At 49.1% G+C, this 113476-nt stretch overlaps 4 protein-coding genes and 1 long non-coding RNA gene across 14 annotated transcripts; 3 read left to right on the forward strand and 2 right to left on the reverse strand.

Moving 5' to 3' along the window:
- Window positions 1-14355: 14355 nt before the first annotated feature.
- Window positions 14356-18187, reverse strand: S100A7 (S100 calcium binding protein A7). The gene is made up of 3 exons (XM_020810810.3): window positions 17965-18187; window positions 16460-16672; window positions 14356-15119 (listed from the first exon to the last, which is right to left on the reverse strand). Exons 2-3 carry the CDS (start codon window positions 16658-16660, stop codon window positions 14955-14957), a joined length of 366 nt encoding a protein of 121 aa, XP_020666469.3. The 5' UTR covers window positions 16661-16672; window positions 17965-18187; the 3' UTR covers window positions 14356-14954.
- Window positions 18188-27261: 9074 nt separating this feature from the next.
- On the forward strand, window positions 27262-30659 carry LOC110088485 (protein S100-A12). The gene is made up of 3 exons (XM_020810812.3): window positions 27262-27504; window positions 29115-29287; window positions 30230-30659. The coding sequence occupies exons 2-3, from the start codon at window positions 29135-29137 to the stop codon at window positions 30431-30433; spliced, it is 357 nt and encodes a 118-aa protein (XP_020666471.2). The 5' UTR covers window positions 27262-27504; window positions 29115-29134; the 3' UTR covers window positions 30434-30659.
- Window positions 30660-33926: 3267 nt separating this feature from the next.
- Window positions 33927-65176, forward strand: DENND4B (DENN domain containing 4B). 7 transcript variants are annotated; one of them, XM_072983766.2, is made up of 28 exons: window positions 33927-34125; window positions 43344-43831; window positions 45647-45899; window positions 46781-46850; window positions 47223-47392; window positions 47934-48175; window positions 49149-49215; window positions 49758-49816; window positions 49949-50093; window positions 50758-50933; window positions 51182-51282; window positions 51520-51735; window positions 52224-52369; window positions 52756-52895; window positions 53853-54000; window positions 54589-54795; window positions 55045-55173; window positions 55820-55973; window positions 56348-56512; window positions 57225-57682; window positions 57782-57886; window positions 58257-58435; window positions 58865-59054; window positions 59714-59959; window positions 60507-60612; window positions 61529-61621; window positions 62322-62402; window positions 63522-65176. In XM_072983766.2, exons 2-28 carry the CDS (start codon window positions 43530-43532, stop codon window positions 63665-63667), a joined length of 4494 nt encoding a protein of 1497 aa, XP_072839867.2. In that variant the 5' UTR covers window positions 33927-34125; window positions 43344-43529; the 3' UTR covers window positions 63668-65176. The 7 variants fall into 7 exon arrangements, with proteins under 7 accessions (XP_072839867.2, XP_072839868.2, XP_072839869.2 ...); XM_072983767.2 differs by having other exon boundaries at window positions 33928-34125; window positions 61529-61694; XM_072983768.2 differs by having other exon boundaries at window positions 33928-34125; window positions 62322-62386.
- A 2544-nt stretch (window positions 65177-67720) lies between these two features.
- On the forward strand, window positions 67721-111847 carry GATAD2B (GATA zinc finger domain containing 2B). 4 transcript variants are annotated; one of them, XM_072984221.2, is made up of 11 exons: window positions 67721-67919; window positions 92179-92508; window positions 97778-97907; window positions 98256-98387; window positions 99325-99456; window positions 100140-100310; window positions 100695-101013; window positions 101526-101728; window positions 102902-103015; window positions 104158-104275; window positions 104678-111847. In XM_072984221.2, exons 2-11 carry the CDS (start codon window positions 92180-92182, stop codon window positions 104809-104811), a joined length of 1782 nt encoding a protein of 593 aa, XP_072840322.1. In that variant the 5' UTR covers window positions 67721-67919; window position 92179; the 3' UTR covers window positions 104812-111847. The 4 variants fall into 4 exon arrangements, with proteins under 4 accessions (XP_072840322.1, XP_078238354.1, XP_072840324.1 ...); XM_078382228.1 differs by lacking the exon at window positions 67721-67919 and adding an exon at window positions 78554-79765 and having other exon boundaries at window positions 100698-101013; XM_072984223.2 differs by lacking the exon at window positions 67721-67919 and adding an exon at window positions 78555-79765.
- On the reverse strand, window positions 72810-80287 carry LOC110088486 (uncharacterized). The gene is made up of 3 exons (XR_002302089.3): window positions 79998-80287; window positions 76307-76479; window positions 72810-75867 (listed from the first exon to the last, which is right to left on the reverse strand). It is a non-coding gene; the product is annotated as an uncharacterized LOC110088486 (long non-coding RNA).
- Window positions 111848-113476: the final 1629 nt, after the last annotated feature.

Genomic DNA, 113476 nt, shown 5'->3' on the forward strand with positions numbered 1-113476 from the left:
GCCGAACTGGTGTATTTCCCCCCTCTTTGGTTGCTTCATTGATCTCCCACTAGCTTTGCTCAACATTTTTTTTTTACAAAACTTGAAATATAGGCCACTGCGGGTATTTTAGGAAATGCCTGATGCAAGAAAGAAGGTATTCCTCTTTCTCTCTTTCTAACAAATCCCGAGCAATTAATCTATAGACCTTGACTGTTCTCCCGACTTTATTCCTTTGAAGTCAATAGATGTTAAACCTAGAGAAGATCCTGTCATCTTAAACCTAATCTCTATCTCCTAAATTCCTTTATTTGCATTTTTTAAAAAAAATCCTTGAAGGATCACAGACTTTGTTGGTTTTTTTTAAAGAGGCCTGAAAGACTTAAGCCAATTTAATTCTCCTGGCATTGCTCTGGCTTGGCTTTCCCCATCCGTCCTGGAAAAACAGCCTCTGCTACTGAATGACTACAGCATGCGCGGATCCTTAAGTGAACAATGGATCTTTGGAACCTCGTCATGTCCACATCTCATCGAAAGTGGGGGGAATGACGAAAGACTTTCCTGGGTTTTTTCCAAGATGGCTTTGGAAAAAAAAGAAAGTGGAAATCTACTACAGGCTGAAATCTTTATCGTGTTTCCCCTTGAGAGTAAAGGGACGGATTCGTGTTTTTCAAGTCTTGCTCTGCAAGGTAATCTTATCCAGGAGAGGCTTGGGAGGACGACTAGGGAAAACAATTGGGGGTTTCATTTTCTCTGTTCAGTCTTTTGAAATGCAAATTGTTTCCACATTGGACATGAAAGCCATTAAGAAATAGTGGTTGATTCTTTAAAACAAAGTTTGCAGTGAAGTTCTGTCCCATTTTTCCATGAATCCAGTTGGGCAGGGATAGCTCTTCCCAGCACAGAGAAGGCCCTGTGAGTAGGGTTGCCAGATACACGGGTACTAAAAGGAGGACATAGAAAGACAAAAAGGAGGACAAAGGAGGACATATTGAATATTTCATTTGAATCATTCCAGATTAAACCCACAATCAATACAATTTTATTACAATAGCTGGCAATAAATGTCTCTTAGTGAACCGACCAAGAAACAGTCATGTTAAAAATTAAAAATAAATTCAATGGAGGCTTTTTTTTCCAAAATACCGGGGGTGGGCGGGCAGGTGGGGGAGGGGAAAGCCAGGGGGAAGGGGGTCCTTCCACCTCTCCCCCTCCCATCCAAAACGATAACATAAAATATACAAAAGCCCGACATTTTATCTTTGCTTGCCTGACGGAGGACATTAGGCTAAAAAGGAGGACATGTCCTCCTTTTGCCTAACATCTGGCAACCCTACCTGTGAGAGACAGTGTAGTACAGTATAAGGGTTACAGCACTGCTAGTGACTCCTATTATTGTGAATCAACGCAGAAGCCAAAAAGTTCAACCTCAGAGATCCACCAATTCATAACCCTGCTGGTCAAAGGTGGTCCTTCTGGCTAAATATTCATGCCAACCACAACATCTGAAATTTAACTCCTGGCTGCCCTCAGCTGCTGAGGGACCACCCATCTCTAGGTGGGAAGAAATTAGACTTTATTTGTTTTATTTTGTTTGCTTTGCCAACCTGGACTGCTTTCCCCAGAGAGACATCTCTACGACCCTGTGCCTCTATATCATAAGTGCCAGAGGTAAGTGTAGCTTTCTTGCTTTTTTTTTTTTAAGGAGCATTTTCTCTTTTCTTACTGCCGAACGGAACATGTTCAGGGACCACCTGATGTTATCTCCACCTCGGGTTCCATAAAATTGCTCCACATCGTCTCCTGCTATCTTTGCTCAATCTGGCTTGCAAAAAAAATGGGTTTTGAAAAACCCTCGCCGGCGTCTTGGGAAACGGGTGAAGCAATTGGTATTTCTTTCTCCCATGGACAAATCCTGTGCAATTCAGCTGCAAACCACCCCATGCTGGTAAGTCACAGACCCAGCTGGTCTCAAAAACAGCCCCCCCCCTTGAAGCATCCGGTTTTATGCACCGCTGGGTCAGTAGACCCTATAACACTGAACCCAACCCAAATCTCACTTTTGTACATTATCCTTACCAATTTAAGCACTTTCCTTCACAACGTACAACACACAGCTCAATTCTCTTTCGGTCTGCTCAGAAACAGACCCTGTTGTGGCCTTGCATAGTCTGTACTAATAGCCTGAACTTTTTTTATGAGTTATTCTGCTCTCTGTACACTTATACATCTGCCTCTTCCTATGCTCGGTGAATAAATTGGTCCATTTCTAGCCTATGTGTCTCTTGCATCTCCAGTGGTCCCCAACCTTGGGCCTCCAGATGTTCTTAGACTACAGCTCCCAGAAGCCTTCACCACCACCTCTGCTGGCCAGGATTTCTGGGAGTTGACGTCCAAGAACATCTGTATGCCCAAGGTTGGGGACCACTGTTCTAACCCAACAATTTCCAACCTGGGGTCCCCAGATGTTCATGGATTCCTCACCTAAGAAAGTTGTTCTTCTGCCAGCTCCTCAGCGTTAGATTCCTTCTCAATGACTTTTGAATCTGGTTGATGGACTGATGAACAGATTCGGTCTCAAGAACAACATTGAGATGAATGGTTCCCAACCTTGGGTCCCCAGATGTTCTTGGACTCCAACTCCCAGAAGCCTTCACTGCTTGCTGTGCTGACCAGGATTTCTGGAAGTTGTAGTCCAAGAACATGAATGTTGGGAGCTCTAACCCATAGCTGCATTTGTTAACCTGTATTGGAAACGCAGAGGAGTCTCTGAAACCTGCATGCAAATGATCATTCCAAGATGAATCTAAGTTGATTAAGTGGTGACCGAGCAACATCTCAAAATCCAGAGGGGTGTGTCACACTCACTTTCTCCAAAAATATTTTGGTAAATGCATTATTAAATGCAGTGTTCATCTTTCTGGATTTTTTCACCCCTTATTGGTTTTGATTTATCAGTTTGTTTGAATTAATTCCATTTTTTGTTCAGATTCTACCAGCAGCAGCTGCCATGGGGTTCAGCCATCTATGGAGATGGAAATCAAGTGAATGAATGAGACCCTTCCAAGCCTCCGTTCATTAAGTATTGATCGTACCCTTTCAGAGCTCAAAATCCTGTTTAATTGACAAAGCAGGCAGAGAACCTTCTTCGCTAATGTCTCGAAAGCATGAATAACTGCAATTCTTATTTTGCTGTTGAATGCTGTCAAGTCAGAATCAACTTAGGGTGATCCGAGTAAGGCCTTTCAAGGAAAGTGAGATTTTTCAGAAGGGTTTTTTTCCAGTTCCGCACCCCCAATGAGTTTCTGTGACTGAGCTGGGATTTGAACTCTGGGCCTCCTGAGTCCTAAACTCTCTCTCTTTCCACTGCACCACGCTGGGTGTTTCTCAATGTTGTCACAGTTCTTGCTATTTCACTTGGCTTTTGTTCAGACTGAGTGCCATCTAGTGGATCACGAACATAACTCCAGCCTAAAGGAGCAACGCCGCCAAGAAATGGAAAGAGAATTCTGTTGCTCCTTGGAAGGAAATCCACCTAGAGTGCTGGATAGCTCAGGGGTTTAGGTCTCTGGCTGCGGAGCCAAAGGTTGGGAGTTCGATTCCTCACGGCGCCTCCTTGAGAGGACCTGGACTCAATGATCTATAAGCAGTGGTCCTCAACCTTGGGCCTCCAGATGTTCTTGGACTACAACTCCTAGAAGCCTTCAGCACCACCTCTGCTGGCCAGGATTTCTGGGAGCTGAAGTCCAAGAACATCTGGAGGCCCAAGGTTGGGGACCACTGATCTATAGGATCCCTTCCAGCTCTGCACTTCTAAGATCATCATCCATATTATGGTTTGCACAAGGCAAGCTGGTAGCAGAGGCTCTGCTTTGAAAGGGGATCTGCTTTGAGTTGTTCTTTGAATTTCCCATCCTTTTTTGCACTCTGGAGTACGATTTTTATGGGATTCCTTCCTTCAGCTTGATTTCCTAAACTCGACGCACATGTTTTTTCCACCGTTCGGACGGAATGCGTGCATGCGCGCTTGGGGAATGTGCCTCGTTGTACGGGCTTTGAGTAGGCAGGTCAAACAGCTAGGGGCACTTCTCTAATCATACCCTTTGGTGTTCTTTCCCACAGTCACAAACGGGCTTAACTTGGATGGCACATTAGGAACCTGCTTCTATACAAACCCATCCATTAGCCTTCAAAGGCGAGGTGTTTTTCTCAAGAAATTCCATAACAGAACCAAGACCAATAAGTGTGAGCAACATGTACTTTATTTATATGATCTTAGAGCCCATAGCAGCCAGGAAGGGCCGGAGGAAACTGGAACCAATTGGATCTTTGACTCCAGGGACATTCTGCCCAGTTCATCTTATATTCACATGTTGAAAGACACACAGAGGAGTAGGATGGGTCCCGTAGCCCAGTCTTGGGTCCTCAAGGGTCCATCAAGGCTCATCTCTCATAATTACACAGGGTCACACCGTGACCACCATGTTTATGAGCATAACCATAAGGGGCTATCAAATGATATCTTGGCTGGTCACCATGTCCATGTCCTTGACCCTCAGGGTGAAATGCAGCTTGGACAGAGTCTACTGTGTTGTGGTTGGGACCTTCTCATCCCTAGAAGTATTCTCTTTGATCTCACTTGTCAGCCATTACGTCAAGGATGGCTATATAAACGGGATGACTTGAGCCTTCCCAGCATCCAATCCATCGGGGACATCAAGAGGAACGAACCGGCAGCCAGAGTGAGTCCCTGTTCAGCATTGTCTTCTTTTCGGTGGAGTAGACTGGAGAACTTTGGAGCGTTGTCTCAAAAAGAGAATATTGATATTGTCTTCCCGGGTCAGCCAGGAGTCTGAGAAGACGAGGAACCGTGGGAGCAGTCCTTTAAAATGAGTGTTCAAGTTGGAGGAGGCATCATGATTTCCAACATTTCGACCCTGGAAATGGACATGATCCTAACCCTACCTGAGTCCCAGGTAAGGGAATTCTAGTGTGTTTTCCTAGATAGGTGGTCAGAGGTGTGAAACGTACACCAGGAAAGGTGAGGGTGGACTTGAATCCAAGGGGAAACAGAACTAATCTAGAATTCCAGAATTGTCCATCAGCCTCCTCTGTCGGTCTAGGAGCAGACGGATGGGAAGAGACCATACAAAAAAGCTTGTTCCTGGGACTGGATCTTCCGTTTTTCACAAGGACAGGAGCATCAGTGGACAGGAGATGGGCTTGGCTTTAAACCTAGAAAATTTTTGGAGTGCCATGGTTTCTTCAAGTAGAGGTGAAACTTAGAAACTCATCCCGTGTAGGAGAGAATAAATAGGATGTTAGAATAATGCCTGCCAAAATTTCACAGATATAAAGAAGGAAGGCATATAGGTTCCCCAGTTAGTAATGGTTCAAAGTTTTCTTTGCTGATGGTTCTAAATATTCTAAAATTTCTAAATATTCTATTCTAAAAATTCTAAATATTGCTCTCCTTTCTTAAATCTGGCTTTCTGACCTAATGAGTTTGGGCTGCTTTCTCACAGTCCAGGCAAATATGCACCCAGGGCAGGGGGAACATCGCAGTGTTTCCCAGCGTATTTTACGTTGATAGAAAAGGACCGTCCAGAATTTTTGGTGAAGGAAAGGATAGCTAGATGAGATTCCAGAGAGGAGGTGGTGGAGGAAAAAGCCTTAGATCTTCCCCAGCTTGGAAATCTCCCAAAATTATCTACAGTGGTGCCTCGTAAGATGAATTTAATTTGTTCCGCAGTTAATGTTGTCTTGCGAAAAATTCATCTTGTGAAACGCGTTTTCCCATAGGAATGCATTGAAATCTAATTAATGCATTCCTATGAGCAAAAAAAGTCAGAACAAAGTCACATTGGGTTTACAATGGGTTTAAGTGCTCTCTAAAGCCATACATATTGTGCAGATGATTTTAAATATTTCAATCAAACAATGTAACTTTTTAAACATCATAGATAAACATTTAAAAATCAGCAAACATGAGGCAGGAACAAAAAACAGAAAACATTTGACTTGCGAAGCATGGCCACAGGAACATTTGTCTTGCGAGTCATCGACCCCATTGCCAAAACCATTTGTCTTGTGAGATATTTTTCCTGCGAGGCATTTCTCTTGCGAAGCACCACTGTAGTTTGGACTGGAAGGGCTTCTTGGTTTTGAGGCGTCTCTTACAAGCTGACCACGTCCTGTCCCCTGCCAGTTCCTTCAGTAATTTTTGAAATCATAACTAAAGGCGATTCTTACAAAGCATTTATGACCAACTTTTTTTCCACCTGTGAAACCCTGTGACTAATTTTTCTCTTGTTCTCTTTGAATTACAGGACTCAAAGTTCTTTCGTGCCATTACTGAACTGGCTGAAGAAGTGGAAGTGATTGCTGTGGATGGACAACTGCCTTTTAGAAATTTTCTTGCTGTTACTGACCAACTTCTCTCAATCACTCTTGCATAAATGCACTAATCTCCAATAACTAGGAGGGCTGCCCAACAAACTGGACCAGATCCATGTATGTGACAGAAGGAACAGCTCGCTCCCCTCCCCCTTCCTGCATGAGACAATAAAGACGAACCCCAAATCCAACCTGCTGTTTTCATTCATCTTTTTGAGGTGACACAAGGGACAACAACTCTATCAAACCTACACACAGAAAGATAGATACACAGAATCTGTCCCCCCTACTTCAAATTCTGATGTGGCCAAGAGACCCCAATGGAGGTGTGACAGGCTGTTCCATTGCCACAAAGCTTAAACAAACAGATGGTCCACCATTTCTTGCACATTTCAAATGCCCTGAGATCTCAGCTAGGAGAGTCATCTGTGAGGAAGGGCTGGCCTTGGTGGAAACTGTTAGGGAAATCTCGGACCTCCTTCCCCGTGATATGTTCCTCACGGTGGATCCTCAGTTTCTAACAAGGGAGGAGAAGAACGGGAGGTGAGTTGGCTTAAAAACCAGAAAAGAACATTGCATTGCCATGGTTTAACTCTAGATAAGAGTCAGGAACTCATCCTTTGTAGGATAGGATAAACAAGATGATAGGATACCTGTTCAATACTTGCCAGCATTTCCCGGTTGTGAAGAAGGAAAAGATAAGGTTCTCTCGCTTATAACTAACTACTGGTGGTGCTAAATTTTCTTTACTGACGGTTCTAAATATTTCTCTCCTTTCTTAAATCTGGCTTTCAGACATTATGAGTTTGGGCTGCATCCTCACAATCCAGGCAAATACGCACTCAGGGCAGGGGGAACACCGCTATGCTTCCCAGCATACTTTACTTTGAAACCATGGGTGCATGGAATAAGCGATTCTGCTGGCCAATGGCTGCTGGAAATCCGATGCTCCCTGAGATGCCAGGGAGAAAAAAAGGAGAAAATGTGAAGGGTCTGCCGATCATCCACATTTTCCCCAATCATTTTATTTTGTTTCACTATTTTTTAAAAGGCTTGGTTGGAGGAGGGAGGAGGTAGAGAGGAATGTTTAACACTTTCCCATCCTGCCATCTTCTGTCTTGTATCCAGAGTTCCTCCTTCTTCTTTCCGCCATTGAGAAGAAAAGATACGGGATTTCCCCGGGAGAGAGAAAAACATCTGCAAACGGAGAGCAAACCTTGTGGAGGATCATGGGAGAGAAGGGAGAAGGGCCACTTTCCATCAGAAGCTGAATCCTTCCCAACAAATATCTCCTTTGAAAGATATTACCTTAATACAAGGATAACTCCCCCCTCCTCCAAATATGTGGCTGGACTCCAGAGTTCCTTTCATCCTTCGCTGTGGCCCACACCAGTTGTATATAGATGACGCAAGCCGATTCTCCACAATCCCATCCATTAGCCCTCAATGCCGAGGCGTTTTTCTCCCTCTCAAGAAATTCCGTAACAGAACCAAGAGCAATAACTGTGAGCAACGTGTACTTTATTTATATGATCTCAGAGTCCATAGCAGCCAGGAAAGGCAGGAGGAATATTGCGCCAATCAGATTTTTGACTCCAAGGACATTCAGCCCAGTTCATCTTATATTCACATGTTGAAAGACACACAGAGGAGCAGGATGGGTCCCGTAGCCCAGTCTTGGGTCCTCAAGGGTCCATCAAGGCTCATCTCTCATAATTACACAGGGTCACACCGTGACCACCAAGTTTATGAGCATAACCATAAGGGGCTATCAAATGATATCTTGGCTGGTCACCATGTCCATGTCCTTGAACCACAGGGTGAAATGCAGCTTGGACAGAGTCTATCGTGTTGTGGTTGGGACCTTCTCATCCCTTGAAGTATTCTCCTTGATCTCACTTGTCAGCCATGATGTCAAGGATGGCTACATAAACGGGATACCTTGAGTGTTCCCAGCATCCTATCTATCGGGGACATCGAGAGGAGCCAACCGGCAGCCAGAGTGAGTCCCTGTTCAGCATTGTCTTCTTTTCGGTGGAGTAGACTGGAGAACTTTGGAGTGTTGTCTCAAAAAGAGAATATTGATATTGTCTTCCCAGGTCAGCCCGGAATCTGAGAAGACCGCAAGACGAGGAACCGTGGGAGCAGTCCTTTAAAATGAGTGTTCAAGTTGGAAGAGGCATCATGATCTCCAACATTATGATCCTGAAAATGGACATGATCCGAACTCCACCTGGGTCCCAGGTAAGGGAAAGGTGGTGTGTTTTCCTAGATAGGTGGTCAGGGGTGTGAAATGTACACCAGGAAAGGAGAGAGTGGACTTGAATCCAAGGGAAACAGAAATAATCTAGAATTCCAGAATTGTCCATCAACCTCCTCTGTCGGTCGAGGAGCAGACGGATGGGAAGAGACCATACAAAAAAGCTTGTTCCTGGGACTGGATTTTCCATTTTTCACCAGGACAGCTGCATCAGTGGATGGAGATGGGCTTGGCTTAAAACCGAGAAAAGCTTTGGGGTGCCAGGATTTCTTCAAGTAGAGGTGAAACCTAGAAACCCATCCTGCGTAGGATCGAATAAATAGGATGCTAGAATAAATGTATAATGCCTGCCAAAATTTCACAGATGTAAAGAAGGAAGGCATAAAGGTTTCCCAGTTATAACCTCTTTAGTAATGGTTCAATATTTTCTTTGCTGATAGTTCTAAACATTCTAAAAGTTCTAAATATTGCTCTCTTTTATTAAATCTGGCTTTCTGACCTAATGAGTTTGGGGGACTTTCTCACAGTCCAGGCCATTATGCACCCAGGGCAGGGGGAATAGTGCTATGTTTCCCAACGTATTTTACCCTGATAGAAAAGGATCATCCAGAATTTTTGGTGAAGGAAAGGATAGCTAGATGAGAGGCGGTGGAAGAAAAAGCCTTCAATCTTCCCCAGCTTGGAAATCTCCCAAAATTATCTAGTTTGGACTGGAAGGGCATCTTGGTTTTGAGGCTCACCAGCGCCTATCCCTTGCCAGTTCCTTCAGTAATTTTTGAAATCATAACTAAAGGCGATTCTAACAAAGTGGTTATGACCAAAATTTTTTTTTCCCACCAGTGAAATCCTTTGACTAATTTTTCTCTTGTTCTCTTTGAATTTTAAAGCTATTTCGTGCCGCTGGTGAACTGTTTGAAGAAGAGCAAGTGATTGGTGGGGATAAAGAACTGAATTTTGAAGATTTTATTAATTTTTTGGGCCAATTTGTTGTCACAATCAATCCTGCATACATGGACTAATCGCCAATAACTAGGAGGGCTGCCCAACAAATTCAACGAGATCCATGTATGTGACAGAAGGGACAGCTCGCTCCCATACCCCTTCCTGCATGAGACAATAAAGAAAGACCCAAAATCTGACCTGCTGTTTTCATTTATCTTTTTGAGGTGACACAAGGGACACCAGCTCTATCAAACCTACATGCAGACAGACAGATAGATACACAGAATCCATCCCCTCTAATTCAAATTGTGATGTGGCCAAGGGATCTCAATGGTGTTGCGTCTGGCTGTTCCTTTGCCACAAAGCTTAAACAAAAAGATGGTCCACCATTTCTTGCACATTTCAAATGCCCTGAGATCTCCGCTAGGAGAGTCATCTGTGAGGAAGGGCTGGCCTTGGTGGAAACTGTTAGGGAAATCTCTGACCTCTTTACCCATGATATGTTCCTCACGGTGGATCCTCAGTTTCTCACAAGAGAAGAGTGGGTGGTGGGTGGGTGGGTTGGCTTAAAAACCAGAAAGGAACGTTTTCCATTGCCATGATTTCTCCAACTCCTGATATGTTAGAAACTCATCCTTTGTAGGATAGGATAAACAGGATGATAGAATACCTGTTCAATACCTGCCAGCAATTCACAGTTGTGAAGGAGGAAAGCAGAAGGTTCTCTCACTTATAACTACTAGTGGAGCTAAATTTTCTTTACTGATGGTTCTAAATATTTCTCTCCTTTCTTAAATCCGGCTTTCTGACATAATGAGTTTGGGTTACATTCTCACAGTCCAGGCAAATACTGTACGCACTCATGGCAGGGGTAACACCGCTATGCTTCCCAACATACTTTACTTTGAAAGAGTGGGTGCATGGAATAAGCGATTCTGCCGGTCAATGGCTGCTGGAAATCCGATGCTCCCTGAGATGCCAGGGAGAAAAGAAGGAGAAAATGTGAAGGGTATGCCAATCATCCACATTTTCCTCAATCATTTTATTTAGTTTCGCTATTTTTTAAAAAAAGCTTGGTTGGAGAGTGGAGGAGGGAGAGAGGGATGTTTAACACTTTGAATCCTTCCCACCAAATATCTCCTTTAAAAGATATCACCTTAATACAAAGATAACTCCCCCCCTCCTCCAAATATGTGGCTGGACTCCAGAGTTCCTTTCATCCTTCACTGGGGCCTACACCAGTTGTATATAGATAACGCAAGCAGATTCTCCACAATCCTATCCATTAGCTTTCAATTCCGAGGTGTTTTTCTCCCTCTCCAGAATTTTCATAACAGAATGAAGAGCAATAACTGTGAGCAACATGTACTTTATTTATATGATCTCAGAGTCCATAGGAGCCAGGAAAGGCAGGAGGAATCTTGAGCCGATCACATTTTTGACTCCAGGGACATTCTGCCCAGTTCATCTTATATTATACGTTGAAGGACACACAGAGGACCAGGATGAGTCCTGTAGCCCAGTCTTGGGCCCTCAAGGGTCCATCAAGGCTCATCTCTCAGAATTACACAGGGTCACACCGTGACCAACGAGCTTATGAGCATAACCATTAGGAACTATTAAATTATATCCTGGCTGGTCACCATGTACATGTCCTTGAACCTCAGGGTGAAATGCAGCTTGAACAGAGGCTACCGTGTTATGACTGGAACATTCTGATCCCTAGAAGTATGGCTATATAAACGGGATGACTTCAGCCTTCCCAGCATCCTATCTATCGGGGACATCATGAGGAACCAACCAGCAGCCAGAGTGAGTCTCTGTTCAGCATTGTCTTCTTTTCGGTGGAGTAGACTGGAGAACTTTGGAGTGTTTTTCTCAAAAAGAAAATATTGATATTGTCCTCCCAGGTCAGCCCGGGATCTGAGAAGACCGCAAGATGAGGAATTGTGGGAACAGTCCTTTAAAATGAGTGTTCAAGTTGGGGGAGGAATCATGATCTCCGACATTTCAACCCTGGAAATGGACATGATCCTAACTCTACCTGAGTCCCAGGTAAGGAAATGGTAGTGTGTTTTCCTAGATAGGTGGTCAGAGGTGTGAAACGTACACCAGGAAAGGTGAGGGTGGACTTGAATCCAAGGGGAAACAGAACTAATCTAGAATTCCAGGATTGTCCATCAACCTCCTCTGTCGGTCGAGGAGCAGACGGATTTATTTAATTTTATTTATTTATTTTATTTATATCCCACCTATCTAGCCAATTCAGGACCACTCTAGGCAGATGGGAAGAGACCATACAAAAAAGCTTGTTCCTGGGACTGGATCACCCGTTTTTCACAAGGATGGGAGCATCAGTGGACAGGAGATGGGCTTGGCTTAAAACCTACAAAAGTTTTGGAGTTCCATGGTTTCTTCAAGTAGAGGTGAAACTTAGAAACTCATGCCATGCAGGTTCGAATAAATAGGATGCTAGAATAAATGTATAACGCCTGCCAAAATTTCACAGATATAAAGAAGGAAGGCATAAAGGTTTCCCAGTTATAACGTCTTTAGTAATGGTTTCAACATTTTCTTTGCTGATGTTTCTAAATATTCTAAAATTTCTAAATATTCTATTCTAAAAATTCTAAATACTGTATTGCTCTCCTTTCTTAAATCTGGCTTTGTGACATAATGAGTTTGGGCTGCTTTCTCACAGTCCAGGCAAATATGCACCCAGGTCATGGGGAGCATCACAGTGTTTCCCAACATGTTTTACCTTGATAGAAAAGGATCATCCAGAATTTTTGGTGAAGGAAAGGATATCTGGATGAGAGGCGGTAGAGGAAAAAGCCTTAGATCTTCCCCAGCTTGGAAAGATCCCAAAATTATCTAATTTGGACTGGAATGGCTTCTTGGTTTGGAGGCATCTCTTACAAGCTCACCAGCGCCTGTCCCCTGCCAGTTCCTTCAGTAATTTTTGAAATCATAACTAAAGGTGATACTAACAAAGTCCTTATAACCAACTTTTTTTCCACCTGTCAAACACTGTGACTAATGTTTCTCTTGTTCTCTTTGAATTACAAAGTTATTTCATGCCACTGATGAACTGTTTCAAGAAGTGCAAGCGATTGCTGGGGATGCACAACTGAATTTTCAAGATTATGTTGCTGTTCTTCGCCAAGCTATCTCAGTCAATATTGCATACATGGACTAATCGCCAATAACAAGGAGGGCTGCCCAACAAACTGAACGAGATCCATGTATGTGACAGAAGGAACAGCTCGCTCCCATCCCCCCTCCTGCATGAGACAATAAAGACGAACCCCAAATCCGACCTGCTGTTTTCATTCATCTTTTTGAGGTGACACAAGGGACAACAGCTCTATCAAACCTACACACAGACAGATACACAGAAACTGTCCCCTCTACTTCATATTGTGATGTGGCCAAGAGACCCCCGATGGTGTTGTGTCTGGCTGTTCCTTTGCCACAAAGCTTAAACAAACAGATGGTCCACCATTTCTTGGACATCTCAGCTAGGACAGTCATCTTTGAGGAAGGGTTGGCCTTGGTGAAAACAGGGAAATCTCTGACCTCCTTACCCTTGATATGTTCCTCACAGATTCTCCACAACCCCATCCATTAGCCTTCAAGGATGAGGAGTATTCCTCTTGCCCTTCCAACTTTTGTGGTTCTCTCTACACTTAACTATGATCCTCATAATGGGCTGGGAAAGAAATGGATTGATCTTTTTCTTTTCAGGAACAGAATATTGGTGCCGCTTATTTCTACCAAAGGGAAAACAAGCTGAGAATGATTTGTTCTTGGCTGGGCAATCAAGAGCCGTCCCATTGACAAAAGGCCAGCTCCTCCTTTCTGGAGTTCGGTCTTGCTGAGAGACGTCTTTGCCCAGAGCCAAACTTGCACTCTAAATCCAACAGCTGGCGCAGAAGGTTCTAAAAGAACGAGTTGTGTGTGCCAGGCACCAGCTAAGACGTGCCAGTCCACCAATACCACCCTAGCACATGTCCACCTGAGGGCACCTCACTTGTCAGCAAGGACACCAAGTATATGGACGGGGTGGCTTCAACCTTCCCAACATTGCATCCAGCTGGAACATCAGGAGGTGCCAACCTCACAACCCTCCCTTGTCAACAAGGATGCCAAGCTTTGCAGCCATATGTCAAAAACTAGAGAAAGAAATGGCATTTGATGAGTCCTGTCTCTGTTTGTGGTGGAGCTGTTAGTTCTATGATGGCAGAGGAGAGAGTCTAGCAAGTACCGTATTTTTCCGTATATAAGACTATACTTTTGTCTAAAATCTTTAGACTAAAAATTGAGGGTCGTCTTATACACGGAAGTAAGCTGAGGAGAGAACAAAAACAAGTGGAGGGGAAAGCAGGGATCGAAGCGATCCCGCAGCACTTTGATCCCTTTCCCTCTACACTTGCAAAGCTCCACTTATTTTTCTTAATTTTGGATTAGAAAAGTGGGGGCCGTCTTATACATGGGGACATCTTATACATGGGAAAAATACAGTAACAGGAGGTCCCGCCCTCTGCTGAAGAACTTTGAAGAACTGTAACTGGCTAGTGAGGATGGTGATATCGAATTGAATTACCGTCACTCTTTTTTTTTTGCCAAGTGTTTCAATAACTGGCCCGCCAATGAAACACACACCCCTGACCAATAACCAGGAGGGCTGCCCAGTAAACTGAACCACGTCCATGTATGTGACCACAGGGACCGCTCCCCACCCTTCTTGCATGAGACAATAAAGATGGATCCAAAAATTTCATCTGGTGCTTTTATTCATCCTTTGGAGTTCACACAATGAATAATTCGTAAAACGTACACACTCAGACATACAGGTACTTGTTAACCCATCCCTTCTAATTCAAAGTGCTTGGGTTGTGACACACCCAAGAGATCCTGGCGGTGAGGAACCAACTTGGCTACCAAGTTTCACCAATGGCTACCAAAATTTGATGCATGGATAAGCCATTCAGGAAGTCAACAGCTGCTGGAACTGAATGCCCTCTGCGAGGCCATGGAAAAAAAGCAAGAGAAATTGTGGAGGTTATCCAGATAATGGATATTTTCCCGTTGATTTTATTTTATTGCATTCCCCCCCAAAAAAACAGCCTTGGTATGAGAACAGAGGAGTTACACACCTTCTGGGGGGCTAATTTTTGCACTCCTTTGCACGAACGGGTGGTTTTTAATCTGTGCTGATTTATTTATTAAATTTCTAGGCCACCGTTCTGACCATTGGAGGAAACCCTGGGGAGACCCTCTTATTGCTAAGGAACACCGACAGAAAGGGAAAAGATAGGAAAGATGCACCAGCTTGTTCTCTCGGGGGGGGGGGGGAAGGGGGCAGCGGGGGTCCTCAGTCCTTGTCCGGGCCGCAACGGTCTTCACCGTGACTGATGCGATGGGCATCATCCGCCAGATGGGCAAAAACCCTCATATACTCCTCAAAAGTCAGGTTCTTGTTGTTATCCACGTCGGCTTGTTTGAAGAGTTGCGGGATGTATCCTGGGCGGTTCCGGTTCTGTGAGGGTGAAATGAAAGGGCGTTAGAAGTCGTGCCCGCAAAAAGAAACCTAGGGAGATATTCGGTCTGAAAATTGGTCCCTCTGGACTTGGTGTTGTGGAGACGGAGTCAGCAGTGTTCTCCAGGTCATCCCAACATCTCTAAGAACAACCAAGTGGAATTTCTGGATTCCTTGGACGGTCCGTCCCATAATTCTCCATGGTTCGAGTTCTGCCTGGCACACAGACACTCAAATTTGACTCGCCTGGGAGGAAGGCCTCAACTGAAAGGCTTTGAGGCCGAGCTAGGCCTAGCTCCATGCACACTTCCTGTTTATAACTAACACCAGGGCAGGGAACAGGAAGTCTAGGCCTAGCTCAGCCTCAAAGCCTTCCAGTTTAGGCCTCTTCTCCCAGGTGAGCCATGCTGAGGTGTCTATCAGGTAGAACTCCCAGAATAGGGAATTGTGGGATATGTAGTCCAAGAAATCTGAAACTCCCATTCCTTAGCAACGAATCACAGGTTGGTGGAGCCTTTCTCCCCATATGAGCCTGCCGTGGTTTTAAGATTTTGAGGGAAGGTCTTTCTTTCAGGCCCACCACCTTCAGACGTATTTATGAATGTAGGGCAGGGCAGTTTGGAGGCTACTCCAACGGGTGTAGAATAACTATTCTTGAAAGATTAGGTTGGCCTCTTCTCTACTCTCTCTCAGCCTTCCCTTTCTGGCACGGTTTTTAATTATTGAACCCAACAGAGATGTACTGCAGAGGGGCTGTCTGTTTTTGTTCCTTTCTGATTCAGGGGCTCCTGTTTTTAAAAGCATTTGTCAATTGCTTTCATTACAGCTTTTAAATCCGTGTTCCACGTCGAATTGTTTTAATTGTAGCGATCTTGAAGCCTTTGGGGTCTTTGTTAAAACACACCTGTCAACTGTATTCATGGCTCTCTCTCTCTCTCTCTCTCTCTCTCTCTCTCTCTCTCTCTCTCTCTCACACACACACACACACACACACACACACACACACACGTCCGCTGTATTCATGCTGTTAACACTTCCTTAAAGCGGGTGCATTTGTGCTGTTTCCAGTTCATAAAAACGAACACGTTAGTTCTGCCGATTCTATTGGTATTTTGCTAACCCGTGTATGTCAACTGCCTCCTTGCTATTGACAGGCATTGCAGTCCTGCTATGAAAACAACCCTGCTTATTACATCCCCACAGCTCAAATTTGGTGAAAATGTGATTGTACAATTGTACACACACACCCTCTGTTTGACCCCCCAACTGGCTGTGAGAACCTCTGCCTTGCTCCATCGCTTTGCCCCCAAACCCCTGAACCTGGATCTTGTTTCACTCACACAAGCGGACAGAAAGTTTGGTGCCTGACACTTGAGAAGCTCGGTGAGATCCTTAAGGCTCAGGAGGTCATCCTTGCCCTCCCGGGACGCATACTGGTGGTAGATGTCGACCATAATTTGCATCGCCTTCTCCAGGGTGCAGACGGGCAGACAATCCCCTTCCGCACAGGAGGACTTGGGAGCGGGTTTGGTGGCTGCCATTTTATGTTGAAGCTGGAAAAAAAAAGAAGGTGCGTAAGATCAATTGTACATGTCCGTAGACGGTTACCCTTAAAAACACGGGGGATCTGGAAAATCCAAGCTCAAATAGGGCCTCTATTCTGGAAGTCTTGTCCGATGGCACTGGGAAGGCGAGAAAAACGGCGTCTTCTCTGCGCCTGAGATGCATGAACCCCTCCAAGCGCACGAGCTTACCACAACAGCACACCGGGAGGTTTTAATCAGCATGCAGAAATGCCCGGATTATCAAAATGGAAGGGGGTTCCAAAGATTTCTCTCCTCTTCTTCTTTTTGGATGACACATCCCAGAATCTCCCGGCTAGCACGGCTAGCGCGCTAGAAAGGAGAGGCTGGGCATCGCCGTCCGAAAAAGAAAAACAAAACTTTTCTAGGCCCCACCCCCAAAACAAACAAACAAACAAACCGTACTCCTTCAGGCTGGCCTCTCACATGCAAAGTTGACTTGGGTTACAAAACTTTGTAAGTAATTGTGGTATCTAAGGCAGAAAATCTACTCAATGGTTTTTTTTAAGTAACTCTAACTAAAGCAATTTAAATAATTCGTATTAGGCTTCTTTTCATAACACTTCAAATGCACCGCTAAGAATAAGCAACCTCTAAAAGATCCTCTCCTCAGCAGCCCTCCTAGGTTCCTATAAACCCAAGGTTGTGGCTTCCTTGAGGGAGTCCGTCCCTCTCACTTTTGGTCTTCCTCTCTCCCTGCTGCCTCCTGCTTTACAACGGAAAAGAAAGGCAGTTTGAAGAGTGAGGCTCAGCCCCAGTTAGCTTTGGAAGAAAGAAACGGTCATTAGAAGATGGGAGACTATGAGTTGCACAGTTAAAGGCATCTGGGTTCAGCAGGCGGATTGGTGACCAGGTCAGCATCCTTCCTACTTCTATGAGAGACAGTTCCATTAATCGGATAGGATCTCTTGGGGAAAAAATTGAATCTATCAGTACAAATTTATGTGTGCCTCTGTGTGCGTACGTGTTCATAAACATATGAAGGCACCGAATTATTATTATCAATTGCCAAGGTTTCACTTGAGAGATTTTCCACCGAAGGCTGTGGGTCTTTCAAAAGACCCACAATGGCTCTGCATCAGCTAAAACCCAGCTAGCTCTTTCTGGCTCCCTTCTCTCTGAAACCACACCCCCCCCCCCCCAGATTTCCTTGGGGAGCCCAAAAACAAACGAACGGATAACGAATGCCTGGAAGGCATCCGTTCTACAAGAGACACCAAGCTGCGCTCTATCAAGAGAGATTTAATCGAGGAGACACTCACCGAACCGGCTGGCTGATTCCAAAATGTGGTTGTGGGTGATGTCTGGGTTGTCCTACTGTACCTGCAGCCTTTATATACCTCCTCGGAGCCGGATTTCGACAGAGGTGACGAAACCAGCCTCTGCTGTCCGTGGAAGGGGAATTTATCAACACCCAGGACTCATTATGCAGTCAAAGAGCTGCTCGGCGCATTAATCCTTCCTGGTGCGATACTACATGGGTTTGGAAACTCCCCAGCCGGGCCACACCCGCTCCGGCGGCTTCTGATCCGGCGAAGGGGGTGCCAGGGGACGAACGCCGTTCACCTTCGTCCTGCCAAATTGTTGGGCTTTTTTTCTTACAAACGCCCGACCACATGCGTGTTGCAATTCCTAGCAGAAATGGGAGAGGGACGCGTCGAGCCCTCTGTGGGCGACTCTGGCAGAATTATCACGAGCCACTCCTTAGCAGGTGGCGTCTTCCCCTCTTCTAAATCCCAACAAACCACTGAAAACGAAGCCGGTGCGAAAATGGGAAAACCTACAAGGGCATCATCGGTCATTGTTAACAGGGAGGTGGGGGGGAATCGACGCGGAGAAGGGACAACGGGCCACATTGAGGACATCGCCATCCCTGTGTAGGGTCAAGTCCATTCCGAGTCATGCCAACCCATTCTAAGGTTTCCTAGGTAGATCGTACTCAGAGGTGGATTTTTCTGGGGCCACTAATGAGACCCTCCAGCTTTCCCAAGGCTACACAGGCTGGCTCTTCTTCCTATGAGTCCGAGCGGGGATTCGAACTCCCGACCTCTGGGGCCATAACTGAGGCAACGCTGAAGGCCTCGTGGGAAGCCCAGCCCTCACCCTCAAGTGGTTCTCGGAGGGGACAAAGGTCATAAACAGAGCTTTTCCGGATCAGCCCCTAAGGCACATAGTCAAGGAAACGTGGAACAGGGTGTGCCTCAGAACACACATTCTTGCCATGGGGGAGTCCCGATTCAAGAGGAATTGAAGGCGTTCCTTGACTTTGATTTATCTTTGCATCCGCGAACCTTAAAAAAGCTATTGTTCCATCAAATCTTGGTTCTTTCTCAATGACCGTTGAGCCTGGTTGATGGAGCAAGAAGCAGGTTAGGCCTCAGGTTAAGAACGTCAGCGAGATGTCACTCAGAGCATCAACTGGATGGTCATCAAGATCAGAGCTTCTCAACCTTGAGTCCTCAGACGTTCCTAGACTACAGCTCCCCAAAGCCTACACCACTATCTCTGCCAGCCAGGATTTCTGGGAGATGTAGTCCAAGAACATTTGGGGACCCAAGGTTGGGAACCACTTATCTAGATAATGATCTAGGTTTCTCAAGACCATTATCACAACTCCTAAGAAGATACTATTCTTCACTTCCTCACCTCCTCGCGCAACTGCGAATCCTAAGGGCGGTCACGCAAGCTGTTCATAAACACACCACAGCTAATTGCAGCTAACTGATGATGTGCCAGACCACGTCTGAGTTGTGCTGTGAGGCGCACAATCCCTTCTGTGGCCAAGGTGGACCCCGGCATCTTGTCCATGACCTAGAATAAGCCACAGAGAATTGCACAACGCTGAAGGAACCACAGATAAAATATGGGCCATCAGCTCCTGCTAGGCCGTATCTGACCCAGATGATCTAGCCATGAACCAGGAATTTTGGAGCCTTGACAGCTGTGTTCTTCCTGATCGCCTCCCTGGCAACTTCTCCAAAAAGACAGATGTAAGAGGAGAACGGCTGTAAATATTTACACGTCATTCTCCTTCTCTCTTTCCATTTCTACCAGAAAACCATCCGTAAGCCAGAAGATAGAAAACGTGAACCATTTGTGCACAATGCACCTAGCAAAGGGCAGGTGAATCAAATCAATTAATTAATTAATTAAAAAAACTAGGAGAAAATCACATTATTTGGGGTGTAACCCCAAACGGTCGGTCACACCCTCAGAGGTTCATGAGGAAGAACGTTGAGATCCAGACTCAAGAATGAGAAAGCCGATGTAGAGCAGATGACACAACGCGATAATTATATTTTGATTGACTACCGCAACAAATGTCTTTTACGGGAACGTCAAAGGCTTTGCTTTCATGACCTCCCATGGGCAAATAATATCTTAAGCAAAGCAAGGCAGTGAGCTCAACAGGGGGGAAAAATCCTGCAACTCATTGCACTTCTAGTAAATGTTTTGCAATTCTGATTTGAAACCCATGACACGGAATAGCTGGCTGGCTTGATGACGAGGCTTGGAAAGCGAGGTTCGATGAACGCTGATGAATGAGATTTGCTGGGCGAGGCATGGTTTTGTTGGCAAAGCTGTACTAATGGGAAATCAGGAAAAGACCGGGGAAGGGTTTCTACCTGGTGCCTCATCTCCGAAAAGGTGGTCAGAACTCAGTGACCCTTTTGAGAAAGAGCCAATGTTCTGGAGGGCTTTGGCGGGTCTTTCTAAGAGCTTGGAGGAGTCATTGGTAGGTAAAAGGCTAACTCAGTTTCCCCCATGGGAAGAGTCCGGACCACCCAGCGGACACCAGAGGAAAGAATGAACCAGATCCAGAAGAACAGATCTGTGTTGCCTTTTTCTTCTCTTCCCACCGCCTGTAAAGTTTAGATCAGAGAGAAGAAGAAGGGTCAGCCCTATTGATAAGCAGAGTGTCATCATCAGTGGTGGTCCTATCTAGGACAGGTTGATGGCGCATCTTTACAGGGCTTGTGAATGTCTTCTGCAGTAGGGGAAAAGTTCTTAACTGTTACAGCAGTATGATGATGGAACCCATTATCTTGGGAACACGCCAACACTGGAGAAATTTGAGAAAATGGGACAACAGTTTTTGAGATCTGCTTTAATTTGGGTTCCTGCATTGAGCAGGGAGTTGGACTCGATGGTCTTAGAGACCTTGTCCCACTCCTTTATTCTATGATTCTATGGTCAGCAAACAAGGCCTTCGAATATTTGAAGATGTCCATCGTGACATCTCTCTGCCTTCTCCTCTCCAGACGAAACTCTCCCAGATCCTCAACCGTTCCTCACAGGTGTGGAAGACCAGTTTGCTCAGAATTGTTTCCCCTTCGGTCACGCTTCTTGTGATCCGTGGCACCTTCTTGATATCCTTGGATTTCAAGATTGTATGCCTCTTGGGGCAGAGATTTTTGCCCTTCCCTGTTCTTCACCAGAACAGCATGTCCACAGGTGGAGTGATGCAAATAAAAAAACTGCGGTGAGAGGTGTCGTAAAGTGGAAGTCTTGTTACAAGGGCTCAACGCCTCTTTCCAGAAATGGCTCGAGGCCTCTTACAGCACAGCTGGTTGTGCAACCAGATGTTGTTGTAACTCTAAGAGCAATAATGTGGGGTCGCAAAGGATTCCACGAGGAAGGAAAACTTTTCTCTGAGGGATTAACCATGTTGGTCTCTTGAGGTGGTAGCCACCACGACACGCGTGGCTCCCGGAAGCCCACCTGGTTTTATTTAATGGCCCACACTTCTTGAGATGGTACCTACCCCCCAGGCATGAACTTCAGGTGGCCAACCTGTGCCGGAATAAAATCTACCAGTCTTCTCGGCACCACAAAAATCAACGAAGGCCACCAGCATTGAGGGATGAACCTGCTGGGAGGTGTCTTGTGCCCTTTTGACGGCCTCCTCCAGAACATGGGCTATATTTCACAACAGCTGTTCAGATTGTGGGGGGGGGGGTGTTGTGTTTGTCTAGAGAGGGTGGCCCCGGCGTTTGTCTACCACACCAGCTATGACTTAAGAACTCCACTCCTCGTCTCCTTTAATTATTTTGGCTCCCGAATGTAGTTATGAAAGCCTTCCATAATTTGATTTAAGGAGGTGACCGTAGACAGCAGGCTGTCATCCCGCTCCACCATTTTACTAATCCTCCTCATTCTCCCCCCTTCAGCAAGCTGGCACCAGTCTACCCTCCTGGATCTGCAGGTTTACAACATCAGCAACTTCTTTTATTCATCAGCTGAGGGCGGACAGCTGTCACGGCTCGGTTGGCCCTTCCTTCCTTGCCCGTTGGGCATCGGTGCCTTCTGTGTAACCCAGACTGGCACACTCTCTTCTCCCCAAAATTACACACAATGCTTTGCCTGCAACTTTGGTCTGCAGGATTCAAATCCTGGCCTTCTTGGATCGCCTTTCCTGTCTCTTGTTCGAAAGTTGGGCGTTGGGGAGGCTCGTTGTGTCCAAATTAGGGAGGAACCAGGAAAATGTCAGCGCAACAAGAACAGTCAAGGGATGGGAAATCAAACCCTACAAGGAAAGATGGAAAGAACTGGCTCCATTTAGCCTTGAGAAAAGAAGACCGAGGGGAGATAGGATAGCACTTTTCAAAGGAGTCCTACAGAAGAGGGACAGGATCTGTTCCTGATCATCACAGAGTACAGGACATGTAAGATTGGGCTCAAGTTATGAGAAGACAAATTTAGGCTGTATATCAGGAAAAACTTCTCAACTGTTAGAGCTGTACAATACTGGAACCAATGACTTTGGGAGGTAGTGAGTGCTGCAGCACTGGAGGCATTCAAGAGAAAATCAGACAGCCATCTGTCAGGTCTGTCTTGACTTGGCTTCCTGCCTTGAACAAGGGGTTGGTCTTGATGGCCTCAGAGGCCCCTTCCAGCTCCATGATTCTGTGATTCTATTAAATCCTTCCAGATTTAATGGAAGTGAAGAAAACTTATATCGTGCCAAGAGGACCATTTATTGGAGGAGGCTGGAACACCAACCCACCCACCCACCCCAAAAAAACTGGGAAATTACTCAGACTTCTAGTTCTGTTTTTTAAAAAATCTCATTATTTTAAAGTCAAACTGTTTGTAAGAGTTGGGGGTACTGTTGGACTGCACCCTGTTTTAGATAATTGTTTCTTCCCCAAAGAATTCCAGGAATGACAATCCGTGATTTGATTTGATTTACTATGATTTGGCTTGGCTTGGCTTGATTTGAGTTGAGTTGAGTTGATTGCTGAAAATGATTCTTTTGAAACTTCATGGATTCATCGAAAAGGGTTTGGAGGTGGCACGCTTCCCATCTTTGATTTAAGAAGTTCTCCCCACCTTCTCCACCTCATCACTCAAGGAGATGCTTGGCCTTCTTAGACAGTGGTCATCCTTCGTTTAGAAGACCCACTGGCTGAAACCCAGTTTCCCAATGACACATACAGTATCTAGTGCAACAGCCCAGAAGTGGTAGGGCAGAAGTAGCAGGAGGGTGGAAGTGGTATCCACCAAGAACGTACAACAGTCTCCGGCAAACACCATGCAGTCAACTGCACAACCGGGCCATGGACCGCACAACTGATCGCCCAACCACAACACCAGCCACACAGTCATGGACTGCCATGTAATTCTGCATTACCTCCATCTGAACAGGATTTCTGCCACTGAGTCAAAACTCTTCCACTCTTTCGAGGGGATAAATATGCAGCAAAGAGATATACTCTGTTTCCCCCTTAATCTTAGAACTACAGAGCAAGAAGGGATCTTCTAGATCATCCAGCCCCTCTCAAGGAGGCACTGTGAGGGAATCAAACTCCCAACTTCTGGCTCCACAGCCCAAGACCTAAACCACTGAGCTGTAAAAGCTGGTTAACTAAGAAAGTGAGGTCAGGGGGTAAAACTTGGGCCTTTTCCAGCTGTAAAGTAGGAGGGAAATGACATTTAAACGCACACACACCAGTAAACGAACAGATAGACTGTCATATGATATTGCCGCTCTCCTAAAATCAGAAGGCTTAGAAATTTAAGACGACATACTTGAAAGCTGTGTTTAAGAACCTTTCTGTGAGGGAAGTCAATCCCAATGAAGGGAAGGGAAGCCAAAGCATGGCGATTTGATAACCTCTAACCAAGTGTGATTGAAATACAACAATGGCCACACCCGTCCAAACCCAGCAACTTGGAGATAACCATTGGGCTCTTGGAGAAGGCTATCGAGGAGACCCAAATTAGGATCCCAAATAATAAATTGACCGGATATTCCTCCATAAGGACATATCGGCTGTGCTGCCATCAAATACAATTAGACAAACCTGCTTTGGTTATTTATTTATTCGTGTATTGATTGCATACCCGCCTATCTAGTGGCATGCCACTACGCAGGGCGGTTTTCAATGTAGAACATAATTTTTTTTTAAACTCCATCGCCAAACATTAATCATAATCTTAGAACGGCAGAGCCGGAAGGGACCCCATAGGTCATAGAGTCCAGCCCCCCGTCAAGAAGGCTCAGTGGGGGGGTTGAACCGCCCAACCTCTGGCTCCACGGCCAAAGGTCTAAACCACCAGTTCTAAAAACACCCTTAACCTTGTTGATCTCGAAGCTTGCAAAAGTGAGGCGGGGTGTCGGTTGGCCCTTGAGCAACAACAACAACAACAGTTGACTCGGCTCGGAATCAGAAAGAGGAAGAGTCGCAACGGGGCTCCCGAAAAACAAGGGTTTCAAGAACGGAAACCACAGACCCGAACCACAGAAGGAGAAGTTCGATGGGGCCTTTCGAAGAGAGGTGCTCTCGAATTTGCAACTGGCAGTTGAGAAACTCTACGAGCGTCTTCACGACTTGGTTGCAACTCGAGTAACGAAACCTGCTGGTTTCATTGCCTTGATAGCGATTCAATTTTTCTAACATGATGGTAGGTGTGTCCCGAAAACATGGAGTTTATTTTCAATGTGATAGGGGTGTTGGAGCAACATGGGAAGGTGTTGGGTTCCAAAGACGACACGGACAGGTTCTTCCCTGGGCTGCTTGGTGGTGGACCAGCACTCAATATTTTAGTTGGTTTTATGGCTAAGGAAAGACATTTCCATGTTTCCTTCCCCCCCCCCCCAAGCTTTCTAGCTAGAGAAGTAATCGGACAGCTTCTCTTCCTGGATTTGTCTCTGGAGGTTCAGATCTCCGAATTGCTGCGTCTCATTTCCTGACCGTTCGTAAATGCTGGGATCAAAACCCAGCCGGCAACTCCGGTTTCAGAGGGGCCGCACATCCGCACCGGGCTTTAGCTTGCGGTTTGCAGGAGCCGAACAAAAGTCTAGTTCCCTCTCTCCAAAACCAGCCCTTTGGAGAACTCCTGTGAGGCGCCAAAGAAAGTCCGGCCTGGACTCACAGCACCTCTGAAACCGGAGTCGTCAGCCCTCACTGGGGCAGTCCAGAGAAGGAACATCTTCAAAGTTGTCGTGATGCCCTGCCTGCCAGTTTCCGTGTTCCTAGAGACATGACAAAGGGCCCATTCTTCCACGGTGACACCAGTTTGGGAAAGTCACTGGGAATGCTGTGGGTCAACTTATTACAGGAAGAGTGAAAGAACGAAGCCGCAAAGGAGGAAAAAGAAGGGAATCCATCTCCTGCCCCTTGAGTCATTGCTGATATAACTCATACCAAAGGCCTGGTTGGGCTGTGCCGGATAACAATGCACTGCCTTCAGCATTTCGGGGAATCAGACACCCAATTGCTCCATCATCATCCAGCTACGTGCCCGATCCCGATGGTGCAAAGGGTAGAAAAACGGGTTCCTTGGCCAAGCCAGTTATGGAAATCCTGGTCCTGAAATTCAGTGGCTTTTCCTCGATCTACTTCCACCTTTTCTTCATTCTCCTGTCAGAGCGCCTGACTCGTGATGGCCGGTGGGGGGCCCCGAAAGGGTCAGTCCGCCCCCGTTCGAGTGCAAAGATTTGAAGGGGCTTTGTGAAGGGCTGTGCTTTTTTTGGCATGAATGGCACTCAGCACTTCCAAGACCTCCTGTCTTGACTGTGCATGCTACGACCCCGCAGCCCCAGCGGGGCCGGGAAATCCCTTCCGGGTTTTAGTCCGCACTTTGAAGAAGCTCTTGAACCCAATTTTGAGGGTAAGGTTCAGCAACTTGAACCACTATTATTAAATTAGGACGAGTGGCTTTGTCTAACCAACCTTGACCTCCAATGACTTGGAGGATGCTTCGAGAAGGATCTTTGATGTGACCCTTCCATCCTGCCATCTTTAATTTTTTTTTTCCTGTTAGCAGAAAGAGAAAGAGATTGAAACAAAGGATCACAAATGAAGGATGACAGTAATCCTTCCTTCCTTCCATCCTTCTTTCTATCCATCATCATCTCCTTCCTTCTATCCATCATCCTCTCCTTCTATCCATCAACTCCTTCCTTCCTTCTATTCATCAACTCCTTCCTTCCTTCTATCCATCATCATCATCCTCATCTTCCTTCCTTCCTTCCTTCCTTCCTTCCTTCCTTCCTTCCTTCCTTCCTTCCTTCCTTCCTTCCTTCCTTCCTTCCTTCCTTCCTTCCTTCCTTCATCAGCTCTTTCCTTCCTTCTATCCATCATCATCATCATCTCCTTCTATCAATCATAATCTCCTTCATTTCTTCCTTCTATCCATCATCCTCTCCTTCCTTCTATCCATCATCATCCTTCCTTCCTTCCTTCATCTTTCTTTCTGTCTGCCCTTCTTTGGATCAGAGCGTTGTATCAGAGCCAGTATCAATCCTACATTAAGAGCTACATCCACTTGTTTGGCACGTGTTGATTTGTGCCATACGGCACTAGCATCTTCTGCTATGGAGTAGCAGAGCAACTTTCCAAAATCTTGCCTTTCCAGCTAACTCCGCGCTTCCCCTCTGCTTCTCTGTTCTGAAGCACAGACCTGTGTTTTTCAAGGGTTTGGTTTCAGGCGGCTGCATTTGCATTGTACAGTATAGGGAAAGATCTAATGCAGGTACTCCCATAAAAGCATGAGAGAAACAGGGATATTGCAAAACCGAAGCCTCCTCTGGTGAAAAAAAACCTGTGTACCCTTCTTCGCACAGCATACACGATTCCATAAAACTCAGCTCAAAATTTGGGATACAGGAAAAACTTGTATCGTTCCCTGAATAACACTGTATACCAAAAAAAAAAGTATATTAGGGGAGTTGTGTTCAAGCCACATAGATCAGGCATACAACACGAGGTGCAATTATAAAGGCACATTTCTGTGTGTTGTGTGTACGTTGTTTTTCTTTTTCAGTCAGGTTATGGTAGGTGTTGAACCAGCCGTCTTACGACTCCGCACATGTCAAATGTGGCTATAAATAGATTTCCGCGCCCCTTCTACTCTCCCGTAAATCATGACCCCCAAAACTGGGACCCAGGGCTGTCGTTTCTCGGTTGGGTTGCGAAACCTCTGCTGTCATGCAACGAAATTAAATAATTAAAAAAGAAAAGAGGATTAGACTTTAATGTAAAGCATGTGGGCGGTGGGGGGAAAACAGTGGCATCTCTTCATTCGCCCCTAGTTATACTTCCTGGATGGTTCCTTTTTAATTTTTTTTTTCCCCCAGAGAGGATCTACTTTGCATCCGAGATTTTGTCACCAGGGTGTGTCCGGCGTTGCACAAGGTGAAGATCTTCCAAGAGGGCAGGGGAAGGAGCAATAGAAACACCTCCATGCAGGGAAGAGACGCCGAGAGGGGTATAAAAGCCCGGCCGGTCTTGGCCACGAGCATCCAACTCTCCGCTTCTCTGTCTACATCCTGCCAAGCCTCTGGAAACTTTCGGGTGAGTGCGGCCCCTTCTCTGGGGCTCCAGAAAAGCAGCCCACCCCAAAGGGTCTGCCTCGGAAAGATGTTTGCCGGTTGCAAAGGAAGGGGGATATTCAAAGTGGAGTGGATCGTTCTTTTTTCTAAGGGGCTGTCTTGAAAGGGGGTTTGCCTCAGGCCACCAAAACGTAGGGGACGGCAAAATCTAGAGCTGAACCTACTCAGTTGTGTTAAGAAAATTAACTGCTTGATTTATTTGTTCTTTCTTCCTCTCTTTCTCTCTTTCTGTCTTTCATTCATCATTATGCTCTTTCTTTCTTTCTTTCTTTCTTTCTTTCTTTCTTTCTCTCTCTCTCTCTCTCTCTCCCTCCCTCCCTCCCTCCCTCCCTCCCTCCCTCTTTCTTTCTTTCTTTCTTTCTTTCTTTCTTTCTTTCTTTCTTTCTTTCTTTCTTTCTTTCTTTCTTTCTTTCTTTCTTTCTTTCTTTCTTTCTTTGCTTTTGCTTTTGCTTTGCTTTTCTTTCTTTCTTTCAACCATAAGCTTCTTCTTTATTTTGCTGGGACCCCCACCTTCTTCCCCACAGAGCGGGCTCATGCCTGTGTCTTCCCCAGCTGAGTTGGCGGGGGGAGAGAGAGACCCACACCACAAACCCTGAATTACACCCTGGGGTTGTTGTTTTTCAATCCAGTGCCCCTTTCTGAAGCCAGCAGCCAGATATTCTCCACGTTCCCGCGTGGTCTATTTGTCTGCATCCAGAGTGCGGACTGAAACCCGGACCGCTTACAACCTTTGCCTCCATCCAGAGCTGGAGAAACCCAGGGTTCCTGGTGGGGCAAAGCTAGCTAGGAACAATGAGTATCAAATCTGTTTGGCTGTGAGTTTGTTCTTAACTCAGAGGACGAGCACAGAAATAACCTCTTTCCCTGGATTGATCAGGAAGCGAAACTTTCTCTTTGTTTCTCCTTGATCTCTTTCTTCTTAGACTGCTGTAAAGGGCAGCCGTGTGCAAGCTTAGCAATAAGAAACATAAAACAAAAGGGAAAAACAATTAAGGACATAGGCATTGGGGTCACCTTGAATACTAAGTGGTATATTTTATTGTGAGCTTCCATAGAACAAGTCCGTATCAGGGTGAGAAAGCAGAGACTATAAGGCAAAGCATTTCTACAGGGTTCTAACGTAAAGAGACAGTGGTGGTTGTTAGACTCAAATTCTGGTGTGTGATGATTCAAGTCCCCTGGCTGGTATACAGTTCTTTTCTTCTGAAGCCTTGTTCTGTAAGGGAACCCCAGGATATAAAAACAACAGCAGAAACAACATAGAGTAATGAGATACGAACCATGGACTTTATTTGTTATCATAATATTTCACATTTGGTAATGGCTTAAGAACCCTTGGCTAATATTTAATCTCTCAACATGGGTATGAAGCATATGTATATATTTTCTCAGCTGTTTCTTAGATAGTGCCTCTGCACTACACAGTTAGAGTGGTTTGATCCTGTTTTATATGTCATAGCACCACCCCATGGGATCTGTAGTTCCAGAGAGACTTAGTGGTTAAAGTCGTATCAGACGTCTATCGCCGGGAAGCGTAGACACTCGCCTTAAACTTCTCTATCCTCGTTTCAGCTCCTCCCAAATTTGGCAAGATGAAAACTCTTATGGAGCAAGGTCTAGAATGCGTGGTCAACATCTTCCACCAGTACTGCTTTGGAAAACATCCTGATGATTACCTACAGCCTGGAGAGTTCAAGAAGATGCTGAAGGAACAAGCACAGCCATTCTTGAAGGACACCACACCTGTGAGTGGTTTGTGGGGGGGTTGGAAAGTCATGGGTCTAGGTCAAAGTTGAGTCCAGGTTGGAAGAAGATTAGGTGGTCGAGGTCATGGACGGAGGATGCTGAGGTGGGAAAAGGACTAAGTTTAGATCAAGTTAATCTCCGCATTTTTTTTTCATTTGTTAAGATCACTGATTGGTCCCAAAGCAATGTTCAGTGAAAGAGACATGCAAAATGTTCACCAGAAATGCATTTGGGAGGAGAAAAACCCATTTTGAATGCCAATTTTGAAGCCTTGAACCGTTGGAATTGACAAAATTTTGATTTGGGGGCTTGCAACCATCTTGGTTTCCTGGGTGGGAATTCCACAGGCAAGGAACCGATGCAGAGACTGACCTATCTCGTATATTCTCCAGCCTAACCTTTCAGGGCGGTAAAGTTCTGCATTTTGTGCTCAATTTTATAAACACCAAGGGGGCCTTGAGGCCCACCCTAAGTAGATTTGCATGCTATGTGTCATGATTCCATTCATCCAGAGTTTTCAAGTCCTAAGAGGGCTAAGTTTGAGGCCCTGCATGCCACAAGGATGGGTTCCTCCAGCCATGAACTAGGGTTTTTAATGTATTAGAAGAACTGAACATCTGTTCTAGGTACCTCAAGAAATTTTGCACTTATTGGTTCCTTGAGCTCTCTGTTCTGTGTCTTCCAAGAACAAGGTTCTAACACAACTAAGTGGAGCTTAGCAAGTGGAGGGTTCTAACACAAAATTGGGAGAAAATAACTTTCTGGGCTTAAGGGGTAGTTCTAGAAGTTTTAGTCCAACGAAGCATCTTTTTGATGCTCGGGGTTCTAGGTACGTCAAGGATCCCCAGTGAGAAATCCTTGCTATTCTGTTGCATCCAGCCTGTTCCAGCCTGTATCCTTTTTCTAATCTACTTTTTCTTTTTCCTCCTTTCTTTCCACAGGATGGTGTTAGCCAGGACGCTTACATCGACCAGCTCTTTAAAAAAGCGGACAGGGACCACAACGGCAAGCTGAAATTCACGGAGGTTATAGTTGTGGTGGCCGGCGCCCTTATAGATGCCCACAACCGGTCCCATGGACACGAACATGGCCATGGCCACGGCCACAGCCACGATGATGGCCACGGCCACGGCCACAGCCACTGAGATGGCCAAAGGCGTTGGGTCAAAGGCATTGAGCCCATCCTACCTCTGAGGGTTCCCACTGACCTTTTGATAGCACCTCCATCCTTATCCATTCTCCGTGGTTCTGATTCGATGTCACGAGGATTCACCCTTAAAATAGCTCTTTAGAAAAGCCACCAGTGTGAATTGTTTGCCTCTACTCTTTGCGAGTCACGATGAAAGCAATAAATTTTATTTCCCACCAATATCCCCGAATATCCTCCTTGTCTCATTTTGATAGAATCGCTGGCCAAAAAAAAACAAAACCACAAAGTCCACATGAACCGTGATGGTGAACTTGTGGCTGACCTCGATTTGTCTTTGATAGGTCTGTTATAGATCAATTTACAGGGGTTGTTTGATCTTGGGTGGGCAATTAAGAGCGGTTGGCTTTACAAAAGATCCGCTCTTCCATTGTTGATTTTTACAGCGTCAGCTGCCTAGATCGCATTTCCTGGACTGGAGCAGATCTCGTCAGATGTACAGCCTGCAAACCCCACAGACAGATGCCCACATGCATGCAGGGGAGGTGGGACAATGCAAGAGAAAGCAAAAAGGGATCATAATGGAAGTTGGGAACTCCTTCAACAATTATTGGCGGGTGACCAGCGCACGACAGCACGGCTAGGCAGATTCTCACACGCAGGGTGCACAGAAGGATTTGTGCCAGCAAAGAAAACCAGGGAAGGCTTGAGCCCTCAGATCAAAAACCAAAAGGCGATGGGCTCAGACACACCGGGTGGGGGGTGCTGTGTGATAAAAAGGACTTTACAGAAAATCCAGGGTCAACCACACCGCAATGCTCAGAAGCAACCAGCAGAGGGTGCCCCAGGAAAAGGAAAGAAACAGGTTGCATGGTTCAGTTGTGGCCAGCGAGGGGCGCTCTAAATTAACTCGTTGTGTTCTGCAGACTTGCTGCAACTTTCCCTGGGGTTTTTTTGGGTATAAATTCCTCATGTTTTCCCCCAGCCTTCCTTTCAGTGGCCCTCTGGGGCCTGCTGCGTGCAGTTTGCCAAAGCCTGGATTTTTTAAAAAGAAAAATTGAATTTTTTATTTATTTATTTGTAAGAAAAATAGGCTGCAGAAGGTCAAAACCAAGCATTCTGGACACATTGAAACGGACCCAAGGAACTGGTTGATCCCGTAATCTTGCTCTCTTAAATACATTTACACAGAGCAAGTTACATCTGCCTGCTTCCTGTCTGCTTAACTATGCAGAACCAATCAATTTGGGTGTTGAAACTTTCTGGTTTCGGAACCCAAAAATTTAACCTAGTTTTCCAGCTTTCAAGGATCAGGTGTGTTCCTCCATCACACCACTGGGTGGCGCCCCAACACAGGCTAAAATCCTCCTGCAGGAACTTTTTTTGGGGGGGAAACTGGTTTGATTCTCAAAAATCACCACCCCACCCCCCAAAAAATATGCTATTTCTGAATCTGGGCCAAGCTCTTCAGCTGTAAAACTACGTGACTCTCATAAATACATAAAGGTCTGGCTCTCAATTTTGCTGCCGAGAGAATGCAATAAAAATGGACAGTGTTGAAACCGCACTCCTACTAAGGTTTGGGCCGAAGAACAGACTATTGTGATGGGGGTTAGAGAAAAGGGAAAGAAGGACCCAGCAGAACTGAGCATGTGCAAAGTGCATTTCTTTTCAAACTTTTTTTTTTCCAGATCTCCAGTCCTGGTTTGGTTCGTTAAATCCCCGAAATTTAGAAATTGATGCACATCTAAACCCTATGCTTGCTCTTTCTGCAAACCTCCCTTTCTTGCCAGAGGCTTTAAAAAAATCATCATCCTCATGGCTAGTCTGGCGTTGGATGGGGGAGCTCTTGAACGATCCTGAACAGGAAACCCCCAGCATGTCGAAAACTGCAAACCTGGGCAAGGACTGAGCCTTCCCTTATGGTTGGCCCTGCTGTACATCCATGGTAGACTGCCCTGCGCTGTGGAAGTTCCATGGATCCGCTGCAGCTTTACTATGATCCTGCGCTGCCGAAGCCCCTCCGAGGTTTGGCAAACCAGCGAGTCGAGGGCCTCCCTAATGTGGGATCGCCAACAGGCCTGCTATGGTTTTTCAAAAAAACTCAAGCCGGCGGCTTTTATTGTTTTTTTTTTCCGGGGAGAGCCGGTGGTCTCCATCCTTGACTTCTCATCTCCTGGGCCGATGGCCTGAAACACCCGGAGGGCTTTATTTATTTATTTATTTATTTGTTTGTTTGTTTGTTTGTTTGTTTGTTTGTTTGTTTGTTTGTTTACTCACTCACTCACTCACTCACTCACTCATTCGTTTGTTTGTTTGTTTGTTTGTTTGTTGATTGATTGATTGATTGATTGATTGATTGATTGATTGATTGATTGATTGATTGATTGATTGATTGATTGATTGATTGATACCCTGCCCAATTAGACAACGTCTACTCTGGGTGCTTTACAATAGAAATAGCATAAAACCAATCAAAAGCAACAACGTCTACTCTGGGCGGCTAACATTTCACTGGTTCTTAACCATGGGTTACTCAGGAGTTTTGGACTGCAACTCCCAGAAGCCTTCACCACCAACTGTGCTGGCTGGGGTTTCTGGGAGTCGCAGTTCAAAAACATCCGAGTAACAAAGGTTAAGAACCACTGGATTAAAACAAACTTTTTTTTCCTAACAACGCCAAGGTTTTAGATCCGTCGATCTCTCGCGTAACGAAGGAAGGGATGGGGATGATGGGAGAGCAAACGTTGCAGGGTTTACAAAGGCCTGGACTACACCACCCATAACCCTCAGGGGATTATGGGCCTTTTAATTCCCCCCCCCCAATCGACAATGTTTCTACACTTTCCCAAAATGCCTAAAAAGGATGTTCATCTCCAAAATGAACCAATAGAGAAACTCTGCATAGAAAGATGCACCACAGGCGTCAAAAGGCTTCTGGGAGTTGCCCCTGGATGGTGAACCAAGAAACTTAGACCTTGCCGGGCCACAACTCCCATCATCCTCGGCCGGGTTGCCTGTAGCGCTGTGGTCCCCAACCTTGGGCCTCCAGATGTTCTTGGACTACAACTCCCAGAAGCCTTCACCACCCCCTCTGCTGGCCAGGATTTCTGGGCGTTGAAGTCCAAGAACATCTGGAGGCTCAAGGTTGGGGGAACCCTGCTATAGTGGAGGATGGGCGATGGAGTCCGTCCACATCTGGATGTTTTCTTGCTCCCGGGTTTGGACCCACGAGTGCCACCCCTCGGCCGGCCTCTAGGGGCGCTGCGGAGCAAAGACGGGGAACTCAAAGCCAAAAGGAACTTTCTCCCTTGTCCTTTTAATTCTTAATTTTTTCCCCTGGACTACAACACCCACAATCCTTCGCACCCGGCGGCGGCCGCTCCTGGGAAGGACAGAACCAGTCCAGTTCCTCCTCCTGCCCTTTTTTTCTGCGTTTTTGCATTTCCCTAATTTTTCTCCCCCCCCCCCCAAATTCATGAACTCCTTGTGATCCGGGGAGGTGGAGAGCAAAAAAAAAAGAAGTGAAATCAGTCCTCCGCTCCATCAGGGGGCGCTGTGGCCGCCTCTGGAGACGGGGGGGGGGACTGGGAGGGAGCAACAGCACCAGCTGAGCCCGGCCGGGGCCAAGCTATGGCGTGGGTTGCAGGTTAACCGCGGAGCAAACAGCTGCCTGCACATCTGGACCAGGTTAGCCCTTTTTTTGCATGCATCCCTTTCTGCATTTTGCATATTCCCCCCCCAACGGACCCCCTTCCCTCCCTTTCCCCCCCGACCCACAATTTTGGGGAGCAGTCCTATACACCCCTCCTTTTACAACCCCCCTTTGCATCCCACTGCCTCCTGGAGACCCAGATTTTGGGGGGGCTGCGTTTGGGAATACAACCCCCCCTTTTTTTCCTCCCTCCAGGCTGGTTCTGCAAAGGGGGCTTTTCAGCGTTCCCCCAGCCCTCCTGCCTTTTAATTAGCTCCCTCCCAGCCTAATTCTGCTTTTTTGGGGGGTGAATTTCTGCTTTTGGTGGGGATTGCGAGGGGGGGCTTCTATCAGCATGCATTGAGCCCGGTCGGCCTCCCCCCATAGACTAAAATATTTTACTGCTTGCACCATACAAACTCCATTACTCTAGCTTCTAGGTATTGCCTTTGCTTTCAAGTTCTAGCTTTGGGCTTTGTGTCCCCCACTTTCCAAAAGAAAAAAAATTCTGATAACTCTAATTCCCCCCCCCGACTCTTCTCTGGCTTCCTAGCCCCCCACGTCCCTAGCTGCCACCCCCAGTGTCGAAATTTCGATTCACCCATTTATCCCTTTCCCTTGGTCTAAATCTGGAGATTTTTATTATTCTTTCGAAAGGGGAGGGTTAAAGGTGATCTTTGTGGTTATTTTATTTTATTCCCCCACTCCCCCCCCATCATCCTCTCCCCATGGGAGAGGGAATCCCTGCGGCTCCCTGTGGTTGGGTTGGCATTTGTGGCTGATGGGACCTGTAGTCCAGGGTCCTCTCCGTCAGAGGCCGAGGTTCTTGGGACACAGCCCTCTCCAATCCTATCCCTTTCCATCACCAGGGGCAGATGGGATCCGGAGTCCGCCCACCCCTGGAGGAGCGTCCGGGGCTCCTCACACCCTTCTCCAAGACCCACAAATTTTATCCGGAAACAGGGAGAAAGTGGCCGAGGGAGGGCAGAGGTGCCCAAAGGGAGGGGGGCAGAACAGAACCTGCCCTCCAGGCTGTGGGTCAATTCTTATTTCCCTTCTCATACTTGAAAAAATAAAAACAGAACTATCTCTGCCTGCGTCCCACCTTTGGGATTTAAAACTCGGAAATCCCCCCTGCTTGCCACAACTTTCAACTTCCTAATGTCAAAACACTCAGAGGTGTTACTTCTCTCCAGCCATCCCTTGCTCGGCTTTTGACGGGGGGGGCCGATCTCTGCCCCCTTCCTGCCCCACTGCCCCCTTGATAGGGCTCTGAGCCCGTTCCTAAAGCCCTCTTCCCTCCCACCCACCACACCGTATATTGCTTTCCCGACTGGGGTCATTTCACTGTCTGATACCAGATTATCGACGTCCCATCTGTTCCCCACGTCTCTGTAAGGAACAGGTTGCACCGCAATTTATGGCTCGAGCGGGCGCATGGCTCTCTCAACACACACACTGTCCTCCCCCCCTTTTTTTGGCCCTCGTGTATTTCTTTGGTGGTCTGGCATTTGTGCGGATCTTATGACAGAGAATCCCAAACCAGGTGGTGGGTTAGCCCAGGATTCGTCCTTCCGAGACTGGGTTCTGCAGACTACAAATCCCAGCACGTTGTGGCCAGGAGGGCTGTGCTTCGAATGCACCATTTCTTTGCAAAACCTGGAACCCCAGACAGCTGGGAAGTCTGGTCTCGTTTTTTCTGGGCAGAAGGTTTTGCAAACTTAGTTTTGCAACCCATACAGGTTTGCAGGGGGAAAAATATGTAGCACCGGATTGCTTTGTTTTAGGCTCGGGGAAGTAACAGATTAATTAATGTAAACATAATCAGGGTACGAGATCAATAACACAAGTCTGGTGCAGATGATACAGTTTCAATTTTTCCTTGGTTTTATCTCCTAGAATCTTGTTTATCAAATACATGGTTACAGTTTGCATCCGGTTGGAAAATGTTCAGAAGTCTGTCAAGTGAGGTTGGTGTGGGTTTTTTTTTATTTTATTTTCCTTTGCTATCTCCAAAATTGTTTTAGACTCTGAAGCAGAGGGATATTTCTGGAAACAAGCAGTTTTTAAAAAAAATACATACACACAATATAATTTACCTGCAACTTGGTAGGAGAGAAAAAAAATCAGCTTTTGAAATAGAAAAGTTGGCTGTATGGTCGCCTAGAGGCGAGTCTCATGTTCAACCCAGGCGAGTGTTTGGGGTTATGTGTGGTTTGGGTTTGTTAGCTTGTTTTAAAAAGCCTAGACAAAGGATTTTATCTAGCTCACTCATTCAAGGGTGAACTCAGACTCCTTTTTTCTAGTAGTCTAAAAGTTAGAAAAGTTATACATAGATGTGGCTTCTGGTGTTAAGGATCAGGGCCTTCGTGGTCGCCAAGCTAGGCTCGGTTGAGAGGAAAGCTGGATAACTGGCTGATGGACTGATGGAGTCAGAGTCGGATTCAGAGTCCCATCAGCCCTAGGCCAGGAACAATGGGAAATGTAGTCCCAACTGTGTTAGGGAAACAAACTACAGGGCCTTGAAAACCCAGCAAACTTCTGGTCCCGGTGCGTATCTTCCTGGTGGCAACAGGGTGAGTCTCAAATAAATGTTATGAAGGAAGTGAGGTTTTGCTTCTTTGCTAACGTGAGGGCCAGGTGTTGTCCTCAGGATACGTCTCTGTCCCCTTCCACCCAACCTCCTTGGCACCTGGGGGGGGGAATCCCACCGCTGCCGCCATCTCACTGAAATACTGCTGCTGGCTTCCTCCTTGAAACCTGCCCTTCCCCTTTTTAAAACAGGTGCACCCCTGGTTTCTGGCCAGCACTTTCCTGCTGCCTGAAAGCAGGAACGAAGAGCAGAACCGAGAAGAGGGCCTCATGCCCAGAGTGTTAGATTCGGGGCATCTCCCCCAGAAATGCCCCATCCAACGTTCCCGCCCCTTTCCTGATGTGGAAACGGACATCTCTGGAACTGATCATTTTGAAGCCAGGTGGAGGTATCTTTGGAGCAGGGCTGAGCCACTGTGGTCCTTCCAGGTGTTTGAGGTTTCCTCTCCCAGCATTCCTTCCGACCAGCCCAAGGGCTGATGGGAAATGTAGGCCAGGAACACATGCCTTAACAGACAGAGAAGCTAACCCACTTTCTGTCACGGAGCCGGCCAGCATATTTTCCCTTGCTTCACCCAACCAGAAGGAAATTGAGCGTCACTCTTAAAGGATGACAGCGTTGACGTATCCCAGCTTCTTTTTTTTTTTTTCACTTTTGCAGGGGTGTCGCCCCCACCCACCCTCCAGCGGCCCCACTTCCCTCCGCAGGGAGTTTCTGCTTTTTGACTTGATTGCTTTCTCTGCCCTGTCTTGACACCCCAGAGAGGAAGTGTCGCTTTTCAGCCTGCTGGGCTCGGAAGGAAGCGTGGGCCCTCCCCGTCTCAAGGAAACCCAGCACCGCGGGCGGCTAGCTGGCTGTACAGCCTCCTTGCCTTCCCCCAAACTTTGGGGGGTACGGCAGGGGTCTTGTCCCGAACTTGCCACGAGAAGCCCATCCCACTCGGGAGCCTTTCCTTCCGTAAGCTGTGGAGGTAATTGCGTGAGTTGCGGGCGATGGCCGTGGCCAGGCGTGAAATGGTTTGTAACCCGCGCATGTGTTTTCCTGCATGCGCAATCCGTGGGTTGATCGGCTGCCCTGAAAGCCGGGAGGTCTGGGCACGCACTGGCCCCATAAATAAATCGCCGCCTTCTCCACAATGTGGGGGATTCTTGTCGTGTATTCGGGGCAGCCTCGGTTGACCCGGGTGGCGTTTTGAAGGCTGAAACATCAGCGCTTTGTGGTGTAAATTCAGAAAGAGTGAATGGGTGAATATTCTCTTGCTGAGCCATGGAGGTTCTAGATCGAGAAGAACTGCTGAAGAACTCAGGGGTTTAAGGATCTGGCTGCAGTGGTTGTGAGTTCAAATCCTCCCCGCGCGCTGTGCTTCCTTGACAGGGGCTAGACGTGATGATCCAGAGAGATCCAGCGCCGCATTTCTGTGATATATTATAACGACACGAGTCTCTTGACTTGACCACAGAGTCTCTTGCGTCCAAATATAGCAGTTTTGTCTTTAACGCGCCGCGACATTTTAGACTTCTAGAGTGAATCTGCGTCAGCTTCTTGGCATTGGTCCGCCTAGCAGGGTCGTTGTGCAGAGAAAGGAGGCCATAAACTGGGCCCGTGTAAGGAAGGGTCGGACGCCAGACCCATGTGTCCCCTTATCAGGGAACTCAGATGAGTTGAGTACGGCTGGTGAAGTAGCCCAAGGAAAATGAGCAGCATCGGGGCACGCAAGAGGGAGCAATATTTGTAAAAATCTAGCAGGGGGGAGGATATTTCAGCAGTATCCTGAAAATAATCCATTGAGGACGGAATTTGCTAGGTTTCTCCCCCCCCCCAAAAAAAAATGTTAACTTCGAAAAGCAACACACCGAGAGACACCCTAAAAAGTTTGGAAATGTAACGGAGCCCTCGTAAGAGGGGACTGGCTGGTAAATTCACACCGAACACAAATAGGCCGTTAGGAATAGAGGATTTACTATTTCCACGTCGTGTTGCGTGTGTCCATTTGTCGTAACGAGAGGGTTGATAGAATCGTGGAGGTTGGAAGGGGCCTGGAAGGCCATTAAGTCCAACCCCCTGCGCTCAACCCCCCTCCCGAGGTCATGGTTTCCGTTGTCGTACTCTTCTAACCATTAAGACCTTTTTCCTGAGATTCAGCCTCAATCTGGCTTCCTGTAAACTTGAGCCCATGACGACGTGTCCAGCACTCCGGGAGGATCGAGAACGGATTCTGATCCTCCTTTGTCGATTTCGAATGCCTCCAGCACGCTACGCGAGACACCCTGAGAAGCCTTTATGGCGCCGCTCGATTCTTTCCTGGTTTGGCTCTAACCAGAAAATGACCATTTTTCTGTGTTCGTTTGGAGGCGCAGCCGGATGGCTGTGCCGCTGGATACCGAGTTCAGGTTACGAACGTTTTCAGTTTCGGCAGGAGAGCCAAGGAGCTGTTTTATCTTAAGCAAACATTTGAGGATATCGATTAGAATCAGAGCGAGAAAGGAGCGTATTCAGGAGGAGGGCAGGGCAGGGCAAAAAGCACTGAATTAGCTTCCCAGGAAGCTAATTAGCTTCCCAGCTAATTGGGAACGTTACTTTTTGAGGTCCTGCTTCCATAATGTCTCATCTGCTATACTTTCGGGGCGATGAGAGGGGAGTAGAGACCACGCCAAGTGGCTATTGCATAGTTACACATCAAAAGGAGACAGGGGGATTTTAGAGGGGGGCAGATTTGTGTATGTATGTGTGTGTTTTGGACTACAGAACCCAGAATTCCCCAAGAATTCTCGGCTCTGAAGTCTCAGGGAACCCACAGGACTGCTTACCTCTAGCAAACGTTAAATTAAAAATACATCCATGCGTGCATCGCTTTTAATGGGAAACCTTGGACATTCCGGTATGACACTACAAACCCATCATCCCTCACCCCTGATCATTCCCCTAAGGAGGATCCTGGGCCTCGGAGTCCCACGTCATTCCCCTGCATGGAAACCAACCTTATCTGGCAGGCTGCTTGTCCAGCAGACGTGAGATCTCTCTTATATTTTTTTTTCTCCCGAGGAAGGTTCTCCCATCCAGCCAAAGGCCTTACCCGACCGTCGTTGAACCCCGATGGATATTTTGTGTGTGTGTGTGTGTATTTTTTCCCCCGTCTTTTACCCCGGGAGCGCCTGCCGAGAGGGAACACAAGGCAGCCTTAGGACGCCTGCGGTTCTTTCCAGGTGACCAATGATGGGGAGGTGGAAGCGCTTTGAACATGTTAAGTGCCAACGCTAAAAATAGTAAGGTGACACTTTCCGGCCGGAGGGTAGCAAAGGGTCTGGGAAGGAGATCTGGGAAGGACAAAAATCTGTCCTGGAGGGCAGGAAAGGAAGGACGCCAAGCTTGGAAGGGGGGCTCATCTCCCTTCTTCTCTCCCTCCCTAGCTTCCCGACAATGACTTAGACATTCAGTCCCAGACGATCTTCTCCAGATGAAGGAGAAGAAGTAGAAGAACGCTGAAAATCTACTAAAGATGTGTCCGGTCTCAGCCCCCAAATGGGCGGTTTGTGATTGACGCGTAAGTTGCTTTCCCGGCTGTGCGCCCGACGAGCGCACAACCGGCGGCTCTTCAAACACCGACGAGCCGCCTCGAATGACGCCTATTTTCCACGTGTCCACCGATTCTGGGCATTTGCTGATATAATATCTCAGGGGGGTTTGTGGGAAGCCCAAAGCCAGCTCTCTGCCCCCACCCCAGGAGCTTACAATAATAATAATTTTAAAAATCCAACCTAAAGCGAAACTCTAAAGAGGGTGAGTCCTAGCACCGCCCGCATCTGGATTTTTATCGAGGTTCGGAGAACATTAGGGCCACTCAGAGGGGCTTTCGTCCGGCCCCACCAGTGTGAAGTGTCAGCCAGTTTGCTATGGGAATGGGTTTCCCTATTTTCCCCCCTCTACACCCCACCCCTCATTGCAGCATCACTTAAGTTGCTCTCAATCTATCCATCCCGGCCTTATTTGCTCCGTAACCATGGCGACCACGCAAATCGGGGCCTCTTTTTTTGGGAGAAGCAGGAAGGAGCGTTCGGGGAAAATTCAAATTTTCGTCTTCTTTAATGCCATCTCTTTTTCTGCAAAGAGAGACGCTCATCCTCATTCCCCCCCCCCACTGCGCATCCCTCTCTTTTGTGAGCCAAGCCCGTGTTGCTTCCATACGTTATGTTCTTCACAAGAAAATAAGGCAGGGAAGTTACTTTATTTTGTAATTTGTAGATCTTAGGAATGTTCTTCCTGGACTGCTGGACCTCATATCGGCAACAGCTGGGGTTTCTGGGTCTTGTAGTTCATTTCTGAGCACCGGCGATTTGCGATACAAGAAGTTTCAAACTTTCCCCCAAATAATCGGTTACTGTTCATATAGGTCGGTGTCTCCATCTTTTTTGAAGCTGTAGTAACTTCTAGAGTAACTTATTGCATGATTAACTTCTTTTCGTTTCATTTCTGCTGCTAACGAGATCTAACGATGTCCGGCCTCCAATAGCAAAGGATTTAAATGAAGGAAATAAAATAGTTGAGGCCTAAGAAGCGGAAAACACATATTTTGAACAAATTTCCTCAAGAAACTGAGGGAAATGTTACACATTATGTATATCTAAACAAATAAACCCAGGCCTTAGAGTTAACTTCCCTGCTTGGAAATGGAGTTTTAAAAATGCAATTTAATGGCATCCACGTAACCAAACAGGGAGCTCATTTTACACCGCTGTGTTGTGTCTAACTCCTTCTTTCCTAGAGCTAGGAATTGTTTGCTTGGAGCTGGGAGGTAAGAGGCTAGTTCTCATTGAGGCAGCCGTGTGGAGTCTGATCCTTAACGCATCTCAGTGATGGGCGATCAGAGCCTCTTGAATTTAATTGCACTTTCATAGCCTTAAGGAGAGGTAGAGGGGAATTCTTCTAACGTAAGAAAACTTCAGACCCTGACAATTCGGGGTGTAAAAAGTCCAGAATGATGTGATCAGAAGCTGTCCACATCAGCCACGGCGCTGTGGTTACAGCAGGAAGTGCAGAGGTACCTATTTCTCGTCTAGCGGTAGCTATTCGTTAGGGTGCGTCTGTTCAGTGGTGGAGCACAGCAAAAAGATGTAGTAGCGATAGGGAAGACATGTAGTGTGGTAGCCAATAGGGGCAAGTCTGCTTTGGAGGTGTTCTCAAAGGAAAAGCAATTCTCCGCAAGGAGAAAAGTAGCCTATAAGGAAGGTAAAACTCAGGTGCAAAGTAATTCCCTGCAAATGGAAAAACAGCATATAAGGGAGGCGGACAGCAAATGAAACGGAGTTGCTGCAAGTAGAAAAGCAGCCTATAAGGGAAGGCAGAAGTCAAGTCAAAAGCCAATCTTTGCAAGCAGAAAAGTAGTATATAAAGAAGGAAAGATTCTGTTGGTGCTGTTTAGCTGGTACGTTTTTCATCCTCTTTTCCTCCCATCAATAAATAATTATTTTTGTGCTGTGTTGAAACAAGTCTTCAGGGTTTCTGGTCCAGTCCCGTTCTTTTCCTCTCTGTGTTTCTTTGCTCATTTATTGAACTTTGATCAGCAAATCTGAAAATGAAATAAATAGGATGGATTTCGGCCACGAAAACCTGAAGTAATCTATGGGGCAATTCAGGGAAAGGTCACTTCTCCGGGAACTCTATGGGTTTTTTTTATTTTTCTCTCTGAACACGAGAACAATCACTTCCTTTCTTTTCTCCTGATCTCTGCCTTCTGCAAGATCAGCAGAAGCATGATTTCTCTCTCTTTCTCTCTCTCTCTCTGTCACCCCACACCCTCTTTTGGTACTTCCTTCCCTTTTCTGGTTTGGAGACCCACAGATTTATTTATAGCTAGAAAGCACCCATATATGTTGCCTTTAAGAGGTGCGGATTGGCTCCGACCTTTGTTTTCATCTAGGAAGAACTGTGAGTAAATGGAAGCTTTTGAAAAATTCTTTTCCCTTAACAGTGTCGATGAGTGAGTTCATGGGATAATAAGTGCTGGTTGAGATCAACCAAAACAATAAGAGGTAGCCAACTATGGAAGGGGGGGGATGGGAAGCTAATTCTGCTCTATAGGTCGCTCAGTTGTTTTCCCCCACTGTGTAGTTCAGAGATCTTTTTGGTCCCATATATTTTTCAACCTCTGCCAACACATTCCTGCAGGGAAAGGATAAAGCAAAGAACAGAGAAGCCCGTCCTATCGAAATTTTAGGGGATCCAGTCCCCATTATTCCTAGAGGACCTGGGTGATGGGAGTTGGTGTCCAAGTATAATTTGATTTCCCAAAGTCATTTCGTCCTTAGCGGGGGGGGGGGGGTTGCATAGGAAGAGAAGAGAAAGATAAGAAGTCGGTGTCACCAAATCACCTTCCTTCTGGACACAGTGGACTACAACTCCCAAGCACCCCTTGAGACGGGCCAAGGCAGCTATTTGTTGACACATCTTGTGGCAGGGAGTTCCGCCGGTTCAATGACTCACGGTCTGATGCGATTCAGACATCTTGCCCGTCCTGTTGGTCTTGCTGGTTGGTCTCATTGGGTGACTTCCTGCCCTGCTCCAGGCATGAGGAGAAAGAAACAACCTCTCTCTCTCTCTTTCTCTCTCTCTCTCTCTCGTTCGCAGCTCGTTCGCTCTACACGCGAACATTCCGCGTGGAGCTCCCTGCGCTCCCATTGGCCAGAATCTCAGTGGGAGGCGGGGCTCCTCGGGCAACCGCTCCGCCCTACCGAGACCGCTCGCGGTGGGGCTTCAACTCCTCCCCTGTGTCCGCCACAGATGCCGTGAACCGCCGCCGCCGCCACCACCGCCATGGCGGAGGATTGGGCCCCGCAGCTGGTGGACTACTTCGTGGTGGCCGGCTTGGCGGACACGTCCAAGCCTCTGGAGGATGAGAGCCAGGCCTCCCCGCGCCCGGCCCGGCCCGGCGAGCCCATCGTGGACCTGGCCGTCATCGTCCGCTCCCAGAACGAGGATGTCCCCCACGGTTACACCTGTATCGACCGCACCACGACAGGACATCCGGTGGAGCTGAACGCCGGGCTGCTCAACAACCCCCAGATGTTCATCTGCTACCGGCGAGGACGAGACAAGCCCCCCATTGTCGAACTAGGGTACGTGCCAATGGTGGGGGGGGGCAGGCTGAGAGAGAAAAGGCAATTGAACGTCTTTTCTTTTTTTAAAAAATGTCTCATTTTTCTACTTCCCTGTTTATCCTGTGTGCTCAAGGCGAGGTGGGCGGCTCTCCCTCTCCTCCGTTCATAACCACAGCCCTGCGAGGGTGGCCTAAAAGCGGCCTAACGCCGGGTTTCGTGGCTCAGTGGTCATTTGAACCTGGGTCTTGTTCCCCCTTGCCCATAGCTCTAACCATTGATGCTTCTGCCTCTCAAAACCCAACACCAGGCTCCTGACCGTCCTGGATTCCCTCTTCCCAAAGTTTCACCTCTATAGGAACTTGAACCCAGAACCCGGCCTGACACTCTAACCGTTGGACCCCACTGCCTCTCTTTATCCGGATGACCTCTCTTCTGTGATAAAACCTTATCAGTTTTTAAGAGTCATGACTCCCCCCTCCCCAAAAAAAGAGGAAAGGGGTCCTACAGCAAAGGATATTATTTAACATTTCACATGGGAGAGTATTTGGTTTCTCTTTCGTCGGGAGAGAAATTTACTAAAATTCGTCCTTTTTCTTTGTATTTGCAACATCTTCACAATTTATCTATTCAAATTTATTTGTTCAGATATTTTTATACCATCCGGTTTAGTGGCATGCACCATTCCAAAGCAGTTAAACCGTCAATTTAAATTACCCTAACCCTACCCCCCCAAAAAAAACCCATAATTGTGCAGATTTGTCTGTATTCGGAGATTTTCAAAAATGGAAGAATAGAAGCTGAATTAGCCATCTCTTCCCAAGACTGTCAGTGCATGCCTCTGTTCAGAGCTATATTTGCATCCTTGCATATTTAACCACATTGGTTATAAATAGGGTTTGCCACCTTTTGAAAGCTTTCTCATCTTCGACACTTACACAGCAGTCACCTACAACGTAGCCCATGGCCGGTGCAAAGAGGGGCGAATTTTGTTTCTCTTCTCATTTGTTCTGTTTATTACCTTTTCAAACCCTCCTTCTGCTCCCCTAAAAATGCAACATTGGCACTTATTTGTTTGATTTATTGCATTTCTCTTTCCACCCCTCCCAAAAGCACTCAAGACAGGTCACGACAAATTCAGATTAAAAACAAACACAATTGTCACCTTGAAACTTCTAGAGTCCTATCTATCCATCCATCTTCCTTCCTTCCTTTGTCCATCATCCTCCCCTCCCTCCCTCCCTTCTATCCATCATCAGCTCCTTCCTTCTTTCCTTCCTTCGTTCCTTCTATCCACCATCAGTTCCTTCCTTTATCCATCATCCTCCCCTTCCTTCCTTCCTTCCTTCCTTCCTTCCTTCCTTCCTTCCTTCCTTCCTTCCTTCCTTCCTTCCTTCCTTCCTTCCTTCCTTCCTTCCTTCCTTCCTTCCTTCCTTCCTTCCTTCCTTCCTTCCTTCCTTCCATCCATCCATCCATCCATCCATCCATCCATCCATCCATCCATCCATCCATCATCAGCTCCTTCCTTCCTTTATCCATCATCCTCCCCTCCCTCCCTCCCTCCCTCCCTCCCTCCCTCCCTTCCATCCATCCATCCATCCATCCATCCATCCATCCATCCATCCATCCATCCATCCATCCATCCATCCATCATCAGCTCCTTCCTTCCTTTATCCATCATCATCTCCTTCTTTCCTTCCTCCCTCCCTCCCTCGGCATGGCAACCCGAAGAAGCAATGCCTCTGGAGAACAGGTGGGAGGGGTGGTATTTTTTGGGGAAAACACCCCTAGAAATTGCAAGTCTTGACGTCCTCGCTCGGTTGGCCTTTCGCCCAGGGTGCACTACGAAGGCAAGGACCGCCCAAAGCCGGGTTACAAGATCCTGGACACAACCCCGTACAGCCACTCGGCGAACCTGGCCTCCGGCGTACCCGGGCACCAGCGGACCTTCCTGGCGTACCGACGGGCCAGCGAGGGCCAGGCTCAAAGCACGCTGGGCATCACCGACATTTGCCTGATCATGCCGAGCAAAGGGGAGAGCACGCCGCACACCTTCTGCCGGGTGGACCGGAACCTCAACGCCGGAATGGTAAGCGCCGGGACGCGAGAGGAAAGGGGACCGGAGGACCCGCGGGGGAGACAATAGAGGGCAGCCTGGATCCGGGCATTGACAGCTTTACGATTGCATTGCCTTTTCATGGAAATCCTTATTCCAGCCTTTCTGTTATTATTGTTTTTTAAATGCTATTTTTAAAGGACCCGCCTTGGGTCTTATTAAGTAGAAAGAGAGGGTAAAAATATTTGAAATATTGTCAGGGTGTCTCTGAGATGAAGGAAATCATCCTCCTTTTCTTAGAACTTCAGAGCTGGAAGGGACCACTGGGAATGCAAAGTTAGACAGATCATTGTGGTGAGCTTCCCAGCATGGAAGCTTATCCAGCATGCAATATGTGAAGGAATACGAGAAATTTCCTGTACCGGAAGCGAAGGATCCTTTGAAAGCAGAGTCCGATCGGAAGAGACTGCGGTCTGCCGGAAGGACCAACGAAGGAGTCCCAGAGCAAATCAAACCCAAACTCTTCTTACGAACGAAAAGCACTAAACTTGCAGATCTCCTGTTGTGGGCGTATCGTGAGGAGTGAGAAAGATAAGAAAGAGAGGATAAGTTGAGGCCAGTAGGGCGAGAGGAAGACTTAAGACAAGAGGGAGTGACTCAGTGAAGGAAGCCACTGCATCTCGCCTGCAAGACCGGAGCAGATGGTTAGAAACAGGGCCGTTTTGGGTTGTCTTTGATTCATAGGGTCATCGTAAGAAGTTGGAAGTACGTAACAGGATAACAGTAGGAAGTACGTAGCAGGATAACAAGGAGGACCATCCAATCCAGCCTGAGGCAGTTGACGTGGTTCTGTGCTTCTGTGGTTTGGGGCAATGGCTCTCTTTTTCTCTCACTCCTTTTTCTTTCATCCCCAGTGGGGCCCGGCTCTCTATATCTGCTACAAGATGGCGCTGGCGAAAGGGAACACGCTGGTGTACGAAGCAGGTACGTTGCTGCCAGAGCGAGAAAAGGCAGATGCTTTCCAGGAGGGCAAACGACACTCTCATGCGCTGTGGTTTTTTTCTGGTTTACGGCTGTTTAAGAGGCCTTTGCCTGCAAAAGCCAGCTGATTTGGTCAGGGCCTCGGAACAAGTTTGCTGCCATTTCTGGAGCGTCTCCGAGGGCAGCCCCACGTAGAGCCTGATACAGTAGTCTAGGCTGGGATTTGAGAAAGCATGGATCAGCAAGGCAGAAGCCACGCAATCCGAAAAGCGGCAGGCTCTGAGCAGGATCGGTAGACAGTCTTATAAAAGGCCCTCCATGTTCTGTGTTCCTTTCCTGATCTATTTTGAGGTGGGTTCTTCTCGCCCTCCCCAGGTCTCCTCAGCCGTTACCCGGAGGAAGACAACGAGGCTTTCCCGTTGCCTGAATCCGTCCCCGTTTTCTGCCTGCCCATGGGGGCCACCATCGAGAGCTGGCCGGCCGACACGAAGTACCAGCTTCCCGTTTTCTCCACCTTTGTGTTGACCGGCGCTTCAGGCGACAAGGTGTTGTACCATTTTATAGGACTCGGCCACTTTAGAAATGGGCCTTTCTGCTCCTTTTTCTCAGCAGCCCTTCAGGGTTTGAACGAATGACCCCCCCCCCGGACACGTCAGCATTTAAATTATGACCAGCTCTCTAACGTTTATCAAATTATTATCCAAATTACAGTTGTGGCTGTAATTATGAAGCATTCCTAACACTTCCAAACCCTTTAAGCATTGTTATTGCATGGTGATTCAATCGGGGGAAGGTTTGGCCTTCCTCAAGTCTGGCACATCCTTCTCTTCGAAGCTCAGGCTAGCGTGTGCCCTGGAAAGGCATGATGGGAGTTGTAGTCCACCCTGTGAGATATTTCTAGATTTTTTTCTTGGATTTTTTCCCCCCTGCACATTTAAAAAAAATTTTTTTTACCGTCGTTCTTCCGATTTCCCGTAAATTCCCTGTCTGGTCGCCTGGAGTCATTTCTCGCTCGCCCCAGGCGAGCCGATGTTGCTTTTTCTCTTGTCCTCATCAAAGCTGATGTGGGGCTTCCTTCCCTCTCAGGTGTATGGGGCTGCCATCCAGTTCTATGAGTCCTACCCCCGGGAACGCCTCTCGGAACGCCAGTGTATGAAGCTGGGCCTCTTCACCGTCGTCGACCGCCGACCCATCACCAGCAAGACGGTCCAGACACGGAAGAGCATCTGCGTCTTGTCGCACTGGCCCTTTTTTGACGTCTTCCGCAAGTTCCTGACCTTCCTTTACCGCTACAGCGTCTCGGGGCCTCACGTGTTGCCCATTGAAGCGTAAGTTGGGTCTGGATTCGAATCCATCCTTTGTTGCTCCTCTGTCAGAAGCTGGCAGAGTTTTGCTTTTATTTCCTTTAATTTTGGGGTGTAAAGCATGACCTCTTCCCTCTTGTGTGCTAGAGGAGAGCGGGGCAAAAAAAAAATCCACTCACCATGGAGATGGCGAGATATTTGTTTGGGTTAGAATGAATTTGGGTGTTTAGGAAACCCGAGGTTTTTTTAAGTGCATTTCTGTAAATGTGGGAAATTGAAAATGATTTAGTTGCTGCCTCTTTGCTTAGGCTGTGAAAAAAATAGAAGCCCTGGATGGGTTGCTCAAATCTCTGAGAGCCATCAGCCTGGACAGTAGAGTTTGGCATCTCAGTCTCGCGCTGGAGGGGAGATCTCAAGTCCAGGCTCAGTTTCAACCAAAAATGAAACACTGCAGCAGTTGTTCACATTCTGAATCTGAGTGATGTATTTTAAATGTAATAGGACCCCCATATATGCAGAGGAGCGGTTCCAAGCGCCCCCCCCCCCCCGGGTGTTGAAACCAAGGATAATTGCAAACCACATAGTGTGGTTTCTTGCTCCCTCTAGTGGCCAGTTCTGGTAACTAGATCATGGAAATATGTATTTCTGTTTTTTTCTCTTTTTAAAAACTATAGTTGTAATATTTTCAGACTGCGAATAGATGTGATTGCGGATACCGATCCCGCGGATAGGGGGCTCCTATTGTATCCTCCTTAAGCCATTTTTGTGCACCTTGATGGGAAAAGACAGAGTATGTACAAGGTTGAAACAAAAACATATTCTAGACAGAGCTGAAGAATGAGCGTACTCTGTAGATCCGCCGGTCCTGTTTAGGGTTGCCAACTTTTCCGCTACGTCTTGTGGCTTTGACTTTTAAGAGAAGCTCGGCTGAACTGCTGGGGTGTCGGGGGGGGGTTCAACTCTTCTTCTCCTGTGACTTCCTTGTCGCTTCTTCCAGACACGTCTCTCACTTCATGCACAATGTCCCCTTCCCGTCTCCGCAGCGGCCTCGGATCCTGGTGCAGGTCAGTAGCGGCAGCCGAGCTGAGCTTTTTAGGGTTGCTGTGGGTGAATCCATCAATTTTTGGTTTATGTCCATTTTGGTGCTCAGAAATAGAGAGTTAAATCTCCGCTCTAAACGTTCCTTTGGATCGGTTGTGGCAGTCCTACAACAGGCACTCTCCCTAAGAGGGAGCCACTGGGGTGAGGACTGTGAAGGATGGGATTTTTGGATAACAAAGCCCATAATTCTCTCTTCTGGGCCCTGGCAGACTGACACCTCAGTGTGGCTCGCCTGGGAGAATGGCCTTGGAGGCTGAACTAGGCCTAGCTCGGCCTAGCTTCCTGTTCCGAAAGAAAGCTCCCAGCTCGCCCTGGGGCAGGAACAGGAAGTTTGGGCCGAGCTAGGCCGAGCGCTACCTGAGCTGCTGCTTCCTGCCCTGGTGCATCCTGGGAGCTTTCTTTCAAAAACTAGAGGCTCTGTTCTTTATCTTAGCATGTGTTTTCTTGGGCTGTGGGGTTGGCTCTTCAGACGTAACGCCCTCCGTTTGTCTCCGTTTTTAACCAGATGTCTTCCTACGATAACTTACTCCTGTACCAGCCTGTTTCGTCTCCTTTGCCGCTAAGGTATGTCGCCTGGCCGATCACGCTAACTTAGAAGTCACTAGTTACGGGAAATGGGAAGGCTTGGAACGAGTTGACTTCCAAGTCGCCAGTTCGAACGGCGCTCAATTTGTCCTTCTGCCCGCCCTCCTACAGTGGCGCCAGCTTCCTCACCCTGCTGCAGACCCTGGGTCCCGAAAATGTTCTCGCCCTCCTCGTGGCCGTGCTGACCGAACAGAAGTTGCTCATCCACTCCTTACGGCAGGACGTCTTGACCAGCGTGGGCGAAGCCTTAGTTTCTGTGAGTTCTTGTCGGGCGCCCTCCGGGCACGGGACCGCTGGAGAGAGTAGAGACGGGGCTAGAGGATGGGAGTTCAAATCCCGCCCCCCCCCCACACACACAGGGCTTCCTTGACGGGAGGTGGGCTCACTGATCCATAGGCTCCCTTTCCACTCTGCCGTTCTATGAGAAGAGATCAACCCAAGCCATCCTGTTGACTACCCTAACGGATCGTGTGGAACTCATGGCCACTGGATGTGGTCATGACCCACCATTTTAATTATGGACTGATTTAATTAATAGAGTTTAGGCAGGGGTTAGAAATGCCTTAAAGAGGAGGAAGATCTGTCCGTGTTCAGAGGGAGGAAGAAGCCCGGGCTAGAACTGATTACCCTTTCTATGTAAGAGGAGGTGCAATGTTTTTTTTCCAAGGCTGTTTTCTCCATGAAAGCCCATTTTGGGAACATGGAGAGAAGCACAGAGATTTCTGAAACAGCCTTCTGTATCTTATTGACTATGACATCGTTAGACTCTGGCCAAGGATGATGGAGGCTGTAATCCCAAACACCTGGAGAGGCCCTGAGTTCGGGACGGCGGTTCTCCACTATCCATAAGGCTTATCTTTTCTTAGCTTGCTGCAGTCTATCTGACCTGGCACTCTCTTTTCTGAATTATATGGGGACAGATGATTTTCCCGCTGCGCTGGCAGTGTCCATATATTCCCCTCTGTCCGCTCACCCTGGCCGATGTGCTGTGCGCCCCCGTGCCCTTCATCGTGGGCATCCACTCCAGCTACTTTGACCTCCACGATCCGCCCCATGACGTCATCTGCGTCGACCTGGACACCAACACCATTTTCCAGTGAGTGCCACCAGCGGACAGGCCGGGGGGGAGGCGTCCGCTTACTCCTCCCCGCCCCTGCAGGAACTCCTCCCTTCTCGTGGGCCCCCTCGCTGTGCGGGATGGTGGGAGACGGGGCTGAGCCTTTTTTTTTTGCCCTGCGGGGGAAGGGGGTTGGGTTTGTGGGCAGGGCGCGGGCCAAGGGCTGCGTCGTCCGGACGCAGAAGCAGGAGGCACTAACCGTACGGGCAGTTTTGCTCTGCGCACAGGTGCGAGGAACGGAAGCTGCTGTCGACGCGCGCCCTGCCCCGGAAACCCTGCAAGGTCCTGCTGGCGTCTCTGCACTCCCTGTATCAACAGCTGGACGAGAGTAAGTAAAGAGGACTAGGTGCCCACGGGCGTACCTTTCCGTATGGGTTTGGGGAAGCCGCAGAGAGTTCAGACGAGGGGTCCTTGGAGAGGGTTTGGAGTTTCTTCCTTGTGGCATCGAGAAGATGCCCCTCGGTCTCTCCAGAGGTGTCAGACTACAACTCCCATCCTCCTTGGCCATCCCCGCTGGTCTCACGCACATAACCCAACCGTCCGATAACCCTGCACTCGTTTCTAGTGTACAACCGGCCCGTCGAGGAAGCCACTCTGGAGTTTCTCCTGACGGATTATGACCTCATCTACGGGCGGCGAAAGCAGCTGGAGCTGGAGATCCAGGGAGCCTTCCTGCGCTTCATGGCCTGCCTCTTGAAAGGGTACCGCGGCTACCTCTTGCCCATCACCCAGGCGCCCTCCGAGAAGACCCACGACTCCAGCAGCCTCTTCTACCTGCAAGGTACGGCCGGCCGAACCTCGTTATCCTTTCCGTGGTTCCTTCCCCGACCTGTTGTCTTCACAACGACCCTGCAGAACAGGCTGGAGGGAAGAGAGAGGAAATTGCTTAAAGCTAGCGCATAGCTTCGTGGTTGGGTGGTGGTTGGATCCTGGCTCTCTCCAGTCCTGCTCCCAAGCTGCTGGTTGCCAAACCAGTCTCCCCGGATGCTGCAGCAGGCTGACAACACCCAGAAGGGGCGGCTGCCGTACCCCATCAGCCGTCTGGAGCTCAGGGATGATTGCTGTAACCATGACACAAGGCTGGGGCTCGTTCCCACCCCAAAGGTAGGATGATGAAAGCCTGCCTGATGCTTAGCAAACCTGAGGTTCTTTCTTAAGTACTTAAATCCAAAGAGAAAGAGGAGGAATCCAAAACGTGATCTCCTTGGCTAGGCTGGTCTCCAGGGTATGGGGAACCCCTGCTAATTCCCCTCTTCGGCTCTGCCCCAGGCTTTCTGAAGTCCCGGGACCGAGCGTACCACAAATTCTACGGGCAGCTGCTGCGCACGCAGCTCTTCACCCAGTTCATCGAGGAATGCTCCTTCGTCAGCGACCGTCATACCTTCCTGGAGTTCTTCGACTCTTGCGTTGAGAAGGTAAGGAGGGTCAGTAGGCGATGGAGGGGGCGTGGCTGAAATGCAGGAAGTGAATTGCCTGCGGTCCCCCCTAGTGGCTGAGCAAAGCATTGCTTCCTAAACTCTTCGGTGTGCCACCACCGAGAAGTCCCTGCTTTTCTTTGCTGGAGGCTCTGGACCATGATCCAATTTTATTTTCCCCTGTAGGAAAGTCATCCTGAAGGATGTTCTCAAGCTGCCTCTGTTGTGTCCTCACATAAGGCGCTATTGAATTAGAGAATCCGCTGGCACCCAGATAGCGAATTGCACCCCTATAGGTCTTCCAAGTATTATTCAGCTTTTTTTGCTGGGAGAAATCCTGACTTAATGACTTGAAAAATCTGTTGTTGTTTTGTCTGCCAATTCAGGTCCAGGTAGACTTAGAAAAGCCGGAAGAATTGGCCTTAATTGAACTGGATGACACGCACGGCAGTGAACACACTGTTTTTATCATGCCCCCCGAGGAGCCAACTGGACCCAACGGCACAGAGTTGCCCCCACGTTACCAGTAAGTCTCTACCCACCCCGAGTCTTTTACACGAGGCTCCGCAGAAATAGCCGATCAGTCCATAAGGCGAGGCAGGTCTGCGTTGGCTTGAGCCATTTCTACCAATTTAAGTAGTGGGGTTTTTTTAAATGTTTTGAATATACTTGTGTGGTTCTTTTTAAAATCTTTGTATCCTGACTGTTTGTAGCTTTGAAATGTTGTCTTTTTAATGATGTGAGCCGCCTTGGGACCTTTGAAGGAGGAAGGTTGAGGCAAAGAGACGGTTGGTTGGTTGGTTGGTTGGTTGGTTGGTTGGTTGGTTGGTTGGTTGGTTGGTTGGTTGGTTGGTTGGTTGGTTGGTTGGTTGGTTGGTTGGTTGGTTGGTTGGTTGGTTGGTTGGTTGGTTGGTTGGTTGGTTGGTTGGTTGGTTGGTTGGTTGGTTGGTTGGATGGTTGGATGGTTGGATGGTTGGTTGAGTGGGTGGATGGGAGGGAGGGAGGGAGGGAGGGAGGGATATGGGTGGATGGATATGGATAGATGGATGTGGTCTACCTCTAGGATGCATTCCTATTTTCAAAGGAGCAAGTCAGTTGCCTGCCTTCTTGAGCACCCAGCCTACCTCCCTGTGGAGCTGGCTGGCCAGGCCCCAGATTTCCAGAGGTCTGGTCTACCTTGACCCAAGGCTCAAAGCCAAGGACGTTGTCCACCTTCACGACGAGGCTGTCTGCTGGTGTCCCGGTCTACCTCCATGTGGGTTAGGTAGACCACACCTCTATAGATTCCCACAAGGTTACCCAACCATGCATGGTATTACTATAAGATGAAACCTAAAAGGGCTCAAATCCTGCCCCCCTCTTCCAAATCCACTTCATTTTGGCAGCCTCTTTTCTGATCTCCCCAGACTCGGCAAGGAGAAGAGGAAGCAGATCCCACTTGCCTGCCTTTGAACCCCTTTCTCCCTTTGCTCCTTACCTCCAGGTATGACAGCTTTCCGGAACTCCAGCCCAAACTTTTCGAGCGCCCTCAGGACCAGCTCATGCCCTCCCTGTGCCAGCCCCGGAGCAGCGCGCCCAGCAGCCCCGCCCCGCGCCGGACCAAACAGGTACAGGGGTGGCGATCCACAGAGGTAACGCAGGCTTAGAGCACCCCCAGCGGAGGTCACAGTGGGGGGGACACTTCCGTCAACGTTTTCCCAATCCCGCCTCGGCACCAGGAAACAGGTCCCTCCTATCCATATTTGGGGGGGATGGGGATGGGGATGATGGGACTTGTCATTGACCCATCTCAAGAAAAGCAGCATGTCTTGGGGACACGGCTGGAGAGCAAAGGGGGATGAGGACATTTTCCTGCTGGGCTCTTCCGCCGTTTAAACAACAAAGATTATTTTCCTCTTAACTTGCTGATCCAAATGTGTCCATAAGACCGGTGGTTCCCAACCTTGGGCCCCGAGAGATTCTTGGATTAAAAGTCCCAGAGATCCCAGTTATATATAGCGTTATATATTTGGTATTTTAAGCTCCTTAATTGTGCTTTAATATTGCTACTTTTCCTTCCCCTCTCCTTTTCTCTGTACCTGTTCTATCATCCTGTTCCCGGCGGCCCAGAGTCCCAATTTCTGCAAGAATGATTAAATAGCAAACAAATCCATCAACATATTTTAAAAATAACAACAACAATAATAATAATTCCCTTGATTGCTTCTTCTCCCTTCCAGGAGATGAAGGTAGCCCAACGGGTGGCGCAAAAGTATTCATCGGTCCCGGACATGTGGGCGAAGTGTTTGTTAGGGCACTGCTACGGCCTATGGTTCATCACACTCCCGACCTACGTGCGGGCGGCACCGTCTAAGGTGCGGGCGCTGCAGACGGCGTACGAGGTGCTCAAGCAAATGGAGACCAAGAAGGTGGTGCTGCCGGACGAGGTACCAGCACATATTCTGCCCCCCTTTTTACTCCGTACCCTCCACCAGTTCCTGAAGAGGGAGGTCCTTCGAGACCATAGGAATATAGGCTGCTACGTGATATAGGATCAGGCGTTTGTTCCATCTAATCCCTGTCTTGTCCTCTCCGCCTCCAGGGCTTCGAGCAAAATCCTTTCTGGCCATTGTTTGCAGATCCGTGAGGTCAACCCTACTTTTGACCATCTCCCTCTTTCCTTCCTTCCTTCCAAGGTTTGCTACCGAATCCTGATGCAGCTGTGCGGGCAGTACGGGGAGCCAATCCTCTCGGTGCGGGTGTTGCTCGAAATGAAGCGGGCCGGAATTGTCCCCAACACCATCACCTACGGCTACTATAACAAGGTGCGTCTCTCTTATTTTTTTAATCTGTTTATTGCCCTTTGTGAAAATATTTATAAAGGCTTATTGTGTTTTTAAGCCTTTGTAAATACTCTGGGTTCTTCTAAGCCTCGACAAGACCTCCAGGGTGGGATAGAAAACGACATGTTAAAATCAATGGAAATAGCTACAAAGTAGATTAAGAAGAGAACAGTTTTCTTAAGTGCTGGCCATGAGATTCTAAAACTCCTTCAAAGCCGGGTGGAAATAAATAGGGGGTTTCTAGTAGGGGGAAGCTTAAGGTAGCTACTATGCAAGACTTCTCTGTGTGTTCCACATTTTGAAAAGTATTAATAGGCACTAAGAGCTGGACCTATGTAGTGAGAATTTGTTGCAAAGTTTTTGAACGTCTGGGAAAATTATTTTTGCTACACAGTGGAAGTACGGAGGCTCACAGATGAGAACAGCTTCTGGTTCCCCAGATTTTCACTCCTTCCTCATTAACTGGCACTTACTGTCTCAATCATGTACTCTGAGATGTTTGTAAGAGAAAGAATAAACACATTCCGTTACTTACAATTATCAGCAAGCAAACGCCGCTTCTGACAGACTCAAGAGAGGGGAAAAAGGAGCCCTGTTATTGTCTATAATTTCACCTTTTCCCCCCTAGGCCATTCTGGAGTGCAAGTGGCCGTCCACAACCCAGGGAGGCCGTCTTCGCTGGGCCAAGCTACGCAACGTTGTGTTGGGGGCTGCCCAGTTCCGTCAACCGTTGCGCCAACGCCAGCGTGAGGCAGAATTACAGAGTCTCAGCACCCGGTCAGGTAGGTGCCTCCCTGCTTAGCAGACACGGAGACTCTGGGAAACTGAAGAGCAGCGTAGGAATATACCCCTTCTCTCTCAGAATGACACAACCCCGGTGTGTGTTGTTCTGTCTAAAATACAGCATGTTGAGAAGCTGGCGTTCACAAGGATGGCCTTGAGTTGAGTGGGCAGCCAGGTGATGACATTTTGGAGCTGAATGAGGAGGGCAGAGGGACAGAGACGCTGAACTAGGAGCGGAAGGACGGGAGATAATTGTTTTAGTGACGAGGGAGAAAAAGATGGCAGGAAATCACTAAAACGGGCGGAACGTCCACCCCGTTGAATTCTCCAGTCTGAATTGTCTGTTGACGATGGGTCCGTTTCATGTTGGCAGAGGGCAGAGGGAGCGAGACCGCAAGCGCCCGCTCCCGATCGGGTCTCCACCGCCAGACCACATGGTCCGGAGGAAGCTTGAGTGAGAGTCTTCCCACCACGTCTCTGGTGAAGAGCGGCAGCCTCAGTTTCCCTCAGCGGGAGACAGAAACTGGAGCATCCTATGGTGAGTTCAGAGGATGGAGGTTTTCTTCCGATACGAAACAGTGATGCTGTGAGTTCCAGGAAGAAACCACTTCTGTTTCTGGGAGAAAATATTTACGTAGTAATTTCAAAGATTTTGTTCCCCAGATAGTAATCTTTCTGTTTTCTGGTTACCTTCAGACTGGCATTTAAAAAAATGAGGCATGATCTTCTTACAGGGAGGTAAAGATTTTAATGTTGACGTGTAAAATCCAACATGCTTTTCCCAAGCAGTAGGTTTGCAAAATAATTTGGGCGTTGAGGATGATGGTTGAGCCACTGTTTTAGTTTTAAGGTGTTTTTAAGGGTTTTAGATTTTTGTTTTGGTTCAGTTCCATGTGGATAAATCGAACAAATGGCAGTGAGAGGCCTCCATTCTGAGTATCATCCTGTTTAGCCCATGTCCCCCACTCAGAAACACCCTCCTCTTTCTCCTCACCAATATAGTTAGTTACAACTTCTGTATAACAAATGAACTCAGGGAAGGAAATATTATTCCTTCTCACCTGCCAAAGGTCCCTAGAGAGATTTGACTTGAAAATTACTGTGTTTTCAGGATGGAAAGCCAGGGAAATTTAAGAGGTATGTGACTGGCCCTCCGAGGCATGGAAGATGGTTTACAAGAGGTTCCCAGACCTACAGAAATTAGCTGTACTCCTGTTCTGAATCCACCCACTGTCTTCTCCATGTTGCAGGGACAAAGGCCTTTGGGGGGCCCAATCCTGGAAGCAGTGACACGCTCCCCACTCTGCCCCCCTGGCTACGAGGTGTCCGGGAAGGACCCGGGAGCTCCGAGGACGGGAGTCTTTCCGACGTCAGTAATGTTTTGACGGATGAGAGCGACAGGCTGACCCTGAGCAGCGTGGACACCCAGCCTAACATAGCGCAGGTGGAGGGGGCCAGCCCAGGACTGGGGCAGGCCCCGGAAAACCGGGGTGTGGGGGGCACCCCGCGCAGGAGCCTGACCGCCAAGCTTCAGCAGCTACTTTCGCCCATCAAGCGGCCTTCACTGAGACATGGCGGCAGCGGTGGGACCACCACCGCTGCTGTGGAGCACGCGCGGAGCAGCTCAGAGCAGCGCGAACTTCGCCGCAGCCCGCTGGAGACCCACTTACTCCTTCCTCGGGAGCGCCCAGGCTCCACCGCCTCCGAAGTAGGTCGGCTCAAGTGGGGCAGAACAGCCATTCCTAGAGGGTCCCCTGCAGTTCTGCTTTGGGAAATCACAACATCCTCCTCCTCTTTTCACCCACAGAGCTCTGTGTCCTTGGCCAGTGAGTGCGACCTCTCCGACACTTCTGTGTGCAGCTTCAGCCTCCGCAAATCCAGTGACCGGCTGTCAGAGCCTCCAGCCGTTGAGGTACTTCTGGTTGCTGCGCCCCATCTTGCTATATAAATGTGGATGCGAAGGAAGGAAGATTGTTTAGCTTCTGTGCCTCAAAAGTTTTAATCTCACATGTTCTACTTTTTCTTCTCTTCCTCCCTCTTTCCTTCCTTGAATTTACATCCAGCTTTTCTTTGCCACTTTATTCTCACAACAACCCTTTAAGGTGGCTCAGGCTCAGGAGCATTATCAGGAACAAGTTCCTCTAGCGATTTTCTCCCTTGTACTCAAGATGACCAGCAGTTATTGGGGGGGAGGGAGGGAGGAGATCATAACCAGATAAGCTTCTACAGATCCTCGGTCCCACTTCGCCACACTCTGACCCTTCTTTCCGGGTCCTGTTCAGGCGCTGCTTTCCAGCTGCTCCCGGTGCCAGGCCTGTGACTCGCTGGTCTACGATGAAGAGGTGATGGCGGGCTGGAGCTCCGACGACTCAAACCTCAACACGACCTGCCCGTTCTGCACCCGCTCTTTTGTACCGTTCCTCAACATTGAGATCCAAGATTTCCAGACTGTTGCTCCCAGGTGTGAACCAAGGACTTTACTACCACCTTCCTTACTACTCTACAGGACTTCCCCAGTGACCTAATACCAGGGTTTGTGGGAGAGGTGGGAAAAACTTCTGCCTTCCTTCCCCCATCTCAATTTAGGCTATCACTTTGCTCACTTCCTTCCATCTACTCTGGAGTAGCAGAGCAACCCAGATGGTCTGTGAATTAGGGCAGTTCCCCTCCGTCCCTTTCTGCATCTCAAGACACAAACTCAAGTCAAGGACCCAGCATCAGCTCACACTGATTGAAACAAGTTAGACTGAAAATATGTTAAAATACGAAGTTAAAGGTTCTAGTCCCTATGTTCACAAAACCACGTCCGCAAATGGGAAGACCCAAAAACAGTTGGGTCTTTTGGCCAGGAACAAGGCGAATTAACTTTTTTTTCTTCCCGTCTGTCTAGTGTCGTTGATGGTTCTGATACTAGTTCGGTTTCTTCCGAGTGGCCGCGAGATAGCGAGGCACCAGTCCCAGGTGGGCAGGGCCCAGTGCTGAGTGACCGCTACCACTGCTTGTCCCTGGACGAAGCCGAACCAGAACCTGGGCAGGAATCAAGACCAGGGTCCCTATGCAACGGCTTCACCGAATCACCGGTATGGATGGATTCGAGGATAACATGCTGGTTTTCTGTATCGTCACCTGGAAAGATAAGACAGGGAGGAATTAAAAATTACAGAAAACAGGGCTGTGTCAATATATCCTACCTTTATGTAGAAATTCTATACTTTCGTTGAAATAAATCCTAAATCATTTCTGTGGAGGAATATTAAAGGGTAAGGGAACTTTTGTCCTTTTCTTCCAAATGATTTGGCCTACAATTCCCATCAGCATCATGGCCTAAATAATGATGGGAGTTGTACTCCACAAAGGGCCCAATGTTTTGACCCCAATTTTATTTAAACTTTTGCTTTCATTTATGAAACTTAATTTGACTTTGAAGCAGAGCAAGGGCAATGCAATACATGACATCAGAAAGTTACTTTTGGAAAAGTTACTTTTTCAGCGGGTGCCAGTTCCCAGAATCCCTATACCAGGATAATCAGAAGCATTGTTTCAGTTTCTAACTTGGGGAATTTCTGGATGACAAAAAAAAGTCCAGAGAAAGGAGGCCTTCAGCCTTCTTGCTTAGGGGATTTTGGGGATTGTAGTCCAAGCAAAGGGTCTTTTCTCACCTCAGAACCCAAGATGGTACCTGTTCCGTAGATGACAGTTCGTTCTGTTTCCCCACAACCACCTCTTTCTCTCCTTCCAGGTCCCTCGGGCATCTGCCCCACACATTGAGCAACTGGCATTTGCTTACCTGAGCCCATTGGTCCTGCGGAAGGAACTGGAAACACTGCTGGAGAATGAAGGAGGGGAGTTTCTCTCTCAACCAGAACTCGTAGACAACCACCCTATCATCTACTGGAATCTAGTATGGTATTTCCAGCGTCTGGGTCTCCCCAGCAGCCTCCCCCAGCTGCTCCTGGCTTCCAAGCATGTCCAGGGACCACCCCAGGTAAACACATCTCCTTCCTCCCTCACTTTCCCAGATTTTGCTCCCTGGTTTGTTTTTTCCTCTTCTGCACAGCAGCCCTGCAAGGTAGTCAAATCCATAAGAGAAAGTCACTGGCCTCGGAGGGACCCTTCCAGTAATGCCCCTCCTCATTTTATCCACATGGTAGCCATCCGAAGGAGGCTTATAAAGTATGGCTGGTCCAAGAAATGCTTTCTTTTTTATCATTATCATCACCATCTTAAATCTGGAGAACTAGAAGGGATCCTATAGATCATCAAGTCCAGCCCCGGTCAAGGAGGCCCAGTGGGGAATCGAACTCCCAACTTCTGGCTCCACATCCAGATCCCTAAACCACTGGGCTATTCTGTTCCACAACTCTACTGCTTTATTACTATTCTTTATACTCACAGCAACCCTGTGAGGTCGGCTAGACTGAGAAAGAAAATAACTACCCAAACTAAACCTACTTCTTGATCATTTCCAGCCTCCTTCTGTGCTTCTTAATCCTGTACTCTGAGATCTTATTCTTTTAAAATCTCCTTTCCAGCGCACAACCCAGGAAGCCCCTCAGGTGAGCGTCCGTCTGCTGTGGGATGTGTTGATGCCTGACCCGGAGAGTTTTCCTCCGCTCTACGTACTCTGGAGGTTCCACAGTGAGTGAGCAATCAGGGACTTCTGAATACACGCTTCTCGAAGGCCATCCTTGGAGCCAAAAGGGAGGAATAGGTTGGCGCATGGGAAAAAACTGATCAAACGGGGCAGCTTCTCCATTCTAACGAGTCACAAAATTAGAAATGGAACTTCCCTATTTAGATGACTTCCTCTTTGATGGGTCTAATTTGCCTCTAAAACAAAACATGCTCCCTATTACGTTTCCGCTTAAAAGGGAACGAATCAAAAGGCAGAAGTGTGGGGATTTATTTCACACCAGAGGCGGCCCTCCTGTTGCTTTTCCTTCAACCTAAAAGATAATGCATTTGGCCTCGGAGGATTCTGATCCAGGTTCACCAAACCATGCTTACACCTGCTAGGGAAGACGAGCGGAGGGTGCTGTTGCAGTGGCGGTCACAGTCTCCATTTTCAACCACTTTGGGTTTTAGTCCGAACTTTACGGGTGTTCTTCGAGAAGCTCAACCCCAAAAGAGGTTCACAGCACTTCTAAACTTGGAATTCTTGGAAAAGGCTGCGCTCCAAAATCTGCTTCTTGGCATCCTGTCGGGTTTCAGTGGAGAAGCAGGCATTCTGAATTTGTGCTAGGTTTTAGCCCAGACTTAAAAAGAGATTGCGCAAAGTTTCTCAACCATTTTGGGGGAGGACATGAGGTTCGTCACCCTGGAAACAGCTCATGCTAAGGTTCGCGCTTAAACCCGGAATGGATTTACCCTCACTACGACCACCACCACCCCCAGAAAATCAGAATCACTGGCTGGTGTTGGTTGGAAGATTTTTATTTATTTCTCTTTATTTTGCCCACTGTGTTGAGTGATAACAGGGTGTGGGTGTTTGGTATAATCCATGTTGGGGGCTCTTCTTACTTTTTACACCTGTCTCCTCTCCGTCGCCCACCAGGTAATATCCCAACCCGCCTCCAGTCCTGGCGCCGACACAACCACCCATTCTCGCTGTCCTTCCTGGAGGCCGTGCTGAGTTCCGTCGGGGTCGGTGAGGTTCACAAGGCCATTGCTCTCTTTTTAGACACAGTAACGGGGCAGCCCAATCCCATACACCTACAAAGGTATGGCTCCCCCCCCCACGCATTGCGCTAATCCTTCCTTCCCTCACTCCCAGAGTCTCTAGCTAAAAAAACTATCTCCGCTACGAGGAAATACCCATGTACAGGGATGGGATTTTGGGGATTCTTGGACTACAGATCCCATAATTCCCCATTGCAAGAGTTATGACTGATTTACATACACCTTACAGACACCTCAGTGTGGCTCACCTGGGAGAAAAGGCCTATACTAGAAGGTTTTGAGGCTTAGCTCGGCCTAACTTCCTGTTCAGAAAGAAAGCTCCCAGCAAGCACTGGGGCAGGAACAGGAAGCTTGGGCTGAGCTAGGCCTAGCTAAAGCCAAAAGGCTTCCAGTTTAGGCCTTCTCACCCTGGCGAGCCACATTTGTGAGCTCCAGTACAACTACATCACCGGCCCATTTACCCAGCGATGCATATGTCAAATAGCTGAATAATACACCTCCTAAGACTTTGCTAGCAAGAAATAAACTTTCAGCTAAGATACCCTGATAATTTTTGACAATCTGTTGGCTTTCGGCTGTATCTGAGACTGGAAGGTGGCCCCTGGTGGGTTCATTTTTACGGCACTTACCCGGTTACCTAGATCTTGCTTCTTCTCTCTTACTTCCAGGAGCATTTACCGGGAAATCCTCTTTCTTAAGCTGGCGGCGTTGGGAAGAGACCACGTGGACATTGGTAATAGTAACACGGGGTGGGCCTCTTCCTTCTTTATTAGGTTAAGAAAACCAGGATTGTGACAAGCTCCCTTTAGACTTGGTCCATGGGAAAGGGGGGGCCCTCTGGGGATCCAGCAATTTTAGAGTCTTCGCCTGCCTTTGCATCCATGAGATCTAAGAGCCTGCCCACCGATCTTGGAAGTAATCTATTTATATTTAGCTTAGTTACTTGTAACAAGTTACTCCCCCACCTCTTTGGAAAAGGATGTAGCAAAGTTATATTTGCAAAGTAATGTAGGGAGTGGGACTGAAGTTATGCTCTTGGCGTGGTTAACGTGTCCTAGTTACTTTTTAATACAGGGATGCCTCGCAAGACGAAAATAATTTGTTCCGCGAGTCGTTTCGTATTGTGAAATTTTCATCTTGCAAAGCACGGTTTCCCATAGGAATGCATTGAAATTTAATTAATGCGTTCCTATTCATCTTGCAAAGCACAGCCATAGAAAAATTTGTCTTGCGAGTCACCAAAAAAAATCACAAAACGCTTTCCATCTTGCGAGTTTTTCATTGCGCGAGGCATTCGTCTTGCGAGGCATCACTGCATTCCCTTTTAAACAAGATCCTTAGATCTTGTTTAGAACCATCTCAGTATAAATGGTTTGTGTTTTTTGCTGTTGTCTTGCCAATCCTAAGGAATTCCCTCTTTACGGGAAAAGTAAGGAACCATGCAAGAAGTTACTCTTGAAACACCTTAGCAAATAATAGCAGTGAGTTATGTATCAAGTACCGGAGGGAATACCAGATTAAACCACTTTCTAAAAGATATGGTTGCAACTCAGCTTTCCTGTGGGGTGGTTTGGTCATTTCTGTATTTAAATGTGGAGGGAAAAACATACTACATTTCTCAGAATGTTGAATTTCAAATTCTAGACTTTTGTCTTCAATGCCTTCTCTAGAACCTGAAATGTTTAGAAATCTGGAATATTTTCTTGCTTCTTCGAAAAACAAACTCATCCACAACCCACCTGATCCAGCCCACTTTTCAAAGCCGCTTTCTCGAAAGTCATGCATTTGGTTTCGCCATTTTAGAACCTCGCAAGGGTTTTCAGACCCGTTGTAACCTTGGGTTGTTGTTTTTTTTCTCGCTCCCTCAGCCGACTTTGACAAGAAATACAAGTCGGCCTTTTCGAAGCTGGCCAACAGCCTGGGGAAGGAGTCTCTGAAGCAGTGGCGAGCTCAGCCTCTCTCTTCAAAAGCCATCGACTGCCGCAAAAGCTTTGGGGCCAACCTGGAATGCTAGCCCAGACCATCGGCGGTCCTCCCTCCTTCCTCTCCCCAATGACCTCCCTTGCCCCCTTGGAAATTCCCACCACATAGGAATGATCACAGATCCAACTGGAGCTTAATACCAAAACAGGACCGGTAGCCAAGGCAGGCTGGTACCCGGTGGGCATTAGCTAACGCCCGGTTGGCAGGAGCGCCTGAGCGATGCCTAAGGAGCGGGGAACGATAGGATGAGAAAGTCCGGGTCATCAGGAACAGCTCCGCAGGCCTGGAGAGGTTTTCTGGTCTGGCTTTCTCTGATTGTTCCCCTACCACCAAAAATTTTAAAAAAAGGGAAGGGGGCTGCAGGCGGACGGCAGCCACCGCCGTAGGAGAAAAGGGTGGATTTCGGGGACCGGGGGGGGGAGCAGGGTTTGGGATGTGTGGCTGATGGCTACTCCTTCCAGGCCCGGCTGGGCACTTTGCAGGTACACGCAACACCCTTTGCAACCCCCCCCTCGACTCCTGTCTCCCCCAGCGTTGCCACCACCCACCCTGCTTTGCTACGGCCACCTTAACAGTTTGTCTGGTTTTTTCTCGTGCGCGGTGTTCCTTCCGGAAGGTGCTGATGTGGTCGTCCGTCCGTCCGTCTGTCCGTTGCGAGGCCTCCGCTGTGCCTGTCTGTCCCCTTCTTCGTCCCTGTTCCTCACCCCCAAATAATCCCAAATTTGTGGGGGGGGGTGTTAATTGGGAAGCCCTCCAATCCCTCGCCCTCATCATCACATCCATCTAGGTTGGTTTACCTCTTCTTTTTTCTGTAACCAGCATTTTTTTAAAAAAATGAAGACAGCTATTTTATAATTTATTTATTGTCAAACTTTTTTTTACATCCGCCCCGTTCTTTTCCACCCCGATTTTGGCTTCACTGTTTCTGCTTTAACTGTAAGGAAGATGGTCGAGAGGAGGGGACGAGAGATGGAAACAGCCTTGGCTCGGTCTCCTCGTTTGCCGTTTTCTCACCGTAAGAAGGGCAGCTCCCAAACCTGTTCTAAAAGCCATCTCTCTCTTTTTTTTTAATTTACCCAGTGCTGGGTCCATAATGAGGCAAAAAACTGAGAAGGGAAATTGAGAGACACACAAACTGATACACACAAACAACACATCCCTTCAGTGGCAACTGCCTGGTGTTCTTTCCCAGCATTTGGGAAGGTGAACCATGGAGAGGGACTACAAGTCCCAGAAGCCCCTGCCTACCATGCTGGGGATGCTGGGCATTGTAGTTCCCTCCAAGGTCACTTTCTCAAGCTCTATTCTCTGCTTCCGATATCTATAAATACATACACACACACACACTTCCATACCACTTCCTCTCCTCAGGGCTCGGATTGTGCAATATGGAGTCCAGTCTCCATCAAGCTCGTATTTGTTGTTCTCTCGTTGTCAGTATTATTGTTGTTGTTATTATTATCATCATTTGGTTTATTTTTGTTTGTTCATTGGTTTTCAGTGTTTCCAGTCCTGTAAATAAAGATGCTTCTGTATTTTCTCTCTGGGTGTGCCGTGTCGACTTGACTTTGGGGGACGGTGAAGTGGGAAGAGGGCTCAGCCAGTTTGACTTTCTTTTCAAACACGGCTATAATTTATTCTTATTTATTATGTTTCTCTCCTGCTGGTTCCGCTTCAAAGAAGGAGCTTGAGGCCCCTTGACAAGTGTTTTTTAAAAAATAAGATTTAAGCAATGATACCATTAAAATTATGACCCTCAAAATTGATACACGTTTGCAAATGGTTATAAAGGCCATTTAAAAAATATGTATTTTTGCTCTAGCACAGTTCCTACCGTGTTTCCCCGAATATAAGACAGGGTCTTGTATTTATTTTTGCTCCAAAAAACGTATTAGGGCTGATTTTCAGTGGATGTTTTATTTTTTTCATGTAGAACCATCAACATTGATTTAAACACAGCCCTGTCCTCTTCTTCTGGTGGCTGCACAAGGGTGGAGGTTTCACTTAACTAGGGCTTATTTTGGGAGTAAGGCTTCTTTGATGAGCTTCCTGAAAAATCCTACTAGGGCTTATTTTCAGGGGGAAACGGAGTAGCCCTGAAGGTTTTGCTGGATTAGAAGCCCTGGGAAATCAAACCAATTCGGGCTGGTCCCGACACAAAAATTAGGACCACTAAAAATTAGGATTGCCTGCCCACCGTTAGAGATGACAATTTGAGCGAGTGAGATGCACTCCAACACTTTCAAATTAGCCGCCATTTGCCACAGCCTGTGATGCAGACCTCAATATCATTTCGCTTTCAATCCTTATCCTGCCATAATTCCACAATCTGGGATGCGTGAAAGGCTCCCAAATTGAAATCCCAGAGAGATACTCCCAGTCAAAGTAGAACAGCCGTGGAGTCCGGCTCCCATCGGTCTTGGTTAGCATGGGTGACGATGGGTGGGCTGCTCTTCAAAGGTAGTTTAGAGCACATTACAGTGGTGCCTTGCTAGACAATGATAATCTGTACCACTGAAATCGCTGTTTAGCGAAATCATTGTCTAGCGAAAAGCATTTCCCCCATTGGAATGCATTGAAACCTGTTTAATGCATTCCAATGGGGAAGAATTGTCGTTGTCCAGCGAAGATCGGCCATAGGAAAGCCGCTTTGGGAACCGCCGATCAGCTGTTTAAATTGCTGTCTTGCGAAGCTTAGGTCCCGAAAACACCTGTTTTGCGAGCACGGAGGGAGCTGTCAAAATCATCATCTAGCGAAAATCGGTTTGCGAAGCAGGGACCAAACATTGACCAGCGAAATTCCCCCATAGGAATCACCATTTTGCGAATCGCTATAGCGATTGCAAAAAGTCAATGTCTAGCGAAAAAACTGTCATGCGGGGCAACTGTCTAGCGAGGCGCCACTGTACGTTCTCTGCCTCTGCAGGCATGAGGACCTTGAATTTATGTGTGTTGCTGAAAGGCAGATTGGAAGCCGGTGGGGCTGGTACGAGGCCAGTGATACACAGTTTACATGTCACATACCAGCACATTGCAACACAACCACAACATTGGTGCACAAACTTTGGTTTTCAAACAGTCTCCAAGGGCAGGCCCATGTGGAACGAGTTGCAGAAATCTAGCAAGAAAAAAGGCTGAGGCCAGTACATGTTTATTATATATAGACCATATAGCTGTGTGTTTATAATTATATCCCGGGACACAGAGAGAGAGAGAGAGAGAGAGAAGCCAACCTCTGGCAAAGATTTGCAATTAAAACTTTCAGCCATCTTTCTCAGGGCGGCCTCATTGGGGATTCTCAGAGGAAACCCTTAATGAGGAAAAGTGCTAATGAAGCAGGCTGAAGCCTTCCTCACCATGTGATTGTGAATGCCTTTTATTTTCAATTTCAGTTTCATTTGGTGTTTTGGGGGGGAGAAAAAAAATCAGAATTTCTGACAATTCTGACAAAAACACCGTTCCATCAAAGGGCGGCTTGCTGAGGGCCTAAAGGTTGAGGCCCAAGGAGGTGGGGTGGATTAATTGAGTATTAGTGTGATTGCTTGCTTATTTATTTATTTATTTATTTATTTATTTATTTATTTATTTATTTATTTATTTATTTATTTAAAAATTTTAAAAAAAAATTAAAAGGTCTACGGTGGCCAATAAGGGCCTAAAAACCCTGAGGAGAGTGGCAGAGAGTATGAAGCCACTTCGCCTTTCCCCGCCTATCCCTTTAATTGTCTCCTTTCGGCCCGCCGACACAAATCCATCCCTCTCCGTCCATGAGGCCTCCGGTTACCCGGATGTGTCGGCTTCCAAAGAAGAAAAGGTGGCGGGGGGGGGCGGCAGAGAAATCTATTAACCAGGCGCCCCGCGGGGAACTCCGCCGCCGCTCGTTGGCCTCGCCTGACGCCAGTCACCCGCCCGGCTGAGCCAATCGGAGCCTCCGGGCGGTAACCCGGCGCCTCTTTTCGCCTTCCGATTGGCGGCGTTCCGAGTCGCTCTCCGCCGGCGCCCAATGGGCGTCGTAGCCAGGCGCCGAGGGGAGGGGCGCGGCCGGCGGGGCCCGCGGCCCAATCAGGAGCATTGTTTGTGGTGGGTGCCGGCTTCGGCGGCGGCTGGTGGTGGTGTCGGTGGCGCCGCGTCTCCTGTCCGCCGCCCGCCCGGCCTGCCCGGCCCGCCGACCCCGGCTTCCCCTCCGGGCCCCGCCGCCGCCGCTGCCGCCGCCGCCAACCCCCGCCCGCTCGGCCTGAGGAGACCCGGACCGCCCCTCCCCCGCCCACACAGAGGCCCCTCAGGTGAGGAGGAGGGGGAGGGGCCGGGACCGGGGGGGGTGATTGACAGGCCGCCGGCCTATGGGGGGGCTCCCCTGTGGGGGAGGCCGATTTTGGGGTTTTTTTTTCCCGCCTGAATACATGGGGGTTGTCAGTAATCATTATTTTTAATTAGGAACTTAATCGGGGGGGGGGGCTGTGAGGCTTGCCCCTTGGATCAGGAAAAGGGCGACCCTGGTAAGCAATAGGGGTTTTAATGAGGATTTTTTGGGGGGGGGTCTCTTTCTTTGGGGGGTAATAGAAAGGCCACCTGTGATCTTTTGGGGGGGAATTAAAGGAGGCCACGTGACGTGGGGGCACAGGGGTGCCTGTGACTGTGAAGCTTTGGGGTGGGGGGGCAGGTCACCCTTTTTGGGGGTGCCCAGTCGGATCTTGGGGGTGCACCAGGCGAAGGTGGAGCTGGGTGGGGGTGTTTGGGGGCTCAGCTGGGTTGGGGGTGAGGAGTGGGGTCCTCCACTGGGGTGGGAGGGGAGGGGGCTAGGGGCTGGGGGGTTGAATTATTTTGGGGGGAGTAGCCTCTTCAATGTTGGGGTTCAGAAGGGCATTGATGGAGACACGTCTCCTAGGAAGCGTGAGGAGTCCAGCTGAAGATGATGTTGGATCCAGGGTTGACACCCTTTTTAGGGGGTGCTCTTTGTTTTTGGGGTTCAGAAGGACTGGTCCCCTGCAAAACGGGGAGAGGTGTCGGGATTATTCCTCTGTCGCTGGACCTTTGATGCCATCATGGATGAGAGATGAAGGCCGGATTAGGAGGTGCTCCGTTGGATATTGGGGTCCGCCGGGCGAATTCCTAATGGATGGCGAACTGCCGATTTTGGGGGTGACATTTCAGCAGGGTGGGGGTGAAGGCCGTCGTTACTTCAGCCATGCCAAGGGCTTTGCTGAATATTGGGGTTCAGAAAAAGGGGGAGCGCCTGAGAGACGGGTCTCATGAAAGAGGCAGAGCCTCCCTCGTCATGGGGAGGGTATGCGAGCAAATCCGTTGAAGGGTCGTGTGTGGTTTCTCTTGGAGCTGTGCCGGAGTTCAAAAGGGGGCTAACGTGTCTGTGTGTGATGGAGGCGTATCGCCGAGATCTGGGGTGCTGCCTTTGTGCGTGTTGGTCTCAGGGGGCGTTACAGATCCAGCAAAGGGACAGGATGGCTCCTTTTAGGGCAGTGTCAAGGTGGAAGGTGGATTTTACGGGGCCATAGGTGTTGCCTGTGGCTTGGGTGGGTGGAATAAAGGGGGTTTGTGGGTGCAAGAATGTGGGGTTCAGAAGGCAGATGCATGTTGTAAAACACCCCCAAGGGGTGATCTCCTTGGGGACTTCACAGAGGCGGATGAAGTGCATCAAAGGGAAGCTGGCGTTTGCCCTTATTAGGAATGACACTGAATATCTTTCTTTTTTTTCCTCAAGGGTGGTGTGGGATTCATGTCTCTGCTCTGAAGCACAGGGCCCCTTCTCAATGGATGGAGATATGGACTGGTGGTCGAATGAAAGGCAGACCTTCCTCTTAGGAAGAATTGCAGTCCTTCTGAGTAATTGGTGTCTTGTTTTTTGTGGGGGTTTTTAAATTAGAGGGATCTTGGAGAAGGGTCTGATGGGGTCACAATGGGGCCAAGTCTGACCTGGGATAGGTGGGGTCCAAAGGATTCTTACAGATCGCTGCTTTTATTGCGATGGGTGTTGGTTTATAGAGGGTGCCGCTCTGTTTATTGGCATGGGGCAGAGTTGAGTCTGAGAGGAAGAGGGAAGCGCAGAGTGATCCGGGAATATGTGGATGAGGTCCTGGAAGCGAGGGTGGTCGGCTTGAGCCTGGATGTGGAGGTGGAAGCGAAATCAGGGTGTTAAGAGGTGGAACTTCTCTGTGGGGCTCTAGAAACAAATAGACCTGGTATCGGTTGTCGTGGGGGTCATTTCAGGACAAGTTGGGCTGTAGGGCAGGGGGAACGCTGTGGCCCTCCAAGGTGCTGATGGACTATGATTCACATCATCCCTTGCCATTTGCTCCACTGACTTGAATTGCCGACCAGCCATATCTGTAAGGCCGGCCGCCGCGTGTTTCCTGAAGATGGGGGTGTTCCTTTGGGTGGGTGGGTGTGCAAAGTGGGGGAGAGGGTAGCTAATGCGGAGACAGAATTCAAGGCTCCCTACCTCCCCCCGTGAGTGTCACCTGAGACCGATATGGCAGGTGCTCGGAGACTGGAAAAGCGAGCCCTGGGCACCTGCTCCTCCGTGGTGGGGTGCCAAGGCCTCACTTGCGAATTCTCCCTTGGAGCAAATCATAAACACCAGTCAGGGTTTGTGAGGCAGTGTGTGTGTGGGGGGGTGATAAACTGTATGGGGTAACACACCTGTAAGGAAAAAGCTATAAGGATCACAGGTGAGGTGCGCTTCTGGGCATGTCGTCCCCCCAAAGGTGACTGCCCAGACTCTCTGGAGGATGGGCTTGCTACCCCTGTTCCTCAGGTAGATGCAATGGCTGAGTGTGGGACCAACACAAGCTGGGAGCCCCGTTTGGTGTTAGGGCTTTGGAGAGGCAGAACGAATCCCTGCCGTGCTTGCTAGAACACCTTCCCCTGGCATGCGGGGGCTGGGGGTGCAACCCGCTTGGCCAGGCCTTCGCAACATCTGAGCGCCACCGTGGGAGTCAAGCGAATGATGATGTATGGGGGGGGAGGGTTGCTCTTTTAATCCCAGCTTCTCTTAAGATTCGTCTTTCCTCCGAAATCCGGGCTCACTGGCTCCGTGCCCCTTTCGTTTTCCAGCCGCTGTCAGATCCAGGAATCTGTGCTGGAGAAGGAGGTGTTATCCCCTCTTTCTGCCTCTTCTCCGAAAAACCTGGAGTGCTTTTGCTTCGTGGTTGTGCTCCCTCCCACCACCCACCCAGTCCCTTAGGCACTGCTGGTGCCGCCACCTCTCATGTGGGTGGAGAGAGAGAGAGAGAGAGAGAGAGAGAGAGAGAGAGAGAGAGAGAGAGAGAGAGAGCGAAGCCCAATCCTTTGGCCGAAATAAATGAATAAAATCGGAGCTTGGGCGGGGGGGGGGGAGACCCCATTCTCTCGCCCCGGGCACGTCCTTGCTGACTGGTTGAGAGGATGGTGGGGTTGAGCGAGGGATGCCCAGCGGGAGAACCATCTTAATCCGAAAGGCACATGCCAGCGGCCAGTCTCAGAAGTGCTGGGCGCTCGCGGGGAGAGGAAGGAGGAGGATCTAAGGCTCCTTGTCTCCTCCCCCATCCTCCTCTTCGGAGAGGACATTTTATTTAGAAGCATGCAGCTTTTCTGGTTCCTCAGCCAGAGCGAAGGGTTAATGCTTCGGAGGCTTTGACCGGAGATGGTGGAAGCGGCGGAGGGGTGTGGGCACAGAGAGTGAGAAGAGAGAGAGGCGTGGCGCGCGCCCGGATGATGGCATATTGATTGCCTCCGCTTGATTGGCAGATCATCTCAGGTCCACTTCTCCATCCCAGTGGGCTAGGCTAAGGGAAGGATTTATGGGGCCGAGGTTGGTGGGTGTGCGTGCACGCATGGGTCACAGACGCAATAGAGAGAACACTGATTTTTTTTTTAAAACCATGGTAGTGAGAGGATGCAGACTTTTTTTTTAATGTTGGAGCTGTTTCTAGCTCTGACATCTTCAAAGTCTATTTTTAAGATGTTCGTGACCAGTACCCCTCCTCCTTTGAAGATTGCCCTTACCGAAATACTGTAAATCCGTTTCTCCCAGGAATGGTTTCGACTCAGCTTAGAAGAACATGCTTTCCTAGACGTTGGTGGGTTTTTCGCCCTGGAATGCCAAGGCTCCACCCTAGCCAGCGGGCTAAAGCGAGGTGTGTGTTTGTGCATGTGTAAGGCCCCCAATGGCTCTGTTGGGCCCCAAGGTGGGTCCCTGAGGTGGGGAGGCTTGAATTGCCCCAGTTTGAAAGAAAGCTGGCAGGAGTAAAAAAGAAGGGTAAAGTGGCCTGGATAAACTGGAAGACTCAATGAAAGTTTTGAAGCTGCTGTGTCTTTTTTTATTAAAGAAAGAAAGAAATGTGTGGGTTCTCCACACACACTTGTGCGATATGACTTTGCTACAGTGACAACATGGCTTTGGAAGACCTCTGAGTTTAGCCCAGTTTGTTCTCTGTATGGCTGTAGCTGCTGAGTTGAGTGCAGGAAATGCATAGACTCCTTTCCTCGATTATTTAACTGTTCCCTTCGCACCCTGCATTTCCTCATGGGAGCGCAAGACAATGCACCATGCTTGACTCCTCCCCACTTTTTATCCCCAGAGCAAACAGCCCTGCGAGGTAGGCCAGTGGGAGTTTGATGGAGGAGGGAGGATTTCAACCCTGGTGTCCTGAGTCATCCTCCAAGACTCCGACCATTACCCACACTGGCCCACCATGCTTCCCTTCTCTTGAACGGGGCCTGTGAATGCAGGACCCTTCTCTCTAACACCAGGTTGACAACCTTGTATGATGCTTGGAAATATATGGGTTGCGGCACCTTTCGAGGTCAGAGGAACAAATCGAGCAGATGCTTTGCATCCAAAGGGCCCCAAGCTTGTCCAGACACCATTGAGAAAACCCTCTGTTTAGTTCATTTAGTCATAGGTCTTCCCTTTGATTGATTGATTTTTACCTAAATGGGCAAATTTGCCTTACTTCTTAGCTGTGGGGCAAGCACAGAGAGAGGGGGCAGCCACACCTCGGTTGCTTCAATCCCAAGAATCAGAAAAGACTTTGAGGGTGTGCGCTATCAGTGCCTCTGGCATATTTTAATATTTCTCCCACTTTTTACTGTTCTTGCCCCTTGATTTTGAAAGCTTTTTGTGGCCCTAAGCCCAACATCTTTTTTTCCTGCTTTTTTTTTTTTTAATTAGGTCATGGAAAGTCCTCATTGCCCAGTTGTCAATATGTTTTCATGCCTGGAAATTCAAGATGGTTTTCTTTCTGGCTTCCTTCAGAGTGCCTCATAAAAATGTCTTACTGATGCTTACCGAAAAATAAAATCTGAAATTATTTTCCCGGCCTTGCTTGTCACCCCTGCCAGTGAAATCCCAAGTTTGTTTGTGCACGAATCATCCAGGGTGTAGAGCAGGGTGAGTTTTAAATCAGGATCCTCAAGCTTAATTAAAGATAGTGCCTTGGCAGCAGTATTGAATCATCCAAACGGCTGTCACGCAAAGGGTGCTGAGGACAGATGAAAACTGCCTGTAGTTTGGGCTCAAATTTTAGGGGGAGCCTCCTGAACCTACAAGCCTGGGCCGGAGTGAGAGAGCCTGTCTTTTGGGAGGTGGTCATCTGTTCTTGGGTATAAGCAGCAGTCATGTGGGCGTCTGTCAGGGACAATATAATTAGAAGATCCTGACTTACAGGTACTGGGGTGTGGGGGGATTTCTGATGACCTCAAAGGTCTCTTCAATTACTTTTCGATGTGCCACGTGTAGTTTGTGAAAGATTAAGGCAAGGATTCTCAGAGCCATTGCCCATGGGTTGCCTCACGATCTGCACAGATTGATCTCTCAAAGTGCTGCCTGTTCTTCATTCCAGATGTTTTGGAGTATAGCTCCCACCCCTCGTTATCATTGCCAAAGCAGGCTGGGGATTCTGGGAGTTATGGTCCAGAACCTCTTGAGCGCCAGAGATTCGCCTGCCCTGATCTAGCCAGGCATATTGAGTAAAAGGAGACAAGCTGAAAGTGAGAACTTATGCAGAGGTGCGACGGGGTGCCTCCTCTGAGGAGGGCCAGTTCGGTGCAAATGGAATGAGAGATTGATCTGGCCGCAGCCTATACAGAGACCGGGCAGGGTTATCCAAGTCAGAGATTGCATTGGACTAAAAAAAAGAACAGAGTCGGCATGCAGAGACACAACAGGGCAGCCTCTCCCGAGAGTGATGTTTTTCTGCTGCATCTCCGTATTGGAAGGTATTAAATGAGCCAGTCGCGCTCATTGACGAGAGAGGTCCGTCACCTCTGAAGAGGCTGTATTTCGAGGTGTTTTGTTCACAGCCCTGACCCACAAAGAGACACAACAGCAAGCTCACTGTTAGGGGGTGGCTGATTGGGCTGCATTTCTGTTCTGTTCATTGGGTGGACTTGTTGGGGTCTGTTCTTGCCACCTAGCAACGCAGCGCTTGGAGCAACTCAGCCCCCAGTGTCTTGCAGACAGTCTTGGGTCCTGCTTCTGAGGAGCACGGTCGACGCTAAGTGAGATGGATATCTAGAAACAGCCCATAAGATGAGGTTTTCAATGCTGACTAGGCTGCGAGCCACTCTCTCTGTGTTGCTGGTCTGATTTCTCCTCCCTCCATCTCCCGCCTGATACTTATTTGCTTCGTGAAGAACAAAATAATTCACTTTAATGAATTATAAAACTTGTCTCGCGGCGGTAGGTTTTCATTTTTGCCCCCCGCCCTTTTTCGCTGCTGCAGATTTACTGTTTGGAACATAATAAAATTAACTGGGAGCACCATTCTGCCTCTCACGCCGGTCGTATTTCCCTTCCTGGCGCGTGCCGCGGGAGACGTGGAGAATGGTTTCGGGAACCTGGATGACAGGATACTTGTCAAACGGAGAATGGGAGCAGACTGCGGCGAGGAGGCTTGCTAGTTGAAGCAAGGCCACAGCTCCAGTTTGCTGCTTCCATCGTGTGGAGAAGTTTGACATGCGTTTGACAATGAGGCCAGATTTTAAAGCAGCCGTGTACTGTATATAAAAGCAGAGATAATTGGACCAATGATCCAGGACACAGCGTTGAATGAAACTGAGGGGCAAGTTAGAGCTTTATAGGGGTTGATGGACTTGGATTAGCCCTTGGATAGTCTCTGATTTCATCATCATCTTAGAACCGCAGAGCAGGAAGGGACCCTATGGATCATCAGGTCTAGCCCCTATCAAGTGGGGAATTGAACTCCCAGTCTTTGGCTTCACAGCCAGAGACTTTAACCAGTGCAGTGTTCCAGGAGAACAAGCCCCTCTCCTCTTCCTTTGGTGGCCCTAGCCACTATCTCTTCTTGGTTAGCTGCCAAGACCAGCCTCACCTACCAACCCCTGCACTGAAGCCTCTATCTCTAGCCTATATTGCCTCTATAGCAAAAGCTTGACTTTTTATAAAACGATCAAGATTTTAGCCAATCTTGAAGCGGCTTGTGTGAAGACATCCTTCAGTAACATTCTTCAGATGGTCTTCGGCACTTTGAGAAGCAGCTCACATAGAGCCTCTGTGTCTGTCGGCTTCATTTATTTAGGAAAGTTGTGTGTTTGCCACAGATGAGCACTCCATAGGTGTTCTTAGCTTAACTTAATGTGATTTTTCTTTCTTGAAAAGGAAACTCTGACTGGCAGAGGGTTGGCTTTCAGAATGGTTGCATGGGAAAAGTCCTTTTTCTTGCCTCCGAGGAAGGCCGAACCGGGTTGCCAGACTCCATTTCTCCCCCCCCCCCCCCCCGGTTGTGAATCATTCCTTAACTCGCTGGAGTCTCCAATTATCACAGGAGCGGGGGGGGGGGGAGAGGATCTGGCTCAGCGGCATGAAATAGTTACGGCCTAGTTGTTTCAATAGCATATTGTTTAGGTTTTCTCAACCATTATGGACAAATAAGGAGCAGCAGGGTTGGGTGGGGGCTGGAGGCATTCAGATGGGCGCCGGACAGGATGGAAGGAGGCAAGGCAGGGATACGTCTCATTCCAGTGCTTCAGAATCGAAATTCGTAAAAACACCTTGGTTAGGGGCTGGCTTGTTTTCAGCCTAGAGGTGCTGGTAGAGACATAATTTCCCTTGGAGCATTAGAGAGTCATAGGAGTTAAACTCTTCTTTCTTTCTTTCTTTCTTTCTTTCTTTCTTTCTTTCTTTCTTTCTTTCTTTCTTTCTTTTTTCATTCTTTCTTTCATTCTTTCTTTCATTCTTTCTTTCATTCTTTCTTTCATTCTTTCAAGGTTCTCCTCCTTCAAATATAAAAGTTTGTGTACAATGATGACTGAAACCAAAGGACAGCCCCCCCCCACTAACTCATTCTTGCTACGTACCTCTCATTTGCACTCCTATTACGCTTCAACGTGAATTACATGCAGGTCTAAGCCGGGGAATACACTGAACTTGGCCAGATTTTGCACAGCCTGCGGAGTTTAGACTTTCCTACTTACATAATTGGGATTCAGGCAGAATTGCAGGATGTGTCTTCTGTGTCACACGTTCACATGGAATGTTTAGTGGTCCAAGACTCAGCAGCCCAGTATGAGCTAACTAGATACCCAGTGTGGTATGGTGGATAGAGTGACGGACTGGGACTCAAGGGGCTTCGGTGCAAATCGTTGCTCAGTCATGGAAACTCCCAGTGGGGTGTGGAGCTGGTAAAAAAAAACACTCCTTAAATATCTCACTTACCAGATTCTGCTCCCTTCCTTCCTTTGCCAAATCTGCCAGGCTGTTGTGGTGACGTTAGGATAGTCTCGGCTGCTCTCCTTGTTTTGTGTGTTGTGCCATTGGTTGTTCTGCCTCCGTGTGTTTGTGAAGCATCTCCGAAAACATTTGTTGGTTCGGTAGGAGGCAAATAAAATCTATAAAATAAAATAAAAATTCCAATGAATTGTGAATTCTCTTATGATCACCAGTCTGAGTTCGGGCGACAAAGTTTAGTTCTGGCGTGGATGCTTCCAGGTACAGTGGTGCCTCGCAGGACAAAAAACTCACAAGGCAAATGGTTTTGGCAATGGGGTTGATGACTCACAAGATGAATGTTCCTATGGCCATGCTTTGCAAGACAAATGTTTTCTGTTTTTTGTTCCTGCCTCATGTTTGCTAATTTTTAAATGTTTTACTATGATGTTTAAAAAGTTAAAGTTTTTGGATTGAAATTCTTAAATCATCTGCACAATATGTATGGCTTTAAAGAGCACTCAATAAACCCTTTGTAAACCCAATTTGACTTTGTTCTGATTTTTTTTTTTTGCCCATAAGAACGCATTAATTAGATTTCAATGCATTCCTATGGGAAAATGCGTCTCGCAAGAAGAATTTTTCGCGAGACAACATTAATCACAGAACGATTTAAATTCATCTTGCGAGGCACCACTGTATTATTATGAGTTGACTTCCACGTATCCCATCCAGCATAGGCAGTAGTTGAGAATTAATATTGACTATGGTCTGTAAACATCAATAGGGCTCCAGATCATCTAGCACTGTTTTTGAATCCATTGAGATGAAACCTGTTTGGTAACCCAGAAGGGGTTGGGCAGATGGTGGATCCTAATTTCAGAGGCTGCTCCTCTCCATACATTAAAGGTGATCACAAAAACTTACCAGGAGCTAGGAAATACATCCAGCTGAATGCGTTGGGAAAGAAGTATCCGATTTCTGGCCCTAGCAACGTGAGTGATATTGTTCCTTTCCTGTGGTGGCAAGTGGCTTTTACAGATTTTGGAGGAAAGCAGCCTTTGCTTGGACTTATAGTATTCTGCTATGGGACATTTATGAAATAAATTTTATTAGTTGTTTACGCTATATTGGAAGCCACCTAGAGTGGTCACATAGATCAGATGGGTGGGATACAAATCAAATCAAATCACCAATAAATAAATAAATAAATGGTGGTACTGCAGGTTAAACTGCAGAAGCCTCTGTGGTGCAAGGTCAGAAGGCCAGCTCTCATAAGATTGAATCCAGGTGACGGAGGGAGCTCCCGTCGCTTTGTCCCAGCTCCTGCCAACCTAGCAGTTCGAAAGCATGTAAAGATGCAAGTAGATAAATAGGTACCGCCTCGGTGGGAAGGTAACAGCATTCCGTGTCTAGTCGTGCTGGCCACGTGACTACGGAAAATGTCTACAGACAAACGCTGGCTCTACGGCTTGGAGACGGGGATGAGCACCGTGCCTTAGAGCCGGACACGTCTGGACTCCCCAGCTTGCACGGGATATGGCCACGTCTCATTCCCTACCACCCTATTTGCCTTGTGGCTAAACCAGTCCCTCTTTTCTCCTCTCTTGAGTGTCATTCGGCCCTATGCAAACCCAGTGGAAAAGAGTTTTACATTTGAGAGCCAGCGGCTTTCAGTGAGTTAGAAAAGCCTGCCTGCCCCAGTCTGATCATCTTGCCCAGATATCAGCAGCCAGGGAGTGCAAATCCCCCCCCCCCAAAAAAAACCTAGCCACACGCAGCCTCAGGATTACTTTGGCCTACCCCTGTGGCCCTTTGTGGGGTTGACATTCATGTGTCGCCTGGTTCTGTGTAAAAGCACCCCAAGAATAAGTCTGGAATTGGACCTCGGCCCGAATGACTTCCAGGTCACCAAGGGCAGACCGATAGCTCTGCCCGCCTGATGTGATCTGCAGGCAGATCTGTTTGTCGATCCACCCTTTTCACCCTTAGGCAGGGAGCGAGCCATTTAAGAGTGCAAGAGAGTACATCGGAACATGGACCCTTTGAAACGTTTCTTCCGGCAACGGGGTCAAGATGCAGCATTCGGGAGCCTTTCCCAAGCCAGCTTCGCTTTCTCAGAGGACCGCTGGGCGAAAAATGACCAAACAGGCCCAAACCACCCTCAGAGGACCTGAACTGATCTCGCTTTCCTGCTCACCAAACTTCTCTTAGTGTCCACATCTCCCTTGGCGGCCTTGTCTGCAAGACAAAAGGGGGGTGCCCTTCGAGGTTGGCCGTTCCCAAGAGTTTGCCGCAGACCGAGTCCTGGTGGGCAGGAAGAGGAGGCGCCGGCCACGATTCACAGATGAACCACATCAGATCCGAATTTCTCGATTGTCGCCGAGGTGGGTGGCACGTTTTGGACAGGCGAGGCCTTAGCCATCGCCTGGGACGCATCTGGCAGGATCGGCTCACCGTGGAAAAGGGGAAATTGCTCATTGCACGAATCGGGTTTTTGTTTCGTCGTTCCCGAATTTGTTCGCTTGGAGCAGTAGGCCTAGAGGCGGTTCCCTTTGGTGCCTCTTCTGAGTATTCTCTACCTGGAAAACCCTGGCAGAGGACCGCCATAAGTCAGAGTGGATTTGACAGCGCATTATTACTATTTTATTTTCCGGTTGAAGGTGTCTCTGGGGGCGGGGAGGGTGGGCAACTGGCAGGGAAACATTTATAATTTTTGGTGGGGAGTCCAGTGTGTTGTGTCCCCCCCTTCCCTTGCCTCACATCATCGATTGGTTCTTGGGCAGCGAGCTGATTTTATATTAATTTTTTTAAAGGGGGGTGGAGACCCTCAGAAATCCGAGCTCCACACTTATGAATGAGACGGAAACTTTGGCCAGGTGCCAGCTTATGCTTTTAAGGAGTGGGGGCGGCCGAGCGAGCGAGTGCGTGAGAGATGATGGAAGTCCTTGGGGTGTAAGGGGGGGGAGAAAGAGAGAAGGAGGGAGGCGGGCGAAGCAGGCGGCTGGCAAGGAAGGGTGAGGGGGGGCGCCAGGCATCTCACTGGCTCTCATGCCACAACCAGCTTAATTTTTTTTTAAAGCGATAATTCCATGTCCTGAGGTTACAAACCGGCTGCAACTGGTTTTATTTTTTTTCCTCTCCTCTCCCCTTCTCCCCTGCCCCCGCTAGGCATCATGGGTAAAAGTAAGCATCACCCCCCCTTTTTTTTTCTTTTGTTTAATATAACGGCACCAGAGATGATTGGCAGGGACGTGCCCGTTCCACGACTGGGTTCCGGCAGGTCCCTGGAGGGGAATGGCACGCCTCGGCCGCCCATGTTCCGCCGAGGGGGCTTCCCGTGACAAAACACCCTGGCGCTCTCCCCCCCACTGCCCTCCTCGCGTGCTCGCGATCCGTCTTCCCGTCCATCTGTCTGTCTCTCCCCTCCTCTTGACAAGTCAAGGAGGGAGGCAGAACACGCTACCTGTAAGTATTCTTTTAGAGACTCTCTCTTTAAAACAAAAAACCCCTCAAAAAACAAATAATTTTTAAATTCTTTCATATTTTTTAAACAAAAGGGTTCTCTAGGGATGAACTGAGACCCCTTTTATTTAAAAAAAAAAATACTGTTATTCTTCTTTTAGCCTCGCGAGGTCTTGAACGTTGGGTCTTCTTTAAAAAAAATTTTTTTTTTAATTAAAAATATATATAACCTTACCGTCTGTTTAGGGCAATCCGTAAGGAATTCACTTATTTTTGGCCATTGCACCCCCTTCCTCACAATTCCTGGTCTTGAAGCTGCAAAGCAAGAGGATTTTGGGGAGGGTATTGGGGGGGAACAGAGGAAGCCGAGGTGTGGGAACGCGCGGAAAAAGGAAGGTAGCTTATTTGGGGAACGAATATGGCTAAGGCAATCTATTGTCTTAGTGCCGTGCTGATAGTTGGATAGTATACCCCCAAACCTCCTCTCTCTCTCGCCTTCTCTCTCCTTTCCCCTTCTTCGTCCACCCCACATGCAAAGCCCCCCCCCTTTTTTCCCTCTCTCTCTCTCTCCCTCTCCCCCCCCCTCTCTTTTTTCATGTCAGCTACAACCCAGGTCTGTGAATGGAGGCAGCCAGCTGACGGAGGCAAAGCGCTGGCACGGTGCCAAGGCCCGGGAAGACTGGCTTGCTGCTTTTGCGCGTGTGTGAGAGAGCGAGAGAAGTGAACGCCGGAGGAGCACACAAAAGCGTTGGCAGGGAGGAGGAGGAGGTGGCGGTGGCGGTGGCGGCCGGCAGTGGCGGGCGGCAGCAGCAGCAGCAGCATGGGGTGGGCGGAGGTTAGGCCTTCCTTGCGGTCTAGGAAATCGTAGGCGATTATATAAGGGCAGCCTGCGTCACTGATGCCCATGATATGAGAGAGAGAGAGAGAGAGGAAAGGGCAGAGGCTGGTTTAAAAACCTCCATGGACCCCTGTCGCTGCCACCAGCACTTTTATCCGGATGGTTTTTGAGCTCCCGACGGTGCTTTTTCTGCCCCCCCTCGACTTCCTCTGTTCACCCAGAAGGGAGGGAGAATCCCAGAGACGCTCAAACCACTTTGGCTTTTCAGTTTCCATGAAGAGATGAAAAGGGGAGAGAAGGGGGGACAATCTCCTGTCCCGGCCCTCTTCCCTGTCTTTGCTTCCCCCACGCTTGACCCAGCGCTTGGTACCCTAAGACCAAAGGCATCTCTGTTTGAGCAGCTCCTGGGTCCCTCTTCTGGGTCTCTCTTCCTCGCTGACTGTCGTGTCTGCCTTTCCGACACAATCAGAGAAATTCTTTTCTTTTGCGAATGAGATTTAGGCTGTTGTCTTGGATTTTGGAGGTGTTGTTGTCCCCATGGGTATCTCAGCTACCCTGCATTTTTCCTTTTTGGCGTTCCCTGCGATTTTAATCTGTAGAGATACCGGAGCAGATGGGCTGCTGGCATTGCTTTTGAGACTTGGAACGGCACTTTGTACATGCTTGGCGTAGGTCTGTTATTTCTTGTTGTCTTCTGGGGCCAAGGTTTGTTCAGCTCTTGTTGAAAGCCGAGCCTGGGTTTGTAAGGAGCTACATTCATTGGAAACAAGGCGTCTGGGGTTGGGATTGGCCAGATTACCATGGGATCAATTGGGACCCATGGATCGCCTGGTGTCTTCTTTCTATACATGGCAATACAGAGCCCTCCAAAAAGCCCCACTAGCAAGCCCACTTGACACTGTCTCTCTCTGGCTGCTAGTCTTCAGAGGGAGATTGCCCCTGAATCGGGACACTCACTTCCGCTCCCCCATGGTTGATAGTTGCCTGTAAATTGGTCTGATCCCAGGGAGCTGTTTGAGGTAAACGGCCCCTTCGAGCCTGAATCTTCTTTACCAAAGTTCTAAATAAAGATGAAGTAACTCAAAAGTTAAGGGCCAAGTCTATGATTTGTATGAGAACTCCAGAGAGGGCCTTCTGTGGTCTTACAAGGACTAGCCCAGTGCATCTGGAGATCCCTGTCAGGGGGAGAGATTTTCCTCCTTCCTGTCCCCAACACTAGCAGGTCGTTCAGAGGAATGTGGGCACTAAACCTGTCCCTTCTGTTTTCCCAACTTGGGGAAAACTTTTTTTGAAAAGAAAAATGATCGCTTCCAAATCCCCTCCACCGGCATAGCAATGGGTTTCTAGTTATGTGGTCCTGGAGGTGGGGATAAGCAACTTTTCTGAACTCGGGTGGCTAACGTTGATCAAAACAGAGGCCAAACTCTGCCCCGTCAAGGGGTTGCTGCCTGGATCAAGATCCCGGCAGCAGTTAGACCAAGATGCAACTCCTCGGTAGAGCGCCTGCTTTAGGCACAGGAGGACCCTGGCAAAATTTGGATACCTCCCAGTGGGACAGATAGCGATCACTCCTAAGAAGCTAGAGACCTGCCATCATTGTAGTCCAGTGATGCCCAACCTTGAGTAACCCCAGTGTTCTTGCACTGCACTTCCCAAAAAGCCTTCTCCACCGGCTGTGCTGGATGGGATTTCTGGGGCGTGAAGTCCAAGAAGTTTAGAAGTTCGAAACTTCTGGACCTCTGAAGCTTCTCCATCTCGGTTGCACTCTGGAACGTAAAGAAATTCCCTCTTTTTTGAGGGGGGGGCAGAGCTGGGGGATACACAACCCCCAGAAACCCCAAGGAAGAAGTCATCGCAACTGGGGGGGGGGGGCGGTTTATGGCTGTAGTCTGATACCTCAGTCTCTCCAGGTTGTAAAAATGGGTGATCCTCTACCCTGTGCAAATTACGAATCCCACCTTTCTCCCCCTCTCTTTTCTTTTTTTTTTTTAAAGAAAGACTTCAGCCCTCAGACTTTATTCCTCTTTTGCCTTTCACGTTCCTAGTTCTCCACCAGTGGAGTGAGAGAACAGAGCTAGGTGGTTCTGGTTCCTGTAATCAAGCAGTAGATTCTGATGTGGTCTGTTCAGACTGAGAACAGGAATCTGCACCAGAACAGATTCCCTGTTGTTATTATTTTTTAACAAAAGTGCCTGTGGAATCCCAGAAGACTACACTGGGGTGAACAGTCTTAGCCCAGCCCTTTCCCTGTCTGGCTACACAGCCACACACACACCCCAAACACACACACACACACACACACACACACACACACACACACACACACACACACACACACACACACACACACACACACACACACACACACACACACACACACACACACACACACACACACACACACACACACACACACACACACACACACACACACACACACACACACACACACACAGGGGCACTTTCTGACTTTGAACTAGTTCCTACAGCTACTACTCGATCATAGTATAGAAAAAAGCCCTTCGATGCAGTTGTGTCGTATCAAACCCACGTGGGTCCCATCAGATCCATGCAAATTGTCCAATGCTATTTTTAAAGTAAAGATCCGGCCATTTCCATGCGCGCCTCCGGGCTACAGAAAAACAAGCCTCCTATCAAGGTAGGCTACTGGTCCCTGACGCCCAGGGTTGTCCACGCCAACTGGGCAGAGGCTCAGTTGTCTTGGGAGAGAAGAAAAGCGTGTTTTCCCCCTCGCTTTCTCTCCTGCTTGTTTCAGTTCCTGATGCCCAAGGTTGAATCAGGGAACCTAGAGACCCATGTGCGCTAGTAATGTGCCCGGCATCCCTCTTCATCATGAGGCAGTGAGTTCCGTCAGTTTATCAGGGATTGTGAAGACAGGTACTTTCTCCAGCCTGCGTCGTCCGGCCGGCTCCTCCCATTTTGTCGACTAACTTGCTCTGCCTGCTTGTAATCTTACAAGAGGAGTCAGCAAGGGCTTTCAGAGCTTTCACGTGGTTCAGGGTGGCGAGAATCTCAACTATTTTGGGTCTTGCGCGTGCCTTAGAGATCCACATCCCAAATACAAACCCTCAGAACAGTTTCTCATAAGGAAGTGGCTGCTGATCTGTCTGGTCGCCTTTCCCTGGACATTTCTCCCCACATCTGCTTTCTCCTATTTCAACCTGGGCTACCAGAAAGATGAAAATATTCTAGCCTTGCTAGAAAATATTCTAGCCTTTTGTTACAGGAGAACTTGGGATGACTGTGGGTGTTTTGGGGTGTGTTTTTTTCCCCTGTTCTTTCCTCTTTCTAAGAACCCCCCACTTCCCCACCCCTCCGGTGCTTCTGCCTCTTGAGCCAACGGTTTCCCTTCATGCCAGCCCACCTTACAGGGCCGTTCTTATAGTGCACTTGGGGTAATATGAAGTGTTTCGATGGCTAACAATGTCAGCCACCCCATGTGGCACCTGGTGATGGGGAAAAGCGTTTGGGGCGCTGTGGACCCTGGTCTCTTGGGGCTAAATGGCCGGATCTCTTTCTTTTTAAATCCTCTTCCCTGCCTTTGAGGGCAGATCTATTTCTATCCCAAGCCGGTCCAAGGCATTCCCCCTTCCATGTTGCTTCCTTGAGTTATAAGCCTCTTCCCATATGCATAGAGACCTTCTTAGCAGCCCCCTCCTTTTTTTTCAATTTCCGAGAGGGCTTTCCTTGGAAAAGAGCCAAGGCGCCGAAACGACTCTGAATTTCTGCATCCTTCAAAAAAACGAGAGTGATCTTAGAACGGCAGAGCTGGAAGGGGACCCTAGGGATCATCCAGTCCATCCCCTGTCCAGGAGGCGACCCAGTGGGGGGATTCAAACTCCCAACCTCAGGCTCTGCAGCCAGAGACCTCGACCACAAAGCATCTTAGGGCAGCCGCCACTGCCGGGGAGATCCGGTTGGTCAGGAGTCCCGAAAGGCAGACCTGTTTGGTTTTGTAAAGTGAACCCTTCCTTCTCCTGCCCCCCCTCCCCGCATGAAATCACCCTCCTCCACCCTAAAATCCCCGAAACCTAGGACACAAGCCACAGTTTACCGGGACGGGAGGCGTCCCTTTCCAAGTTGTGCCTGGAAGGAGTTTGCGAGGAGATCTAGCGTCGGGAGAAAGCGTCCGGGTTTGAGATTCTCCTGAAAGAATGGGGAGATTAAAAGATGGGGTGGGACGGTTTGTATCTCTCTTCTTCCCTCCCTCCTTTCCTCCTCTCTGCCTCCGCCTAGCTGTCCCGTTTGGCTGTCAAGCCCCCCCCCCCCCCCCCGGACTTCCTTTTTTAGACAACGGTCCTTTTTATAGCATTGCACGGAAAGGGTTTGTCTTGGGAGACAGCCATTTTGTGCATTCTCTCTTGAAATGTATCTTTTACGGCGGCGACATCACTTAGGCTTCCTCCCGGCTGGAGATGTCGAAGAGGAGGAGAAGGAGGCTTAGCAGCCGCAGCAACTGACGGGCGGGCGGCGACGGCAGGGGAGTGGGGGGACGGGCAGGCGGGCAGACAGGCAGCCTTGCCTCCCGATCTGTGCTCCCACCTCTCTCCCGATCCCAAAGGAAGGCAACCGACGGGAGTAGGCTCGGAGAGCGAGTGAGACAGGGGGGAGGGGGGAGCTTAGTTTTAATTACTTCTCAAGCGCACGCCAGAGATTTTGGAATTCCGATAATGCGACAGCCTGTTGGAGGCAGAGCTGAAGGGAAGCCGGAGGGAGAGACCCACGCGGAAGGGAGCCTTTCCTTTCTGCCCCTGTTTCCTGGCCTAGCGAGATGGAGCTAGAATAACCACGAGGATCTGGGAGTAGACGGTAGCAAGCCCACCCCTTCTTTCTCATTTTTGAAATTTCCCAAAGTCTCTTCCTATATGTGCTTACTGTCTGAGAGGCTAGTCAAAAGAGGCCAACTTAGCACTCGGGTTGCTAAAAGGAGAGAGAGAGATGGGGGATGCTGTGTATGGTCCATGGACTGTACTGTTGTCACCCCAGACTTGGTGGACTTTGCTCTTCCTGTTTCATTGTGTCTTTTAAAAGAGGTCTTTGCAGTTTGAAACAAATGTATGTTTCCCAGGGGGAAAAACTTCCTGCAAGTGTGTAAACATACAAAGGGGCAGAAAGATACAGTGTCCTACAATAAAAAAATAAATAAAGGATACACAAAGGCATGAAAGTGAGAGGGTTTTACTGGCTTCCAGAAAGGTGTTATTTGGGGACGTGAAACATACCTGCATGCTAGTAACAACTTATTCTAGATTATGGTGACCCATAATAGAGGTTTAGGGGTCCACAAAATGTTCGATGTGTGATTTTCCATTTCCATCCTTTTGTGGTGTCCATGGCCCAGGAAAGATTTCAACTCAGGCCTAGTTTGGCCTTCTTGTCAATTACGCCACACTGGTTTAATAGCTGCTTGGCAGGCTGGTAAATAATTTCTGCAGACTACTGGGATTTCTAGACTTATTTTGAAGACTTGGCGGAGCCTCCAGATGCTGAGGCAGTCCACCTTTGAATCCCAGTTGCACAAAATTAGCAGCAAAGAAGATGTGTTGTCTTTGTGATGGGTGGAGTTTCCTAGAAGGAACCGATGAGCTGGTGTGGGAAACACAGCAATGGAATAGTGGCTGGATTTATTATAGTTAACTCAGCATACTGCTACAATCTACTCCCAGATCCTCGTTTTTTGGAGGCGAAGTCTTATATTCATATGGAGACTGCAAGGGTATGAAAATGGGAGGGAGAACTTCCATCTTTTGTGGGGGGGAGAGCTAAGGGAATCTCAAGGCTGTGACTTAGTCTGCTTTCTTTTCCTTCCCTGCAATATGTTTGGCAAGATTCGGTAGCTCTGACTGGCAAAAGGGGAGTTCTCTCCAAAATTTCATTTTGTTGATTGTCGTTGATCGCGCTGGCTGGAAAGATTTTAAAGGGCTGCTGGCTTGTGAATCACAGCGCGGATTACAGGAGGTGGGCCTGCTTCTCTTTCTGTGCTTCCCTAAGAAGAAGAAAAAGTTGCTACTCCTTTGTAGTTATCTCTCTCTCTATCCCTTTTCCCTACCTGGGCTTCCTTTGTTTTCATGTGCCGTCATTCGTGGGGGTCCAGATTTGGGGTGGCGCAGACTCCCGAGGGAGGTGGCTGTTTTTAAAATGTCATGCTTTTATTCGTCTCATTTTCCCCTGCTCCTCCGATGCTGGTTAAAAGAGTTGGCTGGCCTTTCTGTTGTCCCAAAGCTTGGAAATCGTATGTCCATTTGCAAGGGCTGTGTGTCAGCTGGGTTTTGTGGTTCTTCACAGAACAAGTTAATATCTCACAGAGTGCTTGTATCCCCAACATTTCTTCCTACTCTTTAAGATCCGATCAGCCTACCCTTTGTCTCTCACCATCAGCATGAAGGGCTGTGGCTCAGCGTACCAGAAAGGACCTTACCAGGTTTTAATTGAATTTCTGCGTGCTTCTTTGTGGGCTGTGCTTTACAAACCGCTCATATATTTAGAACAAAAACAAATGGCAGACGAGGCTCCCTCGAAAGACTTCTTTCCTGTTGACGTCCACTTTTCCCTTGCTAAGGATTTCTGGCAACAACTTGGTGGCCCTTCCCAGGGGCCGGACTACAACTCCCACCATCCCCCAGGAAGCATTGAAAAGGAGGGGATGGTCAGAGAGATATCAGGGGGCGGTGGTGGAAGGCAGTGTCTCCAGTGTACTTAGAAGGATCCAGGACAGGCATAGCCAACGTGTAGGAGGTGATGACGGGTCCAGAAGACTTGAGATTCAAATGTACTTTCACGCATATTAAAAGGGTGACGCACCCATCGCTTGGTAGTCAAGCAGAAGGGTGCAGGATCCCCCGCCTCTCCCACAAACACAAGTGCTCAGGTGACAGGTGTGGGAAACATACACAAAATGTATTTCACAGAGTAGGTTGCTGGATTAAGGGCCGCCGTTGGGCCTCCTTCCTCGCCCGACACCCTCCGTGTGCTCTTGACCGCCGCTCCCATCGCCTCCAGCCCGTGGGGCCTTAGGTTGAGGGTGATGGGAAATGGTGTCCGACGCAGAGGCCAGCCAGATGGGGAGGCTGCCCTTGGGTGCACATTTCATGTGCAAATGGATGGCAGAGTCATTCTCTTATGTTTGAGCCCCGTGTTCCTCCTACAGACAGTCCCAGAATCATTTGCAACACCCAATGTCAGGTTTCCCAGCAGGAAAGTCATCCATCATTTCCTTATGTTTTCCCCTCGGTTGTCCAAGACCATGTGCAGGGCTCTCTTCCTTCCTGCTTCCTTCTCACATCCCTCTTCGGTGGTCAGCCAAGAGGGGGCAAAGCAGAGAAACGAAGCCACCCTCCCCCGGGAAGCGTCCTGGGCTCAGCGCAGAGACCTAGACCCAACCACCTTCTCTTCCGTATCTGTCGTTCTTCCCTCATGAGAAAGACTCCCTCGGATCCCCAAGTTTGTTGAGATCATGGCGTGAAAGCAGGTGTGATTTCCATGTAAGAAAAATAATTTGCGAAGGTCATCCTGGATGCCGGGAGGGGGGCAGATGAGGGCAACAGTTACTTTGGGCTCCCTGAGGTCATTCCCCCCTCCTGCCCCGCATTCACTTTTGATTCATCGCAGCCAGTAAAATATAATGAGCGAGGCCCGATGAGCTGGACAGAGGTCTGAATCCAGAGGAGCTGCCTGAAACCCATGGGAAGAGGCTGGGTTAAATGGGGTCGAGCCGAGTGAGGAACCGAACAAAGGGAGTCCTGTGCAGAGGGCAGCCAGGTCAGTGCCGAGGCTGGGAGGTTTGGCGCAGGGGCTTCTGGACGATGGTCGCATTCCTGTGTAAGGCCAACCACCCGGTTTAACGCGGTGGGAACCAAGCGCGCCGGGCCTCCGGCTGGCACGTTCTCCGCAACCTGTTTCTGGCGGCGAGGAGACCCCGGGAAGCTCTGGGACCCCGTCTTCGGCTAACCACGGTTGGTTGTGTTGACAGACGGAGTGCCTTGGTTCATCTCGGCTTCAGGTCGGCGTGTTTCCATAAAACCACAGTGAATGGTGGCAGGCCAGTCTGACCGATTAGAAAGCCGTTCACCAGCTGGAGCGCTGGGGAAGTTCTGGCTGCCACATCTGTGGATCATTCAGACTTGAGGGGAAACTGGTTGGTTTCCCTTGTGCTCCGAAAATGCGGCCTCATTTTGAGCCGCGCACGCGGGATCAACAGTGTCCGCCGCTTGTGCGCTCTGAGAATTTGGGCACACGTGTTTTGGGGTACCTTTTTTGCTTGTAAGGGAATCAAGTGTCAAGTAAAAGACCACTCTGTACCGTTCTGTGCTCTTTGTCAAGATGTGACTCCTTTCCTTCCTAACACCTTTGGATGCAAAATGATTCTGAGATTCTGGATGAGAGAATGCAGGTGTGTGTGTTTGCGCACACCTCGCAGCGGCTTCCTCAGTCGTAGTTCACGCAACCGTGAGAAATGTCCAGCTACGACAGATATTATCCGAAACTAAATCTTGATCTTGACCTTTTGTGTGTGTTTATTATTTTTTTTAATGCAGCTTGGTTAGAACCAAGCCCACTTAATGGAGGAGAGAAATGATAATCCAGAGTGGAATGCTTTTGCGACATATGCTTAAAAAGCAGGAACATATTTCACTCATCTCCCCCCCCACAACCCAGCGTGTCTCAGCTTGTCTCTCTTTGGCTTCTCCCTCCCAAACGTGTTCCCCACCAAGCCTGTTCCTGAGATGGGGGCGGTTCTCCTCCGGGGCGCCCATAAAAAGTTATCGCAGGGTGGATTAAACCTGTGAACATCTGATTTATTCAGCAAGTGAGCTACCTGGGACATTTTTATTCTGTTTGTCTCGTGGAGATTTTTGCTGGTGCTCAGAATTGACCATGCCCGTATTCAGATGTTTTAGCTGTAAATAAATGTGCTCTGAAAATGTTCAATCGCAGCCGAAAAATTTCTCACTGAGCAGAAGCTCTTCCTGATGAAAACACATTAAGATGTGCACTACATTTAGCGGTGGCTGATTAACATCAAGAGGAAAAAGAAACCGGCTGTAAATATTGAATTGTATATCTGTAGCGTTCACAAGGGAAAGGATCCAGGTTCAGCTTCTGGTCTTTCCACTTAATGGGAGATCTCTAGGGGATCTTAGCAAAATGTTCTCGGGTTGCTGTTGTAGCCATTTAGGGTTCGGCTGTGGCGATTCTGCCAACGGCAGGCCAAATTGCCGTTTGACAAAAGGAACTATCCTCGGAGAAGTGGGTTTGGGAACAAAACAAGAATGCCATAGTACCGTCCAACTGGGCTTTGGGTGGGGTGGGGGTAATCATAATCATCTTAGAACTGCAGAACTGGAAGGGACCCTAAAGATCATCCAGTCCAACCCCTGTCAAGGAGGCCCGGGCCGGGATTCAAACCCCCAACCTACAGCTCCACAACCAGAGACCTCAACCACGGGGCCATCCGGTGGAAAGCCACTGTTGACTTCAAAGAGGATTCTGCTTCTGGCTGTGTTTACAGGACTGTTGACAAGAATGGATGAACTACCTCCCCTCCAGGGGCTGGACAGGATGATCTTTAGGGTCCCTTCCAGTTCTGCAGGTCTAAGATGAGGAACTGTACCTCTTGAATTGGGCCAAGGCAGATCGGAAGGGCCTTTCCGTCCCACCTTGGGGCAGAAGGACCATGTCGGGAAGGGAGGGGCCAAGACCGGACTTCCCTTGTCGTTACTCCAGTCCGCCTTCAGGCACAACTTGAGTTGTTATGCGCAAACCGGCACAGCGCAAGAACAAGGATGACCTCGGGGAGGAGGAAGGCTTGGGGCCGGGGACATGGAGGTAGGCTCGGTTAGTGCATCTTCTCGCACCCCCACGGGGTCCCCCCCAGTGGCACCTGCTTCCCGAGCCTCCATCCTGGCGATGGCAGTTCTTGTTGCTTCCTACCCAGCGGCTGTAGTTTTTGCTACCTTGCACATTTAAATACTTCATTCTTATTTTCAGTCGATCTTCACTGTTTGGATTTTTAGGGTCAGCCCCTCGGGAAAGCTGTTCCCAGCCGGCTCTCTTGCGCATCTGTGCGTGCATCTATTATTTAATCTTTCTGCATCTAAAAGGTTTCTAACTCGGAAGGCGCCTGAGTCAAGTATGAACTGACTTCTTGAGTAATCTGCATTGTACCGTGTTAGGTGCGTCCCAGAAAAGCAAGGAAGGACTTTTAAACATGGTGCCCAAGGGGGGGGAAATGTTCGTTTGCATTTGGTATGGTCACTCTGTGTCATTTTAGTTAGCTACGGATGAAGGTATGGTTGCAGAAGGACATGGGGTTCAATGGTAAGGGCATCAGCCTTCGGTGCAGAAGGTCCTGGGTTCAGTTCCCAAGGTCTCCCGTAAGGAGAATCATGTACCAGAAAATGAAAAAGTTGCATTTGCTTAAAGCTCTGGAGAGCAAAGCCAGTTGGGGCAGAACAACCCCAAGCTACCTGGATCAGCATTTCCCAGCTCGGTGGAAGCTAACTTTACACGTTCCAATTACCCTGCAAGGGTGATACTTGGATTAAATATATCCATGAGCCTCGGAGGGCTGTGGAGAGGCCATTCGGAGGAGCGGAGGGGTGCTTTAAATCCAAACGGGGGAACCCCTTTCAACCGGAAGGCTGAATCCTGTTTCAGAGGAGATCTGTCATGGACGGGTGGGACCAAGGAATGCTAGCCTGTTTTGGCTTTAAAACCCTTTTCCGACTGTCACCAACCCTTAGAAGGGGAAGTGTCGCAGAGGTTTATAATTCATTGGTGTATGGATGTAATGATTCTGTGAAACCGCCGGGCAGTGGCGTCACGGGGAAGAGCAGGCAGACCCCCTCTGAGGAAGCCCGGAGAACTGATCAGGTGGTGGGACCATCGCAGGAGAATTGCCCGCTCGCACTCAGGCCCCCACAGGTCCTGCTCTGCCCTCTTTCTGAAACTTTCCAGTTCTCTTGCTGCTGATGAAGGGTACCGCAGCCCAAGAAGGGCGGAAAGACAAATAGCCTCTCAGGGTTGTTTGTTCCCGTTAGGCAGGGTTCAAGGATAGACTTCCACCGAGTCTGGGAACTCTGTTGAGTATCTGATCAACTTTTCCGAAACTTACCTAGGAGATGTGGTGTAATTCGTTGCTTCTAAATAGAGGTCTCTACGGAGAAATTGCCTTCCCCCCCCCCATCTGCAATCTCTCCTTCCTCGTCTTGTTGTGTTTATAATATTTTTATCCCGCCTTTCTCCTTGAAAAGGACCCAAGGCGGGTTACAACAATGAAAGACAATATTTAAAGCTGAGGACGATGAGTAGACAATGGTGCTTAACAGCATTAAAACACAATGTCTAAAGCAATGAATAAGGGAGGCATCTTACATCATTAACAGGCAACATTAAGGCAGAGATCAATAAGTATGCAAAACATTTTTTTTAAAAAGTCACTCTGAGAAATGGTAAACACGAGTAGTACTAAAAATTCAGTCCAAGCCGTAATGCATAACGATCTATCTAAAAATCACAAGCAGCTATCACTGCCTTTCTCCTCCCTTTCCCGCCCCAGGATGGACCGCATGACGGAGGACGCTCTGCGCCTGAACCTCTTGAAGCGCACCCTGGACCAGGCCGACGAGCGGGATGACGTGCTGGCCAAGCGGCTCAAGATGGAGGGCCACGAGGCCATGGAGCGCCTCAAGATGCTGGCCTTGCTCAAGCGGAAGGACCTGGCCGGCATCGAGGTGCCCCACGAGCTGCCGGTCAAGCAGGACAGCCTGAAAGTCTACGAGGAGAAGCTCAACGGCAACCTGCGGCCTCACGCCGACAGCCGGTCTTCGGGGAGGCCGGGAAAGGAGAACATCAACGATGAGCCGGTGGACATGAGTGCGAAAAGAAGGTACCCGGGATGGGGAAGGTGGGGGAGTCCTTTCTTTTGCAACACACGAGAAGAGCTGATGTTTGGGGCCACATCCCACCAGCCTTTTTATCCAGCACCGTTAAGGCAGAAGAGAAAACGAGTGTGGCCCCTTTATCTGTGGGATCAGCATCCACTGATTCACTTATCCATGGTCTGAAAAAATTAAAAGAAAAATCCCCCCCAAAATTATACCGTATTTTTCCATATATAAGACTATACTTTTGTCTAAAATCTTTAGACTAAAAATTGAGGGTCGTCTTATACACTGAAGTAAGCTCAGGATAGAACAAACACAAGTGGAGGGGAAAGCAGGGATCAAAGCGATCCTGCAGCGCTTTGATCCCTGCTTTCCTTTCCACTTGTTGAGTCCCACTTAGATTTCTTAATTTGTGATTAGAAAATTGGTGGGCGTCTTATACATGGTGGCATCTTATACGCGGAAAAATACGTTATTTCTAATGATGTTATTACCAGAACTGGCCACTAGAGGAAGCCCGAGGCCAGAATCCCACAGGCAGGGTAACTGGTGGTGGATTTGGGAGTATCATAGTCCCAAAAAGTAACTTTTCAAAGCTCCAACTGGAACTGGGGAGTGGAAATGGCCGGGGCTCAAACACAGGGAAAGCGAAGCAATGGTAGAAAACCAGAAGGAGACGGCAGGACACTTGGTGGGATCAACGGCAAGCTCCTTGATCCTCTTGGTCCTTTAAAAAAAAAAAGTCCTTGGGCCTTTGACGCTGGTCCGTCAGCATCTCATTGCGCGTCGCCCCTCCTCTTCCCGTTTCTCCAGCGAGGGAGGGCGCTCCGCCATCCGTCCGCAAACCTGAGGCTTGGCGTGGGCTCCCTCTCGAGCTGTGAAATCTTGACTCACTTGCGCAGGCACAGGTGGCGAGGGAACGGGGTGCCAAGCGTGGGCAGGAGAAGAGCGTCTGCAAGGCGGCAGCGGTGGCCGCAAGCAGGCGCTTTGGATGCCGCGCTGCCTGGCAGTCTGCGGGCGCCTGGCCTGGGTGCCTGCCATCTGCCCCACCATCTATGCTTGCTGGTCATCCTCTCTGGGGCTTTTTTTTTCCTCTCGAGCTCAGACAGAACGCTCTCGGTGGTATCGGCAGTCAGAAGGTGCTCGTGGTGCCAGAGCCTGGCGTCCCACCGTTCACGGAGGGGGCCTTTATTTGAGTGGCGTCCAGAGAGATCAGGCCTGTCGGGCCTGATCCGGGGCCAGGCGTCTCCCTGTTGCCTCCTATATCTTGTGAATCAATGGGGAGGCCAAAGGTTTAATGTCCCGTCTGGGCCCCCTGGCATGTCCTGGGATGACATTCTCTAGCTACACCGCAATCTTTTATTTTCCCCACTGCTTTCACCTGCTTGGAAGTCCCTTGACCTCAGTGGCTCTCAGCCTTGGGTAATCCTGGTGTTGCTTGACCACAGCTCCCAGAAGCCTTCGGCATGCGATGTGCTAGCTGGGTTTTTCTGGGAGTTGCAGTCCAAGAGCACCTGGGTCTCACAAGGTTGGGAACCACTGCTTTACATCAAGAATGGGCAGCCGTGCTTCTTTCAGGGCTCAGATTCCCTTATAGAGAATCATATCAGGGGCTGCATGCTAGGAGTGGGTGGGGCTTAAACAGTGGGCGGAGCCAGAACCAGAAGAGGTGGGGCCATCTCTTTCTCTTCAGTTCCTTCCTTCTTGCCTTCCTTGCTTTCTTGCTGTCAGTACTTTTTCTCTCTATGTCCCCTCCTTTCTTTTTCTCTCTCCCCCTCCCTCCATCTTCCTCCTCCAGGGTGGGGTTGGTTAAAAAGACAGCTCTTCCCCCGAGGTCTGAAAAAATGCCACCGGCGGAGAACTTCTAAAATCAGGACGAGGATGATCAGTAGACGGTCCACCCCAGCTTTACCTGGAAGTTTCTGAGGGCGGGAGAGAGGGACCAACCGACATAAGACATTTTGGGGGCGAGCAGAGCCTTTCCCCAGCTCTCGAGTTAAATTTTGAAGCGGCGTTCCCCTTCTTGACAGATGATAAAGCTGTACACCCTTCGTTCCTCCTCTTCTGAAAGCAACAGAAGCCATCTGCAGTAGGAAGAGCTGGCAGCAGACGCCACCGTTGCTCTTCCCTCCTCCAACACAACTCCCACAGATAAAATTTGACATCTCTGTCAAAAGAAAGGAGAGAGACAGGATTGCGAGCTTTCTCCCAGCTGCTCCTGCCTGCAGAAACCCTTCTGCAGAGAACCCCGTAATCGTACAAATAATTGTGCTGCAATTTAATCCCACCATGTTGGACAGGAAATGCAGACACACTTTGAAGCAAATGCGTGTGTGTGTGTGTGTGTGTGTGTTTGTGCCACGAAGCCCAGCAGGTTCAGCTTTCGCATCAGGAGATTTCTTTTAAAAGCACTTCAAGTTCCTGGTCCTCATGGAGGCAAGAGTGTGGAGCCGTGTGGGTCTCACTGGAGCAGTTGTGTGTAAGAAGGGTGAACTGCTGGATAGCTTACCGGGGTTGGGTTTGTGGCTGTGGAGCCAGACGTTTGGAGTTCGAATCCACCAACCCCCTCACTGGGCCTCCTTACCAGGGGCTGGACTTGGTGACCCATGGGGTCCCTTCCAGCTCTGCCGTTCTAAAATGCTGATGCTGATGCTAGTTCTTTAGGATACCCATAATTCAGGTGGGTTCTATATAACATGTCATCGGGCCTCTTCAGAATTCTAGTTTGACGGAAGCCCTGCCTCTTCTCTGTTTTTCTCTGGGGGGGGGGGAGAGCCCGCTTTTCAGTCCTCTAGACCGCAGCAAGAAGTTTGCAAATGCACAAGACAGAAGAGTTAAAATTTTTCCAGGGCTTAAAATTGGAAGAAGTGTGTTTGGGCTTGCATGCATGATTTGTGCCCGACTCCACGAAGAAACCTCGTTGCCTATGTAACCCTCTTCCTGGTTCTCTTATCCACCCGCCCCAGTTTTGAGAAAAGCCTTGCCCAACAGAACCCACCCCGCCCGAGATCTTGGAACTTTCCGAAGGAATTTTGCGCCAGGAATAACGCGTGTCCCCCATGCAGATGTTGTGCACCTTCACAGAGGTCCTTCCTCCCCGTGCACACACGGAGGGCGCATGTGTGGCCCCCGAATTTAGCTTGTGGGAGTGCAGTGGGCCAAGCCAGGCCAGCGGTGAAAACCCTGGTTGCCACCGAGCCTCTCTCTGTGATGTCACAATCCCCGCATCGGGCGGCCCTCGGTTACCGCTGGAGCACATCACCCATCTCCGGTGATGTGGCCAGAAGCAGCGGCCACTTTGGGAGCCCAGTGGATTCCCTTCCAGAGGTCCCAGTTTGCTCCGTCTCCCCCCTCAACCCCTTCTTTCCTCCGTGTGTCATGAACGTGGAGTTCAGGTAGTTACCTCCGGTAGGAACGTAGAAGCCTGCCTTGTGCAGAGTGACACCCGTGCTCCATATCGCTCAGCACCGTCCACTCTGACTGACAGCTGTCGCTCTCCAGGATTTTAAGTAGGGTCCTTTCCTAGCCCCTTCTCAGATCCTCGGTGACCACCTGCCCGAGCCTTAGCCACACCTAACTCTGGCCGAGCTTCCAAAATTAGATAGCTCTCAGATATATTCAGGGTGGTATCATGTAGTACTATTTGAAGACTTGTGTTTCCTCTTCTGAATTTTCTTTCTCTTAGCATCTCTGATGTGAATTTCTGCCATCTGCCATTTTTTCCCCCTTTGATCGGTTTGGAATCTGGGTTCTTCGAGCCGTTCCAGAGTAAGAACGTGGCTTGATGTTTTCATTGGCAAGAAAAATACTCGGGCTTCAAACTTGAGTAGATCCACTGCCCCAACTGCATATGAATTGAGGATTAGGAATTGACCCCTGGCTAATTATTTGGTGGGGTTCACCAGGAACGGCTCTGTAATTCGTGGCCTACGGGCTGTGCTCAATTTGATAAGACAGTCTTTAAAAATATATAATGTGGCTTTCCCCCCCTCTCCTGGTGTATGCTCCAGACTCTTAGTTTACTCACCTTTCCAGATAAATACAGTGCGGCTTTCCAACAAGTTCAAACCGCTAAACTTTGCTTAGGTCAGTGGTTTGCTCTCTGAAAGAAAGAGGACCAACTTCTTATTGCCTTTTCCTGCCTGATCTTCTCAAGATAGTCCCAACTCCCCACAGGTGACTAGCTGGGATAGCTATCTATAAGACTGGTTTGGTCCCGGATGCTTTAAATCGCAAGCAACCAAATCCAGCAAGCGGCTTTCCGTCCGCTCCATCACCCAACCTTGTAACGTCACCTGACCGTCTCTGTGGTTTAAAAGGTTTATTGTCAGCTGGCGGTACCTGTAACGTCTGTCGGCCTGCACAGTCGGCCTGTGTGAGGCTCTCCTAAGAGTTTTCAACCACCGTTGGGAGGTTTGCTTGTGTTTTCACCCTAGTTCAATTGTTCCAGCACCCTTAAAGTGCTGGTGAATGTATAAATGTCCTGAAAAGGGGAGAGGAAGGATTCACTTGTTTCCCTCTCCAAATAGGACTCAGTCTAGTATGACACCATCTCCTGTTTAGAGCTGTGATTCCCAACCTTGGGTCCCTAGAGATTCTTGGACTTCAACTCCCGGAAACCTTGGCCAATCCGGCTCACGATGAAGGCTTCTGAGCGTTTTGAGTCCAGGAACCTCTAGGGGTTGGGAACCCCAGGTTTCGAGCTACAGAAATGCGCCTTTCACACCTCTGGCCAGGTCGGATGAACCTTTTGTGAAGCCTCTCCGATTAGGTGCGAAATCAGAGCTTTGGATACAGACTGGACTTGGGGCAGCGGGCACAGTGTTCCACGAAAAGGAGGCGAAGCGGCTTTCCCGTTTTTTTTAGTTTATGGAGGCGGGAGACTCAATTTGAGGGAGGTGGCCTCAAATTCACAAGGGCTCACCCCCAGGAGTTTGCAGCCAGCAGCCTTCACATTGAATTCCCCAGGGAGGTCTGAACACAACCGTACAACATCCCAGATTTTGGTGTGTCCGCCTGTCTGTCTGTCTGTTGATCCTTCCTTGGGATGGGGTGGTGGAGATGCTTGAGAACGGAAACAAGGTGGGTGGAATAACTGCTGCCAAGTCTGACCCACCACCACCACCACCACCAGGCTGTGAAACATTTTGTGGTCTCGGTTCCCTTGTGCGTTGGCCTTCTGGTTCAGGAGAAATAGGCATCTCAGGCTTCTTTTCTACCCCAGCTCTCCACCTTACCCGTTGCCTCTTTTTTTTTTTCACAACCCGGCAGCGATCAGGACCGGGGCCAACTCACTCCCTCACCAGACATCATCGTCCTTTCTGACAACGAGGCCTCGAGCCCTCGCTCCGGCTCCCGCATGGAAGAGAGAGTCAAGGCGGCCAATCTGGAGATGTTCAAGGTAAGAGCCTCCTCCGTCCCAGGTCAGTCGCTGGTGGCGTTTTGCTTTTCCTTCTCTCTTTTTCTTCGAGCAGCGACAAGGGGCGGCTGCCTTCCTCCCTTCCCAGCCGACTTCGAACAGGGACAGTTTTGGGGTACCAGGATCCCACCCAGAGGCGGCCGCCGTTCCCCAGAAATGTGGCCCCAAATGAAGGGAAGGCCCCCTTTGGTTTCCCAGAATATTCCTTCTGGGGGGAGTGCTTTTGTGGGGGGGGAGAAGGGTGAAGCCTTGACATTAAGGACTGAGGAAAAGGAAGCAAGCAAATCTTTTCTCTCTTTGTGTGTTGTATGTGTGTGCGCGCGCGCACAGGGGAAAGGCCTGGAAGAGCGGCAGCAGCTGATCAAACAGCTCCGGGATGAGCTGAGGTTGGAAGAGGCCCGGCTGGTGCTGCTGAAGAAACTCCGGCAAAGTCAGCTGCAGAAGGAGAACGTGGTGCAGAAGGTGAGGAGGCGCGGCCTTGTTCCTCCGACACGCCTGGGTCTCGCCAGGCTAGGCTATCCTGCCTCGCTAGCATCCCTTATAGAGCTTAGGTGCGCCCCCCACTCTACTGGTTACAGCCACCCTCTCTTGGCCCGTCAGCAGAGCCCTGGGCGCAGAATTGAGTTCCCTGTGTAAACATAACAGGCACCAGTGGCATCGTGACAGAGCTTAAGGGTCGCATGTTGCGAGAGCCGTCTTCTGTTACAGGAAGCCAGATTTAGGCTGAAGGTCAGGGAAAAAAACTTCTTGACTGTTAGAGCAGTACGACAGTGGACCTCGAGAGGTGTTGAGTGCTCCACTGCTGGAGGCGTTCAAGACAAAACTTGGACCATCCTCTGTTCAATCTGCTTTGATTTGGACTCCTGCCTTAAGCAGGGGGTTGGACTCGATGGCCTTCGGGGCCCCTTCCCGCTCCGTCATTCTGTGATTCTGCGTATTCCTGCAGCCTGTTGAAAAACCCGTGATTTTCATCATCGGAACTAGTGCAGACGGTTCCGCAAGGCGGTCATTCAGCAACATAAGAAATAGAGTTTCTTCGTGCCGTTCAGTTTCTTCATTGGTTCATTAGGTTTCTGGAGGATGCTTAATTTGGGGGCGGGGCAGAATCAATCCATTGGATTCCTGCAGGGCTTGAACGATAAGGTACCTGCGTAGCAAGCGCACCTCCGTCTCTTGAGAGGGCCAGAGAAAAGGATGAGATGCTGAGTGGTCCTTCCGAGCCCCTTCCAGCAGCCGTAGGTTTGGGCAGACCTTCCTTTTTTTGATCACGAAGAGTCCCTTCTGGATTCCAGCATGAATGTGGCCTCCCGTCTCAATCCAGAAAATGCTCAGGTCCAGGCATCTCAAATTCCAGAAGTGCTCCTCTCCATCATAACGCCTGGGGTGTCCTTCTTCCTAGGCCCCCGTTGTCCAGAACGCAGCCTCCATCGTCCAGCCGTCTCCTGCCCACGCCGGACAGCAGGCTCTGTCTAAATTTCCCTCGCGGCCTGGAGCTCAAGGGGTGGAGCCCCAAAACCTCCGGACATTACAGGTACGGGGTTCCCCCAACAGCAGGAGGGGGGGCATTTTTGCCTTTCTACCACTTGAGCCACTTGTTCCTTGGAGTAAATGCCCGATGTGGCCGTTCTGGGAGATGATGGTTTTCTTAGCGACAGCGTGCAGTTCTTCTGTGCGAGAAGTAATTTGCAAGTAACAAATAATAAGTCTGTCATGTTTCTGATGTTTTTAATACTGTTTTCATCTACTGTTTTTTTTAATATGCGTTCAATTTCGGAATATCATAATAACACATAATATATGTGTATATATGTGTGTGTGTACATACATATATATACACACACATATATAAACAGTTAAAATTATAAACACACACACACACACCGTAAGCCGCCTTGAGTCCTTTTTAGGAGAAAGGAAGGTTAAAAGTGTTTTAAATAAATAAGTTAATAAATAAGAATAAGGCTATAATAATGAGCCAGTTTCAAGAATGAACATCAGGGGTGAGTTATTTTTAAAAGCTGCAAGTGATAAAAGCAAGGTCTTTGCTTCCCGATGTAACTGCCAACTGGATGGCCATGGTTTTGACTTGGGGATCAGGCGTGTTCCCCAGAATGTGCCTGCATGGGAGTGGTAGCGCCAAGACACATGGCGGAAGAGGCCCCTCTGTCTCCCCTTCCCCGCTCTGACTGCCGTGTGCTTTTCCTTCCCGGCCAGGGTCACAGCGTCATCCGGTCCGCCAGCAACACCACACTCCCCCACATGCTTATGTCCCAGCGAGTCATTGCGCCGAACCCCACCCAGCTCCAAGGGCAGCGCATCCCCCCGAAACCGGGCCTCATCCGCACCACCACCCCGAGCATGAGCCCCGCCATCAGCTACCAGCCGGTGAGTGCCACGGTTGCCTCCATTGTGGGGCACGTTGAACGTGGGGTATTGAACGGAGAGGGGTGTGGGGCGGGAGACACTCCCCCCCAAGTGACCGCCGAAAAGCTCTGCCGTCTTTGGATCGGTTTACGGGCTTCGGGGTGATTTTAGCACATCCGAAAGGATTTATCTCTCTCTCCTCTACGTGACACCCTAATGTAAATTATCCCTCCTGCAGTCGTTGGTTTGCAAAGCTAGCGGTCTCTAGGCCTTCTGTGCATGAGCCCTTTTGTGGGAGGTGAGGACCCCCCCTTCGGGGTCGGCAAGATGGGCAGCAGAGGGGCAGAGCGACAGAGGAGGAGAGGACTTTTCTCAGCTTTCTCAACTTCTTCCCTCCCTCCGTAGCAGTCCGGCTCGGCGGTCCCCTGCCAGCCGCGTACCACCTCCTCTGCCATTTACATGAACCTGGCCTCCCACATCCAGCCGGGCACCGTGAACCGAGTGTCGTCGCCCCTGCCCAGCCCCAGCACGCTCAACGACGCGGCCAACTCCCAGGCCGCCGCCAAGCTCGCCTTGCGCAAGCAACTGGAAAAGACCCTCCTGGAAATCCCGCCCCCCAAGCCCCCGGCCCCCTTGCTCCACTTCCTGCCCAGCGCCGCCAACAGCGAGTTCATCTACATGGTGGGGCTGGAAGAGGTGGTGCAGAGCGTCATCGACAGCCAAGGTGAGGGATTCGCTGCATCCGGGGGGTGGGGGGGGTAAGCAGAGTGATGGGGGGGACCTCAGAAGGGGGGAGAGCACAGACTGTGCGGAATACAGAAGAAGTTAAGTGGGAACCTCCGACAAGCAGCCCCAGAACTTAGAAATAGGATTGAAGAGCTTGGAAGTAACACCGAAATAATGGCTTCGGGATTAAACAGGAGGGGCGATCCGTGGTGCCTCGTGTTAAAGAACATTTTGTTCCATGGGGGAACTATTAGCGTAATACACAAATCCACACCTCCTGGCAGCGGTTCCCAAGCTTCGGTGCCCAGATGTTCTCGGACTATAACTCCCAGAAGCCTTTTCACCCCTCGCTGTGCTGGCTGAGGTTTCTGGGAGTGGTCGTCCAAGGACCCACCAGGACACCCAAGGTTGGGATCCAGGGAGACACCTTGAAGCGCCAGGTTCTAGAGGGTGTGTCCGCCCCTCCCGAATTGAGATTGTTTGTCAGAATCTCCCTCTTTCTCCCTCCAGGCAAAGGCTGCGCCTCCCTCTTACGGGTGGACCCCTTCGTTTGCGCCCAGTGCCGCACGGACTTCACCCCGCACTGGAAGCAGGAGAAGAACGGGAAGATCCTGTGCGAGCAGTGCATGACCTCCAACCAGAAGAAGGCGCTCAAGGCCGAGCACACTAACCGGCTGAAGAACGCCTTCGTCAAAGCTCTGCAGCAGGAACAGGTGAGTTCCCCTTACCTGATGGTGGGGCCGGGGCAGCAAGTTCCGGCTGAGCTGGGACAGAGTTCTTTCTCTCCCCCTCTGTCTCTTAAAATCTTCACTCAGGCCTTCCTTTTGCTTTCACATACCATCAACATCTTAAAACTGCAGAGCTAGAAGGGATCCTATAGATCATCCAGCCCAGTCTGTCAGGGAGGCATAGTGGGGGAACCGAACTCCTAACCTCTGGCTCCGCAGCCAGAGATCTAAATCTCTGAGCTAACCATCATCATCACCAGCACCATTATTCTTATCTCTTTTATTTACGTCTTGTCTCTCTCCCAGTGCTGGGGCTTAAGGCAACACCAGCATGGTTTTTAAAAAGAGAGAGAGAGAGAAGAAACCTAATAAGTTACAAGACTAAAATAGCATTAAATGGATTCTCTTTATTATTCATTGATTAACGTTTATATCCCGCCTTTCCTCCAGCGAGCTCAAGGCAGCGTACATGGCTCTCCTCTCCCTCCTTTATCCTCACAACAGCCCTGTGAGGTAGGTTAGGCTCAGAGAGTATGACGGGCGCCCAAGCTCACGCCGTGAGTTTTGTGGCCGGGGAGGTGGGGTGGGGGATTTGAACCCAGGTCCTTTGAGTCTTAGTCCACTGTGCAACCCAGAAAAGGGAGCTAGAAGCGATTCAAGCCTTTCCTTAAATGCTCCTTCCCTGAACGCCGCTCTGTAGCTGAAAAATACACTGGAATGAAGAGGCTTTTGGTGGCCAGCGAGACACTGGGAGAGAGCTACAGTCTAGTTTTCCATGGAGAAAAGATACTGCAGGGCCCACGGGAGCAGCCACCAAGAAGGCCCTGTTTCCTGTCCTCACAAATGGTGCCTATGAGGATGGAGAGTCTGCGCAGGATGATGTCAAATTTGGGCGCCAGGGTTCAGCGCCTCTAGGGACGATGCTTTCTGCAGGCAGCCAGAAGGTTCTCGGTGGGGATCCTCCAGGAAACATTTCTCCAAAGGAAACCAGACTTGGCAGCCACGTGGGGCGCATGGCTGGGGAGAGAGGGCTGCCCTTCTGGAGAGACCCTTTCGGGGATTGCTGGGGGCGGTTTAGGGGCCGTCACCCGTTGGCGGTCGTCTCAGCACGGCCGGGCCCTTGACTCTCGTCTTTCCTCTCTCGTTTCCCCCTTCCAGGAGATCGAGCAGCGACTGCAGCAGCAGGCGGCCTTGTCCCCCACCGCCGCTCCCGCCAGCGTGTCCAACGTCAGCAAACAGGAGAACATCATGCGACACCACACACTCCGCCAGGTCAGGGCTCCCTGGGGATTCCCGGAATGGAGAACGGTGGGATTTGTAGTCCAGAAATAATCTGAAAACGTCATGTCCGCATCCCTGTATCCCTCGACCTCCCAAAGTATAAGCAATCTTTTGAAGGGAAGGGCTCGCTTATGAGTTCCTGTCATTTCAGCAAAGTTTGCGGTAGATTCTCTAGTATCTCTCTTGCATCCTGGGAAACGACAAAACTGTTCGTTCGCTTCTTTCCCACACCCTTGTGCCTCTCGATGAGGCTCTCTATCTGCCGCACTCTTTCCTACCGAGTTAACCCAACAAGCTGCCTACAGCGAGTAAGGAACCGAAATTGGGGTTTATTACTATGCATGTACATTGAGGGGCTCGACGGTGTTTTACAAAGTGGCTGCTCATGAACAGAGCTAGAGAATTTCACCGCACCCCCAAGAAGTGTGTTTTCCTTTTACACCAAAGTGCATGCCCCCCTTTCATCTTGATTTTTTTTAAAGACCGGCAGGTAAGGGTTGGGGACCGGAAATGTATGTCTAGCCACCTTTGGTCCCAGTAAGATGGGTGATATGGAATGGGTGGGGGTGGACTCCAGTTCCCAGAATTGGCCAGGAATGCCCCAGGCAAAATCCGGGGAGGTAAGACCCCCAAAACAAAAGTCTACAGACCCCTTTTCTTTACCTTCTTAAGCACCACTGGTGGCCGTATCCTTTCAAAAACAAGGAAACTGTCCAAGGGCTTCCTTGGCATGGTCTGTCTTCCAGGGAGTCACAGCATCTCCTTGCCCGTTAGGCGCTACAAAGAGCGCCTCCCAGAGAACTGCGCCTCCTGTGAAGCCTCGGAATTCCCCGGGAGCACCAGGACAGTCACCTGCGGGCACAACCCATAGCAGGCCCGGCAGCTCTCAAATGGGCCCCTAACCCTTTCTGAAGGTGCCGTCTCCTGATTGACAACCCGGTCTGTTGGGTCTGGAGCGGCGCTTCTGGTCCCCCTACAGAGAGAGGGTCCCACTCCATCCCGGGCCGTCGAGGAGGGGCGACCCCCAAATGGCACCGGCCCTCTGCGCCACTGCTGGAAAAATCCAGATGTTTTCTGTAGACCAAGCATTGACACGCTGCTCTGTCCTCTCCCCCCCCCCGCTCACCCCACAGGCGCCCCAACCGCAGAGCACCCTTCAGCGCGGCATCCCCACCTCGGCCCGCTCCATGCTGTCCACCTTCGCACAGGCCCCCCAGCTCTCCGTGGCGGGCGGCCTCCTCGGCATGCCAGGTAAAGATGGGGGCGAAACGAATGGGGAGCCAGGAGGAGGGCCGAGGGACCTGCTCACCTCTGGGGCCGCCGAGGAAAGCGTGAAAGGAGGGGATGGGGCAGGAGTAGCCCTTCCTACCCCATTGTTAGAATTCAAACACCCATCAGCCTGGGAAGCGGCCAAAGACAATGGGGTTTGTAGTCCAGCAGGATCATTCTAGGGCAGCCCGTTTGCATTTATGCCTGATTTTATCCGTCTGTCTCTTCTTAATTTCCCCTCCGAGTAGCGTGGTCCCTCCCTTTATTTCACAGCCAAATAAAGGGGGGGGGATACCCCTGGACAGCTAGAAGGGAAGGTGGGTCGGGGGCTGGCGGCCTCTGCTCCAGGGCCCTCCTCACCCCTTCTCTCGTCCTCTCTCCCAGGAGTCAACATCGCCTACCTGAACGCCGGGATCGGGGGCCACAAAGCGTCGAGCCTGGCGGACCGGCAGCGGGAGTATCTTTTAGACATGATCCCTCCTCGCTCTATATCGCAGTCCATCAGTGGGCAGAAATAACGCCAGCAGTGCCCCCCCATCCCCTGCCCCCCCCTTACAACTCCTCCCCCCCACCCTTCCCGACGCCACCCGCCCCGTCGTCCGTCGCATGCAGTGCCTGTTCTGGTGCCTACCATATGTGGAAGAAAAGACAAAAAAAATTATGTCAAAACAGAAGAAGAAAACACACACACAGACACAAAAAAGACACAAGAACATTTCAAAACGTCAAGGACCCCGCTCTCTTCCGAAACCGTCTCTCTCTCTCTCTCTCTTCTCATCTCTGGATTTTGTTTGCAGCGAGAGGCCACTTCTGCTTCACCCCCTTCCGTTTTTCACCCTCCACCCGCCCAAAGCCGGAACACCTCTGCTTGGATCGTGCCCTGTACGCCCACCCGTTTAACGCTTGTTTGATGCTCCCCTTATTTTATTTTTTTCAATTTCATTTCTGATTTGTAACGACAATGTGTAGAATTTTCAGTTGTGGTGTTCCTGGTTTTGTTTTGTTTTTAATTAACCCTTCTGCCCCGCCGCCGGCCCTTGTGTTTAAAACGGACCGTTCGTAACCAACAACTTGGTGTTCAAGCAAAAAAAAAAACAAAAACAAAAACAAGAATCTCGTTAGAAACTTTTAAAACTTCTTAACGCCTTCCGGAGGGGGGATCTGAGGCTTCCCGAAGGGCCTTAGAAGGATGTGTGGGTTTTTGGGTTTGTTTGTTTTTTGTTGTCGGTTTTTTTGGAGGCCACCCGACGAGACACAGGGGAGCCGGTCTCGCCCGCATAAGCGAGAAAGCCACGGCACTAGCCGTTCACGGCCATCCTCGGAGCCCAGCTTGGGTTGGGTTTTCCCCATCTCCCCAATGAAGTGGATAGCAAAGCAAGAGCTTGCTGTTGGAGGTGGTGGTTTTTATTTTAGAGGACAGCCAACTTGACACCGGAGCGGCTGTTCTTCTCTGGCGCATCCGTGGCTCCGGACTGGACAGAATCCGTGCCCTTGTGGGAGGCCAAGCATCGACGAATGAACTTCATCGTGGGCTTTTTCCGACCCTCTTCGCCCTCCTGCAGTCTCCATCGGCCTCGCGTGGTCCTCCTCGATCCAGAGGATCTGTGGGCATCCCCTTCACCTCCCCAGAGGACGTTGCTGGAAACGGAACAGTAGGACGAAAACGCTTGGATGGAATCCCTCTCTCCGTTCTCCCGTTCATCTCATGGCAGTCGCTTTCCATCGGAGAGTGCCATCCGTATTTCGGAACCGCTCGGGGGTCCCCACCTGTCCTTCCAAGGCTGGCTCCCACATTCTGGACTTAACAGGAGAGGCCCATCGAGACGTCCCACCCGGTAACGCCCACGAGGCCCGTCGCGTGGACGTGGTTAGATCTGCCGGCAGTTGCTGGATGAGGAACCCGGCGTTTCCCCCACATCAGAGGCTTCCTTCTTGGAAAGACGATGGTCCAGCCGATGCCCCCCCCCACCTCCACCAGCCCCCAGGGATTCTGCAAGGTTTACTTTTATTTTTCAGCCCGATTTATGTTCTCTGTGCTTGAAAGATTCCCCAGCCTCTTCTCCACCCAGAAAGCCAAAAAAACACGACGGAAGTGGAGGTGCCCCTCCTTTTTGAGGCCTCCTTCGGCCCGCTCTGCTTCGGCCTCCACTTAGACCCCATTTCAGGAGGATCAAAATCCCCCATTGCTTTGGATTTCCTCCGGACAGCCCCTGAACACCCACACTGCCCAGCCCGGGCGGGTGTCTCTTTGAGATCTGTGCCGTTTCAGCCTCCCCTGTGACGCCTGCATCTTCTTCCCCCCCCTCCAAACCCTGAGCACTTAACAAAAATAATGGGGGGGGGGGGTGGCAGGAAGAACTGTGTGTGTGTTCGGATTGGGGAGTGCCGTTTGGGGATTGAAGGGGGGGCGCAGGGTGCTTTATTAAACTAGCAGCCTGTCCGAAGGCCAGTGTGCGTAAAGATAGATATATACATGCACACACGCTGGTCCCTCCATGCACCCCTCTCACTCAGTGTTTTCGGAGGGGAGGGGAGGGATAGACCCTCCTGGTTTGCTTCTGTGTCTTTCCAGCTTCCTTTCAGCCCTACAGCTGCTTGCGATGGTTTCCCTTTTAGACCCATTATAAAAACCCTTCTTTTCGCACAGCCCTGAACAGCACCTTCTCCCCCCCTCTTTGATGCACTCTGCCCCCTTCCTTCCTTACTCCCCCCTGCCTGTCTTCTCCCATCTCAATCTCCTGCCCCAACCACCCAACACCTCCTGTCACCAAAAACCAAGTGCCATTTTCCTGTCCCATTCCCTTTTTAAAAAAAAAATTATAATCAATAAAATCAGAAGCCCCCATGTTGACCTATATTGGCTCAGTGGAGCATTTGAGGAGGGTCTGTGGGTTTCGGTGTTTTTTTCTCTTCCTCCCCCCCCCCCCCCGATCTTTTCAGAAATGACGGTGATGTTGTAAAGGAATGTGCAATAACTTTTTTCAAGCCTCTGTCCCGACGGGGCCGCCCGGGGAAGAGGCTTTGATGGCAAACGTTGGAACCGGCAGCAAAATCGGATACGGCTTTTGGCCCGGAGCCATGGGGCAGGAGAGGGGGTATGGGGTGAACCAGGCCGGTCTCCCCCATCATCTGTCTGATGCATGCGGGACTTGTCAGTAGAGTAAAGGCTCCCCCTGTAGAAATCCCCCTTTTGGGTTCTGTATTTTCTTTTTTCGTCCACTCCCCCCCACAGGTTGCCCTTCCAGACTCACGGATTGGGGGTTAGGAATCGGTCCTCGGTTTCCCCCGCGCGCAACCCCCGCCACCCTCCTGAATATCCCGAAGGAGTTAGCAAAAATCCTTCAACGTTCAGCCATCGGAGACTTCCTCTCCTTTTCATGCAAGAGATGCTTCCTGGGGTGAATCGGGACATTCTTAGCAAGGACCCAAGACGCCGATTTCCCCGTGAAATGCCCCTGGCTTCACCATTCCTGCCTTTTGAGGCACTGATCCTTGGAAGCTGCCCCCTTTTTCTGAAGGACGGAGAGGGGGGGAGAGGTACAGAAGGGCCAGGTGAGTTTCGGGAGGCAAGTTTTCGGTGGAAGGGTGTCGATTACCACCGGAACCCTGTCATCCGGAGCAGGACGGAGGCCTTTCCGCTGAATTGGAAAAGCAGGGAGAAGGTTCAGCTCTGCCTTCTGTATCTCCCTCTTCCCCACCAGTTCCTCTTTCATGAACGCAGGACTTTGCCCGTGGTGCCCCTTATTTTAATCCTCCCAGGAGACTCCTCTGCCTTTGCTTTCCCTAAACCCACAGGTAGGATACTTTCCCTGCATCCCTATTTTCTTCCCCCCTCTCTCGCTCTGCTTTTTTACAGCGGGCGATGATGTGATGTAGAAGACCATCCTTAAAAATAACTTTTTTTAAAGGCTCAGAATTAAGGATTTCCTTTCCCAGCTTCTGTTTTTTTGTCTCTCTTACAGTTTGAGGGTTTTCGATGCTTTCCGGTGGGTGCCGTTTTATTTTGCGGGATCTGTTCCGATATCCTCAAAAGTTTTGTTTTTTAAAACGCCTAACATGTTGCCTCCCGGCCTCTGTTTCCCCCCCCCCCCCCGGTCCACCCCCTGATCCTTTCCTGCCCACCCACCCACCCCTCCGTCCTCATTCTTCGGCTTCCTTTTCCTTCTCCAGATCTTCTTTGCTTAACAGATAACTTTGCTGCCGGAAAGAGGGAAAAAAAAATTGTAACAAGGACTCCTTCGTTGTATATAAGCTATTTCTTGACACGTTTAAAAAAAAATTTAATTAAAAAGCGAGCAAAAAAAAAAACAGAAACAAAAACCAACCTACCAACCCGAGGGTGGGGAGGAGAAGACCCCCCCCCATCCGGAATAAAAATAAAAATGGAAATTGTACATTGTGTAGAGAAAGCAACCTGGCAAGGGGTGGGGGGGAGACAGCTTAGCCATGAATATTGTGAAAAGTTGTTAACGTCCTTTTGTAGTGTGACCTTTTTTGTGTATGACATTAAAATGTGCAAAAGGTGGTTTCCCGGGAGGTAGGGGGAGGCTCAGGGGGGCGGCTATGCAGCTCACAACACACAAACACACACTCCACCCCTCTATCTCCCCCACCCTCTGAAAAAAAAAAACTGGAACGAACGTGGTGGCGAGAATTAATTCCCGGAATGGTGCCTTTTTTTCCTCTGAAGTCAGGAAACAGAAGTCCCGCAACTTAACCAGCACACATCTATATACACACAGAGAGAGAGGCACAACTTTGTGGGTGAACATCTGTGTCTCCCCCCCCCCTTCTCAAGCACTAGCGGGCACACAGCAAGCAGTAACTGCTCCCCATCCCGTCCCGAAGCAGGGAGAGCGGACGAGACGAAAAATGTCCCAGTATTAAACTTGCTCTTAAACTGTAAATATATTTGCACTGTTTTTAACGAACGCTTTAGCTTCGGGACGACGGGACCTCCAGCATGAGCCATACACACACACACACACACACACAGAGCCTCGCCAGGAAAGTTGGATTTGGTGAACCCCGCAGCTTGGTCTCCTGCAGGTGGGCACCACGTTTTTTCAAGAGATGGGCATCGAAGTGGCAGAACCATCTTTGGTCAGCCCCACATCCCATGCCCTCCATTCCGTCATGGACATCTCGGCTGAAGGCTGCATTTTCCTTCTGCCTTTTGGGCGAACTTCTCTCTCTTGACTCCTGGGTCAGTTTTGTGCTTCCCCAAAGTCTAACCTGGAGCATCTTCAAAGCCAGGATCTGCACTCCACCCCTACGCACCCTACGCAGGTTTCACGTTAATCTCCGTTTTTTCAACCATATTTACCCTTTTTCAAGGATCAAGCTCACGTCCCTTGTGGTTATCAACCTACATGTGATTATCTATGAAAATGTTCCTTTATTCAAACCAGGCATCGATCATGCTGTGCTTAGAAACTAATGATTCAAGAGGGAGAGAGCAACTCCGATCCCGAACCCGGGAGTAATTTTCCTTTTCAAAGAAGACGCAACCCCGTCTACGGCGCGAAATTATTTGCCATCACGCGCAACTTCAGTTTGCCATATGTTTTCCAAGACATGTGGGGCTGGGAAAACCACGACGTGCTACCTTTATGCTAACTTCCCTATCTATCTCCCGGATATTTAGAAAGCCCTCTTGCATGTCCATCAAATTCGGGAGCATGGGGGGATCCGTTTCTCGGCCCAGATGGAAGCCAAGCCAGGAAGGAAAACACACCTTTCCTTGCTTGTCAAGTTTGGGCCTCGGGTGACATCAGCCCTTCTTCAAGACCATGAGGTGGCTTCTTTTGAAACAAGACTCACCTCTGTGTTGGGCTAGCAATTCCAGAAATGGGTGGACACGTTTACTCCACCTCTTGTGCCACCCATTTTAGATTCTCGGCTCCTGAATCCTATAATACATCCCCTGCTTCATCCACTTAATGATTCATACGCTCCTTATTCTCTCAGTTGCTTCCTTCCTCGTGCTGTTCAGTCTTCGATGCGTCACGAGGCGCCTTGAAAGCCGTATTTTCTTGAGCAACTCTTGTTTTTCTCATCTGTCTTTTAAAAACAAAAACCAAGTTTCTAGTCCTTGTGATATTGGTCCATTCAAGAGGATTCCAGTTGCCTGGGGCTGCCGTTTTTAGTTGCCGGCGCTGTGACTGATTGGTAACAGCACTTCTCTCATTTTCCTACCACCCCGTGTTTCCCCCCCCCCCCAAAAAAAATGTATGTTAAATCCTGATTCAAAGTAAAGCAAAAGCTTTGTTGAACATCCAAGGTGCAAAGGCACTGGATGGCTTGAGAGCACACATTTTGCTGTACAGTCTAAGGAAGAGAACTCAGTGCTATTCTAAGACCTGTGTTTATATCTTCAGTTCCTACACGCTTTGGTGTGGACCGAACCCCTCACCTACAGAGCCCCAGTTGCCTCTTCTTGGAAGCAGAAATTCAGTGACACCTTACCCTTTCTTCATAACTGGTCAAGGAGTCGGCCGAATTTACATCAGACTCCCTTTAACATGTTTTGGCTGCCTGGGAGAAATCGCTCTCCCTTTCCACCCTCCTCTTCTTCCTCCCAGATCCCTTCTACGTGCAGTTCTCCAGCTTTACCTCTCCTCTCTTCCTCCAGAGTAGAACTTTGCTTCTAAGGTCCTCATGAGACGGCCTTCCTCTGGGTCCAGGAACTGAATCGCAGATCATGCCTTTTCCCAGATTTTTTTCAATTTTTTTAAATGTTTTTTTTCCCCTTCTGTCTCTCCATCCATCAAGGACACCATTCCCACATTGGAGAGATGGGGCCTGGTGAGAACTTGGGGATCTTCCAGACGGAGCTGTGGTCCCTAATCTGGAGGTGATTCCAGGCCACGTTGTGCCTCTGATGGGGAGGAGACGGATCCCATCACCTAAACCCCTTAGGAAAAAACAGCCGTGGCTGCAAAAATCGATAAGACATCATTTTGAGCTTTCTCTCTCCCCCCCCCCCCCAAAATAAAAACACAACCCTTCAGTTTTCACTTCCTCTGCTCACTCGTGGTGTCATGGTTTTTCCATTGCAGGAGCCAAGATGTAGGCTGAAGGAAGGAGAGGGTGTTTTTTTTTAAAGCTCAAATCATCAAACTTTTATCTTCCCATTTAAAGTTGAGCACACAACAAGGTAAGGGCAGAGAGCTGAGCCTTTGTGTGTGTGTGTTTTGTTTTTTTCCCCCCCAGGAGTGGCGGCAGACGTCTTGAAGGACGCTACGGCTGAGGTCTCTGGGAGGAAGGAGAGGCTCAGATGGGAAACGGGACCTTTTGCACAATTTTAAGAGGGCTTTTTTTTTAATTTTTATTTTTTGCCTTGTGTTTTTTGAATCTGGTTTCCAAGGAGAAGATGACTAAAGAAAAAAGCTGTTTAAATATTGGCAATTGATTATGCAGTGACCTGATTAAATAATAATGATGATGATGATGATGATAATAATAAGCTAATTTTTGGAGAAAGGATTAAAAAAAACTTTGTAATATTTATCACTTGCAAGCTATGTTTAATAAAGAAAGGAATGGTTTATACATTTGGAGGTGGCTGATGCATTGAATTTGGTGCCGGAGAAATTTTGAGGGAGGCCTTTGTGAACTTTCCAGAAAGGACAAATGTTGCATACTTGGGTGGTAGTTTTTTTTTCCCGTGACTTGCATCAACAGGCCTGGCCCTTGGGCCAAGCAGAAAAAAAGGTCCAGCATCCAAGAAGCATGTGAGGATTGAAATCCAAATTCTTCACATTGGGAATGGAAAGATTTTGAGTTGTTAAACCTAACAGCAGGAAGAAACCAACATTGACCAGCTCCTCCATCCTACACCAACCCTTTGAATTCTTAGGCATCGAGCTGCGTTTCGGGTGAATTCGCACTGTCTACTTCCCAGTTTCTTGGACTGCCATCTGACAGGTTTGTTTTATACGAGTCCATGCAGAGGAAAAAACTACCTTTTTAAAAAATGGTGGAAAACAAGGGGAAGTCATGCTAATTTTTCACGAGATTCCCGTACAATTCCTTCCTCGTTGAGGTGGAAAGAATGTGAGATTTTGAAAATTCGATCAGAGGAAGTGAAGCGGGCTGATTTCTCGCATCGCTGGCGGTAGCAGTAGGGTTTGTTCTATTTTAACGGACGGTTGCATATTTTCAGGCGAGTGAGTACATTACGAGAGCTAACCACAGATGAGGGAAGACTCCGGAGCTACAGGGAATCCCGTGAAGATCGGAGGGTCCCACTCCTTTAAAAAAAACCTGCATTGTCACTTCGACTGTAGAGACCATATGATTTAGAGCCTGCCGTATGGAGTGAGACCGCCACCAGACACACCATATTCTGCTCCCGTCAAACCCATGTCCAGCACTGGATAAAGCTTGAAAAGTTCTTCCCCAAGTCCAGGGCTGTCAGTATAGAACAGCGAGTTTTTCACTAGCTTCCCATGAGGTTTAGAAGTGTTAGGTGTATAGAGCAGAAAAAAAAAATCTATGCCCAGCTGTGTTTGTGAGTCTGTTTGGAAATGGCATCCCAAATCTTGGAAGCGTTGAGTGAGCCAACATGAGGTTGACAACCTTGACGACGGGTTTCCGCCCAGCCGAACTGGAGGTTGGACGGACATGAGAGTGTGGACAGTCCTTGCACGCAGGGGGACTTCCATGAAGGACCAACCTGAAGCGCAAAGCTCAAAACAGCAACAGGTATAACTGCGAACGTCACTCTCTGTGCCTTGAAACGGCCAAGTCACGCGGACGAACTTCAACGAATTCTGCTACTGACAAGTGACTCTCACTGTTCTTTTTCCTCCCGCCCCTGAAGAAAGGAACTACAACCCAGAGACAATTTTCCAATTTGTTTTTAATTTTTCCACACAGAGCAAGAAAGATTTCCAGGCCTTAACGCAGTACACCTCAAGGTTTTGGGAACGCACCTTGGCTATTTTCCCTGCCACATCCAGATGGAGTTGGGAGGTTTTTCTTTCGGAGACAGCAACGCCTGGCGAATGCTGTGATTTTGGAGGGCGGAGAAATGCCCCATTATGGATGTTGACTATGAGATGCCAAACGAGAGGGCGACTTTTTTAAAATTCCCAAGTTTGAAACCGTGAGGAATTTTAAGATGAGAACTTGCGGGTGTGGGCATATTAAAAGATGGCCGTCTTGTGGTGTGGAGGG

This window comes from Pogona vitticeps, chromosome 15 (genome assembly GCF_051106095.1).
Source record: "Pogona vitticeps strain Pit_001003342236 chromosome 15, PviZW2.1, whole genome shotgun sequence".
Lineage (NCBI taxonomy): Eukaryota > Metazoa > Chordata > Lepidosauria > Squamata > Agamidae > Pogona > Pogona vitticeps.

Bases quoted from the DNA above. Each gene is read 5' to 3' on its own strand.
- S100A7 (XM_020810810.3), bottom strand. From the start codon at position 16,660: ATGGCAGCCACCAAACCCGCTCCCAAGTCCTCCTGTGCGGAAGGGGAT. The intron at 15,120-16,459 runs GTGAGTGAAACA...TCACCCTCACAG, and splicing joins CAAACTTTCTGTCCGCTTGT to AACCGGAACCGCCCAGGATA.
- LOC110088485 (XM_020810812.3), top strand. From the start codon at position 29,135: ATGAAAACTCTTATGGAGCAAGGTCTAGAATGCGTGGTCAACATCTTC. The intron at 29,288-30,229 runs GTGAGTGGTTTG...TTCTTTCCACAG, and splicing joins TCTTGAAGGACACCACACCT to GATGGTGTTAGCCAGGACGC.
- DENND4B (XM_072983762.2), top strand. From the start codon at position 43,530: ATGGCGGAGGATTGGGCCCCGCAGCTGGTGGACTACTTCGTGGTGGCC. The intron at 50,094-50,757 runs GTGAGTTCTTGT...ATATGGGGACAG, and splicing joins TGGGCGAAGCCTTAGTTTCT to ATGATTTTCCCGCTGCGCTG. The intron at 59,055-59,713 runs GTATGGATGGAT...CTCTCCTTCCAG, and splicing joins ACGGCTTCACCGAATCACCG to GTCCCTCGGGCATCTGCCCC.
- GATAD2B (XM_072984221.2), top strand. From the start codon at position 92,180: ATGGACCGCATGACGGAGGACGCTCTGCGCCTGAACCTCTTGAAGCGC. The intron at 98,388-99,324 runs GTGAGGAGGCGC...CCTTCTTCCTAG, and splicing joins AGGAGAACGTGGTGCAGAAG to GCCCCCGTTGTCCAGAACGC. The intron at 104,276-104,677 runs GTAAAGATGGGG...CCTCTCTCCCAG, and splicing joins CGGCCTCCTCGGCATGCCAG to GAGTCAACATCGCCTACCTG.